Source organism: Leucopleurus acutus (assembly GCF_964270905.1).
Source record: "Leucopleurus acutus genome assembly, chromosome: 6".
Classification (NCBI taxonomy): Eukaryota; Metazoa; Chordata; class Mammalia; order Artiodactyla; family Delphinidae; genus Leucopleurus; species Leucopleurus acutus.
In genome coordinates this window covers 61,883,536-62,027,714 of record NC_139149.1, presented here as the reverse complement: position 1 = coordinate 62,027,714, position 144,179 = coordinate 61,883,536, and the positions used below count along the sequence as shown (strand labels likewise).

At 36.3% G+C, this 144,179-nt stretch overlaps 1 protein-coding gene and 1 pseudogene across 2 annotated transcripts; one reads left to right on the top strand and one right to left on the bottom strand.

Moving 5' to 3' along the window:
- Positions 1-14,094: 14,094 nt before the first annotated feature.
- On the bottom strand, positions 14,095-14,878 carry LOC309963270 (small ribosomal subunit protein eS4-like; annotated as a pseudogene). Its single transcript has one exon. The product of its transcript is annotated as a small ribosomal subunit protein eS4-like (transcript).
- A 36,927-nt stretch (positions 14,879-51,805) lies between these two features.
- Positions 51,806-135,073, top strand: LNPK (lunapark, ER junction formation factor). The gene is made up of 13 exons (XM_082841286.1): positions 51,806-51,878; positions 57,481-57,570; positions 59,192-59,233; positions 60,013-60,200; positions 73,735-73,793; positions 80,972-81,012; positions 87,998-88,081; positions 88,164-88,215; positions 109,325-109,537; positions 123,578-123,683; positions 124,961-125,031; positions 125,940-126,110; positions 133,996-135,073. Exons 2-13 carry the CDS (start codon positions 57,544-57,546, stop codon positions 134,229-134,231), a joined length of 1,290 nt encoding a protein of 429 aa, XP_082697412.1. The 5' UTR covers positions 51,806-51,878; positions 57,481-57,543; the 3' UTR covers positions 134,232-135,073.
- The last annotated feature ends 9,106 nt before the right edge of the window (positions 135,074-144,179 follow it).

The following is a 144,179-nucleotide window of genomic DNA, read 5'->3' as shown; positions in this document are numbered from 1 at the left end:
GCAGATGGGTCCACCCGCGCCTTCCACCGCATGGCAAAGTGTCAGTAGAAGTTGGGACTCTGGCGACGCCCAGGGTCTCCGTCTAGCTGCTTTTCTAAAGTTCATTAGTAAACGAAGACTTGGACTATTGAAGCTCAAGTCCCCGAAAGAGCGCCTGCCCCTGGGGTGCGCCCCCTCCCCCTCCGTCTTCCTCCCTCGGCCTTCTGCCCCACCATTAGTGGCGGCGCTGAGATCCTTGTACCAAATCCAGGCCAGCACTACGGAGAGCTCTAGTGAAACAGCGTGGGCTTGAGAGGGGCCCCGGGGAACCCCTTGGGCAAGTCTGCAGCTCCCGCCTCCACCTGCATCATTTATTTGCTCTGAGACCTTGGGTAAGTTACTAGACCTTTCTTTGTGTCCTTCTCTGTATAATGGGGATAAATAACCGTCCTACCTCGGGGGGGGGGGTCCTAAGGATTTCACGAGTTATTTCATGTCACACAAAAAGTAGTGTGGGGCTTGCTTTTAGAAGACATTCCATAAAGCACACCTCAGCGCAAACCCAAGATCCTCTCTCTCCAACCCAAGATCCTCTCTCTCCTACACTAACACACAGGCAGTATGAGACCCAGTGGACTCAGGATCTGTGGATATGAAATGCTGCAGAGGAGTGGGTGCTCAAAAGTAGGCCAGTGGGCTTAAAAATGCCAGGTCTGCATTGGCTGAAGCGATTTGAGAAAAATTCCTTTCCACTTCCATAACTCAAAGGGCCAGGTTTGCAGTCTTCCCTGGTGGCACAGGGGTTAAGAATCCGCCTGCCAATGCAGGGTACACAGGTTCGAGCCCTGGTCCGGGAAGATCCCACAGGTGGCGGAACAGCTAAGCCCATGAGCCACAACTACTGAGTGTGTGCTCTAGAGCCCATGCTCCGCAACAAGACAAGCCACCACAATAAGCCCACGCACTGCAATGAAGAGTAGCCCCCGCTCGCAGCAACCAGAGAAAAGCCCATGCGCAGCAGTGAAGACCCAACACAGACACACACACAAAAAAGTCCCAGGTTTGTGCCTTTCAGCTCCCTGTTTGTTGTGAAACCCCTCCTTCCCACCCCCACCCCTGCCTGTCTTAAAAGTTAAGGCAACATTTGCCACTCCCACCTTCCAGAGACCCATTTCCAAGGGAAAAGAATAGCAATGGACAAATTTCTCTTTCTAGATAGCCCAGTGAAAATAATGCGGGCTTAGAAGTAATCTGTCTTCTGACCTCTGCCACTCTACAACGTAGTGCATTCTACACTCTTTGATTCTTAATCTCCTCATCTGTAAAATGGGGATGATAGTAATAATGCTTCTTTAAAGGATCTTTGTGAACGTTAAAGGAAATAATCTATTTGAAGCATTTTACACTGGCAACCCAGGAGGATAGAGCCAATAATTCACTAAAAACAATAACACCAACAATAACCACCCCCCCACAACAAAACCTAAGCAAAGAGGAGAGACCCCACAAGACATACATTTCCACTACAGGCTGATTAGAGCTTATTTTCATCAAGTTGAGCTCAACAGAAGAAAAGGTTCAACCCAGTTCCAGGGAAGGGGTTCAGGACACTCATATGAGAAGGGACAACTGTGCCCAGTTTGCCACTTTAAAATTCAAGACAGGTCCCCATCAAGCCGAGGGATATTTTTCTGTAAACACATCTTAGTTTCTCCAGTATCAATGTAGGAAATTGTCATGTATTAGAGGAGGGCTGCAGATAAAACACAGTCAGACATTATATAACTGCAGAGTTACTCCAGATATGCTGAAGTGTACTTTTAAAACAGGGAGAAAACCCAGAACTATTTTTTACTCATGCTGTCAACTATAGAAGTGAATATTTGTATTGCTTCTCATTTTAATGCCTCTTTCCCCCACATAAATACATATCTATTTTTTTATTTATATGTGTGAAAATTTCCACTTTGTGTGAAGGGTTTTTTAATTAATCAAATCGTTGAACTTTTAAATTCATGGGTTCTATTCAAAATCAGAGATAACAAAGATTTTTTTCTCTGTTCTTCACATAAAAACCCCCAGCAAAATAGAACTTATCATCTCTAGTTAATTTTGTAAAAGCTATTTAGTTATTCTTTGGGTTGTGCTTTCCATCCTCTTAAAAATATGAACCAATCAATTATATTAGCCATATGGCTTGATCATGACAGCTAATTTCCATTTCATAATGTAATTGTTGTTTAAACACTGACGATTTCTTAGTCAAGGTGTTTAGAAAAGTTCTCTCTGGCTCTATCTTTTTAAAATGATGATTGAAATAACTATAAAAACTCAAAGTCATTAAACTATTAGTTTTCATGGTTTTAGATTCTGTGGCTCCTCCACATAAAATATCTCCAAGGAGAATCTTCCATTTGCTCTGTGGTTCTGGTACTCACAACATGGACATCCAGGGCAGCTTTGTTTTCTTTGCCAGACACAGGCTTTGAACAGAGAGAATTTGATGTAATGGGAGGGGCTCACCGGGCTCCTCAGTTATGTTGGACATGAGTGCTGGTTGGAAAGGCTGTGCAGTCACACATTACTGCAAACAAAACATGTCATCCTTCAATGATCTTAATGCTTTGTCCATTAAATGTACTCCCTCACGTAAATGGCATTGTATTTAACTGGTAAACAGATGTTCACCACTATCATCTCAGAATTAGAAAGCTGTGTTTTATGGTTTGCTTTAAGCTCTGGGTTTCTTACTTCCCTGAGTATTTTCCAGAGTCATTTCTGTTTTTTCCCCTACCCATCTGAGTTTTGGTTCTATTGTGACTTTATTCTTGGTTTAGGGATCAAATGCTCCTGCCATTGTAATGCACATCTTATGGGCCGCTACAAACATTCGCATATAATACATTAAAGAAAGATGTAGAAGATAACACTAAAACATGCCATATTTAAGGTAATTTGGCTTTAATACAGTCTGACTTTGAGGGTATGGTTTTAATGACCTGTTCTATATATTCCTTAGTTGAAAATATAAGAAACTCACCTTGTCAGCCTGTCTCCTAGAACAGCGGTCCCCAACCTTTTTGGCACCAGGGACCGGTTTCGTGGAAGACAATTTTTCCACGGACGAGGGGAGGGGTGTTGGATCAAGCTGTAATGCCAGTGATGGGGGGGATGGTTCAGGCGGTAATGTGAGCGATGGGGAGCGATGGGGAGCGATGGGGAGTGATGGGGAGCAGCAGATGGAGCTTTGCTGGCTCACCCGCCGCTCACCTCCTGCTGTGCGACCCGGTTCCTAACAGGCCGCAGACCCATGCTGGGCGTTGGGGACCCCTGTCCTAGAAGACGGGATTTAAATGCCAGATGGATAGCTGGTCTATTAATAGGCAAAAAGATTTGACTGTAAGTCAGCTGAGGAAATGTGAAACATTTTTGTAAGCTACCCTACTCTCAACTAGAAATTTAAAAAACTTACATTAAGGTCATATATTTCCTTATAGTTATTTATCATCTATTCTTTTTTTATCATCTATTCTTGATTATATTTTCTGATAAAGACATCCCATTCAGGTGTGCCTCATTGAAAGTATTTGTTAAGAGCTTGAGTAGGTTTTGCACATCTTAGCTCTTAAGAAGAGGTGTTTATCTTGAGGGCCTTCCTTCATCATTGCCTGATTATTGGACCACAGGTGGGTGGATGGGCTTAGCATTAGACCTCTGCTCTCGGAATGATGAACTTGCTACCACTTTATCAAGAGAACTAAGAGCCCTTCCCCAAGGGTCTGCTGTATGTGGTACAATAATAATAAGTAATACAATAATTAAGCTGAGAGTGGCTAACAGTGCCTTGTAATAGTAGGTGCTCAATCATTATTGAGCATGGGTAGATATCATAGACCTTTCATTTGTTCATGCTGTTATTATTTCTTTAATAAACATCATTGAAATATAACATGCATAAAGAAAGTGTATTTATCTGTCCTTCTGTTGTTTGACATTTAAGTTATATCCAGTTTTTGGCTATTTTGAATAATGCTGCTATGAACATTCTTGTATATGTTTCTTGGTGCACATATCTGTGCTTTTCTGGTGAGTATGATACCTAGGATTGTAATTGCTGGGTTATCTTAGGGTTATCATATATTATTATTGATTTCACTTCCTGGTAAGGATTATATCATAATCTTCCAATGGCATCCCATCTAACTCAGGATAAAAGTTAATGGCCTTGGGCTTTTCTGGTGGCGCAGTGGTTGAGAGTCCGCCTGCCGATGCAGGGGACACGGGTTCGTGCCCCGGTCTGGGAAGATCCCACATGCCGCGGAGCGGCTAGGCCCGTGAGCCATGGCCACTGAGCCTGCACGTCCGGAGCCTGTGCTCTGCAGCGGGAGAGGCGGCAACAGTGAGAGGCCCGCGGACAGCAAGAAAAAAAAGAAAGAGTTAATGGCCTTACAATTACTTACAGAGCCCTAAACAATTTGGTCCTGACACTAGTCTCTTTCTTGCTGCCTCTACTGCAGCTAAGGTTACCTCCATGCTGTTCATAGAACATACTAGGCCTGCCTCCCAGTTAGGGCCTTTGCCACTTCTCTTTGCCTGGTAGCTCTTCCTCCAAATATTTGCAAGATTCCTTCCTTACCTCCCTCACTTGACTCAAATGTCACCTTCTCAGTAAGGCCTTCCCTGACCAGTTAGTTAAAGCTGTAACCCCTCCTTATTACTCTATTACACTCCCTATTATTCTTCTTTGCTTTCTGCTTTTCCATAGCATTGATTTGTTTTTGGTTTCTTCCCACTAGAAAGTAAACTCTACGAAGGCAGGAGTTTTTGTCCATGTGGTTTTTCCTCTTCACTGCTGTATCTGCTGCTATATCAACAGCATGCTAGTTCTAGAAGAGTGCCTGACAAATAAATAGATGCTCAATAAATAGCTATTGGACTAATAAATCAATGGATGAGAAGGGGAGGCCACAGTGGCCTCAAGCTGCTGTAAAAGAGGCAGAAAATCTGGCTGTTGGTTCCTGCTGTGCCTGTAATTGACTCTGTGACCTTGGGCAAGTCACTGCCAGCTCCCTTGTTTGTCAATGGGGATAATAAACCCTGCCTCTATCCAGGACTGTTAAGTGGATCGAGATAATGTGGGTGAAAGTGCTTTCTGAAGTTTAAAGTCTTTATCAAAGTAGATATTTCCAATTGGCACACAAGAGGCTCCAAGAAAAATGAGTTAAGATGATAAAACAAATAAGGATTGTATACTGAGAGCATAGCTTTCTTTTCCCTCTTGTGTCTTATGAAGGTTAGTGCATGTCATAGTTCAACTGCTTCTTACTAATTGATGTGTTTTTCTTCTGAGTAGAGACTGGACTTTGAGGGGTCCTGCAGGCATTTGAGTCTGAAACCTCCACTCATGGGTAGGGCTAGGAATTCTAAAGAAAATCCAGGTTTAGCTTGAATGATGAGAGCAGTAATAAGTTTGTTCATTTATTGAGTGCTCAATATGCCAGGCAAATGGTGTTTTGCATCTATTAGCTCATTAATCATCATAATGATTTATGTACATCCCTTTGAGGTACTGCTACTACTCTCTGTTTTACACGTAGGGAAAATGAGGCAGAAAAACATAAAGTAACTTCACCAAGCTTGACAGGTAGGCCAGGATTTGAACCCAAATAGTCAGGTTCAGGGCTGTAGTAAATACCTCTCTGCTCTGCTGCCCAAGTTCTAGTAGCCTTCTGGGTGTCCCTGCTGTATTGTAGGATGGCACAAGCTAAGTCCATGACAGGGGAACTTTCCTTCTTGACAAGCTTACACAAGAGGCCAGGACAGAGTGGGTGCTCTCTAAAGCTGCTGGTGAGAACACTGATGTATACTGTGTAATTATTTGAATTAGAAAGACAGCCATGTACGAAATTGAAAATAAAAACCATTTGAAACATAGTAATACTTTTCAATGGTATTTGTCAGTGGATTAAGTAATTTGATTGGCAGAAAAAAATTATCATCAAAAATGGTAAGTGCAGGGCTTCCCTGGTGGCACAGTGGTTGAGAGTCCGCCTGCCGATGCAGGAGACGCGGGTTCGTGCCCCGCTCCGGGAAGATCCCACATGCCGCGGAGCGGCTGGGCCCGTGAGCCATGGCCGCTGGGCCTGTGCGTCCGGAGCCTGTGCTCCGCAACGGGAGAGGCCACAGCAGTGAGAGGCCCGCGTACCGCAAAAAAAAAAAAAAAAAAAAAAAAAAAAAAAAAATGGTAAGTGCAATGGACTGAAACACACCAAATATGTTTAAATATGTGAGTTCATCCTAATAATACAGAAAAAGTCCCAGACTAATTGGTTATCATTGAAGAATGCTAGAGAATTCATTGTTTAAAAAATTGGTAAATAAAGGGAAATAAGAATTTATTGTTTCTTTTTTATATTAATTGTACCACGGGGTAACCAATAGTAGATGGAAAAAGTTTCTTTTTATGGAAATATCTCAACACATAAATGAAGACAGAATAGAATTGGAATATCACCATTTTGCATCCCAAAATGAATGAATGATCTAGGCATTGAGCCTCAACAGTGTTGACATAAGAAAGAGAGACAGACATTATGTGCCTCCTGATGGAAGAACACAATTCAAATATGAGGTAGTTTTGCTAAAAAAAATTTGAACTTGAATATGATTAAGCTCCTAGATCCAAAGAATAATTTACAGTAAATACAGTGGACAGAGGAATATGTTAAATAATGCATCAGCAAAGTCCAATCTGTGGGAAATTTTGGAAGACAAACAATCCAATTTATTTAACAAAAACATTGCAGAGAATAAAAGAAAAGGAGGGTGAACCTTTGAATTAAAAGATACTCAAAAGACATATTAGCTGATTGTAATATACATACTTATTTGGATCCTGGTTTGAACAGACAAACTGAACAAAATAATTTTTTACAGTGTTCAGACAATTAGAAATTTGCACATTGACTGAATATTTAATGATATTAATATTTAATGATATTAAATTTGCACATTGACTGAATATTTAATGATATTAATACTACTGTTTTAAAAAGAAATGTAATAGCATTTTACTTAGGTTTAAAAAGAGTCCTTATGTTTTAGAGATACATACTGAAATACTTATGGATGAAGTGATATGATGTCTGAGATTTGCTTCAAAATAATATGGGAGGAGGCGAAAGATGTGTATGGAGATGAAAACAGATTGGCCATGAGCTGATAATTATTGAACTGAGTGATGGGTACATCTAATGCTTTAGTGAATGTATGAAATTCTGCATAATAATAGAATGTTCCAAAGTGCTGGCAGAAACTGAAAAATATACTGTGTTTATTTGACTCTTCTTGTGGCTAAAATGAAAAGGCTTGACAATACCCAGATTGGTGAAGATATGAAGCAATTGGAAATGAAATCTTATGCGTTGCTGGTGGGAATGTAAAATCATATAACCACTTTGGAAAACAGTTTGGCAGTTCTGTATAAAGTTAAACATGTACCTACCCTATGAACCAGCTATCTCATTTCTAGATATTTACCTAAAAGAAATGAAAACATATGTCCATAAACAGATTTAAACAAGAATGTTTGTTTAACATTCTTTAAACATTCTTTAACATTCAGCAGCTTTATTCACAATAGCCAGAAATTAGAAATAACCCAAATATCTATTAATAGGAGAACGGGTAAACAATGTGTGGTATATTTATATAATGCTGAATAATACTATTCAGCAATATGTAGGAAAAGACTACTGATAGGAGCAGTAATATGGCTGAATCACACAGACAGGATGCTAAAAGACATGAGTAAAAGGAGCCAGACACAGAAGAATCTATAGTGCATTTTTTCTTTTATATGAAGTAGTGATAGAAATCAGAAAAGTGGTTGCCTCTGGGAAGGGGCTTTGACCGAGAAAGGCAGGAGAGATCTTTACTGGTGTGGTGGTTACAGGGGTGTATATGCTTGTCAAAATTCATTGACCTGTGTACTTCTTATCTGTACATTTCACTGTGTGTAAATTATACTTCCATTTAAAAATATTAAATAAAAATGAGATCACTAAGTGGTTCAAGCAGCCCCTTGTCTGGTATGAGGCATAGAGGCAAAGCTGTCTGTTGTTCTAGCACAGCTGCTACATCTTCAGCCTGGTTCAGGCTCAAAGTTTTCGTTCTCGGAGTAATTGGTCAAGTTGGCCCCAAAGAAATAGTCATTTAACAGTTTGGTTCAGTTCTAGCTGAAGGTCAAAGGCAAGCGATTTTTGGGTATCTCTCTGATCAGCAGAAACCAGACAATGTGAGGCACAAACCTTAGAGGTCTGGAGTTGGGAGCTGGAGGCTGGGCATTCAGTTCAGCTGTGCTAGCATCTGGCTAGTGTTTGTCTTGCCATGGACAAGGCACATCACTTTTCTGGATCTCAGTTTCTTTCTTCCCCAAATGAAGGAACTGTGTAGAACTGTCCTTGGGGCACCTGTCAGATCTAACATTCTGAGACTCTGTAGAACTTTATCTTTCCTACAGAGCCTTGCCTGGAGTAGTCTAGAAATTCCCAGACTGAACTCAACTTTTTCTCTAAATCTGTTCCTCTTCCTGCATTCTTTTTCTCAGCTTCTCAGTACCACTATTGTACATTCATTCCATCTGCAGACGTTTATTGAGCCCATGGTGGGTTCCAGTGACTGCTCAGTGAACAAAGAGGCCAAATCTCTGCCCTGAAGAACCTCATATAGTCTAGTGGGGGGAAATAGATGGTAATAGAATTGTCTAATGTGTTATAAGAGCTATAGAGAAAGACGTAGCCGGGAAGGAGGTTAGGGAATGTTGGTAAGGATGATGTAGTTTTAATAGGGTGGCCAAGAAATACCTCACTTGGGAAGTGACACTAGGTAGATACCTGGAAACTGTCCCTAATCCACCCCTTTTGGACACACCCCGCACCATGCCCAACCATCTTTTGAGTCTTCCAATTTCACCATGTAATAATATTTCTCAACTTAATTTCTTCCCCTAACTACTAACACTCAGGTTCAAGCCCTTATCATCTCCTCTCTGGCTTACTACTGTAGGCTCCTAACTACTCCCTGCCTCCTGTCTTGTCTCCTGAAATAAATTTTCTACAAAGCCATGCCAGAGTTATCTGAAAGACGTATCTGACCAGGTCATTCTCCTGCTTAAGACCCAACAATGGCTCCCTCGTGCCAGCCAGGTAAAGCCCAGATGCCCTTATGAGGCATTTAAGCCTTTTGTGGTCTGGCTCCTAGTGTCCTCTCCAGCCCCATCTCTCACCCATGCTAGCCTTGACAGCTCTGTCCCAAAGTAGAATTTCCCCCTCCACACACAACACAACACAACACAACACAACACAACACAACACCAGAGTGCTGATGTCTCTCTTTACATGCCAGTGTAAGTCCTATTTTTATTTTAAGATCCATTTTATTTATTTTATTTTATATTTTGGCTGTGCCTCACAGCTTGCAGGATCTTAGTTCCTCGACCAGGGATCGAACCCGGGACCACGGCTATGAAAGCGCTGAGCTCTAACCACTGGACTGCCAGGAAATTCCCTTAAGATCCATTTTAGTAATCACTTCCTCCAGATGATTTCCAAATGCTGCATCTTAGCCCACGTTGACTGCGTGCCCCTCCTCTGTGGTCCCATGACACCTTGTATACATCTTTTTTTAAATCACTTTACTTGCCACATTGTTCTAAAATGATCTGGAATGGCTCTGTTTCCCCTACTAGATTATGAACTTCCTGAGCATAGGACCATGTCTTATTCATTTCTATAATCTTGGCTGCAACCAAACATAAATCAATGACTTCATTTGGGTTCTGATTCTCCCAATCCCTCCCCTTCACTGATCGCAGTAAGCCAACCGTGATGATTTATGACTTGTGACTGAAAGACAGAGATGGGAAATAGTCCCATTTCAAGGCTGATTTCAACTCAAGTTAATTACCAGAGAGTTACAGATTCTTAGACTTAGGAGAGCAATTCCAGGTAATGTAGTTCCACTACCCACCTGGCACTTGGAGGCCCTTCTTCAACATTTCTACAAGTTGTCGGGTTATGGAGTCCTTCAAGTGTGGTGTCATGGTGCTAGGAGTGTGAGGAAACCTCAGTTCACTGGAGGCTTCCTCTTTCTACCCTCCTCTTTCAGGATGTTCTGTGAGAAAATAATGAAGTAAGTTATTTGTATTAGAACACACGTCTCTACGTACATGTACACACACATACACAGGATACGTTTAAATCTGTAAATTGCCTAAGATGATGAACAGAAGGCTATTACCTAAAATGTTAAACATAAGTTAGGGACTGAGATAGTACTCAGAGAGAAGATTATTTGTAATTTGAAGTTAAAACCATCTGTCAAATCAAGAGGTTCAGAGTCAAAAGCATATGGGTAGGTAGGTAGACTCCATAGATGGACGGCAGGGGACAAGAACCCACCTGGGCAAGGGACTGCCCACTGGAACCGGCACTCTGGGCACCAGTCTAGCTCTACAAGAAGAAGAGGGGACTGAGCTTGAAGCAGAAGCTTCAGGTACCACTTTGTCTCAGAGTTTTGTGAGGTACACCTTACTAACTTATGCATATCCGAGTTGAACTCAATGTGCTCGAGCTGCTTAAGCTTGCATTTTACAATTTTACATGAGTGAAGAGGTTCTCTCTCCTTATCATCTTTTTTTTTTTTTTTTTTTTTGCTTGCAGGAAATAGAGATTTATCTGTGGGTGGGCAGAATAACAAACTCAAATAATTCTTTAAATTCTGTCTTTGCAAAATTCAACACCCATTTATGATAAAAACCCTGCAGAAAGTAGGCATAGAGGGAACTTTCCTCAACATAATAAAGGCCATATATGACAAGCCCACAGCAAACATCATCCTCAATGGTGAAAAACTGAAAGCATTTCCACTAAGATCAGGAACAAGACAAGGTTGCCCACTCTCACCACTCTTATTCAACATAGTTTTGGAAGTTTTAGCCACAGCAATCAGAGAAGAAAAGGAAATAAAAGGAATCCAAATCGGAAAAGAAGAAGTAAAGCTGTCACTGTTTGCAGATGACATGATCCTATACATAGAGAACCCTAAAGATGCTACCAGAAAACTACTAGAGCTAATCAATGAATTTGGTAAAGTGGCAGGATACAAAATTAATGCACAGAAATCTCTGGCATTCCTATATACTAATGATGAAAAATCTGAAAGTGAAATCAAGAAAACACTCCCATTTACCATTGCAACAAAAAGAATAAAATATCTAGGAATAAACCTACCTAAGGAGACAAAAGATCTGTATGCAGAAAATTATAAGACACTGATGAAAGAAATTAAAGATGATACAAATAGATGGAGAGATATACCATGTTCTTGGATTGGAAGAATCAACATTGTGAAAATGACTCTACTACCGAAAGCAATCTATAGATTCAATGCAATCCCTATCAAACTACCACTGGCATTTTTCACAGAACTAGAACAAAAAATTTTGCAATTTGTATGGAAACACAAAAGACCCCGAATAGCCAAAGCAATCTTGAGAACGAAAGAAGGAACTGGAGGAATCAGGCTCCCAGACTTCAGACTATACTACAAAGCTACAGTTATCAAGACGGTATGGTACTGGCACAAAAACAGAAAGATAGATCAATGGAACAGGATAGAAAGCCCAGAGATAAACCCACGCACATATGGTCACCTTATCTTTGACAAAGGAGGCAGAAATGTACAGTGGAGAAAGGACAGCCTATTCAATAAGTGGTGCTGGGAAAACTGGACAGCTACATGTAAAAGTATGAAATTAGATCACTCCCTAACACCGTACACAAAAATAAGCTCAAAATGGATTAAAGACCTAAATGTAAGGCCAGAAACTATCAAACTCTTAGAGGAAAACATAGGCAGAACACTCTATGACATAAATCACAGCAAGGTCCTTTTTGACCCACCTCCTAGAGAAATGGAAATAAAAACAAGAGTAAACAAATGGGACCTAATGAAACTTAAAAGCTTTTGCGCAGCAAAGGAAACCATAAAGAAGACCAAAAGACAACCCTCAGAATGGGAGAAAATATTTGCAAATGAAGCAACGGACAAAGGATTGATCTCCAAAATTTATAAGCAGCTCATGCAGCTTAATAACAAAAAAACAAACAACCCAATCCAAAAATGGGCAGAAGACCTAAATAGACATTTCTCCAAAGAAGATATACAGAGTGCCAACAAACACATGAAAGAATGCTCAACATCACTAATCATGAGAGAAATGCAAATCAAAACTACAATGAGATATCATCTCACACCAGTCAGAATGGCCATCATCAAAAAATCTAGAAACAATAAATGCTGGAGAGGGTGTGGAGAAAAGGGAACCCTCTTACACTGTTGGTGGGAATGTAAATTGATACAGCCACTGTGGAGAACAGTATGGAGGTTCCTTAAAAAGCTACAAATAGAACTACCATATGACCCAGCAATCCCACTACTGGGCATATACCCTGAGAAAACCATAATTCAAAAAGAGTCATGTACCAAAATGTTCATTGCAGCTCTATTTACAATAGCCCAGAGATGGAAACAACCTAAGTGTCCATCATCGGATGAATGGATAAAGAAGATGTGGCACATATATACAATGGAATATTACTCAGCCATAAAAAGAGACGAAATTGAGCTATTTGTAATGAGGTGGATAGACCTAGAGTCTGTCATACAGAGTGAAGTAAGTCAGAAAGAGAGAGACAAATACCGTATGCTAACACATATATATGGAATTTAAAAAAAAAAATGTCATGAAAAACCTAGGGGTGAAACAGGAATAAAGACACAGACTTACTAGAGAATGGACTTGAGGCTATGGGGAGGGGGAAGGGTAAACGGTGACAAAGCGATAAAGAGGCATGGACATATATACACTACCAAACGTAAGGTAGATAGCTAGTGGGAAGCAGCCGCATAGCACAGGGAGATCAGCTCGGTGCTTTGTGACCGCCTGGAGGGGTGGGATAGGGAGGGTGGGAGGGAGGGAGACGCTAGCGGGAAGAGATATGGGAATATATGTATATATATAACTGATTCATTTTGTTGTGAAGCTGAAACTAACATACCATTGTAAAGCAATTATACTCCAATAAAGATGTTAAAAAAAAAAATAAATTCTGTCTTTGCCACTTGTTCTTAATTCTAAGTAGTTTGGGAGTAAAAGCTATTACAAAGAAAGGTATTAAAATGTTTAAAAGTGGAAAACTTACTTTGTCCAGAAGTTATTCAGTCCATCTTGGTATAGCCTCTTTGGTGGCTATTCCCTTGGTTGAGTTGAAGTCTGTCTTTCTATGGCTTCCACTCATTGATCCTAGTTCTAACCCAGGACCACATGGAACAAATCCAAATGATCTGTCACATTATGGTCCCTGAATACCCTGAGGCAGTTTGCTTGTGAGATCAGAAGTCACTGAACTCATGAACATTGTGTGCTTAGCACAGTGCTGGCTCATGATAGCGCCTCATAACTAGTAGTTGTTATTATTTGTTGTACTATCACACTGCCTGTGAACAATTCCTTCCTTCATAAGCCAAGCCCTTTTAGGAAAGTCATTCACTGATGTCATAGAATTAACCAAAGCAGAGGTCCCCACTTAATTACATCAATAATTTTACTGTAAATGTCAGGCACCAGGGTGCTGGGCAACTGGAGATGTCCTTCCTCTACCCTCCACTACCTGCACCTTACCTTCATTAAGCAGCAAATCATCCTTGAAGACTTGGCTCAAGTTATTTCCTCTTTGAATCTCTTTCCCCCCATCCAAGGAGAACTGACCACTCCATTTCTTCCCTTGATTTGAGACTGAATACTGTCTGTATTTCTTTTTGATTCCCCTCATTGCCCCCCACTATCTAGAATACTGAACTACTCTTGGAATCTGTGGTGTCAAGCAGAATGCCTGGAACACAGCATGTGATAAATATTTATTAAAGGAATGATAACATTTGGAGGTATCAGGTTATACAATATTTATTCACTCAATATTCATGCCATATTATCTTTACTTAAGTAAAAATACTTTTCCAATCATGTCACTTAGAGATCATTTCACCCACTCTTCACCCACCCACCCACTGGGCCACCAGTCTCTTGCCTCTCTCTTCAGCAATGATGAGGTGGATATCTTTTCCTTGGGGAAGAGAAATCCGTATTTTGTTGCCTTTGCCAATAACAAAAATGTTGGAGAGCCAGGTGGCAAAGTTGTTGCCATTGGCATCTTTCACAGGAACCACATCAAAAGAACCAGTGTGTCTCTCTCTGTTGGTGATCATACCAGTTCTTCCCAGGTTAGCACCTCTGGTCACCAGACACAGGGTACCAGTGTCAAACTTGAAGAAGTTGGTGGTTTGCCACTTTCCAAACCAATCTGAATGGTGTTGTTCACTTTGATGAGGGAATCAGGGTAGCAGATTGTGGAAGCGTTATGGGTAACCAGATGAGGGATTCCTTTTGTGCCCACAGAGATCTTTCTCACTTTGCACAACTTGTACTTGGCCTTCTTAAGTGTAATACGATGAACAACTAAGCCACCCTTGGTGTCATAGATCAGATGGAAATTCTCTCAGTCTAGTCAACGCTGATGACGTTCATAAATTCAGCAGAGTAGGTTATATCATTTTGGACCTTGCCATCAATCTTAATGAACTGCTGCATGCAGATCTTTACTTCATCTCCTGTTAGGGCATACTTAAACCTGTTCCTTAGGAAAATGATGAGGAGACATTTCCTCAGCTTGTGGAGACTTGTAGATGAACAAGGAGCAAACACACTGACCAGTTTATCCACCATCCAATGCTTTGGAGCTGCTACACTCTTCAGATGCTTCTTGGGACCAAGGTCCATGGCATGAAAAGGCATTGATAAAGTAGCTAAGGTAAAAAATTTTTAGAGCTGGATGGAAATTTTAAAGATTTCTCCATGCCTCATTCCTCCATTTCAGTGGTTCTCAACCTTGACTTCATATTGGAAAGTACTGGGGAGTTTTAAAAACTCCTGAGGACTGAGTCCTACCCACAAAGATTCTCATGTAATTGAAGAATTACATGTGTGTAATTACCCAGAAACCTGGCAGCTTAAAACGGCAACTGATTTATCATGTCTGTGATTCTGAGGAGCAGGGCAGGGCTCAGCTGGGGAATTCCTCCGTTCCAAGCGACATTGCTTGAGGTCACTCAGAGGTAATCAGCTGGAGGTTAGGCCGCTCTGGAGGATCAAAGACAGACTCACTCACATGTCTGGCTCCTGCAGGGATTCTTGGACCGTCAGGATCAGCCAGGTCTGTCAACCAGAGCACCTACATGTGGCCTCTCCTGTTAGGGTCTCAAGGCATTAGGGCTAGGACAGCCTCCTCCCCTCCTCCTTCTTATTCCTCTGCCTTTCCCTATTGTATTTTTTTTTTTTTTGGGGTTCGCGGGCCTCTCACTCTTGTGGCCTCTCCAGTTGCGGAGCACAGGCTCCAGACGCACAGGCTCAGCGGCCATGGCTCACGGGCCCAGCCGCTCTGCGGCATGTGGGATCCTCCCAGACAAGGGTACGAACCCACGTCACCTGCATCGGCAGGCGGACTCTCAACCACTGCGCCACCAGGGAAGCCCCATTGTGGTTTTGATATACATTTTCCTAATGACTAATGATGTTGAACATTTTTTGATATGCTTATTGGCCATTTGTATATCTTCTTTGGAGAAATGTTTATTCAAGTCTTTTGCCCACTTTTAAATTGAGTTATTTTGTTTTTAAGTTGTATATTTGGACTTCTTACATGCCAGATCATGGTGTTCAGAAAGAGGATTCTAAGAGACCCAGGTGGAAGCTGCAAGACTTCCTATGACTTAGCTTTAGAAGTCCTAGGACCTCACTTCTGCTGTATTTTACAGGTCACACAGGCCATCGAAGTCAGCCCAGATTCCAGGGGAGGGCTAGCAAAAAATGTGTGGCCATCTTTAATCCAACAGAGTACAGTATTAAAATTAACTAAAACAATTCAATTGTTTGAATAACAATAAAAATAATAATGAATGCTGCTACAACTTTGGATTAATATGGCTTATTTTCTTCTGAGGTCTTGAAGTGCTTTCACCCATAAAAACCTTCACCATGGAATTTTTACACATTTTAGAGATCTTTAATTATGATATAGAGCACAGTTACTTGATTTTTAAAATCACTTAGCTGATTTGCTTTTATAATGATGGGATGAGGCAGGAGACTTGGGTTTCAATTTTGGCCCTGTCATTAACTGGCTAACTGGCCTCTCTTGGGGGATGAGCTAGATGTCCTCTAACTTCTTTTCTAGCTTGCATACAGTATTGTTTTTAAGAAGGAAGGTGAATTGATCAAGAATTAGGATGTAGAAAATGTCTAAGTACAGGGCAGTTTGTTGCCTAGAAATATTCCCATGTGTCATTTATTCACTATGACAGAGAAGTAACTTCAGCTTAATGACAATTATTATAATAAGATTTAAAAATAATATCAGCAAACGTACATACACAGTTATGATAGGAGCTGAAGGGGGGCTGAAGAAATGTCTTGGAACCTTGAGGCAGAAGGGCAAGAAGATAAGACATAGAGCAGTTCACAGGTCAGCCAGGTGCAAAGGCACAAGGAATATGGCTTTCTAGATCAAAGTCTTTGTCTACGAGTGGTATATAGCAAGAAGATCTGCAAACAATGGCTAAGTCCATAAGACAAAATATGCAGCAATAGGGTAGTGTTGGGATGAGAAGAAAAGGCACCGAGCATTTGTAGTGTGTGTCTTTTATATGCCAAGTGCAGGGCTGGTGTTTTACATTGAACTCATTTAAAAAATTTTTTTATTGAAGTATAGTTGATTTACAGTGTGGTGTTTAGTTTCTACTGTACAGCAAAGTGGCTCAGTTTATATATATATATATATATATATATATATATATATATATATATATATATATATATATACACATATATATATATACACACACACATACATATATATATATTTTTTCGTATTCTTTTCCATTACGGTTTATCACAGTATAGTGAATATAGTTCTTTATGCTATACAGTAGGATCTTGTTGTTTATCCATCCTATATATAATAGTTTACATCTGCTAATCCCAAACTCCCAATCCTTCCCTTCCACATCCCCCCCTCTTTGGCAACCACAGTCTGTTCTCTATGTCTGTGAGCCTGTTTCTGTTTTATAGATAGGTTCATTTGTGTCACATTTTAGATTCCACATATAAGTGATATCATATGGTTTGTCTTTCTCTTTCTGACTTATTTCGCTTAGTATGATAATCTACAGATCCAGCATGTTGCTGCAAATGGCATTATTTCATTCTTTTTAATGGCTGTATACTGTACTCATTTGATTTTCACAGGCAACTGCATGAGTAAGCATTACTTTCCGCTACTTCCTGTTTTACAAATGAGGAAACTGATGCTCAGCATTCTGCGCATGGTCCCACAGCTAAAGCCCTTGGAGATACCAAAGGTCATGTTTTTCCTGCATCAAGCTGCCTGCAATAGGCCAAGACACCGTATTTACAGGAGAACACTGTTTGGAAGAAATTCTTACTAGTAGACGCAGTCTTCCCAACCTTAGAATGTAATCACCATCAGTTTTATAGCTCCTCTTTGAAAGTGAAGAGAATATATCCTCTCAAGCTTGATTTGGAGGATCACTCACTAGCTGTTTCTGATTACTTGCAAGGTTCTTCACTATCATCTGATTACTTCATGTAGAGAAAAATGATCCTTAATAGAAGAGATAATTTTAGTAATTTAAGTAAGTTAGTTCTTTTAAAAGTATGAAATTTATGGGTGGATCTCAAGGACATTTGTACTGAGTCTTGAGCAGATGAGTTTCCTGTTCTTCCCCTATGCGGTGAGAACCCCTGCTTTGTATTCATGCAGGATCTCAGGCCCATAGGTTTTCATAGCTCTCCCCTAGGGCAAGGGGCTTTTATTTCTACCCTTTTCCCAGAAGCGGTGGATCTTTGCCTGGGTCCCTGCATGGCAGACTTTGCTACTCTCTTTCTGCCCCTTAGCTTCTCAAAGCCTTTGCTTTATATGAGAGAAGGTTGTGGGGAAGTGGGCTGTGATCAGTGGGAGATGATCATTACCTGCAATACCTGAGCCCCCAAAGGGGACTCTCTTCTTCCTCCTGCTCTTCCCCCAATCTTTCTTGTGATCACCTGGTGGATAAGAGCTTGGGAATAAGTGCAATGTTCCTTGAAGAAGTCTGGGGTTCCCGTTTATTCTAAACTGATACACCAGCCCATATTTGGCCTTTAAGAATTTGTTAAAAGTTTAGCTGTTTTCTTCTTACCTACCTTAATGGTGGCCAATCCTTCCTTCCATGCTGTGCCAAAGGTAAATTTTATATGTTCTCTTTTTTCCTTGGAGGGCTTTTTAACTCTTTGGAATTTAGTTCATTTAGTGGCCTTGTGTACTCAGGTCTCTAATGGATTCAAAATATTATGATTTTGTAGATTATCTGGCTTTTTCTTGTTCTTAGGATAAGAGTGATGTTCTCTTGAAGCTTTATAGATCCTAAGCAGAAGTGGAACTCTAGATGGTATTTTAAAAATCCTCTGTATTATGGAAATTTTCAAACATTTAGAGAGGTAGAGAGAAGAGTAAGTACTCACCACCCAGCTTCTGCAAGAATTTATCACTGACATTCTTCCATATCAATACTTACACATCTACTTCATTATTTTTAGTAGCAGAATAGCATTGTACAGTATCAAAATACTTTAGTTTATATAACCATTTCCACACTGATGGCTAGTTATCTCTAACTAATAATAATATTGCATCAAACATTTTTTCGTACATGTTTCTTTGTGTTCCAGTTTATTATTTGGGATGGATTCCTAAAAGTGAATTCAATGGGTCAAAGGTTATGCATATTTTACATTTTGATAATGTCAAATTATCGTTCAAAAAATCTGTACCAATTATATTCCCACCAAACATTGTATGAGTGGCACCAAAAATCTTTATGTAACTTAAAAATCTGAAGCTACTTACTCTAAAGAAAATGATAAAGCAATTAAGTTTCCAGTTTGATCTATTGAAAGACATTCTCACCATAAAAGCCTATTTGTCATTGAAAAAGAAGGAAGTAAATATTGGTCTTTATTCTTTTAGTCTAGTATTTACAGCTGAAGCTATTTGCTATTTAAATGCAATTCACCAAAATTTAGTGCTTACCACATGAACAACACTTCTGTTTTCTATTAGCTCCCTATCCTTTTATATCAGTGACTTTAGTAATGGCCCTGATGATGTAGCTCATAAGTAAAGAATGTGCGTAACTCTTGGCATTAAAGGAAAAGTGGCTAAATGACATTCTGTAGCTTCCAGTTTAAAAAAAGAGAAAAACATCAAACACAGATTTGCTTAAATTCTTATACTTCTGATTATTTTAAATTCTAGCACCTCATATGTAAGTTTTTTTCATTCAAAAATATTTATATTTAGATCCTATAGTATGCAAGTGTATTCTGCTATGTACTGAGAAGAGTAAACATTAGCTATGGTTTCTTTTTCTAAGAACTTTTATACATATACTTATGTATATTTAGAGGAATCTATCCATCTATTCATCCATCCATCTAGTCATCCACTATTCATTCAATGAACATGTGTCTCTAGTGTCTATTCTGTTGTAATAATGCAGTGGGAACTCAAAGTTGAATAAAAGATGGTCCCTGTCTTTAAGGAAGGACAATCAGTGAGAGAAATAGACAGCTCATGTCTTACTAGGGAATTAGAGAAGGCTTTCCAAGAGAGGTGGAATTATAGATGTTTGAAGAATATATAGGATTTCAACAGACAGTGTAAGAGACAGATCAGTCCAGGTTGAGGAAATATATGTTGGGCAAAGGCATGAAGGTGCAGTAGTGCATTGGAGAACAGGTTGGAAGGGGAGGTTGAGTGATACAGCAGATGCTGAAATTGAAATTTGAAAGAAGTTGGCTAGGATCAGTTAGGATAAATAGTATCATTGTGGGTAACAATGGTTAGAGAAGAATTTGTGGAGAAGGAGGAAGTACTTCCTAGGCAGACTGTAGGGGGAAAAAACACGAGAGAAAACAATATGAGTGTAGCTTTGAGTTGACCAGGAGCCTAGTGTTCTTAGGGGGAAAATGAATGGATATATGTTGGAAACCGGAAGTGTCTAACATTGTATCACCTTCTTTCCTGCTTCAGGGTTTTCGCATGGGCTATTTTCTCTGTCAGGAATCCTCTTTACCTATAACAGAGTGCTTTTGGTCGCCATTAATAAAAAACCCAAGACGAATGGACCAGAAGCTGGTTTGGTCTTCAGTTCATAATACTATCAGGGCTCTGTTTCACTGTGATAATTCTGGTTCTTCCCTATCCTGTGTGTTGGCTTTATTTTCAAGCTGGCTTTTCTCATGGTAGAGAGACGGCTGCCACTAGCTCCCAGGCTACATGTTCTTGTTTACATCCAGGAAGAGAAAACAGCTCTTTCCCTTTCATCTTCAAACAGAAGTCCTGACTTTCATTCCGATTAATCCAACTTGGGTCACATGCCCATGATGAACCAATTACTTCAACCTGAATGAAGTCTGGCATGAACTGCTTGGCTTAAGCTAGTCCAACTCTGAACCAATCACTATGGCAAGAAGATTTGACTGGACCAATCTGGGCCCAGTCCTTGAGATGGGGGAGGGCTCTATACCAGCCCAAACCTGTGGCTAGTGTACTATGTGTGTAGGGGTATGCGGGGTGAGGGGTATGGAGAGAAGCAATCACAAAGTCTACTGCATTGCTCCACTAGATTACCTAGCTGACTCATATTCTTTCTTTAGTTCTTACCTTAAATGTCGGGTTTGCAGAGAGGCTTTCCCTGATCTCTCAAACTAAATTAGAATCTTCCTCGTCTAATGCATGGACCCCTCTAATTTTCATAAAACTTATCACCTTTAAGTGATACACCTATTTGTGCATTTATTTGTTAAAAGTCTGGTTCCTCCACTAGACTCTAAGCTATATGAGAGCAGGGACCTTGAATTTTTCTTAGCATAGGTCCCTAGCTGGCACATAATAGGCACTCTATGAAAAAGAGTGAAGTGAATGAATGGATTCATCTCAACTCCTATTCAATAAGGAGAAATCTTACTTTGATCAGCTTCAAAATTGCTATTGTACAGGCAGGGGAAACATAAAAGTGAAATTAAGCTTAGAGCTTTGTTACAATGTGATCGAAAACTGATAAGTATCACCTGCAACAGATAAGGTATTCCAATAATTACATGGTTTAAAAGACTCACCGTTATTGTAAATGACACTGTCAAATGCCAGTTTTGCATAAAAAGTCTTGTCATTTGTAATAATATTCGTTCCTACTTTCTTTTATAATCAAGGTTATATCTCACAGCAGAGCAAATTTTAAATACACTTACACAGACCAGAACTATCTTGCTTTTCTTATAATAAATTATCTGCATCAGAAATGCACAATCAGGGCTTCCCTGGTGGCGCAGTGGTTAAGAATCCGCCTGCCAATGCAGGGGACACGGGTTCGAGCCCTGGTCCAGGAAGATCTCACATGCTGCAGAGCAACTAAGCCCGTGTGCCACAACTACTGAGCCTGTGTTCTAGAGCCCGCGAGCCACAACTACTGAAGCCCATGCACCTATAGCCTGTGCTCCGCAACAAGAGAAGCCACCACAATGAGAAGCCCACACACTGCAACGAAGAGTAACCCCCACTTCCTGCAGCTAGAGAAAGCCTGCACGTGGCAATGGAGACCCAATGCAGCCAAAAATAAAATTAAAAAAAAAAAAAGAAATGCACAGTCGTGGAACCGGGGCTATAAAGGGGCTTTTATATGTGCTAAAGAAATGATTATAAGCCAGTAGAACTGCTGTCATTCAAAATATACATTTTGACTCCTGACTCTTTCAAAATTTATTTTCATATTAATTTTGGTACAGTTTCAATTAGAGGGATTTAGGAAAAATCAAGTTTCAACAGTTTGAAATATTCATTTCATGAAGTGTAGGTCTACTCTATCTATCAAACCTCAGCATCTGGTTAAAGATGTTTGGAAAATCCATCTATAGAGCATTTATAAAATTTGGTCAAATTAATTGGATAGCCTTAACATTACTATTTTCTCTGCTCTCGGTGGGAATTCTCATAGTTGTTTTGGTCCTGAATAAACACTGAAGTGTTTTCATGACCACACTAACTAGTTATTGATTTTATCACTTTTTAACATAAACATATTTTTGCATTGTTATGCAGAAACAACCGAAGTATCGTATGTTTAGACTCCTATTAGAATATGTGAAGAAATTTATATTTAATTTGATTTCATCATAGTCTTTTATCCATTCTTAACTTATTCTGGGTTTATAGGGCCTGAAATTTTCAACTCAGTAGTAGTAATATGGAAATTAAAGATTTAAGTAGTATTTGTTCCATAGGAAATCTAAAATCAGTGTTTGGTAGGGTGGATGTGGGCTAATCTATTTAGTATAAAAACTTTACTTTGTTAGGCATCTCTGGGAGTAGCACTCATTCGAGAAAATAAATTGTCAATTCAAATCATCTCCTCCTCCCCTTCACCCATTATTTGCCCTTATTGACTATTGATTATTTCTTATATATGATACTGATTAAAATTTATAAGAATCTCATTATATGAAGAAATAAAGAAAATATGTACAATTAAAGAACTAAAAGGCCCTCACTTGACAACAAGGCATATTTGTTAGATCATGCAAGACACAGGTAAGATGGATTTTTATGTGGCTTCAGGGTCTATTGGCATTTTCTTTTGTGGGTCACGTTTACATCACAGTCTTATTTTGTTCTGCTCTTGAAAACATTTTAGAGATGTTTGAAATCATTACACCCTTCACAAAACTGAAACAGGAAATAGGCTTTTCTATGAAATATTTCATTTTTTGAGAAGCTCCTGGCTGTTTCCCAAATCTAAGTTGGGTTTTTAATATCCCACTAAGAAAACCAGCTCGCCCTGGTGAGATGAAAATAGACAGTAGGCCAGCTGTGTCACAGTCCTATTTCAACAGGAGCTAGGGATGACTGCCCAAGATTTCCGTGTCTCCGTTTCTTCATCTGTAAAATGCTTCGTAGAGGTGCTCAGTGTTTGTTGAATGAATGAATGAAATAATAATAACCAACACTTACTGAATGCTCACCACAGGGGCTAGGCACTTTACACACATTATCACACCGAAGCCCTATGAAGTAGATGCTGTTATTAACTCTATTTTATAGAGGAGAAAGGAGCTTAATTAACTGGTCCAAAGTCACACAGCTAGCAATGTGTGAAATTTGATTCCAGGCCATCTAAACCCAGTGCCTGTGTTTTAAACATGCTGCGTCTGAGTCTTCCCCAGGTTCCAGGAGCAGAACATCAGCTAAAGGCAACTAACAGCACCCCAGCTATCCTCTGCCTTGTGAACCCATGTCTGTGCTGTGTTGTGTTACACCATAGAAGAAGAATTTGGCAGGGCTGGAATCTCTCACCATGTGGTGTCAGTAATTTTGGGTGCAGAGGAACTCCTTTACCTTTTGTGTCTTGAAGATTGCATAACTAAGATCCTTCTAAACCAAAGAGACAGAGTAATTGACCTCAAAATATGTACTGCCCTTTGATCCCTCTGAGGGTAAGTGAGGAACAGAGAGCTAAGTAATACTGCCATCTCTTTCAGTAATCTCAATATAACACTCTCAAAAAGAAATTCGACACCTGGCAGAACAAATGGCCAATGGGTGCTTCAGATCCAGATGGTGGTGGTTGGAAATTTGGAGAAGGAGACCCCACTACAGTTTATCGAAAACACAGAGTATCCTAATTAATATTTAGAAAGTGTATACTTGGACATGGAGGTTGAGTTTATATGACTCTGAAAACCTTCATTTCATTTTGAAAACAGTCAGTGCCACAGAGTGACCTGACTATATGTAGTTTGAGATGAGATTCTACACTTTTCCTTATGGCTTAGAGATACATTTTTGTTTTGGAATCCTATTGAAATCTGATTTATATAGTGAACACATTCTGGGGCATAAACTGAGTATTTTACCAAGCTGAAGTTAAGTAAGAGTGACTCCAGTCATGGGTGTCAAGGGTGTGCTGAGGCAGAGCTAACCCTGTATGTCTTGAACAAAATTGGAGATGCTACTGCACGTGTGAAAAAGGTCAAGGGGAACTCACAACCTATTAGGTCAGGCATGAGAAACAGATAGCACAAACAAGGAAATCTGTATCTTTCCTAATCTATTTTTTAAATTTCTTTTAAAAAATGCAGTTTGGCTGAGAGGAAGAGAACAGGAGACTACCCCAATGTACAAGTAGGAGAGAGAGGCACGGAGTGGAGGAGAGAACTGTAAAGAAAACAGAAGTGGATTTTTGTTTCCTTAACCAGAATCACATACCTAAAGAGACTAATGCTTCATAAACTCTCAAAAGTACTTATCAAAACACAGAACACATTTTAAATGCCCAACTCTGCAAAAACAACGCCCCCCCCCAAACTATTAAGACTGTGATATAAGCCAGTAGGCAGCAAAATACTCTGTTAATTTTGGAAGCCTACCTTATGTCATTGGAACACAGCAGAATGCTGTTTTAATGGCTCTCTTAGCGTACCCTGCGGTGTTTTGAGTGTTGGATGACACAGTATCTTTCTGGTGTAATTGTGCATTTCCTTGCTTCCTTTCGTTTCTATCTGTCAAAATAGAAGTATTCTAATGTTATGCATATATATATATATACACATATATATATAAATTTAATGGTTAATAATGGAACAATTTAGTCTGCTCCAAACATTTTTAAAACTCGAAGCAAAGCATACATAAAATATTTTAAAATTTTTCCATAGGAAACTTTAAAGACAGTTTTCTGTGTTAATAATTTAGCTTCTAAATTAGATTCAGGGAGAAAGGTTTTAAGGTGGTTATTCAAACCATGTACAATGCATAATTATTAAAATGGATGTAAAAAATAGAAGTAACTAGCTCTGAAGAAATGAGTTAAATTATGTAAAAAAAACCAGTAAATGGCATTAAATCGTTAACTTGTAAAACTGAGTACCATAAATGTTAAATGTACATTTAAGATATCTTAGCACAATAACCTGTATTTACGGAAAGTACTTTTCCTTGTAGAAAATATCTGAAGAGCTGCACTTTAATCACTTAAAATACATTTATATGCATTTTAAATGATGTGTTTGTGGAATCAAAATCTATTAAGAAAACATCTGAATGTTTGATTATATATGTAATTTATTTATTAGGAAAAACTGAAAAAAAAAGATGAAATTGCTTAGCACACTTTAAGGCAATATTAATACTACTGAACTCAAGAATAAGGACAGAGGTCTTACTCATAACGTCGTGTAGGCGAAGATTGTCTTCCCTTCTCTCCATAGGTCCTCTTATTTCCACATTAAACTTAAAGGAAATTCCTTTTTACAAGAACTTGAGGATAATGAAATATTATGATTAATTTAATATTCTGAGTAATGAAGACATTGCCACACTTATGAAACTTTTAATCCTGGATCATACATTTCAAGGAAATAGTAAGATGACTTTAATACTGAGACTGAGTCAAACATAACTACTGCGTTGTGCTTCAGAAGGCACTTTCATCTTGTGGAGTTGTAGGGCCATCTATAGGAACATGAATTATTGCCTATGACTACAAAGAACTCTGGTTATTTCGGTCTGGCTAGATAGGAGCTTATGGTTTTTGCTTCAATTCTCCTTTTGACTTCATATAAATAAAACCTTAAGTAAAATGGTTTTTAAAACTTTTCTTAATGGTCTTTTTACAGTACAATAGACTACTTCTTATGTTAGATGTTTTCTTCAAAACTAAAAGTCATGAAAGACTTGCAGTAACTTAAGTCCTATTTGTTAATTTACTTCTGATTTAATATACTACATCATCAACTAATATTAAATATAAAATATAATATATATATACTACATATATTAAGTCAGAAGTAAAAGTTTTTATCTATCAGGAAAATCAATGGAAAATTACATTTATAATGTGCATGACAGCATAATGCCCCAATTTAAGAAATAAGTTTAATTGGGACATCAGTGAGGGAGCATATCCTTTTGAACTTTTCAATTTTTGAGACTAGGTACATGTTTACTGTTTCAAAAAAAAGAAAACAAAACAATATTTTATTAGGCTAGAATGGGGCAATAATATTCTATTATTGTAGTGCAGGTAAAATGGCTTTTTCGGCCTTTAAAAAAATTTTTATTGGAGTATAGTTGATTTACAATGCTGTGTTAGTTTCAGGTGTACAGCAAAGTGAATCAGTTATACATATACATATATCCACTCGTTTTTAGATTCTTTTCCCATATAGGTCATTACAGAGTATTGAGTAGAGTTCCCTGTGCTATACAGTAGGTCCTTATTAGTTATCTATTTTATATATAGTGTTGTGTATACGTCAATCCCAATCTCCCAATTTATCCCTCCCTCCCCGTTTGCCCCCGGTAACCGTAAGTTTGTTTTTTACATCTGTCATTCTATTTCTGTTTTGTAAATAAGTTTATTTACACCTAAAATGAAGTACTTTGCAGAGTGAGAATTATAATTTTTCTCCGTTCTCTCTCATTGCTATTTTCTGGTATTACTGTTTGACTTTCAGCTACTAAGTATGGCTATTTCTTTAAAAAGTAGTAAAAATCATTCATCTTATGAGAACATTGTGACTCAGATTAGAGAATCCTGAAAAAGTCCTTTAATGTTTAAAAACAAATGTATTACGTTAAAAAAGCATTATTATGTTGAGTTTAGAAAAATGTACTCAGAGGTCAGTTTCACCGTGGTTCTTTCAAAGAAATTTGACGTTTTCCTTATTGGAATATGTAGAAAACAGGTAGATGGCTGCAGGGGAGTTCATTTTCCCAGCTGACCTAATAAAACCACATAAATATCCACTTATGTTTTATTCATGGGAAGACACAGGACATGTACATTATTGTTGATTTAACCTGGAGTTTAGGACAAAAGGTAGAATCCAATAATCTGGTGTTTCTGTGGAATTGTGAAGGCAAAATAATATTAAATACTTGATTTTTTGTGCCAGAAGTTGAGATTTGGAAACTGATGACATCTCATCAATTTTTTTAATTGACCACCAGGCAGCCTAAGTAATGGCAGTCACATAATTCTCATTTGGTTATGTCTCCAAATTTATTAGTGGTTTTTAATAAAAATATTCTATAGACTCCACTAATAAGACGATTTTGTAAGATAACTCCTTATCTGCCTAGAGAATCTTGCTTGGTTCCAAATGTTTAGCTAAGTACATGTCATAGCAATAGTTCATTTTTATTGAGTGCTTACCATGTGCAAAACATTTTACGTGAGTTATCCCATTTAATCCTCACAAAAATCCTTATAATGTCGGCAATATTATTATTTGTACTTTACCAATAATGAAACTGAGACTCAGAGAAGCTAAGAAACTTGCCCAAGAACCTGTTCATATATGTCAGAAATGGTATTAACTCAGGTCTGTCTGAGTCTAAAATCTGAGCTCTTTCTATTATGCTATCATCAGACTCCAGATCTTACGTTCATAACCAATTACATAGACAATATTTTGTTAAAAATGCATAAATTTATTAAAGATTAAACACCTCTCAGGGCTTTGACAAATTGTCTTTTATTCACTGCATTAACAGGTGGGCCACCTATTTCTTCTGAGGGTTAGTTTTGTTCCTGTACATCACTAATTCCGTTTTATGATCTATTGTTCCTTTTATATTTTCCAGGATTAGATTCTAATCTGAACTGTGATGTTCCAGATCTTTAAAAGTGACTTACATTATAAAGTATTTCACATTTCTAGTTTCTTGCTGATTTTGGGGGGAGTCATTTTCTTTACATCATTACACAAGATTCTCTTTTTTTTTTTTTTGCTGTACGCGGGCCTCTCACCGCTGTGGCCGCTCCCATTGCGGAGCACAGGCTCCGGAGGCGCAGGCTCAGCGGCCATGGCTCACGGGTCAAGCCGCTCCGCGGCATGTAGGATCTTCCCGGACCGGGGCACAAACCCGTGTCCCCTGCATCGGCAGGCGGACTCTCAACCACTGCGCCACCAGGGAAGCCCCAAGATTCTCATTTTTATCCTTACACCCTTCTGTGATAAGGAAATGTTAGGAAATGCTTCGGTCTATAAGATACTACTCATTTAAAAAGAATTAAAATCTGAGTTTGTTTTCACAATAAAATGATCAGTAATGCAGAGAAACTGCTTGTGATGAAGAAAGTAAATAAGAATAATAAAACAGCAATTAAATTTTACAGCATCATCCCTGGGTACTTCCCCTTAAAATTTCTACTGCATTATTTTGCACTGATTCATCAGTCACTGTCACTGTTCTACAGTTTCATACACTCCTCTTTTGTCATCTCAACTACTTTATATTTTCACTGGAACATCTTCTAGGTTTTTGTTTTTGTTTTTTAGATTATGATCCTGAAGATCTTGGTATTATGAATAAATTAGCACTCAATAAATGCCTACTAAAAGAATGCTCAATCATTTATGTGTGAAAGGAAGAATTAGCTCCATTAACTAAGAAATAGGATTTATTTATTTCTGAGTCAAAGAAACAAAATGGAATTAATACTTTTTTTTTTTTTTTTTCCGATACGCGGGACTCTCACTGTTGTGGCCTCTCCCGTTGCGGAGCACAGGCTCCGGACGCGCAGGCTCAGCGGCCATGGCTCACGGGCCCAGCCGCTCCGCAGCATGTGGGATCCTCCCGGCCCGGGGCACGAACCCACGTCCCCTGCATCGGCAGGCGTACTCTCAACCACTGCACCACCAGGGAAGCCCTGAAATAGGAAGTTTTTAAGAGGAAAAAAGGAAACTTGACAGAGTGAAAAGTTAAACAGCCTATGAAAACACCCAGCACTGCCCCAGGTGCCCTAAGAGATTGGTATTGGACTCTAACTGTGATTTTGTTATTTATTTAATTGCGAAGAAAAGGTCTTGTGTAATTCAGTTTTTAAAAGAAGGTTTGATGTAATACTAGTATCCACAACCTTCTTAGTACTAGAGCCAATTACAGTGGGAAAATGGAGACACGAAAAATACATGGATTATCTCAATTTGAATGTCTATATAATTTATCTGATATATTTGGTCAGATATTTTCCTCCTTTGACTGAATTTCTTCTGCATTTTACAGTCACTGATTGAAAGGAGTATTACATAGTCTATTTTGGGTTCCTGCCTTGCCCTGCTGTACAAGTATACTATGCGTGGTAAGAAACAATGTGATGAGTTAACAGGAATCATGCAACAGGAAAGGAAGTAGACTGTTTAACTGAAGGGATCCATTATGAGAGGAGCCCAAGACTGGATGCAAGAAGCAGCACATAAAGTTGTCTTCTCCTTCACAGAAATACGAGCTTACCCGCCGCACATGTACTAAATGAAACACATGCACACAACATTTCTTGAATTTGTGCACTAGTCTTTAGTTTTTAAAAGTCATACTCATTTTCTGTGCAGCAAGTTCCTTGGCAGTGGCCAATGAGGGGAATTTTAGGATGTGAGCACAGTATTTGAATGACAGTATCAAAGAAAATCTGGCTGCTTTCCTTTATTAACGACCAGTCAATTAAATATCTCTAACTTTCCTTAGATAACTTACAATGGAGCTTATAGCTGAGACTTGATCTTGTAAAAAAAATTTTAACTGTAAAACCACCACCACAACAACAAAAGAATCCTTGGCTTAATTTGAGTTTGAGCATTTCAAAGCTGGTATTTGCAAACTCAGTAAAAAGAGCTTTTCATTAATCCATGATTTTGGAAACAGTTACTCTAACCCACAACTGCATACAAATACAAAAATCCTAATGGGACTATTTTCTTACTAAGCCTGTAACAGTTTCCATTCACCTAATGGCCTGGGGTTATGAGCAAACAACTCAATTAGAGAATTTAGGCTGGTTGCCCACATATTTTAGAGCAAATTATCCCTTCACAAATGCAGAACGCCCTATATAAAACGCCTAACCAGTATTTTCTGTAAAAAAAATACTATCCCCTAAATTCCCACCTTGAACCTACTAAGAATTTCCCTTTTTGCTAGGGCAAAGGTTTTATGGAAATATTTGTTTTTATATCACATACCTTACTGTTGGTCTTCCTGTGGGCTTGTGTTTTGACCTTAAAGCGGCTAAGAATTTATAATCAAAACACTTTTAATAAGATATTTCTTTCTAAGTACATTTGCTAAGTACTCAAGCTAAGAACCTTAAGTTAGAAGGTGCAGACTTCTGTCAATTCTTAGATAACAGATCTTCTGCTTGGGGGGTTAAATGAATTTCATGGTTATCCTTAACACTTACTATTTCTTCTTAGGCCTCTTTCATTTAAAAGGGGGTCGGTGCTTCCAATCTATAAACACCTATTAAAAGTTCTCCACCCTTTTATACTTGGCTGCTGGTCCTAATTGTCTGCAGATGGGTGGATCACTACATTTTTATTTCAAAGGTAGAGATTTGCAAAATGTAAACGAGCCTATTAAAAGTTATAAATCGAGACTCTCAACCTCCATTAAAGGGATCCATGTGTAAATGGGGATAGAACTCAATGTGAAAATGTCTTTTTGTAACAAACGTTTTCACCCACATCTAAGTAAGAGTGCATATTCCCACCAATGCATTACACATGTATTCAATACAAATAGTGCATTACTAGAGGGGTATTTAAAAATTTCTTGCAAAACTTGGAACTAGGGAAAATACGTGTTTGCAAAACATTATCTTTCCCTTTTATAATAGTTGATAGAGATGCCACATAACTTATCCTACATTATAAGTTTTCACTGGGTTGATCAGAAACAAAAACATTTTTTATATTTTATCCAACAAAATAAAAAATCAATACAATATAGACATATAGTACTTACAAATATTTTATTGCACTTACTATGAAATCTTAAAATGTGACTATTTTCAGTTCACCTACTAAATTATTATTTTCCATCCTGGTAAAATTCCTTTTTTAAAAACTAAACCTCAATTCGCAGTGTTGCTTGTGACTGAGAACTGAAATCTGAGCTAGTTGTTCTTGGCACTGTGGTGTTCTGGCTTATCTTGCCTGAGGGACTGACAGTTTATCTCAGATTCTACAGTTTCTTCCATCCTTCTTTCACTAGCATTTCCCCTTAGTCTTGCTTTTCATTAGCCCACCCTGATGGCTGATCATTTCTAATCTATAAATTAAGCAGAAGGAAAACACAAAAGTATGCTTCTTTTATCTCTGGAAATCAAACCCATCACAAACGCAATTTAGTTTGAGGTCTTTAGGTCCAAAATAAAATATTCCAAGTAGCACAAAATGTTGCTAGAATACCTGCACTTAAAAACTAGTCTGAGGGACTTCCCTGGTGGCGCAGTGGTTAATAATCCACTTGACAATGCAGGGGACACAGGTTCGAGCCCCAGTCTGGGAAGATCCCACATGCTGCAGAGCAACTAAGCCCGTGTGCCACAACTACTGAGCCCACGTCCCACAACTACTGAAGCCCACGCACCTAGAGCCTGTGCTCCGCAACAAGAGAAGCCACTGCGATGAGAAGCCCGCGCACAGCAAGGAAGAGTAGCCCCTGTTCTCTGCAACTAGAGAAAGCCTGCGCGCAGCAACGAAGACCCAACACAGCCAAAAATAAATTAAAAAAACAAACAAACAAAAATAACCAGGCTGAGATACCTTGCAATGGAGGATATAATGGAATTGCTTTGGACTATTTTATTAACTTTGGCTTTGAGCCCCACAATCTGTACCCAGTAGTCAAATCAGGGTTTGAACATCTGAAAACTATATTTCCTTCATCCTTTCTCTAAATGCAATGCACAATTTATTTAATTTTAGGGGAATGGTGTTTTCCAGTTTTAATATACAGACTACAGTGACAGTAATTCAGAGATGGCCCAATCTTTGAAACCGCATTTTCTTTTCTTATTTAACTTTTCTATGTGACAAAAAGGGAAGCAGAAGTTGGGTATCTAAATAGAAACAAAAAGACAATTTAAGTTACTCTCCTTCAGCTTACAAAAATACATTTACAGCCTCTCAATAAAATTTTACTTTTAAAAGCCATTTAAATATTTGTTATCTTTTTCTGAGGAAAATAAGCGGATGCTTTTACATGTGGATCTTATTATGTGAAAACTGTCTAAACCTGCTATTGAACATAATCATATGAATTACGAACTGTGACTTTATTTCTTTTATAATCTTTGTAGTTTTTGCCGTTACTTTTACATGTCTATGTCTGGCATTATGTAGCTTTGAAACTACGCCAAAAATATTTATTGTCGTATATCTGGTATTCTCATACTATGTGGCTGAGTTTGGTTTCCAAGCTGGGTAAAACTTATTAGCAGATATAGTTCTTGGCATTTGTTTGAAAAAAATCGTATGTAATTTAGTACCCCTCCCCCCCCGCCCCCCGCCTGTAATACAACCTCTCGCACTCTTCAAAACATGTATGGAGTTGAAATTCCAGTGCTTGAGCTGTCTCTTTTTCCAACTTTGAGTAATTCTTCGGTTATAAAGCACATAAAGTGGAACAAAATAACAACAACAAAAGAAAACAGAAAATAAAAGAATGACTTTAACTGCAAACCAGGACATTTTGAAATACTTGTATGGATGGTCTCTGTAAAATATTTCCCTAGTGTGCAAATCCTAAGAAGCTGGGGAAGGGTGTGAATGATACAGTGAAGTGCTAGTACTTTGTTACATGAACTAACAATAGTGATAAAAAGCAAAATATGTAAGAATAGTTTTTTTAGGAATCTCTTTGCAGCTTGACTAGTAAAATTCTTTAAAGATATATATTCAGTTCCTGCTCAGGCATAGCACAGTGTTCATGTAGTTCATTCTCAATACATCTTTGTCTACATAAATAAGCTATGAGTATTATTTAAGATGTTTTTAAGGTATTAAAGCATATTTTCTAAGAGAAGGTAAAGTCATGACTCATACAAATATAAACACATATCAAATATCTAATTTAATGCATTGATTAATGAGGGAACCAGTAGAATGTTATATGCATTTCAAAGGAGAATTCAAAGAACCACATACATGTGGGCAGTATGGAAAGCTAAAATACATTTACATATGATGCAAAACTGATCTACGCATAGAGCAATAATCAACTGCATTCTACTGGATACAATTTATTTGCATTTCTAAGGACAAGAATCATTTGTATTATCCATTTTCTATAATTTACAGAGTAGTGTATAAGAATACTTGTACCATGTGCTTTTGATGGTAAAGATTTTAGTATTTGAAATTTAATATAAATTATTCTGTATTTATATATTCATGAATTTTTTTTGGTCAACAACATTTTTTTGAGTACCTATTATGTGTTAGGTATTGCATTTGATGCTGGAGATACAACAGTGATCCAAAGTAGCCCTCACAGATCTATAGTTTACTGTAGGAGACAGCCATTAATCAAACAAGCACAAAAATAAATGTACAATTGTAACTGTGAGTAAAGCCACAGGGCCTCAGAGGAGTCTGCAGGGCTCCAAGAGGGTAAAATTTGTAGAATTTTACTTTAGCATCTCTAGTTCCTGATTTTTGTATTTATCAAAGGCAATATTTTAACTTAGAAACCTATTTAAAAAAATTCTATCTTGCTGTGTTAATTACTCATACAAAACCTAGTAATTCTGCAACACACAAATGTCTCATATTTACATACTTTAATATTATTGTAAAAAATACTGTGCAACATAAACTTCTGTGTTAATTTATTAATTAAGATTGTAGAAGAGAATCACAGTTGGTTACACTTAGTAAAGTCAAAACTAAATCAGCTAATCTTTTGCCAGTTGCTTCTTCTGCAGTCCTTCTGCCTCCCCATACCCAAAGGCCTGCACAGTTTTCCCTGTGGTTCAGCAACCAGTACCCTTGTTCAGAACAATTACGTGCAGTATTTTTGGGCCCCCAAAAGATGTCACTCTTCGGTGCTTTAGAATCCATGATATCTTGTATTTGGAAAGGCTCTAAGTACCTGTGGGTTACCCAGTGCTGAGGTGTCGCTGAGCACTTCCGTTGCCCATTCTCTCTATTAACTTAACTGTATTCCCTTTATTTTCAAAGATCCAATTAGAAGACTGCTTTTATGAAGCTTAATTTGATAATATACAAGATACAAATGCATGCACTTTTTGAACAAATTGTAGATATCCACATCACAAAAGCTAAATTTATGTATATGAATGTACCCCTAGCAACAGAAATACACATTTTCATTTGTTTGTTTGTTTTTTTCCCACAGTAGTGGTGATAACTTCTAGCTAAGTCATTCATACTTGTCCAAATACTCTTTTTGATCGTATGTGTGAAGCCACTGAAAATGATCCAGCACCTTTAACGCTTTACCTTGTGTCTTAGATTAGGTTTCCTAGAAGCAGATCATCAGATGAGGATTCATGTTCAAGTGATTTATTAAGAAAGTACTCTTGGGGGAAACCAAGAAGGGGATGTGGAAAGCAGGACAGGAAAGAGAAGACATCCAAGCAAGGATGAATCTCAGGCCAACTCCCATAGAGAGTAGCTTCAGCCTGTGCTTACATGGGAACTCTGAAATGTAAGTTATGCCTCAGAATCATCCTGACAGCAGAGGGTAAGGGGGCTGGTCTTTCATACTCCTGCACTCATCAGTTCCCCCTGGGTGAGGTAGAGTGGGGGGAGGTAAATTCCTAGAACTTTCCAGTGCTCCTAGAGCATCTTCTGAGAAACAGTCCAGTGTTTGACATTGGAAGCAGAAACACATAAAGAGGTAAAACGGGATCTGAGGCTATTGGGGAGAAACATCGTGGAAGGAAGGGGTAGTTACGGAGTTTGGGATTGACATGTACACATTGCTGTATTTAAAAAGGATAACCAACAAGGACCTACTGCACAGCACAGGGAACTCTGCTCAATGTTGTGTGGCAGCCTGGATGGGAGGGGAGTCTGGGGGAGTATGGATACATGTACATGTATGGCTGAGTCGCTTTGCTGTGCACCTGAAACTATCACAACATTGTTAATCGGCTATACTCCAATATAAATATATATATATATATATTTGCCTTGAAATATTTTTTATTAAATATAATCATGTATATGCATTGCATTGATAGGCAATTTTCCATTTTAATCGATTCTTTATTTTTTGAATTTGTTACAACTCAATGAAAATTTGAAAATATTTTCTTTTTCTCTTTGTCCTGGAAAATAAAAAATTCTTTATATTTAAAAAAAAAACAAATCTACATTTTAAAAATATGTATTTGGCTGCATCAGGTCTTAACTGCGTCATGTGGGATCTTTTGTTGCATTGAGCAGGCTCTTCATTGTGGCGCATGGGCTTCTTTTTAGTTGTGGTACGAGGGCTCCAGAGCGGGTGGGCTCGGTAGTTGCAGCCCTCGGTAGTTGCAGCACACGAGCTTAGTAGCCCCATGGCATGTGGGGTCTCAGTTCCCCGACCAGGGATCGAACTTGCATCTGCATTGGAAGGTGGATTCTTAACCACTGGACCACCAGGGAAGTCTCAACGTTGATAGTGTTTGCAACTCCCTATCTGGGCCCCCCGAAATCCATTCTCCTCTTCTTCATGGGCACATGGCTAGCCAGTCTCTCTTGCCAAGTGTGGCCCTGTAACTGTGTTCTCTTCATTGGAAAGGAGTGCAAGTGATGTGTGCCATTTCTGGGCCTGGGATAGCTTCATCCATACTGTCTTTCTCCTCTCTGCTGGCTGGAACCCTGGGTCACCCAGCTTATACTATAAAGATAGTGACAATGACCTAAGGTTTGATGATGCAACATGGTGGAAGGACTGGCATCCCTGAATGGCTTTATGGAGCAGAACTTCTTGATGACAAAGCAGTCAGGGTGGACTGTTGGTAAGAAACAAACCTCTTCTTCAAACCACTGAATTATTGTTGGGTCTCTATCATAGCAGCCTAGCTTTTTTCTAATTCATACAAGGTGCTTTATTCTTATCATAGCGTTATATTATATTACATTATAGATCCATTTTTAATTGCTTATTCTTGATTTCTTCTATTAGAATATATATTATATGAGAGCAGGAGATCTGCCTATCTTTTTCTTGCTGGCACAAAATATTCAATAGTACTTATTTAGTGAATAAACAAAAGTGTTGTTACCTTATCCTACAATAATTAAAAATTTAAAAACCATATTACAATTAAAGAACTTACTATAATGTTAAATTAGGGGTGATATAGAACAAATGGAAAGAGTTTAATGATGGGCTTCCCTGGTGGCACAGTGGTTAAGAATCTACCTGCTGATGCAGGGGACATGGGTTCGAGCCCTGGTCCAGGAAGATCCCACATGCCATGGAGCAACTAAGCCCCGTGCACCACAACTACTGAGCCTGCATTCTAGAGCCCGCCAGTCACAATGTGAGCCCATGTGCCACAACTACTGAAGCCCGTGTGCCTAGAGCCCGTGCTCCGCAACAAGAGAAGCCACCGCAATGACAAGCCCGTGCACCACAATGAAGCAACTAGAGAAAGCCCACGTGCAGCAACGAAGACCCAATGCAGCTAAAAATAAAAAAAAATAAAAAAATTTTAAAAAGAGTTTAATGAAAAGTAAGCCAAATGTTTAATGAGACAAAATAGTGATATAGAGATAAAATATTGATATATTAAAAATGGATAGAAGATAAATTGTGTAAACTTGAAAAAACAAGGCTGAAGGGCACCTTGTTAACTGTCTTTGCCTATTGGAAAGGTGATTATAAAGAGGTTGCTGACCAACTGTTTTCCATGTCTGCCGAGGAAAAACTAGCAGGAAAGAGCTTAAGCTAACCTGACAGTAATAGTGATTAAACATTAGAAAAGGCTCCAGAGTAATACTGTAGAATCTCTGTCCCTGGTGAATTTTAAGGACAAACCATCTGTCTTAGACATTTCAGGCAGAGCCTTGCAGGAAGAGAGAGGTCTGGATTAAATGACTCCGCAAGCTGGCTCCTTTTCAATTCCAGGAGTCTGTGCCACTATATAGGTTATCAGGGGATCTGGCAGTGACATCTTTCACTCCAGTGACCAGCCGGATTGATTAATTGACATCTCTTATCTGTAACTTGAGAGAGCTATTTCTCTGGTTGAGGATGATTGGGTGGGTGGAAAGTAGGGAGTAGGAAGACTGATTCCCCCCCCCCAAAAAAAAGATATTAAAAATACCAAGTATTTCCATACTATCAATACAAACTAACTAGAAAAGTTCTAAGATTTTTGATACATTTCAAGTGCTAGATTTTACTTAGTAAGACTAACTTCTATAACAATGATTAAAAGATAATGGTAGGGCTTCCCTGGTGGCGCAGTGGTTGAGAGTCCGCCTGCCGATGCAGGGGACACAGGTTTGTGCCCCAGTCCGGGAAGATCCCACATGCTGCAGAGCGGCTGGGCCCATGAACCATGGCCTCTGAGCCTGCGCGTCCGGAGCCTGTGCTCCTCAATGGGAAAGGCCACAACAGTGAGAGGCCTGCATACCGCAAAAAAAAAAAAAAAAAAAAAAAAAAAGATAATGGTATACTACTATATATGAAATAGATAACTAATAAAGACCTACTGTATAGCACAGGGAACTCTATTCAATACTCTGTAATGACTTATATGGGAAAAGAATCTAAAAAAGAGTGGATATATGTATATGCATATAACTGATTCACTTTGCTATACAGCAGAAACTAACACAACATTGTAAATCAACTACACTCCGATAAAACTTTTAAAAAATTAAAATAAGAAAGAGAATGGTTTAATGCCAACAGTGAAATGACATAGAACAGAGGGAAACATTACTATTGACATTCATTTATAATGTTTTTTTACATTGGTGTTACAACTTTAGCAACAATGTAAGAATGTTATTTATGGATACTGCATTAAAATTTATACTATACTTATGTTACTCATCAATAATCATGTTAGAAGGTCCCTAAAGACAAGCTTTCATTAGAAGAGGGATTTTCTAAGTCTTAGAAGTTTACTTTTTATTACTGAATAATATCACAGCTATTGTTTTGAAGGAAAACATTTTTTATTGGTTTTTGGGTGTTTTTTTTTTTTTTGCATTTGTCATGGAATTGTGAAAAGCAATTCAAATTGAGCATTTATATACTGTGGGGATTTCCAACTTTACTAATAGATAATCTCAGTGAAATTTCACATCTTTGTTACAATCCAAAGATAAAGTTTTGAATTCTTCCAGAAAAGGTGGAAAAACTCTGCTTTTATATTCTAAAGTGTTGTAATGTTTTTATTTATTTATTTATCTATCTATCTATCTATTTATTTTAATGGTAGCTGTTATAAAGCTACAACTCATTAGGAGGGTTTTTTATTTCTTTTCATTGAAAGGAAAAATACCTAGTCAAATTTGGAAGGAAATATTGACTACTCTTTACATAATGAGCCTTGAAAGTAAATGTTGCTCTTAAATACATGAAGTGATGATCCACCGCCCTCATAATTAGAAAAAATACAAAACTATGATGAGCTACCATTTTTAAAAATTGAAGTATAGTTGATTTACAATGTTGTGAGATACCATTTTTTAAAACTATCATACTGTCAAAAAAATTTTTTTTAAATGGCTTTCCAATCTGGCTTCAACCTTTTATTTTTTTAAAATTTATTTATTTATGTTTGCTGTGTTGGGTCTTCGTTTCTGTGCGAGGGCTTTCTCTAGTTGTGGCAAGCGCGGGCCACTCTTCATCGCGGTGCGCGGGCCTCTCACTGTCGCGGCCTCTCTTGTGGAGCACAGGTTCCAGACGCGCAGGCTCAGTAGTTATGGCTCACGGGTCTAGTTGCTCCGCGGCATGTGGGATCCTCTCAGACCAGGGCTCGAACACGTGTCCCCTGCATTGGCAGGCAGACTCTCAACCACTGCACCACAAGGGAAGCCCTTAGACTCTCCTTATACTTTCTACGTGGGCTATAATTATGGGTTATAATTAATATTTATAATATGAAAACACACCTCAAAACAATTTTAAAATATCACCCTATGTAAAGACCACAAGTTATTCTTTTCTCCTTCACCTTTAAAGTATGAGGTCTTTGAAGCCAGGGATCCTGTACTCTTTCACCTAGAAGGATAGAATGGGAAAAAAATACACTTAAAAATTATTATTTTAATTATAAAAGTAATATGTGCCATGCATATTTCAAATTTGGTGGTTATGTTAGAATTGACCTTAAGCAAGTACCGATTTATACTTTCACCAACAGTGTATGAGAGTACACATTACAGAGCATATCTCAAGTAGACTATCTGAAGTGTTTTACTCCATCACCTCAGAGAAATAGTCATAAATAAATTTGGCTAAATGATTTAGATGGAAAATAAGAACAACTTACTCTATATAGGTAGAATTCCTAAAGGAAACATAAGATCTCTGAAGTACTCTGAAATGAGTCATTTTGCAAAAGGTTGAGAGTGAAATTTAAATAGCTTCAGTGTAGGAAAAAATGGAGTAGATCATTCTAGAGTGAGGTTATCTGTAATAGAAATTGATTTCCAAAACAGTAACCTACTTTTCAATAGAGCAAACAATATTTCTAAGGTAAAACAAAGGTAATTTGTTCATAATCATCTATTGTGGAGGGCTAAGGTTTGATGCTAGAAAAATTAATACTGGAGGTATTGAAATATGGCATCTGTAAAAACAACTGAATATAAAGAGAATAATTTAAATGCTATGCATAGTTATAAAAAGTAATCTTCCAAATTCTTCCATCAAGTTTTGATCACCAGTTCCAATGTGAGTCATATTGGAGCCTAACGCAAAGGAAAAATCAGTAGTACTGATCCCATCGTTAAAAAAATTTTTGATATTTTGTTCATTATGGATTTTTTTGCACTGATTTTTTAAAAAAATATTGAATTTATATTGATTACTGAGTTTTTTGACACCTCCCTATAGTTTGAACCTAAGGCAAATATCTCACTCACTTCATCCTAGTTCCAGTTCTTTTGATCACCCAAATAATAAAATAATGCTAAAAGAAGAGAAACAAATAATTTAAAGCCTCTCTTAAGCACCATTTTCTCAATGTTTCCAATATTCTATGCAGAGATATTAAAATGAGAAAAAATAGAATTGATGAAATTGCTAAATTTAAAAAAATTCTTACAAGTCAGCAATGTATATATATTTTATCTGTATTTTATATATGAAGAAATTGAGGCTCAAAGAAGTTAGTACTTTGGTTGTGACACACAAAGAACATGAAGCCCAGACAAGATTGAAACCCTCTATCTGTCTTTTATCAGAACCCAAATTCTTTCCAATACACTGGGTTCTTTCTCAGGGAATTAATGACATTTGAATTAAGCCGTGAAAGAAGAGTAGAGATTTGCTAGGAGTAGAAGAAGAGATAAGACATTTCAGGCAGTTGGGGAAATTGTGGATAAAGCCTGGAAGTAATGTCCAGAGGCAGATTTACCAAGAAGCTAAGGAGGTTGATGTGTCATGACTCCTTGGAAGAAAATGTTAATAAAGCTTCTTGATAGGGACTCCAATGACGTGCTCCCCAAATTATTTATTTTCGCAAAATTTGCCCAAGTAAGATGTTTTAACTCCAACCAGTGAAGACTGCTGTGTCTTTCCTTTCTGGCTTTCCCTTCATCACACTTCCCCTTGTGTTAGGTGGCTTTGCAATTGCTTAGGCAGTTTTGGGATCCAGCTTAGAGGTAGTTGATTTGGAGATATGCTATTTTAGGTTTAGTGGGATATATTTACGTGGTTCACAGCCACTCCTATGGTTATTGCTAAGCACTCAGGGTAAGAATAACCTCTCAGCATACTTCAATTGCCTGTTCTACCTGCTCACTTGGCATGGTGGTATGAAGGTGCAAGGCCAGAGGCTAACACAAGATGAGTGGTACCTGGATGGTGGGAATAGGCTGTTAGTGGAGGAGAAACAAGGTTTGCAACATATGGAGCTAGAAGATAGTCTGTGGAAAATTCTTTCAATCATCAGATGAGTAAAATTATAAGTGGAAAATTGAGTTCTCATGAAGAGAGTATCCTTTTGGAAGCAAAAAATTTAAACTGAAGATTCACAAAAGCTTCAAAATATCAAAAACTTTCTCATTAGCTTGGAATGTATACTAAAACTGCCAAAATCATGAAGAAAAGAAAGCATTCATTAGAGCCAAGAAAATTTAGATCATTAAAATGACAACAGAAGAGATAAAGATTATGAGAATCAGGGAACTCCCAAAGAGGAAATGAAAAAGTAGGAGAAATAGAAAATAGTCAAGCAAAATACAATCTGTATAGGCAACAAAGGTTCGCAGCAGTTTCATGTTGATGACTTCATTGACCTTAATAAGGACCGTGGTCTTTTATTATGGCCCTATTGCAAAAAGTAATAATGTCATTCAGTACTTTAATTAAAGAAAATTTTTTCCTTCAAAATTGTGATTCCAATAACATTTATACAGAATCAAACAACATAAAATGGGCAAGAGAGATGTTTCTCAAAAAGATATTTTGAAAAAAAAAGTTTTAAATAGTCATACTCTTATGAGATTCTAGCTAGTTTATGCCAAGGCAAAAAAAAGATCATAAACATTGTTTTGTTTGTAAATTATTTTCAACAAGACAGACATTACTTACACGGGATGGGTTTTCAGACTAAACGAATATATCGAAAGCCCTCAAAAGCTGTGACTATTCTATGGAGCACAAGACAACTATCTTTTCTTAGATTACCCATAAATCAAAAAACAGCTGAGTAAGAACATTCCATATTATTTTGAAGAGCTGAAAAGAGTAGTTGAGGTTATTGCATTTTTAAGGGAACTTTCAGAGGTCATGATGAAACAATAATCATGATTCAATTAACAGAAATTTAATGGGAATCCTAGAAATAATTGTTAAATTTAATTAATTTTTGCATGAGAACTTGGAAAAATGCCCAAAATAGGAAAAAAAAAGTAACAGTTTATGAAGAATGAATAGAAGTAATGGGAAAATATTTATATAATGGAAGGGTTAACAGATAAATAAACCAGAAACCAAATACTACTCCATTAGTTGGCCATTATTGCTCTACTGCTGTTATCAAAAACTCTACGTATAGTTTTAAATTTTTTCACTGACTGAAAACCGGCTTGTGGCTTTATCCAACAGTGTAAAATAACTTTTGGAAATAGTAACCTGTGGTTGAAAACATTCATGGAGTGTTGTCCAACAAAGGTGAGGAAAAGGGCTCCCAACAGCCTTTAAAGAATGTTAATAAGTGTGCAGGATATACACCACATGCAGCTCATTCCTTTAATCTGGAAGAGAAAAAGCTGCTTCACAGTTGTTAACCACCTCGGCATTTTACAACAGTTATTTTCATTTCAGGTTCCTCTCACAAATGGAGTATTTTACATAAACATATCAACATGGATTAAAAAAAAAGTCTAAGAGTAATATAATGGGTTATCCATTATAAAGCTGTTCAAGCTTTACAACATGGGTCAAGGATATTTTACAGACGCTAAAATATATTTTCAAAGATTTGGAAGAAAAACCCCAACACACAAGAAAAACCAAAAATCTTATTCAAAAAATTGACAACCAGCAAATACATCATTATAACTGTAATACAGAAAGACACTTTGAAATGCTTCTATATTTAAGAAATTGCAATCACCTTATTTGAATTACATAAAGGGGACCATCTTTCTTCATCTTTAAATCTATTTATAAACAACTGAGAAAAAATTCAGATAAAAAATTAATGGAATATGAAACAAAAGTGGAAAAGGTAAGCAATTAAATTAATAGAAATTGTTCTGACATCAAGAAGTATTTGCAACAAAAAAGGTGTCAAATCATCACCAAAAGCAGGAATTCACTAAAGAAAGAGATACATTTCAAATAGAAGTGATGAATAGGTTCTTGGATTGTTTGATAATGCAATTAATGAGAGGAAGGGATCATATGAACACACTGGAAAACGATTTAAAACTCTTTTTGATTAGACACAAAATGATTACTTTGAAAAAAGTAATATAAAACTCATAATGTGCTATTACAACAAGGACATCAAGAATGAGTAATAACTGCTATTGATTCAAAGAATATTTTCAATTAATTACTGCACAAAGAAACATGAAAACCCTGACATCTTACAATGCCTATATGAAAAAACTAACAATCTGATAGTAATTTTCCCACACTTGACAGCCATTCTTAAGATTCACATATCGGGCTTCCCTGGTGGCACAGCAGTTAAGAATCTGCCTGCCAGTGAGGGGGCCTGGGTTCGAGCCCTGGTCTGGGAAGATCCCACATGCCGCAGAGCAACTAAGCCCATGAGCCACAACTACTGAGCCCGCGTGCCGCAACTACTGAAACCCATGTGCCTAGAGCCCATGTTCTGCAACAGCAAGAGAAGCCACTGCAATAAGAAGCATGCGTACCGCAACAAAGAGTAGCCCCCACTCGCCGCAACTAGAGAAAGCCTGTGTGCAGCAACGAAGACCCAACACAGCCAAAAATAAATAAATAAATAAATTTATTTAACAAAATAGTACCAAAACCATGAACTACTTAGATATAAACTAACAAAAATATGCAGGATCTATATGCTGAAAACTTATAAAGTAATGATGAAAGAAATCAAAGAAGATCTAAATAGATGGAGAAATACTCTGTCCTTGGATTGGAAGACTCAATATTGTTAATATGCCAATTTTCCTCAAAATAATATATATATTCAATGCAATCCCAATAAAAATTACAGCAAATTTTTTTCTAGAAATTGATACATTTACTTAAAACTTCATATAGAACTAGGATAGCCAAAACAATTTTTAAAAAGAGCAAAGTTGGAGGACTCACACCACCTCATTTACTTACTGTAAAGGTAGAGTAGTCAAGATGGTGTGGTAAACAGCAAAAATATAGAAAGAAGAGGGAAATAGACACACAAATATATAGTGAACTGATTCTTGACAGAAGTGCAAAGGCAATTCAATGAAAAAAGATAATCTTTTTAACAGTTGGTGCTGAAACTGTTTGACATCTATATGCAAAGAAAAATTTTAAAATGAACTTCAACTCGTATCTCACACATTATATATAAAATTAACTCACTATGGATCATAGACCTAAAAGCAAAACCTTAAAGCATAAAACTTGTTGATGAAAACTTAGGAGAAAATTTTCGTGATCTTGGGTTAGATAAAGATTTCTTAGATATGATACTAAAGGCACAACCCATAAAAGAAAAAAAATGATAAATTCCCTTCATTAAAATTAAGAACTCATGCCTTTTGCAAGACACTTAAGAGAATGAATAGACAGGCCACAGACTGGGAGAAATATTTGAAAGCCACATATCTGAAAAGGAATACCCAGAATTTATAAAGAATGCCCAAAACTCATTAATAAAAAGACAATGTCATTTAAAGATGCGCAAATTTTTTGAACAGATAATTTCCTGAGTATGACCTATTTGGTGAATGAAGAGAAAACTGTACACCTGCTGTGTCCACAAAGGTAGCACATGGAGATGGTGTGGGCCCTGAATACACTGCACAGGAAGTTGGCCTTTATCTTGGAGAGAAATATTGGGTCTGATTTCAGTATTGCCATAGCATTGGGACTTTCCTAGAACATATGTATATATAAAGAAAACTACTGCTTTTGAATATATAGTCTAAAGTGAAGTTCCTTTTACATTATAGCTAAAAAATATTCTTAAGCTTTTAAGTTGTTCACAATTCAGCTGCATACAGAGTTGCACGGAATCTTATTTATATATACATATGTTATAGATGGAATAATTTGGCTTGAACAAGAAGTTTGGTTTAGTGTCTACTGTTTGGGAAAATTAGCTCTTAAGCTTTATAAGAAATGAATTGTATAGTTAGGATTTCCAGTTGTCTAATTTCAGAGGTTTGTCAAGCAAATCAATCCTATGTTTTTTCTCATGTATTGGTTCATGCCTCACAGTGGCAAGTCTTTTCTTCTATCTTTATCTTCAGTTTTTTCTCCTTCCTCATTTCTCAGACCTTTGTCTTTCATTTCTCACATCTCTTTTTCATTCTTCCTTCAAGCTTTTGCAATCTTTTTTCAAATCCCTGGCATTTCTCAATTCTCTGTTTTTATGACATCTTTTTTTTTTATACCCAGTCTCCCATTGGTGATCACTTGTAAATCATCATGACTTAATATTTTTCCTGTTAGCTACTGCCTACACATGTTTTACTAAGCTCCTCAGGCCAGAAAATTTGTCTTCCATATTTTATGCTTTGTAAAATCCCATGTACTCTTATGACTCCTATTAACAATAAATCTCAGTATGAATTAGCTAAAGCTACATCTTCCTTGTTTTATGTGTAAGCTTTACATGCATACAAGTGAAGACTCAAGTTTCATTAGCTCCCTGATTTGTCATGTGTGGCATTATTTTTCAGGTAGCATTAGAATGCCATCTTTTAGAATTACTGGGCAGCAAGCCAATAATTTATTTTAGCTTAGTTTATATATATATTTTTCCAGAACAAGCAAAGTTTTTTTTTTTTTTCTTTTTCATTTTAAGAAGGAAATGTTCCTTTCTTTTTCAGTAACTAGATTGAGCTCACATGGAACTATCTACATGCCAGGATACTTTGTGTTCTAATTTTAAATTATGCTTTTCAGACACAAATGGTCTCTGGAATTATGCATTATTTATGATAATGGATGAATCTTTAATGTTAGACTTGATAAATGTCAATCTTTATTTTCAGTTATTTCACAGCAATCTAGCCTTTATTTCTTCTTTCAATTTTTTATTTAGCATGCATTTGCTTCCAGAGCATGGGCTGGACGAATCTAAATGTGAAGTGAGCAAACAGGTTGAGGAGCTGCAGTGTTCCTTCTGCTGCACCGCAAGCTCTTGGCTTTTGTTGCTGTGCTTTCCCCGCCTTGTCGTCCCTCTCCTCCCAAGTAATATCAATCTACGAAACCCAGCTTCAGAGGCAGCTGAGAGTAGCTTCAAGTGCCACCTTCAGTAGATATACGTGCATTTTTAGTCTGGATTCTAAAAGGTGAAGTGATCTCAGCTATAGGACTTGAGTAGTGTGACCTCCCTAGTATCATCCTACTTCGAGTAAAGGCTTACTTGATGAGCCAAAAAGATTTTTGCTTAATAAGAAAGGTGTGTATTAATTTTCTTTTGCTGCCATAACACATTACTGAAACACTCGTATCTTAAAACAACACTCATTTATTATCTCGCAGTTTTGTAGATCAGAAATCCAGGCATGTTGTGGCTCATCTCGAGTAACGGCATGTGGTTAGCCTGGTGCGGGGCCCAGGCACGGCAGTATCTGCCTCCTGTGTCCCCCAAGGATGCACAAGCACAGCCTGGGGCTAGAAAGGTCACTGTAGAGGCTGGTTCTGGATGGAACCTGGTCCCCTCCTGGTCCACACGTGTGCCCTCCAACCTGAACATGCCCTTCAAGGCCCAGTCCCTGGAGCTCGGGGTTGCCTCTTTTACATCCGTAAAAGGCCTTCACAGCAGGACTATTGTTTTACTGGCTAACCAGGGGATGGGAATCTTGGAGGGCCATCTTTAGAATTCTACCTATTATAACGTATGAGACTCATATGATGAAAATGAAAAATGTTTTTGGAAAATACATGAGGACACTTGAACAAATGTAGAGTTATACAACATTCCAGAAAGGGAAGGCTCATGTGGAAGGATATTATTCTCCCTGAAATTAATACATACAGTTTAAGAAATTTTAATAAAAATCTATAGCGACATCCATATGGATGAATCTTAACTTTGATTAAAAACATTCAAGACTTGAAAAAAACCTTACTCTATGATTCTATTTACATAGAGTTGAAAGACAGGCATAAGCTATATTGTTTGATTAATTAGTCAATAAAACTATAAAGAAAAACAAGAAAGTGAATATGTTAATAATCATGACAGTGGTTATTAACCCTAGGTACTTGGGGGTTATAAGGGAAGGGGCACTTTGGGGCCTTTTGGGATGTTGATAATGTTCTACTTTCTGACCCAGTGGGGGTTACATGAGTGTTTAGGTTATATTCTGTTTAATGAACTATTCTGTGTGTTTGCTGTATTTCCCATCACAAAAAATAATTTTAGAGGCTTCCCTGGCAGTCCAGTGGTTGAGGCTCCACACTTCCACTGCAGAGAGTGTGGAGTGTGGGTTCAATCCCTGGTAAGGGAACTAATATTCCGCATGCCACGTGGCACAGCCAAAAAAAAAAAAAAATTCTAATCTTCTCTTTTCCCCCCATACTTTCTGATTCTTCCTCTACATCTACAGTACCTCATAGAGAAATAGAGATGTTACAGTGACACTAACAATTCAGTCTTTAAAAACAAAACGCTTACAAAGTAGGTTCTTGAGAATAAAAAAAACTTTGCTGAGAGTGAAACATAGCATTTGAACGTATTTCTCTCCCAACCCTGGCCAGATTAGCTAAAAGAAACCTCTGAACTGGGAGGGGTATATGGAGCATGACACGCATAACACCTTCCCCTGGAAGGGAAGGATGAGGTTTGATAGGAGTGGCAGAAAAAGAGAGCATCGGAATAGGCTGAGCACCATTTCAATGGACAGGGCGGGAGGCCTGGGCTAGAAGCCAGGAAAGCTGTTATCATACCAGCCTGCCAGGGCTGCCTGCTGCCTACATTTGCATCATACAACAAAGGACACCAACTCTTCTCTGAACTGCCTGGTGGAGGGCCTAGGACACCTCTGCCATAGATGGTGAAATCTTGGACAACCTGGTACTGTACCATCTTCCTTTCTCCAGTCCTCCCATCCCTAGAGATTTTAGTCTGCAGGGCCCAAGAGTCTATATTTTAATAAGCACTTAGGATAACTCTCATGCAGGGGGCCTCTGGCACTGGTGTACCATTGCCCAGAGAAAACCACTGAGAGGAAGAATCACCGGTGGCACTTGTTAAAAATCCAAATTTTGAGGCTTCATACTAGACATGTATAATCAGAATCTATAGGGTAGAAGCCTGAGAACTTGTTTTCTTCAAAATGAAGTCCCCAGGTAATTTGAAAGGAAGTTTGGGAAACAGCTCTAGAGACTTCTTTTTCTTTCGTTTTTCCACAATATTTATAATATTTGCATTTTGAAAAAATAAGTACCTTGTGGAAAAGAACATATTACAAAACGTAAAATACTTTTTCTCCAGCCCAGACTTCTCCTCAGTGCTGCAGACCCATAGATGTTTACATGACATCTCTCCTTGAAGTCCCGAAAACATCTGAGACTCAACATGTTTCAATTGAAATCATCATCTTCCCCCAAATCCGACTCTCCTTCAGTGTTCCCCACACCTCAGTGAGCATTGTTATCCACCCACTGGGCCTGCCAGAAATCCCATCATTTCTGACTCCTTCCTCTCCCTCAATCCCCATTCATTCCACTCTGCCTTATCTAACTCCATTCCCAAGACCTCCTATTTCACTTCCTAAATCATTCCATTTTCTGCACTCGTCTCCATCTCCTTGTGCCCATCCCAGTCCCCTTGAACTACTTACTACCAATGCTAACCATGACCCATAGGTCCTAACTGGTCCAAGGCTGATCCTGTTCACGTTCCCACACTGCATCTGGAATGATCTTTTCAAAACACATATCTGATCAGGTCATATCCCTTCCCCACTTTGCTCTGAAGAAAAAGATGAAGGTTCTCAGTATGGCCAACCAAGTTCTGCTTAGTTTGGTCTCCCTGCAAACTATGCTCTAGCCACAATGGCCTCCTTTCAGTCCCTCAGATTTGCACTGTTCACTTCTGACAAAATACACGATGTTCCCTGTTTCCTTTTCTCCTTTCTTCAGTCTCTCAGCCTTCAGATCTCTCTTCCAGGAGACCTCCTCAAGCACGCCTTACCTAACTTTTCTGACCAGATCAGTGAGTGACCCTAATGTAAGCTCTCAGAGCACCTATCTCTTGCAACTTTCATTTATTTATCTAAATAAATGTGGCTCACTTATTTTTTGAATTAGACATTTTCGAATTCCTTTGCCTAGAATAGTTTGTTTCCTTGCTCATCTTCTCTCTTGTTTGATTTCACTTCCTTAGAACCTATTCCAGAACAATTTTTAGGATGAATATTTGGACTCAACTGAAGAACCACCTTCATTGGCTTTCCCACATCCCCTCTGGCTCTTGTTGCCTAATGATTTTCCAATCTTTTGAAATTTGCCTCTACCACAACACTTATTTACCTTATATTGTATTTTTTTGTTGTTTTCTTGAAGGTTTCTCTCACTAGCATCAGTTGCTTTAGGACAGCTGTTTTACTTATCTCTGTATCCCTAGCACTTAACACAGGGTCTTGTCCTCAGTAAATATTTGGAATGACCGTTGTAGCTTGTAGTACAGCCATATAGTGCATATGCTGATTTCTCTGCTTCTAATGTCTTCCCTCACTGTGCCTACAAACTCTTACCACTTGGTAGAGGCAGTGTTAGCATTACCTTCAACGATATATGTATAATTTTTCTACTTTTCAGTTTCTTCATTTGAATACTGATACCTTAAAACGTTGCTGGGAGGATTAAAAAAGTTAATTATTTAATACTCTTCTCTCTCCCCTTGCCAGGCCAAATCTCTTCTCTTGTAGATCAATTACCTAGGGAATTTTGTCTCAGGATTAGGTTTTTGGAATCTCTTGCACCCAGTTAGCTCTTTCCTGTTTCCCTCTCCTGTTTTTGTCCCCTTTACAGTAGATCTTGATGGCTCAATTAAAACTAGAGAACAGGGACTTCCCTGGTGGCACAGTGGATAAGACTGCACTCCCAATGCAGGGGGCCTGGGTTCGATCCCTGGTCAGGGAACTAGATCTCTCATGCATGCCGCAAATAAGGAGCCTGCATGCTGTAACTAAGGAGGATGTGAGCCGCAACTAAGATCTGGTGCAACCAAATAAATAAATATTAAAAAACCCCAAAAAACTAGAGAACAAATCATTAGCAAGTAGAAAACATTTCTTCCTTGTTCTCTTAGGAAAAGAGATTGTCCTGAGGTGAGGAGATTCATCTGCAAAACTGCACAGGCCTTTTTTTTTTTTTTTAACATATACATGTTATCTATTCTCTTTCAAATTCTTTTCACATTTAGGTTGTTATATAATATTGAGCAGAGTTCCCTGTGCTATACAGTAGGTCCTTGTTGGTTATCCATTTTAAACATAGCAGTGTGTACATGTCAATCCCAAACTCCCTAGCTATCCCTCCTCCCCCACCCTTCCCCCTGGTAACCATTAGTTTGGCCTCTAAGTCTTGCACAGGCCTTTTTTTTTTTTTTTTTTTAAAAAAAAAAAAACAACTTTGAAAAAGCAAAGGCTGAAAAAACAAAATGATTAAATTTCCATACCAGAATAGGTGAAATGTTTCATTTTCTTTTAGATTTGTAAAGTGTCTGACCCAGAGTACCAGAAAAAACTTTGGTTCCCTTCCCTTCTTTTCAAGTTTACAAAGCTATAACTAAAGATTTTAGCAGTTAAGCAACTCTACAGTGAATTATCTGGTAGCTTCCAGTATAATAAATTATTCTTACCAACTAGATACTATGCTCACTTTCTTTTCTTACTTTACCTGTTTGGTTGTCAAAGTTTAAACGTAGCATATTAAAACGATTATACTCTTTAAAAACTATGGACACTTTTCATTATTTTAAAATGTGTATGTAACTAAATAAAATAGAAAAATGTTTGCACACAGGGGTAAAATGGGACAAAAGCTTTTACTGAGGTTTCTCTACCCTTCTCCAACATTACCTTGTGTGGTTCAAGTACCATTTGTTATTTAGACTTGTCATTCCCAGTTGACTAGGAGATTTAACACTCTTTAGCCAATGTTTCACATCTGAGGCAAATAAAACCTAGGTGGTTTATTCGTGGGCCTAGTACCAGGACCTGTGTAGGGAGTGTTCTTAAGGTAAGAGATAGAAAACTCAGCTTATGTTGTTATCCACAAGTTTGAAATCAACATCCTTGGACATTCGACGTTTACCACACAATGGTAAGCGCCCAGATATCAAATGACCCTTTTTGGCGTCCAAGAGTCATAAAAGCCTCAAGCGCTCCTGGAGTCTAGGCTGAATTTCTCCACTGGCTTGTTTGGGAACCCGTCTCTTCTAAGCGGTGTAGCATTAACTTGCTCTGCTGCCGGTTGGATGGCAGCTGGTCGGGCACTCTTCAGGGCGGACTCCTTTCCAGGTGCATCCATCTCCACCCAAGCGCACTCTTCTCTCCCGCGGCGGTCTAGGACCATCAGGACCAATTTCGGGGTTTTCTTTCGCCTGTAAGACTTGGCAGAACGGGCTCTAAAAGAAAAGAAGGAGGCAGAGGAGGAGTAAGAAGTAACTGTACTGTTAAGAGTCATAATAAATGACAGTCCACCTGTGAGACGCGAAGACGAGCACCCTATTTTGCTGCAGAAGCCACAGGGACAGATGTCCTCGGGCCAACCGCCGGCCTCGCCCCTCAGCTGCCCGCCCCGGTCACGGTTACGTGACGGGGGAGCGCCGCGCGCCGGCTGCGGCGCCGATTGGCCGGCGGCGGGAGCGCGGGGTTTGATGGGAAGTTGGCTGAGCCCATCGCTCTGTCAGTGGCGGCTGCTGCTTGCTCCGGAGGCGGGCTGCGCTGTGGCGGCCGAAGCTGGCAGAGCTGGGCGCCAGCGCCGGGCTTTGCCCGCTTCTACTTGAAGGTAGAGGGATCAAAATGAGGGCCGTTGGAAGGGTTCGGCAGAGGGGAGATGCGCTGAGCTTTTCCCTGGGAAATACGCTTCGGGTTCCCCCGCTTGCCTCTCCCGGGCGCCTCCGCCCCATGCCGAGTGGCCTACGAGCTCTGCGGCGGCGGCTAGTTGAGCTGCTGCCCGGCTGCGTGCTGATCCTGTCTCGCCCCCTGATCCCCTTGGTTTCCCAGCACAGTGGCAGGGATGGCTCTGGAGTGCTGGAGACCCCTTTCTGTTTCCCGAGGGGAGTTGGTTCCCCAGCCTTTTCTCGGAGATTCGGGGCGGGGAAGGCGGGCAGTGACTGGGTTGAGCTGAGCATCGTCTCTTTGGCCCACCTCCCTGTTCGGTCGAAGGGTCAGAAAGTCCTGCACTAAGCCATCGCTTTGAGTGGGTTCTACCCTTGTCGTCTTTTGCTGAGTTGTGCGGAGGCGCCACGAGTTGGTGAGATCGGGAGGGACCGAAAACTGTCAGTGTCACGCTGCTCGGCCCAGGCGTGTGGGCGTGGATTGTATGCTGCTTAGAGAAGCCTCTCTTGGACTGTAGTCCTTTTTTGAGCAATGGTGGGGTGGAGGGAAGGGCCAGATTGCGTGGGTGTCATAGGCATGGCAGAAGGAGAAGAGCAAATCTAAACTACATCATAGTTTTAATTCTTGAATACAGTGTAAGGGAATTGAGAGAGAGTTGGGATTGGTGCACGCAGTTTTGCTGATGGTGCCCTCACTCTACTAAGTAAAATTTGTGACTCACTGAATTTTCCATGTTCCGCTTTTCCCAGTAGGCTTCTGGTTTGTGGTGCCTAGTGTCGACTTTCTTCTCCTTTCTCAGTGGCCTGGGTGTCACCATTGACAAAATTGTCACCACACAAAATTCAACAGCAGTTTGTGTGGATGTGAGTAAACTTGGTTTTAGGCATATGTTCAAACTGGCAGGGAATGCTAATCTCTTGTCTTCAACAGCCCCCGTAGTTTCATTTTAGGAGGACTAAGTTGATTTTCAACACATTTTTTTAAACATTTAAAATTAGAATTTCAAGTTTCTCCGTCATCTACTGGCATCAACCCATTGCTGTTAAAAACCTTAGTGTTTACATATTATTAACTTGAAAGAATAAAAAAAGGAAGAAATTATATGGCTTACAACAGGTATGATTTATAGGAGAAATCTTTACAATCAAATAGTCATTTTTTGGTAGTATTTAGTTCAGAATGAGCATTGACTTACCATGAAGACCAGAACTTAATCATTGTATAATAAAAGTGCTTTTAGAGATGTAATTCTTTTCAGTAATTTTATTTTTGAGCAGTAAATGTGGTAGTTTGGGATATTTCAGAATTGTCTTTTCTGTTAGGATATTTGAAAGTTAGAGTTATAGAACAAACACTTTTAATCTCAAATTGAATTGTCCAGTGTGTTATAGAGGTACTGTTGATGGTGACAATAGTTTCTACTTAAGTTTGGAACTTGATAAACATAAAACTAAACTTCCTTTGCTGTTAAAGTTTATTTTAATGTAAGAGTCTTCAGAGTATTTTGTTTTATTTTTTATACTGGAGAAAATGAGAGCAATACAATTTCAGTTAAAATACAAACTAAATTTATTTTCCAATTTTAAAATTATGAAACAGTTTCTTTATAAGAAGTTAGAAAGAAATGTGTTCCATATGAGAAGTATTGCCGTACTACATGTGCTTTCTGGTAATAGTAGTAATAATGTCTATAATTTATTATACACTTATTTCATTACCAAGTGATATATAATTTCATTTAACTCATGCAGCAATTCTGTGAAGTGTAGATGTAGATATTTTCACCGCTTTACAAATGCTGAACTGAGGCTTAGAGAGTTTAGTTTATACAAGATCACGTAGCTAGTATGTGGTTGAGTCATATTTTGAATCAAGACCTTTTTTATTCCATTATTTCAATATGACTTGAAGTAAGCTCAAAATTTAAGAATAACACATCCCAAGATTTCAAATTCTGACACCTAACCCTGAGTGTGAATAGCAGTTAATAGAAAACATTCAAATAATATGGTGGGTGTTATTATTTAGTGAAAAACACATTAGATGCACCCAGCTCTTAAGGTCATGTCAGGTCCCATAGTGATAGCAGAGTGGAAAGAGACTCTTTATACACGTTCACGGAAGATTTCTTGGAACAGGCCACTTGAGATTGAACAATCTGTCCACTCAAGAGCAAGCAAATTGATTTATGCTTCAGAAAGAAATGCTAGTTATTTGATTCCCATGTATTTTCCATGTGTTGAAAGGAAGCAGAGATGGACTAGAAAAGGGCAGCAACCACAGCAGTAAAAACAACCATTTGTATCGAGAAATTAGTATGTGTCAGGCACTGTTGTAAGTACTTTAGAATACATTATGTTGTAAGCTTTTCAACATTTGAGAGGGTTCTTAACTATCGCTCTTTTGCAGATGAAGATAATGAGTAACTGAGAGGTTAATTTATTTATTTGCCCAAGGTTTCATAGTAATGGGCCACAGGAATTGGAGTTAAGATGTTCAGGTGGCAAGGAGGGAAAAAGTGTTTGGAAATAGAAGAGGTATGAAATTAAAGTTGTAGAGAAATAGTTGATTTATTTAATTTTGTTATGCTTTCGTATCTGTTGGAAAGTACTACTTATACATGTGTATTATAGTAAATCAGGCGTCCCTAACAAATACCAGAATTTGATAGAAAAAAAGTTGGGACAATGAGGGTTGATTGGCTTTTTGATTATGAACCTGAAAGGATGAATATGGCATTTAATGACTATTACCATAGTGTGTTGTTCTAGAGGACAAATTTAGAAGCACAATTCTCTGCTGCAGGGATCTTATGTAATTTGTTTCATTAACATCAAAACAATTCTCCAAGCAAATAATTGATGTCAAAGTTGGTATTAATTGTAATATTATGCATACATTTCATATTACATGAATTTTAAAAGTGACGTGCAGTAAACAAGTAGAGGCAGTACTTGCAGACTTCTAGCACCAGTTCTGCCCCTAGCTGGACCTGCATGATTTTGGCATGTCCTTTAGCTTCTCTTCCATGCAGATTTAAGCATTCAGATTTAAGCAAATGAAGGAATTGGGCTACATGATAAACTGTACTAACCCTGTGTCTTATGTTTATGACTTTCCACTTCAGTAGCTCTGTTTACCAGCTATTTGAGAATGTCTGAGGTGCTTTTATATGTTTTATATATAAATATTCCAATCTAATCTACAGAAAGACTTAATTTCTGATTTTGAGTTATTAGAAGTAACTTGTTGCTTTTTTTTGCCTTTTTTATTGAGCTGTAATTGATTTACAATATCATATAAGTTTCAGGTGTATAACATAGTGATTTACAATTTTTAAAGATTATACTCCATTTATAGTTATAAATGTTGGCTATATTCCCTGTGCTGTACAATATATCCTTGTAACTTATTTGTTTTATACATAGTAGTTTGTATCTCTTAAGCCACTACCGCTAACTTGTTGCTTTTTAAAAAATCAAAACTAAAATACTGGGTCTGGCTCTGTTACTTACTGTCTTTGGGAACTTAGCAAATTACTTCACTTCTGTAGACTCAGTTTTGCCATTTGTAAAATAGAGTGATGGTAGTATCTAAATGATAAAATTCATGAAAAACATTTGTTTTAGGGCCTGCTAGAAGATTAAGTCCTTACCAAGTGTTTAAATGATATTATTGTTGTCATTACTTTCAAATATTAAAAATTCTGATTTGTGATAGCTATAAACTGTTTCAAACCAAAATGTGTAGGTCAGTTGTGTACAAAACACTGTGCTATACACCATACATAGTGGTGTATAGCACATGCATTCATCGTATACATGGGATAATGTATACTTTGAGAATATACAGGGCTTCCCTGGTGGCGCAGTGGTTGAGAGTCCGCCTGCCGATACAGGGGACACGGGTTCGTGCCCCGGTCCGGGAAGATCCCACATGCTGCGGAGCGGCCGGGCCCGTGGGCCATGGCCGCTGAGCCTGCACGTCCGGAGCCTGTGCTCCGCAATGGGAGAGGCCACAACAGTGAGAGGCCTGCATACAGGAAAAAAAAAAAAGAAAATATACAAGTTAAGTGGTTCATCTGAATCTTCCCTTCCCAGCCACCTTTCTTGGTGATTTTTAGCATCTTAAGGTTTTAAGATCTATTTAATGTCTTAACTCAGAAATTTATACTTTTATTCATTAAAGTTCCTGGATTTCCTACAACCACACTTTAGAAATTTGAATACCGATTTACTATTGAAGGATTAATAATATTTAGATTGCAACTTAAATGTGGCTTATAACATTGATTACATTTATAAACTTCAGAAGTTTTCAGTACAGATTATAGGTATTTCTGTTGGTAAAAATCACTTTGTGTGTTTCATAATTAGACTTTTTTTACTTCTCTAACCAAGAAAGTCAAGATAGGCATGCCTGATGCTAATTCCAACCTAAAAATAGTATTGCAGAGTGAATGTACTTACTTTGTGCTGGCATTATTTTGTGATTACATTTATGAGTTTAAAAAAATGTAAGAATTATGGCCTAACTTTTTTTAGGTGGAAATGAAGCAGTTTTATACATTGGTAGTATATAACTGTAACATGGTAAAACTATGTAAGTTTGAAAATATACTTTCACTGTTTCAGTTTAAAAGAATTAAAAATTATATAACTATTGACTGGTAAATTGATTTAGGATATAATATTGCTGATACATTTTTATATGTATGGTAATATTTAATACATTTGAGAGTCATAGAAAAACAACTAAAAAAGGGGATATGAGATACAGCTAGCTGACATGACAGTTTAACTTGAGGGACGTAGACACAATTTCAGAAAGAAATGTTTATTTGGGTGTTGAACGGTAGTGAACAGACCGGAAGTCTGAAGATAGAGTGGCTTTGGGTAATGTTTCTTCTGAGCTATTGGGTGAATCACTAAACTTCTTTCCACTTAATTTTCTTGTCTGTAAAATGGTAATAATAAAGGCTATCCTGTGAAAAGTGGTAGTATTATTAACTTTAATATACAGAAAAGAAAATTATGGCTCAGAAACGTTAAATGATATGCTCACTGTCACAGGTAACCTTATAACCCTTATTTTCTTACTCAAAATCCTGTTGGCTTTCTATTATTGTAAGGTGATATTATTCTAAACATTGTAGAGCACCCCTAGTTCCAAATAACTAGTTTAGTTGGGAGACAGCTGAATGATAGAAATGCAGTACAGCAGAATTTTTCTTAGAAGAACAATATAGGGGACCTACTTTAAGGAACAGAAAATTGCAAAGTGGTATGAATATATACTTTTAAAACACCTTGCTACTTAAAAAGTCTTTCCAGCTTTATTTTCACTTTTAAATATGTTTTGGCTTGGAAGAAAGGAATTTTTAAAAGGTGGGCTGTCTGCAAGACTGTTTGAATTAAAATTCCACATAAGTGGAGTCCAAATAAATTAATATTTTATAGTATTTTTGGGTAGTATTGCAACATCTAAATTTTATAGTGAATATGCTGTATATTTAACTTAAATTTTTAAAATAATTGCTTTATTTCTAGCTGTGAATTCCTTTGGACAACTGATGATATTTATCATTGTGCCCAGTTTCTACAAATAAAAAAATGGGTGGATTATTTTCTCGATGGAGGGTAAGTTACTTTTCTTTACAGCCAGTTCTTAGTCTAATATAAAAGTGTCACATAAAGCTATTTGTAAGGGTCTCCTTTGTGGTGTAGACTTGAGTAGTGGTTTAATATTATCCCTAACTCTATTTAATTTTTTTTCTTTCTTCTCTTATGAGTTATTTTTTTATTTGGACTTTAATGGTTCTACTTGCTGTATAGGTGTCTGATGTCTCTGTTTAACAGAATTATTTCACGTTGACCTATGAATTATTTTTATTTCTCTGTTTATACATTTGTGTACAAATGGTTATCTTTTCTTGTTTTCATACTGCCTAAATTTCAATCTTACTTGAAAGATAGTTGAAATTAAGTATTCTATACAATATTTATGTTTTTATAGGCTATATCTTTTTGCTTAAAGCTTGTCACAAATATTTACTAAAGTCACACTAGGTATACTTTTAGGAATTAATAGGTTAAACAAAATTAAAAATATAGTTTGATTTTATTGGCTAAGTCTTTAGAGGAAGTATCTCAAATTTAGAGCTGTAAAATATAAAATATTCTGGTCAATGCTCTTCTCTAATATAAGAGGAGGTAATGTAGTCTAGGACAACTACTTTGCTTATTTTTTGACTCCTTTTTACCATAACAATGGAGTCTGGCAATACTTGGTACACAATTTAGTTTTTGACCTATTGCTGGAGATGCTTTGTTTTGGATTGGCATTACATTGACACCCTCCACCCCCCTTTAAAACCTTATTAAAGTTCTGCCTGAGAATCAAATTTATCTATTCTTCCTTTGTCTTTCTTGTTAGGTTGAACCATATGAAACTGCCAGTTTTGACTACATAAACAGCAATTGCATATGGTTCAACCTAATATTAACAACTCCTGCTGGCCCTACAATGAATTGATAATCATTACCCTCTTAGATGGTTGAGTATATAATTGGTAATTACTTTTTTCAAATGTTGTATGAGGCATTTTGGCTGGTTTTTATTCTAGGTGATATAAAAAATATCTTTGACAAACAAGCTCTGCAATAGTGAAGTATTCTTAGATGCCCTTTAAAAATCTGATATTCAGAAAAGTACTTTAGGAATTCAGAATGAAGGTAGCCTATTGATTTTCGACCTCCAGAGTCCTAAGTGAACTTTAAGCAATAGTAAATCAGACCATATTTAGTCTTGAATTTTTAAATAGAATTTATAATTATAATAATTTAATAGAATTAATAATTTATAATAACTTAATAGAATTCTTTTGAATAATCATATCTAAGAAAATTTTTCTTGGAGGAAAATTTAAACAAATTTTCTCTTAGTAAAAGTATGTTTTATTGGGGTTGGTTAAGGATGGTAAAAATTGAGCTATCAGAGTTGAAAGTACTTCTAGGACTAAAAATTTAAGTTAAGTAGGTACATCTTATTTCTTTAGTCTTGTGTAATTTTGTTTATAGTTATAATTTTTATTTAAGTCTAAATCTCATTTGTAAAAAGACAGGAATACATATTGCTTAATAACATTGAAAAAACTTAATTTTGGATTAAAATGTTCTTGTATGATTATATGAGTCAAAGTGTTTCTAAGTTAGCGATAACAGGTTTTAATGCTGTCTCTTATTTCTGTTTCTATAACAGACAAAACCTTCAACTGTAGAGGTTCTGGAAAATATAGATAAGGTATGTTCTTTGGCTCTGGGGTGTTTTAATTCATTTTAGGTGTTACATAAATATTATTTTAGTACATATTACTTTGGAGACTAGATCTGGTATGGGAATTTAGAGGTGATATAGAGTAAGCCTGAGAACTTCAATGTTAAAATCCAAAGTCTATCAGTGACCTAAGAAGTCTGTGTCAGGTAATAGTGAATGTTAGAATGAAATTTGATCTACAGCATGGTGTAAATCAATGTTACAGATAGGACAAAGTAGATTATAAAATAGTCTGCAACTATTTGTATCAGTTTGCAAACTTCACAGCTTTTTATACTTTCTATCATAAAAAAATGGTTATTCTTTGAGAATATTGAGAGTGATGAATGGATTGAAAGAATCTAGTATGGGTCACTGTTTCAATTTTTATTAATTCTTTTTATAGTCAGAGTTTTTTTTTTAGGCCTTATACAGGGAGAATTATTACTTGTTTGACTTAACAAAGACTATTGATGCCAATTTTATACCTCTGATCTTTGCTAATTTGATAGGTTATCAAACATTATTTTTAAATATCTTAATTTTTAATTTAAAAAAGATTTGTCAAATCATAATAGACATTTTTCATATGTTTTAACTTCATTTTTAATTTTCTTTTTCATATTATGTTCTGTTTAAAATATTAAGGTATTATGTTTCATTGAATTTTTAAGAGTTCTTTATAACCTCTCATGTAAAAATTTTTTTACCATTTTAATTTCTTTATGAATTTGATTTAATAATACATAATAACTTTCTCTTCACAGGAAATTCAAGCATTGGAAGAATTTAGGGAAAAAAATCAGAGATTACAAAAATTATGGGTTGGAAGATTAATTCTCTACTCTTCAATTCTCTATCTGTTTACATGTTTAATTGTATACTTATGGTACCTTCCTGATGAATTTACAGCAAGACTTGCCATGACACTCCCATTTTTTGCTTTCCCATTAATGTAAGTAAAATGTTCTTTTTGTTGACTTTTCCTGACTAGATAGTTTTAATATAGTCAGTTTCTTTTTATTATGAAATAATAATGTTTCAGAGTGAATAAATTTGCATTTTTTGCAGTTTGAAAACTGTTTCTTTAAAAAGTAGAACAATTGTTTTAAACCTTTATTTATAATCCAACATACTTGAAGAATATGACCCAGTGACATTAGTAATAATGGCTCTGTACGGTAATCTTTTGTGATTCTCTAACACATGTTCATGCTCCCTAGGAGTATTGGGCATGGAGTAGGCATTTCAGATTGTGGGTAGTGGCAAGTGAGGAAGGACTTGTAAAACAAAAAGAACATCTGCCCCATGTTGAATGTATTCCATTCATCCCACCCTTCCCCTCTTTTTAGTAACTGCTATAAAGCAATTGACCCTTACTACAGAAATATTTTGTAATACAGCACTTTACGGGAGGTGTGAATTGAGATTAGAATGATTGCGAATTTTGAGAGAAAGTTGAATGAAAAATTTGCTCATTCAATCAACAAACATTTATAGGTACCAATTGTGTGCATGTTGGATTATAATGGTGTATGGTACACAAAAATACAGAACCTTTGACTGTAGATCTTAGACTGCATACATTAAATTAAGTAATAAGTGTAATGAATATTATAATGGATCCTTAACACAGTCTGGAGTGGACATGGGAGTCAGGGAAGGGCCTTTGTATTCTTTACTACTGTTGCCACAAATTTAGTGACTTAACACCCATTTATTATATCACAAGTGTGTAGGTCAGAAGTTCAGGTAGTTTGACTGGGTTTTTTGCTTAGGGTCTTGCAGGCTTAAATCATAGTTATTAGCTGGCCTGGAGTCTCTGGGGGCGGAGAATCTGCTTCCAGGCTCAAACAGGGTGTTGGCTAACTTCTGCTGTATCTCTCTGATTTCCTATTTTGCCCTTGGCTGAGAGAAACCTCTGTTTTTAAGGGCTTAACTGATGGTATTAAACTCACCAGGATAATCTAGGTTAATCTGCCTATCTTAAAATCAACTGAGTAGTAATTATATCTGCAAAGTCCCTCCATAGTAGTACCTAGATTACTGTTTGATAATATAACCAGAGAATGGAAATCTTGGGGAGAGAGAGGGGGATATCTTTAGAATTCTGCCTACCACAGTCTTCCTGAGGAAGTGGTTTTTGAGTTTGAGACCTGAAGGATGAGTTATATGTAGCAAGGGTGGTGTGACATGGTAGGTAGTGTTTTAGGCAGAAGGAAGAGCATATTTGAAGACTCTGAAGGAGGATAGAGCATGGTAGGTTTAAAGAATTGAAAGAAGGCCAAAGACTGGATTATGGAGAAAAGTCTGGATAGTTAGACGAAGGATATTTCTTGAGGGCCTTATAGTCTATAATAAGGATTTTAGGTTTTAATCTAAGAATAGTGGGAAGCCACTGAAGATTTTTAAGGAGTATGACATGATCATATCATTATCTTGAAGATACCACTGAGGCTACAGCATGGAGAGTAAATTAGAGGGGAGTAAGAATGGATCCGGAGCAGCAAGTTAGAAGGTTATTGTAATTGTCTAGGGGAGAAACGATTGATGGTGATTTGCACTTGAGTGGTGGTAGCAGCATTGAAGAGAAACAGATGGGCTGAATGAAGTGGATGGGTTGAAGAGATTTAAGAGGTAGAATTGAGGTAATATGGAGAGGCTCTTGGTGATTGGTTAAATGTGGGGTGAAGAGGAAGAATTGCGTCAAGGATAAAGTTCAAGTTCATGGCTTGGGAAATTTGGTTGATGGTAGCATCATTCATCTAAATAGGGAACAACATGAGGAGGAGCAGGTAGTTGACCCACTGAGACCAAAATACCTATGGTCTATCCAGATAGAGCTGCCAAGTGGGATGGTTAAGTATGACTATGAAGCTCAGGAGAGAAATTTGAATGGGAGATATAAATTTAGGATTTGGCAGCTTATAAATATTAGTCAAAGCCATCATCTGTTCATTCAGTAAATATTTGGCACCTGCAATGTGTTAGGTTTTGGGCTAGCCTGTTGTGATTGAGAAAGTAGGGAGCTTACATTCAGTTGGGATTGGACAGACAAAAAACGAGACAAGTAAACAAACATAGTTAATTTAGAGGGAGATAAGTGCAATGAAGAAAATAAACAGGTGATGTGATAGAGAAGAATAGGATGCTTTAGGATGGTCCTGGAAGGCCTCTTTTGAGGACGTATTTGAATTGAGAACTAAAGTATGAGAAAGAACCAGTATGGAAAGAGTTGGAATATATGGAAGAGTATTTATATATACAGTGTGTAATAGCACATATATCCATAGAGAGATATAGGAAAGGATTATCCTCAAAATAATAATGGTAATTTTCTCAGGTGTTGGAATTTTAAGTAGTCGTTTCTTTCCACATGCTTTTTTTTGGTATTGTTAGAATTTTTTCCATCAGTGTGTTCTTCAAATTAAAAAAAAAAAATTCCAAGAAGAAAGAACGGAAAATGCAAAGTCTGTGAAGTAGGAGAGAGAGTGACTTACGCGAGGGTCAAAAACATAGGTATATCTGGAGTGTGTGATGGAGAGGAAGAGTGATGCAAGGTGAGCTTGCACAATCTAGGTCATGGAGGGTCACAGAGAGGAGTCTGAATTTTATTTTGGGTGAAATGGAAAGAGTGTAAAGGTTTTAGTAGAAGAATGGCATGATGAGATCTAAGAAGATCATGTGTGATGTTTTATGGAGATGGAGTAAGAGGAGGACAAGAATAGAAACCGGGAGATCAGCTAGGAGGCTGTTGTAGAAGTTTAATAAAAAATGAAGACGGATTGGACTGCCCAGTGGCAGAAGAGATGAACAGATGATTTGGAAATATTTTGGAAGTAAAACTGAGACAACTTGATGGGAGGAAATGGAAGGTAAGGGAAAAGGAGGTATCAGGGTGATGCTTAGGTTTTTTGGTTTGACATTGGTGGGTGGGGTAGGATCTTTTTCATTGGGACTACTGTAGTAAACATTTTTGGTTTAGTCTTTAGGAACTCCTGGTGCTGATACAATTTTAACTTTGTATGTAGGTAAAGAGCCAAAAATCAAGTACATGCATATTACAAAATAATTGTCTCTGCCATTTAAAAAATGTTTCTTCTCTTTTGAAATTTTGGAATGCTTCTTATCCCAGGTGTAGTCTCAGATTTCATAATGCAGAGCCCCTTTCCCTTGTTAACCTTCTATTATTTTTTTATGAAGAGAAGGGAGAAAAATTTAGAAAGGGAATAAGTGTGAGATGTTTAGTTGATTTAAATGTCTTTAAATACTTAAAAAAACTCCATTTGACATCCATTTCCATATAAAAATTGATTTTCTGATTATAGAAGATTTCAATCTAGTTGTAAAAGAATACCTGACAGGGAACTCTCTGTGCTAATTCTAATGCCTAAGCACAGATTGTGATTGGCTATTGTGACTCAGAAGATTTTTTTTGTTTGTTTTTTTGCACATAAATCATATACTAATTGTTTTTAAAAGTATAAAAAACTGGGGCTTCCCTGGTGGCGCAGTGTTTGAGAGTCCGCCTGCCGACGCAGGGTACACGGGTTCGTGCCCTGGTCCGGGAAGATCCCACATGCCGCGGAGCGGCTGGGCCCGTGAGCCATGGCCGCTGAGCCTGCGCGTCCGGAGCCTGTGCTCCGCAACGGGAGAGGCCACAACAGTGAGAGGCCCGTGTACCGCAAAAAAAAAAAAAAAAAAAGTAAAAAAACTTAGTTTCTTTAAAAATGTTTTTTATTTCTTCAGTTTGATCTTTCCACTCTTTTGAGTGTGAAGCTTTGTTATCCTTACTGTGTCCTTCTGCCTGTTCTGCATCACATGCATCTAGTATTTCTTGGCTTGTTAAGCTTCAGAGCCATTTCTCACTTTGTCTCATTCACATCTGTGACCTGGTTCTCAACTGCTGCAGTTTCTATTTCAGTGAGCTGTTGTTCACTTTTGGAAGCATAGACCAGTTATCCAACAAAGAATAGAATTGTCCTTCTGATTGATGACAATCAAAAAAGCATGAAATAGAATACAACAACATGAGAGTGGATGTTGTGGTGAACAGAAAGAAGACTTACCACAGGACATTGCCTTTTGTGTGTAATGTGAGCTCTCGCTCAAGCTTACCCCTGGACTTTTTTTCTTTGGAAACAAAGTTTTGATGTCTAGACCAGGGTTTGCGTAAAGAAATGGAGGCAGAAGGAGCAAGAAAAGGTATTGCTTTACTCATCACTGTCTACATTAATTATAAAGTTTAGAAATCTACCTGAAATGACAAAAAGCGACTCTTGTCTCTGCATTCCCAGTTTCCCAAATGCTTTTACTGGCAGAGAGGTCACGGATTCAGGACTGAGCATATATTGCCTAATCATAACTATTCCCAAATTATCTTTTTTGGTAGAATATCAATACCTGAGAAGATTTGAGATTTTATTTTGTCTTCTTTTTAGGATGTAATAGGGAGGAACTTGGTGAGATTCCAGTCTATTGGTTTTCTGCTTTTCAGATTTGATAATATATTTATATCTCTCTGATCTTTTCAGCTGTTACTGAAACTGAAATTATGGTGAACTGATTTCATAGGAATTATTAAGATTGTGCTCCATAATGAGGGAAGGTTTGGTTTACATTAAATTTTTGTATTTCTGCATTATGCTGGCAGATAGGCATTATCTTGGGAGTTGGCTCATTTTCTAAGAAGGAACAACCGTAGACTTTGTCTCTACCCTTAACTGACTCTGCAAGCAATCTTACAAACTTTTATTCCTGGATACCTTATTCTTACAAATAATAACTTTCTAGAAATTCCATTCTCTATAAGGTCATTTCAGAGACCAATTAGCATAAAATGTTAACCTTCCCAGAGGGTTTGGCCATATTTTCTTTCCGTGTGTATGTGTGTTTTCCTCTTAAAATGAGATTTGAGGGGAAAAAATTTAAGCAAAGGAACTGAGGAAGGTGGTTTTGTCTCCTGTTTCCTTCCTCCTGTTTTTTGTTTTCTTGCTTTTCTACTTGAATTGAAAGCCGTTTGAGGTTAGAGCTTTGACTTTATACAATTTTTTTTTTTTTTTTTCTGCACTACGCAGCATGTGGGATCTTAGTTCCCAACCAGGGATTGAACCTGGGCCCCCTTCATTGGAAGGCAGAGTCTTAACCACTGGACTGTCAGGGAATGCCTCCTTCCCACTTCCCCTCCTCCCAACCAGTTTGTGGTGTATATTTCCTCAATCCAGCTAGGCAGCTAACAGACATAATTTGTAGCCTTTTCAGGAAAGTTAAAAGTTTGTTTCATGGCACTCTAATAAATACAAAGTATCTCCCATCAACTATAGTTGGCTCTTAAAGGAGAAGATATCTGAACATCTCTTGATATTTACTCAAGGGGAATATTTACTCTTAGTTTTTGTAGGTAAGAAAATCATTTTGCAAGCATCCCTTTTATAATATTCATATTAAAATATAGATATTCACTTGATATAATTCTGTACTTAAAAAATTATGTACTGAGACATAATTAAGAGACAAATCCTATTCTTGGATGGGAAGACAAATCCTATTCTGAGATGAGTTCTCCCTAAATTAATCTAAAAATGTGTGATCACAATAAAAATACTAACAACACTTTAAAAATCTTGGCACACTTATTCCATAATTTTTAATGAAAAATAAGCACATAAGAATAGTCTTGAAAAGTCTAAAAAAGGAGCGGAATGAGAAGCAGAGGTCTACCAGGCATCAAATGCATTGTAAAACTTCATTAATTAAAAGTTTGATAGTGTCTAAATAGAGACACAGACCAAAGGAAGAGATACAAGAATCCAGAAATAAATCCCAAAAGGAATTTTTATTATATATGGTTTTTATGTATGATAAAGATAGCATTTCAAATCATTGGGGGAAAACAGTATTGAGTTATATCTCTCCTCTACCCAAATAATAAAAATAAATACATAAAGCTTGTTCCTTATACCAAAATAAATCATTGTTACTTGTCTAAATGTGAAGGTAATTCTCCCTAAAGCCTTTGATGGTTAAATAAACTGACAAAATTGTCAACATAGTTATAAATATTGAGACCTGTAATCTTTTCATTTTTAGCTTTATATATTGTTAAGTCTCATCTTAAAAACATTTCAATAAATTGGATTGGGCTTGTATAGTTGTTGGAAAGAAAGCACTTAAATTTGGCAGAAAGGACGAAATAAGTAAAAATTCCTTTTTATATGAAGGTTGGTGAAAAATCATCAGAGGTTTATGGAATGTTAATTCTTTAGTAAAAGTGAGGAAGGTTTTATTATATTGATTGAGTTTTAGGTATTCTGCTACATTTTAACTTTTAGCATTTTTAACTTTAGTACAGTAAAAACACTTAGTATTAAGGATTTAAAATGTTTACTGAATCTAAGTATGATTCTGTTTTATTGAGGCTCCAGTTATTCCTGTTAGAACACCTTTATAATTTTATAGTGCAAGTCACTGGATAATATTTAACAGAAATTCATGCTGTACTTACATTTCACATAGCATCAGTTTCATTCAGAAAAGAACAACAGGAATGATTACATGAATGTGAGTTAGGGTATTTAGTATGTCTTAGAACTGATAGTATATATGAACTTATCGATTTTCTATACTAATTTTGTATTCAACTATAATAATTGTTTTATTGTTTCTAATAAGTTTTTTAGTTGATTCTTTGAGAGTTTCTAAGTATGCAATCATATTATTTGTAAGTAGCAATAATTTTACCACCTCCTTTCAGATTTTTTGACTCCTTTCAGATTTTTTTTCCCTCTTTGGTAATTGTATTGGCTAATACTTTCAGGACAATGTTAAGTTACAGAGAAAATAGTCAACATCCTTAACTTGTTCCTTGGGAATGCTTCTAATGTTTCCCCATTGGGCATTATCCTGACTTTTGGATTGAGACAGATATATTTTATGTTGAGGAATCTTCTAGCTATTTATATTTTATTTAGTTTTTTTTTTTAAATCAAGAAAGATTGTTGAATTTTGTTAAATGCTGTTTCATCATCTATGGAGATAGCCATGTGATTTTTCATCTTACATCTCTTGATAATGATAGATTATATTAAATATTGAAATCAAATGTTGAAATCTTGAATTCTAGGAAAATTTCTACTTTCTTAGTTGTAGTCATTTTATAAGAACATCAGGAAGCTTTCCTTTCTTTTTTAATGCTCTGGAACAGTTTAAATAGTACTAGCATTATCTGTCCTTTACAGGTTTAGTAGTATTCCATTTGAAATCTTTTGGGCTTGGTGTTTTTTATAGAGGGTAGCTCTTAACAACTTCTAAAATTCAATAGCAGTTCATTTTTTAGGCTTTCTCTCTCTTCCAAGGTTAGTTTTGTTAACCATTCTACAGTTTTAAAGGGTATTTGCATAGTGTTGTAATAGCAGTAATCATTGTCTCATTGATTTTTAAAATTTTCTTTGTAGCTATGATTATGGCTTCCTTATTATTTCTTATTTTATATATTTGTAATTCTTTTCTGATTATTTTTATTAGCTGTTTCTTCCAAAGAACCAGCTTAAAAAAATTACTTTTTTTTTCCATAGGCTTACTTTATTCTTGTAACTCAAAATGGATGCTTTAATGTATTTATTTTCATTCTTATTTCTTAACACAATACACCACACATGTATTTGAGGCCATGGTATTTTTCTGACTGCTTTAGTTTTATCCCACAGGTCTTGATAGGTAGTGATATGTATTTACTTTGGTTATTTTTAAAACTTCATTGCATTTTTTAAAAGTTTTTTTTTTAAGTTTTTATAATCTAAGAGTTATTTCCAGGTGGCAATGTGTGTTTGTATGTTTGTTTTTTTGGCTTAGTTACTATTTCTAGTTTTATTATATTGCTTTCAGAAAATGTTGTTTAATAATATTTCTCCTTCTTTGGTTTTATTGAGACCTGTTTTGGTGGCATGCTATTTGATCAGTTGCTGTGTTTCATGAACACTTGAAGATATATATATTTTTCAGAGTTTAATATTATCATTGTAAACTACCTTACTGTGTTATATAGGTCTTCTGTATCCTAATAACAGTGTATTTCTACTTCTCCCTATATTTCCTTTAGTTTTGCTTTATGAATGTTATGCTTTTCTATTTGATGAGTAAATATTCTTGTAATATCTTCATTGTAGGCACATCCTTTAAAAAAATACTTTTTATCTTGAAATAATTATAGATTCACAGGAAATTGGGAAAAACAGATGTACAAGCAGGTCCTGTGTACCCTTCACCTAGCCTTCCCCAGTGGTAACATCTTGCATGACTACAGTTAAATATCACAACAGGAAATAGACACTGGTTCAATTCATAGAGTGTATTCAGATTTCACTAGTTTTACATACACTCATTTGTGTGTATGTGTTTTATATTTCTATGCAGTTTTATCATATGTGTAGCTTCATGTAAGTACCCCACAATTTAGATCCAGAATTGTTCACAGAGTTCCTTTTTGCTACCCCTTTGCAGTCATACCAACCCTCTTCCACATGCCCCATTCCTAACCCCTTCCACCCCATCTGTTTTCCATCTCTATAATTTTATTTCAAGAATGTTATAAAATGGGATCACATAGTATGTAACCTTTTGAAGTTGGCTTTTTAAACTTAGCGTATTCTTGAGATACATCCAAGATGTTAAGTGTAACAGTAATTACTTTTTATTGCTGTGTAGTATTTCATGGCATTAATGTAGCACAGTTTGTTTAGCCATACACCTGTTAAAGGACATTAGGATGGTTTCCAGTTTCTGGCTCTAACAAATGAGACTGCCATGAATATTTGTGTACAGGTTTTTATCTGAATGTAAGTTTTTATTTATCTGGGGTATATGCCCAAGAGTGTAATTTCTGAGGCGCTTGTAAGTACATGTTTACTTTTATAAGAAACTGCTAAACCTTTTTTCAGAGTAGAGGTACCACTTTATATTTCCACTAGTGATGTTTGAGTGATCTTGTTTCTCTGCATCCTTGGCAACATTTGGTATTATCACTATTTTGTGATTTGATCATTCTGATAGGTGTGTATTGATAGCTCATTGTGGTTTTAATTTACATTTCCCTGATGGCTGTGATGCTGAACATCTTTTCATGTGCTTATTTTCCATCTGTATCTTTTCTTCATTGAAATGTCTGTTCAGGTCTGCTGTCTAATTTTCTAATTGGATAATTAGTCTTTTTACTGTTGAGTTTTGAGAGTTCTTTATATATTGTAGATACAAGTTCTTTGCTGGATATATGGTTTGCAGATTTTTTTTTTCAGTCTGTAATTTGGGTTTTCATCCTTATAAAGGGTTCTTCACAGAGCCAAATTTATTATTTAAATTTTTCCTTTTATGGATTGTGTTTTTGTTGTTAAGAACCTCTCTGTATCTATAGGTCCTGAAGACTTTCTTCTTTGTTTTTTTGCTATGCTTTTTTCCTTCTAACATTTTCCATTTAAGTTCATAAGCCATTTTGAGCCATTTTTTTATATAAGATGTGAGGTTCACATTGAGATCCATCCTTCCTTCCTTCCTTCCTTCCTTCCTTCCTTCCTTCCTTCCTTCCTTCCTTCCTTCCTTTCTTCCTCCCTCCCTCCCTCTCTCCCTCTCTCTCTCTCTCTCTCTCTCTCTCCCTCCCTCCGTCCCCCTCTCTCTCTTTCTTTCTTTCTTCTGCCTGTGGATGTGCAGTTGCTCCAGCTCTATTTGTTGGAAAGAAACTGCATCCTTTTTAATACTATAAAATGACCTTCTTTTTCTAGTTTAAAGCTTTTTTTGGTGCAGGTGTAGTCTTGAATTCAGTCTTGTGGCATATTAAGATCACAACCTTTATTTTGTGTGTATTTGCCTACTATATTTTTTGCCCATTGTTTTATTTTCAACCTTCAAAAACAGTTTTAGGTGTCAGTTTACATTATAGGGTTGGTTTTTATTTTATGATCCAGTCTGAAAGTCTTTTTCTTTTGCTCTAGTGAGTTTAGCTCATTTACATTCATTGAGATGAAAGATGTTGGTCTAAGTTTTGAAACTAATTTTCTATTTTGCTTTTGGTTTTTATACCTTAAATAGAAAATCTCTAGCTATGTGGTATGTTTACTTTGCTTTGGCCCAGTTATTTGTAAGAGGTTTATGTGAGAGTATAGAGGCAAGTCTTCCTACATTTAGGCTATCTAGAATTTTCCTTATGATCCAGGATTTAGTATGTTAGTTTGTTCAGCTTTTAACCTTCTCCAGCCAACAGGGTTAGGCAACTGTGTATAAAATTTTTCATAGTACAAAACTTTTCTCCCCTGCTGCCATAGAAACAGAATATTCTTTGTAAATAGGGCATTTCTGAGTCATTTCTCTTTAAGCCCTGCCTTTTCTGTTTCATTGTTGGAACCAAACTTAGGAGTTTCTGCCTGTAGCATGTGTATCTTATTCTCACTGTAATAAACATGAGTTTTAGGCTTTACACTTTGAGAAGTTTATCTTCCTACCTTTTAGTGAGATAAGCAGTTTTCCTTCTCTGCTTTTACTCTTTTGAGCCCCTGCATGATCTCCATTGTTTTGGAGAACACTTCCACATATTTTGAGGGTTGAGTTTTAGCTTATCTTAATTTTATCAGAAAAGGGATTTGTGTTTTTGTTTTTGTCTCCTTGCTGTTTGGATGATTTCTACGAAGAGAAGGGGGAAATGGAGATTATGCCAGTATTCTCAAAGTAGGAGTCAATAGTAATATCTTTAATATCTTCACAAAACATGTTGCTGTATTTTCATAAATTATATTTAATTATTGGGAGAGCAACATCTTTGTTGGGATAAGTAGAACACATATTCCTGAAGTACTTTAATTCTTTTCCTAAATTTTATTTTAAAGAATTATGTAAAAGAATTTCATTTAATTTAGCCTTAAGGAATAACTAACTCTATTATATTCTACCTTTTCAAGTCTTGAAGGCTTGACACTTAGAAATGTGTATTATTTGATAGCTCATTTTCTCCACCAGTAGTTCTGATAAAAACCAAAAGAAGAATTTGTTGTCCACAAAGGGAAGTTAGTGAGTTTTATTGTGAAGTAAGGGAGTATATTTCCATTCTCGTACTTTTTACACTTTGAAAATTATATATGCTTAAAAAAAATACCATTTAAGAAAATTTACTGATTTTCTTCAGAATTTTAGTCATTATCTCTGCAACTCCTTTTCTTGTGTTCTCAGTTTTCTTTCCCTATACTTTTTTTCCTAAATCATCTCTCTCAGCTTGCCACTGTTTCAGGGGGCTTGCAATGGGGAAATATTATGGGACTTTTCTACTGTTGAAGGATCATTTAGGGTTGTGAGCTGTATGTTTAACCTCTTTTCTCGTCTCCCTTCCCTTGATAAGGACAATACCCAGTTGTCTTTTTTTTAGTGCTTAGATAGTTGTCCAAGTACCATGTAGGAATCTGGTACTGGTTATTTTGGTATTTTCATATCATAAAAATAAATCATCACCATGTAAAAACATGTAGGGGCTTCACTGGTGGCGCAATGGTTAAGAACCCGCCTGCCAATGCAGGGGACATGGGTTGGAGCCCTGGTCCAGGAAGATCCCACATGCCAAGGAGCAACTAAGCCTGTGTGCCACAACTACTGAGCCTGCACTCTAGAACCCATGAGCCACAACTACTGAGTTCATGCACCACAACTACTGAAGCCCGTGTGCCTAGAGCCTGTGCTCCACAGCAAGAGGAGCCACTGCAATGAGAAGCCCGCGCACCACAACAAAGAGTAACCCCCACTCACCGCAACTAGAGAAAGCCTGCGTGCAGCAACGAAGACCCAATGCAGCCAGAAATAAATAAATAAACAAACAAACAACCCCCAAAACATGTACAAGTTATCTATTGCTATATAACAAGTTGCCCCAGAGCTTAGTAGCTTAAAACAACAAATGTTTATTCTCTCTCACAGTTCTTCAGGGACAGAATATGGGAGCAGCTTAGCTGATGGTTCTGGCCCAGGGTCTTTTTTCATATGTAAATTGCAGTTAAGCTATTGGCTGCGCCTATAGTCATCTCAAGGCTTACCTAAAGCTGGAGAATTTACTTCTAAGCTCACACATGCAGTTGTTGGCAGGCATCAGCTCCACTGGCTGTTTGCCAGAGACCTCGGTTACTCACCAAATGGGCTTTTCTATGGAGTTCCCTGAATGTCCTCATGTCATAGCAGCTTCTCTCAGAGCGAGTAATCCAAGAGAGAGAAAGAAAGCAAGCGGAAGAAGAGGCCTGAGATGGAAACTGCGTATTTTTATAACCTAATCTTGAAGTGACATGCTATTGGTCACACAGACCAACACTGGTGAGAGAGAACTACATAAAGTTATGAATACCAGGAGACAGGGTTCACTGGTGATGACCTTGCAGGCTAATTCCTAAGAATGGCAATAATATATTTCAGAGTGAAGAACTAATTTTCATACCTATTATCTGAATTTGCATTTAGATACAATGTATTTCTTTTATAAAATGATGGATAATGTTTGTATACTTATTCGGCCATGCTCTATGGAGAAGGGATTTTTGTTTTATTTACATTGAATTTAAGAGATGACCTGGACAAGTTTGTGATTAGGATCATTCTTTGATTTTCTTTTAATTCTTTTAGTATCATTTGACGACTTACTAATGCAAGGCCTAAAGAATTACCTTCATAAAATCTTTGAAAGGCAATGTTTAGCTAAATTTACTTATCAGTTATTTACTTGATGGTAAGATTTTATTTTTTCTCCAGATAGCTTATCCTATTTAGTAGAGAAGATCCCTCTAATATTAAATAACAGGGAAAGGGCTTCCCTGGTGGCGCAGTGGTTGAGAGTCCGCCTGCCGATGCAGGGGACACGGGTTCGTGCCCCGGTCTGGGAAGATCCCACATGCTGCGGAGTGGCTGGGCCTGTGAGCCATGGCGGCTGAGCCTGCGTGTCCGGAGCCTATGCTTCGCAACAGGAGAGGCCACAACAGTGAGAGGCTCACGTACCGCAAAAAAAATAAATAAATAACAGGGAAGGAGTAGCAACTTACATTTGTATAATGGTTTGGATTTGTAAAACATGTTTTTCCCTAACGTATGGGAATAGATAAAGTTTTAGAGTTGATGCTTACCTAGTAAGAAGGAATTTTTTAATTTGTTCTTAATCTTTTGGAGGATTCATAGACTCCTTTGAGAATGATGAGGGTAATGGTGTCTCCAGAGAAATGCACTTATGCACACAAAGGCAATTTCACAATTTGGAGGGACCCTCAGGAGGTCCATGGATTTTAGATTGAGAACTCCTCCTTTGAAAGCACAGGTAAACTTCTGGTGGATTCTGAAAGAAAGGAGTGCTTTTTGCTTTTCAAAATACAAAGGGATACAATGTCCCTAACTCTAATTGGAAATGTGTGTTTGTTTTCATTTTATGTGGCTTCTAATTCATGTATCCTAATGATGGTTTTTGTTTTTGAATTTTGCTTGTTCTATAGCATCTGGAGCATAAGAACGGTGCTTATTTTCTTCTTTTCCAAGAGAACAGAAAGAAATAGTAAGTTTAATTTTGAAGTTTTTATAAATACATTAAAAAACCCATCTTATGGTGCATTAGTTTGTAATTGAATAACAGGTTGTGAAATGGTATATTGAAATGACAACGTGGTAAATATTGAAGAGCTGTTTACTGTAAAGTATAAGAAAGGTTATGAATGATCAAACTGGTTCTGTTTTTCAGTTGTGTTATTTCTTTCTTGTCCATTTAGAATTTTTTTTTTACACAATACATAAAACGATTCATTTCTTTAAATGAAGAGAAATTATATTTATTAAATTATCTTTATAGAAAACATGTTGTTATGGAGTAAAATATAGTTAAACATCTTCTGAATTATTCTATTAATTGCATCATTCTCTTCAGGCTCACAGCCCCTAGGCTTTTGTTTTTATTGTATGTAAATACAATATGTATGTAAATTATGACAATTTTCCTGTATTCTGTGTATGTGCAGATTTTATTTATTTATTTATTTAATTTTTATTTATTTATTTTTATTCTTTTTGGCTGTGTTGGGTCTTCGTTTCTGTGTGAGGGCTTTCTCTAGTTGCTGCGGGCGGGGGCCACTCTTCATTGCGGTGCGCGGGCCTCTCACTATCGCGGCCTCTCCCGTTGCGGAGCACAGGCTCCAGACGCGTAGGCTCAGTAGTTGTGGCTCACGGGCCAAATTGCTCTGCGGCATGTGGGATCTTCCCAGACAAGGGCTCGAACCCGCATCCCCTGCGTTGGCAGGCAGATTCTCAACCACTGCGCCACCAGGGAAGCCCAGTATGTGCAGATTTTAAAGACATTCAGGTCTTAAAACTATGAGTTATAATTAACCCAAGATATGCAAATTTCATTTTAAATGAACTTTACATGTGATTTTTTTTTCTTGTTTTAACTTTTCATTATAGAATATTTCAAGCATATACAAAAGTAGACTGAATAGTATAATGAACACTCATATTACCTATCACACAACCTAAACAATCATCAACTCCTGGTCAATCTTATTTAATTTTTACCCCCACCCACTTCTCCATCTCTTATTTTGAAGTATATCCCAGATATATCTATCCATAATGTACTTAAAAAATGTGTAAACAATGTACATTATTATACTTAAAAAAGAATTCTTAAAATTATAAAATATTAAATATAAAAATAATAAATTTCCAGTTATCTTACAAATGTCATTTGCTTTAAAAAATATTTTGTTTGTTTGACTCAGGATCCAAATAAGGTTCACACAGATACATGACTTTCACACTGCCCTCCTCATGTATAACTTATCTTTGACCCAGTTAAGTTTCTGTGATCTAGACCAATGACCATCCCTTTTAGACACCCTTGACTCCTTTGCCTCTCTTTCCCATTCTGCTTGTCTGGCAAACCATACCTTGTTTAAATACAGTTATATGCTTAATCTGTGACTGGAGAAACCATATCCTGGTTAAAAACATTTATGTGCTTAGTCTATATCTGCATCAGGAAAACTAAATTTGTTAGAGGAAAATCATACAACATGCTGACTAGACTCACTTTAAATCTATGATTGCAAATACCAAATGTACACTCAACACTGCTACACAACCCTATTATAGTTCCCTAGTAAATTTACTTTTTTCTCTTTGAGAGTATTATTTGACACTGTATTTCTCCTCAAATCACTAATACCCACCACCATACCAAAACCCCAAAACCAAAACCAAACCAAACCAAAATAAAGCCAACCAACCAAATAAAAATTCAGAAGCCACAAATAAACAAAACTTCACAAAATCTACCTGGCCACTCTGACCTGATAGTCTCACTTCATGAAGAAAATAGATGTAAACAGGTGAGCACTATCTCCACCACCAAAAACATAGAGTTTGCCCCATCTGTTACTCAGTATGCTGTCATCCATTATGGTAATTTGGAAGACCGACCTTGATCCCATCTCTGGCTAAGTCTTTCATTTATGCTCTGGATTCTAGATACTCTGACCATCTCATGAACTTTGCTCTTATAGTTATCCCTACCTGCATCTCTTTTGCATTATCTGTATTGTATTGTATTGTATTATTTGTATTGGCTTGTCCCTATTTGGCATATAATCCTGTCTCAATACAATCATCTGGGGGAAAAATCCCATCCTGACTCCGTATTCCCTTTAATTTACAATGCATTTCTCCCTCCCCTTCAAAGTTCTCTCATTTTTACCTCCAAAATTATCTTGAATATGACCACTTATAACTTTCTTTACTACTACTACAATTCTAATTCAGGTCATCTAATTCATCATCATCTGTTGCTGGCACTATTGCAGTGGTTTCCTAACTAGTCTATTTTTAAGGTATAAATCAGATCTTGTATCTCTCCTACTTAAATTCTTCTAGTGGCTTCCCATTGCAACCAGAGTAAAATCTGACCTTAACCCCAACTTTCTGGCTTATGTCTATTTCTCTAACTTCATCTCTTTCCACTCTCCTTTTTTCACCTTTGCTCCAGCCACACTAGCCATCTTTTTGTCCTACAAATAAGGTTAAGTCCTCTGAACCTCAGTTTGCTAGTTTATAAACTAGAAACAAATATTTGTTTTGGCAAGACTGTTATGAGTTTTAACTGATAATATTATGTGTGAAAGCATATAAAAATTGTAAAGTGTTATATACATGTGGGCTGATGGTACTGATTTTTCTTTTCCAATTCCTATTATTTTTTATTTTTCTTGCCTTTAAAATTTTACTTGCCTTGTTTAATGGGTTAGGACCCAGTAGAATATTGAGTTGAAGTGGGAATAGCAGGTATCTTTGTCTAGCACCTGATTTTGGTGCAAAAGCTTTTAATTTTTACCATTAAGTATGATGTTTGCTGTGGTTTTAAAAAATATTGATACTTTTAATCAGATTAGAGAAATTAAGCTTATGGCGTTGTTTCCGGTGATATTTAGTGATATAGTAGATGCCGGGAAGACAGGAAGAAGTTTAAAACAAATATGATCTTGGACCTCATGGAACGAACAAAATAGTGAAAAATATAAGAAAATTTAATTTAAATGAGCCCTTGGAAACACTTCTCTAAGGAAAATGTGTGAATATTTTGACTTGCAAGTAGGCACATTAGGACATGCTTATTATATAAAGGAGTTTTTTTGCTTTAAATTTTTATTTTACCGATCCTTTCATTTAAAAAAATTGTACGAATTCATTTGCATAGGTATTGCATGTAGATAAAATAGACTTCATAAGAGATTGTCTTGCAGTTTTACACTTCTTTTTAGCATAAAGTTAGGTACCATATGTATATATATTTATGTGTGTGTGTGTGTATATATATATATATATATATTTTTTTTTTTAAGTCTGAAGCTACTGATCATGTCTTGCTTTTTGTTCTCTGTTAGTTGTATTTCCTTTGTTTTACAAGTTGGACCTAGTATAGATTCAAGTAAGGATTGGCAAACTACAGCCTGTGAGCTAAGCCCTGCCCACCACCTTGTACATCTCATGAGCTAACAATGGTTTTTACATATTTAAATTATTGAAAAAATTCAAAGAGTAATATTTTGTGACATGTTAAATTTGAATGAAGTTCACATTTCTGTTTTATTGGAACACAGCCACGTCCATTCATTTATATGTTATCTGTAGCTGCTTTCATTCAATAATGGCGGAATTGAGTAGTTGTGACAGACTGTATGGTGCTCTCAACATTTCAGCCTATTGTAGGATGCACAACAAATCACAGCGACACTGTTATAACTTGTAATAATTGCTGTATTGTGACTTTTATTTATTATTACCAGTGTACACTCATTATGTAAAAACAAGAAGAGAAAATTGGACTTTGAATGTTGCACTTTTTTTTTTTTTTTTAACTGTACACGGGCCTCTCCCGTTGCGGAGCACAGGCTCCGGATGCGCAGGCTCAGCGGCCATGGCTCACGGGCCCAGCCGCTCCGCGGCATGTGGGATCTTCCCGGACCGGGGCACGAACCCGTGTCCCCTGCATCGGCAGGCGGACTCTCAACTACTGTGCCACCAGGGAAGCCCTGAATGTTGCACTTTTAAGGCACAATGGATTGTGGACTATTTCATTATCAAAACACAAAGCATTGTGCTTATTATGCAATGCCATTATAAATGTACTAAAAGAATACAAATATACATTGACTATCATGCTAAGTACTCATCATGATACTCCCAATGCACAGAAAAGCAATGTTAGAAAAATTAGAACTTTTTTTTTTTTTTTGCGGTATGCGGGCCTCTCACTGTTGTGGCCTCTCCTGCTGTGGCGCACAGGCTCCGGACGCGCAGACTCAGTGGCCATGGCTCACAGGCCCAGCCGCTCCGCGGCATGTGGGATCCTCCCGGACTGGGGCACGAACCCGTGTCCCCTGCATCGTCAGGCGGACTCCCAACCACTGCGCCACCAGGGAAGCCCCTAGAAAATTTTAAATGGAATATCTCATCATAGCAGAATTTCTTCATAAAAATAAAAAGTGAAAATGGAACTTCAAAGTAAGTTTCTGAGTGGCTTATTTGTGAAGCAAAGAAAGCTATTTACCAATGGTGAGTTAATTGTGTAATTGCAGCAGCTGAAAAAATGTGTTTAGAGAAAATACTTGCTTGGCTAGTAGCCTTTTTAGCAAGAACAATTGCTTGAAGAATTAAGAACACTGGAAGCAACATAATTAACTTAAAAACAAGATCATTTAAAAAATATTATTTCAAGTGATTGTCATTGGCTCTTTTTTTTTTTTTTTTGGCCATGCTGCGAGGCTTGCAGGATCTTAGTTCCCTGACCAGGGCTTGAACACGGGCCACCACAGTGAAAGTGCCAAGTCCTAACCACTGGAGTGCCAGGGAATTCCCTGTCATTGACTCTTGATGAGTTGACAGATGTTACTGATACAGCTCAATTGTAATTTATTTCAGAAGTCAGTACTGAACTTGAAATGACTGAAGAATTAGCCTCTGTGAACAGTCTGTGTAGAACACTCTGGGAGAGAATATTTTTAAAGAAGTTGAAAAAACACTAATTTAGTACAACCTGAAGTGGAATCTACTGAGATGTATTTACAACTATTGGTGGTAAAAATATGTGTGAAGCAGAAAGAGGCTTAGTGGATTAATTTACAAAGCTCATGAAACTGTAAGGTGTTTAAATTCTGTGGTTATCCACTGTGTTATTCAACAGCAATGGACTTAATCATCATCAGTTATGTGAACTTTTATCAGAAATACAAGCAGTTGGATGGATTAGTAGTAGTAGTAAACTTTTATTGTGATGTTTTGAGCTCAGAGCCAAGACTAAAATGTTTCTGAATGAGAAGAACCACCTTCAACCATTATGAATGAACTGGCTTTGGAAATTAGATTTTGCTGCAGACTTGATAATGGTTCTTAATGAATTCAACCTAAGAGTACGAGACAAAACAGTCCTTATATGTGAAACCTATACTGCTATAAAGTGATTTAGAAAAGCAAATAACAATTTGCTTTTGATGACGAAAGGTAATTTTTTAAAAAGTGCTATGAGAAGTTAAGAAACAAGATCTCCATTCCCACCCCGATTTGCAGCAGATACATTATCTGAGCTCAAACTGCGATTCCAGCAGTGTTTTTCAGACCTCATGCAAGTACAAAGGAAATTTCCGTATTTCAAAATCCATTTAACTGGAAGTGATTAATTTGCAATGACATGATAAAAGGCAAATATCAAGAGAAGAATCTAAAGAATTTTATAAATGCCTTTCACACAATGAATATGCTCAATTAAAATCATGTGATTGTGGATTGATTTCAATATTTAGCAGCAGCTATCTGTGAAAAAAATTTTTCAAAAATAAAATGTGTGAAATCTCATTACAGATAAACTAACAGATTGACATTTGTGATCAATTTTGAGGATGGGGAACACTAATTTTGAATCTCAATTAAGTGAAATGTTATCCCCCACCTACCCCTCCAGATTCCATTCTTTTCATTGGTAGACCTATGTTACAAAAAATTGAACTCAATTATTATTATATTTGAATTATGTCAATGAAAGTTTTGTGGAAATTTGTTTACTCCTTTAAAAGTGCTCACCTAATTTTGCCTTTTGGCAAAAAGGCATAAAGCCTAAAATATTTACTGTCTGGCCTTTTATAGAAAAAGTTCGCTGATCTCTGCATTAAAGTTTAGATATTTGGCTTGGTCTTATCTAACTAAAGATGACTATTCTCTTTAAAGAGGTCAGCAGTTTTTTTCCCCTTTCAGTAATTAGTCTGCTAGAACACTTTGAAAAAAATATATAGTAAAATCATCTTTTCATAAGTTTGTATTTCTTTGGATTTTTACATAAATAGTATTATTTGAATTGGGTATTCAGATGTTTGCTACTCCAGAACTTCAATGAAAAGATAATTTTATTTGTAAATTTAATTAAACATTAAGAACAATTATTTGAATTCTATTTAGTAAAATGTTTAAATCAAGTTATAAGTCTTCTTTCCATCTGGAATAGTATTCTTATTTATACTAGTTCAGTATTTCTAGAGAAAAACTAGAAATCTAAAATAAATTTGTAAAGCAGATATTGACATTCATAAATTATATCCTTTGAAATGATTCTTTATGTTCCACCAATGCAACCTAACTAAACAGGCAAATCTTGGAAAAGTTTAATTTTGAAAAGTAATTAGTATCCTCTTCCTTTCCAAGTCCCTCTTCAGGTATATAATACTATAGATTTTCAAAGGTTTCTTTATTAGTGCTCAATATCTTGAAGATCAAATAACTTAATAAAATATGTACTTCTTTATTCATAAATAAAGAGAACATTTTTATTACCAATGTATAAAAAATAATTGGTTTTAATTTTGTAAATTAATGTGGGTGGGATGTTGAAGGAGAAATAATAAAAAGTAATATTTCTGAAAACATTTAAAAAATATGTATCTTTTAAAATTTGGAAACGTGTTTTAGTCTATGTAAAGTCCATTTTTCCACTCCTGAGCTTGTGATATCTAATATAAGCAAACATATAAAATATATGGGTAAAAATTGAGATGACTTCTGTCTGTACACATCTGTGAGAAATTCTAAAATGAGACTGTTGTCTTGCAGTTGCTTAATGTATATCATTTGACATGATTTTTTTTCTTGTATCTTAAGTATCTTAATATCTGATTTAGTTTTGGTTTAAATCTTGTTTTCTAGATGAAGCATTGGATGATTTAAAATCCCAGAAGAAAAAAATAGTAAGTTAACTTTTATTTAAGTTAATTTATATAAAACTAATAAATTCAGAACTGAATAATTAATGTTTATATGTTGTAAGTAATGACTCTCCAAGGAACAAGTATGTTTTTAGATAACAGTTTAATGGTGAAGCTAAGTTATGAATATTTTTGCTAGTTAATAATGATCGACAGGAAAAAGTAGTTAGATGAACTTTTGAGAGTCTGAGTGTCTATGTCAGTTGGAAGCTGAGAAGTAAGTAAATGAATCATTTTGGAGGACTAAATGAGGCAGAGTGGTAAAAAGTGGGTATCCAGATTTATTATTAGGGCCAAAAAAAGACCAAACATCATATGTCAGTTCTCAGATTTTCTTGACATAATAAAGCGAGGAGAGAGGGAATCAAGAAGATTGGTTGTAAAAAACAAATTTAACATGCAAAAAAAAAAGGCCAAAGAAAACTGGGGAGAGAGAAAGAGAGTATTTTTTCTTTGGTTTCTTTCATTTTCTGTCAGCAGTTCTGATCACATGGGTGTCTGTTGTGGGACCAGTTAAATGCATCCTTCAGATGGGTTGGAAAGAGGAGGATCAAGAGAGAGGAAGGACTCTAGATGTTTAGAGGTTGATATGTAATAGTTTTTTTGTTTTTTTTTTTTGCGGTACGTGGGCCTCTCACTGTTGTGGCCTCTCCCGTTGCGGAGCACAGGCTCCGGACGGGCAGGCTCAGCGGCCATGGCTCACAGGCCCAGCCACTCCATGGCATGTGGGATCTTCCTGGACCAGGGCACGAACCCGTGTCCCCAGCATCGGCAGACGGACTCTCAACCACTGCGCCACCAGGGAAGCCCTGTAATAGTTTTTAATAAGTGGGTTGAACTTGGTGTTTGGCTTGAATTTACATATACTTTTTTCATGTAATTATTTTTGAAGTATAAGAATGATAATTGATAGGAGTATCATGTTATATGGAAACTTAATGAAATTTGATCAGATGCAAAATCAATTTAATGTATTTTAGTCTAACATAATGAGTAACAATTATGGATGAAACTAATAAAAATTATGAAGGTTAAGATTAATGTTAAAAATTGTTCTGTGAATTGGTAAGAAAAGACACTGGTCCTGAGGGATTTAAGTACCTGAAAAATAAAGAAACCTTAATTCTGAAAGGATTCCTTATCTTTTTTATTTGATGCCTCTTCAGTATTCTGTGAGGTATTTATCAAAATTGCATTGAGGGCTTCCCTGGTGGCGCAGTGGTTGAGAGTCCGCCTGCCCATGCAGGGGACACGGGTTCGTGCCCCGGTCCAGGAAGATCCCACATGCTGTGGAGCAGCTAGACCTGTGAGCCATGGCCGCTGGGCCTGCGCGTCCGGAGCCTGTGCTCTGCAATGGGAGAGGCCACAACAGTGAGAGGCCTGCGTACTGAAAAAAAAAAAAAAAAAAAATTGCATTGATACTTTTGATGGTCCTAAATTGAAACGTAGAAATGTTTCCATTGTATCTTATTATATTTCTGGCATTCTACACATTATGGAACAGCCAGAAATTCAAAGTGAGGAAATACTGATGGTTCTCAATAATATAGAAGTTGTGATATGATTGGTTTGGTTTGCTGATGTGATAAAAAAAAAGAAGAGCTGGTAGCCAAGCCTTACTTGTTGTACCAAAATGGAGAAATATTGATTAAAGTAGAAAAGACAAGGAGGAAGACAAAAGAAAAAAGAGAGAGAAAAAAGAAGAAAATAAAAAAATTCTAAGTGATGAGAAGCTGATTCAATGTCAGTGGCATCACATGAACAGAAAACAGAATCTTAGAGAACATATGATTGGTGAAGAACTCTCAGTAGAGTAACAGAACAGACTTAGAAAATTCTTTGACAGGACAAACCAAGCTATTTACTTCTTTAATAGCCCTTGATGGAATCACAACATAAACGCTGCTCCATCTAGGTCTGACAGTTGGGAAACTCAGTTCAAGGTTCAATAGTTTTGTATATCTAAATGGTTCATGAGACATCAATATTACAGAATACTTCAGTATGGCATTTCTCTTGCAATGTATAATTAAAGAAAAATAAGTTGGCTGCTTTAACTCATTTTGTTAATTAGGGAACACAATTTGCATTGACTTGATTGCTTCTGGTTTCAGTACTGTTGCTGTTGCTAACTAGTCCCTTGCCTTTATTGCTCAAGCCCTTAACAGAGCTGCTTTGTTTGAGTTATACTTTGTTTAGAACAATAGGTGTTAAGGGTGAATTTGTAAGGAGTACAATGCTAGCTAATGATTGTACTGGTAATGAGAGGAAAATGAAGGGACATTACTTTTGAGCAAAAGCAAAATGTAATCAAAACTGATTTTGTTCCTTGATGTTTAACTCTACATTTATAGCTTTAAAAATGCTGGCAGGAAGAATAGCCATTAGTTTAAAAGTACCCAATTCCTAACCCTTCTCTTTCACTAAAAAAATGAATGTAAATTGTATTTACTACTTAAAGGTGGTTTCCTCAGGTATGCCTCTCTTTAATCTGGATAGATTTGTAATGTAATTTGTAATTTGTCAAAGTGTAATTTGTAACAATAAACATGAATTATCAATTAATTAAAATTACTTAGAAAGGAAAATGAGTGACACCGTTTTAAATGTTTTAAAACAATGTTTTAAATCTAAGAACTTAACGTAAGTATTTACTTACTAAAATAAAGCTAGGAATTAATCTTTAGTTACCTAAAAAACCTCCCAAGTCTGGTTGTGTACGTTTTGCCACTCACATTTTTTTTTTAACTTTTAGTTTAAAACATGTCACTATTCAATAGATAATCACTTTGTATCCATGAGCATCCCATCAAAACAGTTCAAAATCAAAATCCATCAAAACTCGAGTCAAAATGACCTCTTTAAGTGGCTTCATGAAAATGCTGTGCTTTTTTCAGAATAGTACAGGTGTTTCTATGTGGTAATTCCTTTCTGGCATTTCTCAGGCAATTTATATTTTTCCAAGTCCTGAGGAAAATCGGTTGAGAAAGTGGGAACCTGGGAAAGAATTATTATAATTCTCTGAGAATTAAAACTTAACAATCACTACAAATGTTACTGGTTCAAAAGAATCCACTAGTGTCAGTTGAAAGCAAGAGCAAGAAATGCTGGCATGCTGAGCTGTAGGTTAATGTGGACATTTTAGGCAACAGGACAGGAGCACATAGAGGAGAAGTGGCACAATCTAATTAGTCTTGCTTTTGTGGCCATAAGTCTGTTTTATGGGCCCTGTCTCTTATTAATGGTGACTTATTCTTACAAATAAATGTTAATAAGTTTATATATATAGAATACTGTATACACAATCCTGTGAGTGATATTCCATGAAATAAATTTTGGAAGCAAAATAAGTCCTTAAATTGGCAATTTTAGCATGTGATTCTGTGTGGGGCTGTTAACCTCACTAGAAGTTTCATGTTACATTTTTATATTACCCAGTAATATCTGCTGGTGTTTTCCAGTGTTTGAGTATTCACTGTAGGCTACAGATCTTTGTAAATACTTTAACAGAAGAAATGCTGAGAGAGATGTTACTGTTATTGTAGAATACTCCTATATAAAGTTAGAAAATGATTTAAAATCTGAATTAGTAAAAACAATATTGATTTCAACAGCAAAACAAAATCAGGATAAGCAGACAGTATTTTCATCATTTTTTTTTTTTTTTTTTTTTGCGGTACGCGGGCCTCTCACTGTTGTGGCCTTTCCCGTTGCGGAGCACAGGCTCCGGACGCGCAGGCTCAGCGGCCATGGCTCACGGGCTTAGCCGCTCCGCGGCATGTGGGATCTTCCCGGACCGGGGCACGAACCCGCGTCCCCTGCATCGGCAGGCGGACTCTCAACCACTGCGCCACCAGGGAAGCCCCATCATTTTAAAAATATGAGTTTAAATAATGCAACATGTACCCTAAAGCTGTGAATTGAAGATTCTTTTAATAATTTGACCGAAGTCAGTACAAAACACAAGACATTTTTCTACATCGGAATATTTGTTATGAAACAAGGATAAAGAGTATTGGATAGGGCAATTAATGCTTTGTGTGTTTTAAAATTTTATTTCAAGAGTTATAATTTAAATATTGTATAATTATCTTTCAAAATTAAAAAAAATTGATGTTTATTTTGTGTTAGTGTTCCCTTCTTTTAGTATCTTCTATGATGAAATTCTATATCAGGTAGAAATAATTTTTATATGTTCTCAAAATATATAATCTTGCCAAAATAATGTTGATTCATAATAAATAAGCAACCATGTGTTTATTATTCTTTTTAATTTTTATTTCTTTAATTTTAATTAATTTATTTTATTTTTAAAATTTTGGCTGTGTTGGGTGTTCGTTGCTGCACGCTAGCTTTCTCTAGTTGCGGCGAGCAGGGGCTACTCTTGTGGTGCGCGGGCTTCTCATTACGGTGGCTTCTCTTGTTGCAGAGCACGGGCTCTAGGCGCGTGGGCTTCAGTTGTTGCAGCACGCGGGCTCAGTAGTTATGGCGCACGGGCTTAGTTGCTCTGTGGCATGTGGGATCTTCCCGGACCAGGGCTCGAACCTGCATTGGCAGGTGGGTTCTTAACCACTGCACCACTAGGGAAGTCCCTATTATTCTCTTTTTTAAATAAAAAACTTTTAGTATACTCATATCACAGAAAAACAATTCACTCTTTGTTACATCATTCATTATTATTTGAAATATGTAAAATATTAGAAGGAATACAGAGTAATTTGTAATTTAGGGAATTCTGAGAATTCAATTTCTCATTCCTGAATCCTGATATTAATACGGTGGGTATTTGAAAACACTGCTTGTTTCAGATCCACTCTGAATAACTGAGGTATCATTGAAGATTATGCGTTTTTGTGTTAGGTACTGGTATAGACTCTCCTACATTATTTAAATTGCATAACAGTGCTACGAGAAAGTGTTAATGTTTCTGCTCTACAAAAGGAGAAACTGAGGCTAACAGACTTGCTCAGTCTTTCTACAGCTAATTAACAATGGAGATGTACTTTGAACCCAGACCTTTTCTGATGTCATGGTTTCAAGTTTGTATTCTTCCCACTGATCAGATGTCTCCCTATTTATAAAACAAATTATTCACTTAAAATGTAGTAGGAATATATGTGTTAATTAAGCTATTACGTGAAAAAAGAATTTTTCAAAGTAAATGCAAAAGAAAAAGAGAATGGATTTGTATCTTTTGCTTTTTAAAATGTTTTTATTTAAGATACTTTACATGTACATAGACATAAACATGAATACTTGCTGAATGATGTACTAGGAATGGCAGTCGTTTAATAAAATGGCATTTCAGTTTTGACTTTTGTGTATTGTTTTAAAGATCACAGTTGTATCTAATCTTCTTTTTAAACCTACCAATAGTCTTACTCTAGAATTGTGCTGTACAAGTCAGTAGCCACTAGACCCATGTAGCTTTTAAAGTTTACATTATTTAAAGTGGAATAAAAGTAGCTACAGTTGGGTTCCTCAGTTGCACAAGCAATATTTTAAGTGATCATTTATCACATATGGCATTGTAGCTACTCTATCGTGCAGATATAAACCACTTCCATCATTACAGGTAGTTCTATTGTTACAGCACTGGTCTGGACCATCAAAAATTAATTTGTAGAGATCAGGGATTCAGTTCTTTGCTGTTTCATGTAGATTATGTTGATTTGGGGATAGATTCTATCATGCCCTCTCTCTGTCCCCATCCCAAGTTTTTCCCCAACCCTAAAGTAGTAATGTTACAAACATTTTCTTTACATCAGAAATTTAAACTTGCTTGTTTGAGAATTTATCATAATTTTGAAATAGTTAGAAAAATATTTTAGTTTCACTAAACCAAGGTTAGTAAATCATTCATCTAAGCACTTCTTAAGTGTTATATTGAGATTTTAATGAGGAATCTATTAACTATTGTGGCAGCATATTTTAAATTGTATTTTAATTTGGTAAATGTTCTCTGCTTTGCATTTTAAAATAAATGTCCTTTGGAATAAACATGACATTTAATGAATCTAAGCGGTCACTGAGAAGGAAAAGGTCCTCTTCCAAGTTTTGCAAAAGCATTTTTATTCTATATATTAACTATTTGTCATAACTATGACTGTCTTGTACTAAAGTTAAACTTTTTCTGATATTGGGCTGTAACTGCTAAAATGATACTTTACTAGTGATTACTTTTTAAATTAAACCCACATATTAAGCCATAAAGTGACTTGAGTGCATTGTAAATAAAATTCTATAATAATGAAGTGCTTTAATTACAGTCCCTAGTGTGAGCATAGAACTCAGTAAAATCTTTACTTAAATTCTTATTATGTTCAGTTTTTCCCCCTAAAGTTGTTTGAACCTAAGTAAAAAATGGGGAGCTTCAGCTTTTAAAGTCATTTGAGCAAATTCCATGAGAGAGCATGGCTGTTCTCCCAGTTAAGTGAGTTTTCACTGCATTTTGCAGCAAGCTAATTGCTTCTGCTAATAAATAATCTAAAATCGATGCTGACAGCAGTTAATTGGCACAGAGATTTTATTTTGTAAAGCTCTTGGCTAACGACCTTCTTTAAATTAATAGCATTAAGTACTAGGAGGAAATAAATCTGAGGAATTGCCTGTCATTTGCTTGTCATGTCTAATAACTTCCAATAATGATGGCTGATAGATTTTTGCACATTCCATTATTGAAGTTGGTGCATGTAATTATTCTCCTCATTATATGTAAACAATTAGCAATATTTGGTATTTCCTTGCAGTAAAGCTGTTAAATACAAGTAACATATTAGAGGTTAGAAGCCATTTTAAAATCTGGATTTTAATTATTTGAATGTGGAAGTCTTTCATGCTATCTGGGTATACTATGTGCTGTTTATTTTAAGCCTTGCAGTTGAATACTTTTTGAATAGGACTTATAAAAGTAAGTAGTGCATGTGTGTTTTAAAATGTGACAACTTGTGGAAATTTTTGTTTGCAGCTTGAAGAAGTCATGGAAAAAGAAACTTATAAAACAGCTAAATTAATTCTTGAAAGGTTTGATCCAGACTCAAAGAAAGCAAAGGTAAGGCTGTAATATCACTACTATTTTATTTTAAATCGCACATTGTAGTAGGTCACTGTAATAACATTATTGAATTTGACAGGAGTTGGAGCCGCCATCTGCTGGAGCAACTATAACTGCAAGACCTGGACAAGGTAAATAACTTTGTAGAAACTCCTGCTGCTGTTGGAAAGATCCATATTTATCCAAGTGAGTTCAAAAGTGTGATAGAGGTGTGAAAAACTTATGTAGGATGCTTTTATGTTAATTCGTATTTGGTAATTTGGGATATGACTTAAAATAGATGGCAATAAGTTTATTTCATTTTGATTTTATAGAAATATGTTGATGAGTAAAGATGTTATTATCTTTTGAGATTAAATATATAATTAGTTTTAATCTTTTGAAATTTAAGTGATTTCACCAATATTTTGTAAGGTTTTTTTCCCCCCTTTAAATAAGAGTCTCCTGGAATATCTGCTATTATGAAAATTCTTACATTTTTATGATTTATTTTTTGAGGAATTTAATGAAGATTTTTGTCAAACTTGAGTTCCTTCTAAAGTAACACTGTTAGAAAGAAAAAAAATGCAATTTAGAAATGAGAAAAAAAATTGAATTACTGCTATATAATAACATTAACTCTTTCTTTTTGCGGTTATATTGCCAGATTACTAGTGAAACCATTACTATTATGTTATTATTTTAAGTGGTTACATAAAGTATGCCCAAGACTGGCATGTGAAAAGATATTTTTGAGTTTGCATTGGCTTCCCCTTTTGTTCTCTTCTCTAGAGTATAATAAAATAACAGGCATACCTCAGATATTGCAGGTTTGGTTCCAGACCACCCCAATAAAGTGAATATCGCAATAAAGTGAGTCACACACACTTTTTGGTTTTCCCAGTGTGTATTAAAGTTATGTTTACACTATACTGTAGTCTATTAAGTGTGTAATAGCATTATGTCTAAAAAAATGTACATACCTTAATTAAAAAATACTTTATTGCTAAAAAATGCTAACCATCATCTGACAATGCAGGGTTGCCATATACCTTCAATTTGTAAAATTCATTTTGTGAAAAAACTCAGTATTCCCAAAGTACAATAAAATGAAGCAAATAAAACAAGGTATGCCTGTAGTTTGTAAGGCTTTTGTTGCTATATGGAATATACTTACAAAAATTTAACTTCTACTCTTATAAATCATTGGAATTGGAGCCTGGTTTATAAAGTTAGGGTGACATTTAGAACTTCGAGAAGTCAGTTCTTTTATAAATATCCACAAAGACCATGGGTACTAAATAAGCCATAGTAGTTTTAGGTATTCTAATTGGTGGAGGTATGTGGGAAGAATCCCACTGTTTCCCATATTTTATAAGTAGGATTCTGGTTTATAGAAATATTAGCCTGCTCTTTTGATAAATGTAAAAGTCTATCAAAAGTTATGTAAAAGTTTAAATATGATTAAAATAAATTAGTCGTAGAGAATTCCCTGGAGGTCCAGTGATTAGGACTCTGCCCTTCCAACTGCACGGGGTGTGAGTTCAACCCCTGGTCAGAGAACTAAGATCCCACAAGCCACGCTGTGCTTCTGAAAAAAAGAAAATTAGTCATAGATACTTGCAATGTAACACCTACTTTCATAATCAGTTTAAATTTTTCTATAATTTATACTTCTTACTAGTAATTATAAAATTTTTTTTTGGCCTGAAGGCCAGGTTACTATACTTTCTACTTGTATGACTGGTAGTAACTTTTCAAAAGTGCTTCTTGAATAACCTTAGTGAATATATTTTTAAAATGTGATATTTTGCAGAAAGCTGTTGCTGTTACTTTAACAAAAATCTGTTCTCTCTTATTAAAAAAGAACAGATGTATGATGCCCTTTATTGACATTCTTAAGCATTTATTAACATTAGGCAACATTAGTTCCTTTAAGAATCTAAACTTATCTTTCCTTAGAAACTTTTGAAGCCCCAATTTTTTTCTTCTGCTGTCATATTGTAACTATAGAAAAACCACTTCTGGTCTCTCTACTTTGGATTCCTGCAGCACTGCTTTTGGATATTCTTTTAGGGAGAATTAACATTTAGCTATAATATAAATGAATCATTCACTTCAAAGAATGTATTAAATAACTCTTATGTGTAGACATCATGGGGAATAAAGAGATGAATGTAATATGGTTTTTGACCTTAAGAAGCTTATAACCTATTTTTTTAAAATATTTCTTCTGGGGTACACTATTCTAGTATTCCTAACTTTTCTGGGTCTGTAAATATTAATTGCTATTTGGAATTTTTTTCCCTATTTAAAAAAATTCTAAACTGTATCTCAACTTTATTCTACTTTTTGAGAATTATAATTTAGTTCCTTGTTTAATTTGATCTTGTTATTATAGGTAAATTCGTCATACATTTTATTTATGTTTAAGTTCTGTGTTTCTGTGAGTTTAAAATTGTCTTTATTTCTTTGCTTTGAACCATTGTTAGTCCGTCAGTCCCTCCCTCCCTCCCTTCCTTCCTTCCTTCCTCACTCACTCCCTTTCTCCCCAACACCTTCTTCTCTCCCTCCCCCTTTCTTTCCTTTTTGTTTCTTTCACCTATTTCTGAACTTAAATAAAAGAAAAGGGAAAAAAATACTAAAGGATGTATGTATGTACATATGTGGCTCTCCAAACTGAATCTAATTGTGGTGTCCTTATTTTATTAGCTCTCTTGCATGTTTTCTGAACCAGAACTTGGATTCATGTGTAGTAGATAGCTTTCTTTTATTTTTTATTATTTACGTGTTAATGATATATATTAACTAAGAATGATTATAAAATTTGAGAATAGTATTCTTTGATTTGCTTAGGTTTAGCTCTAAAAGGAGTATAATATTTACTGAACATAATACTAACCTGACTGCCAGCCTCACGGCCACCCCACCCCCACCAATTTTTTATCTCTTGTGTTTTTCTTTATTTTTTAAAAAAATTATTGAAGTATAGTTGACATACAATATTGGTTTCAGGTGTACAACATAGTGATTCAACATTTACATGCATTACAAAATGATCTCCACAATAAGTATAGTAACCATTTGTCACCATACAAAGTTATTATAATATTATTGACTATATTCCCCATGCTGTACACTATATTATATCCCCTTAACTTATTTTTTGTGTCACTGGAAGTTTGTACCTTTTAATCCCCTTCATCTATTTCATCCATTCCCCAACTCCCCTCGCCTCTGGCAGCTACCAGTTTGTTCTCTGTATCTGTGAGTCTGTTTCCGTTTTGTTTTGTTTGTTCCTTTGTTTTGGTTTTTGGATTCCACATATAAGTGAAATCATTTCGTTTTTGTCTTTCTTTGCCTGACTTATTTCACTTAGCAAAATACCCCCTAGGTCCATCCATGTTGTTGCATACGGCAAGATTTCATTCTGTTTTATGGCTGAGTAATACTCCATTGTATACATGAATACATACCACATTTTCTTTACCTATCTATGGGTGGACACTTGCTATTGTAAATAATGCTGAAATGAACACAGGGGTGCATATATCTTTTCAAATTAGTATTTTTGTTTTCTTCAGATAGAAACCCAGGAGTGGAATTGCTGGATCTTCTGGTAGTTCTATTTTTATTATTTGACCCAGCTCCATACTGTTTTCCATCGTGGCCGTACCAATTTACATTCCCACCAACAATGTATGAGGGTTCCTTTTTTCTCCTTGCCCACACTTGTTACTTGTTGTCTTTTTGGTAATGGCCATTCTGACAGGTGTGAGGTGATATCTCACTGTGATTTTGTTTTGCATTTCCCTGATAGTTAGTGATATTGAGGATCTTTTCATGTGTCTGTTGGTCATCTGTATGTCTTTTTTGGAAAAATGTCTATTCAAGTCCTCTGCCTATTGTTTAATCAGATTGCTTGGTTTTTTTGATATTGAGTTGTGTATGTTCTTTGGATATTTTGGATATTAACCCCTTATTCGATATATCATCCGCAAATATCTTTTCCCACTCAGTAGGTTGCCTTTGTGTTTTGTTGTTGGTTTCCTTCTCTGTGCAAAAGCTTTTTAGTATGATTAGTCCCATTTGTTTATTCTTGCTTTTGTTTCTTTTGCCTGAGGCAAAAAGACATTGATCCAAAAAGACATTGCTAAGACTAATGTCAAGCATTTGTTGCCTATGTTTTCTTCTAGGGGTTTTATAGTTTTAGGTTTTGCACTTAAGACTTTAATCCATTTTGAGTTTATTTTTGTATATGGTATTTAATACTTTTGCACGTAGCTGTCCAATTTTCCCAACACTTTATTGAAGAGACTGTCTTTCTCTACTTTATATTTTTGCCTCCTTTGTCATAGATTAATTGACTATAAGCATGGGCTTATTTCTGGGCTGTGTTCTGTTCCATTGATCAATGTGACTGTTTTTGTGCTAGTACAATACTATTCTGATTACTATAGCTTTGTAGTATAGTTTGAACTCTGGGAGCACAGTAACTCTGGCTTTGTTCTTCTTTGGATATTTGGAGTCTTTTGTGGTTCCTACCAGTTTTAGGATTATTTGTTCTAGTTCTGTTAAAAACGCCGTTGGTATTTTGATAGGGATTGCACTGAATTTGTAGATTGCTTTGGATAGTATGGACATTTTAACAGTATTAATTCTTTCAACCCATGATCATGGTATATCTTTCCATTTATTTGTGTCATTATCAATTTCTTTCATCAGTGTCTTATAGTTTTCAGAGTATAGGTCTTCCACCTTCTTGGTTAAATTTATTCCTAGCTATTTTACTCTTTTTGATGCAATTATAAATGGGATAATTTTCTCTTTTTTTTCCCTTTATGCTAGTTATTAGTGAATAGAAATGAAACAGATTTCTGTATATTAATTTTGTATCCTTCAACTTTCCTGAATTCATTAATGAGTTCTAAAAGTTTTCTGGTGATGTCTTTAGGGTTTTTTATATACAATATCATGTTATCTGCAAATAGTGACAGTGACTTCTTCCTTTCCAATTTGGATGCTTTTTTCTTTTTTTTTTTTTTATAGAGCAAGTCAGTAGAGCAACTGCTCCTAATCTCTTTATTTTTATTTATTATTTTTTTTTGAACTTTATTTATTTCTTTATACAGCAGGTTCTTATTAGTCATCAATTTTATACTCATCAGTGTATACATGTCAATCCCAATCTCCCAGTTCATCACACCACCCCCCCACCCCCCGGCCACATTCCCCCCATGGTGTCCATAAGTTTGTTCTATGCATCTGTGTCTCAATTTCTGCCCTGCAAACCAGTTCATCTGTACCATTTTTCTAGGTTCCACATATATGCGTTAATATACGATATTTGTTTTTCTCTTTCTGACTTACTTCACTCTGTATGACAGTCTCTAGTTCCATCCACGTCTCTACAAATGACTCAATTTCGTTCCTTTTTATGGCTGAGTAATATTCCATTGTATGTATGTACCACATCTTCTTTATCCATTCATCTGTAGATGGGCATTTAGGTTGCTTCCATGTCCTGGCTATTATAAATAGTGCTGCAATGAACATTGGGGTGTGTGTGTCTTTTTGAATTATGGTTTTCTCTGGGTATACTCCCAGTAGCGGGATTGCTGGGTCATATGGTAATTCTATTTTTAGTTTTTTAAGGAACCTCCGTACTGTTCTCCATAGTGACTGTATCAATTTATATTCCCACCAACAGTGCAAGAGGGTTCCCTTTTCTCCACACCCTCTCCAGCATTTGTTGTTTGTAGATTTCCTGATGATGCCCGTTCTAACTAGTGTGAGGTGATAAATCATTGTAGTTTTGATTTGCATTTCTCTAATAATTAGTGATGTTGAACACCTTTTCATGTGCTTCTTGGCCATCTGTATGTGTTCTTTGGAGAAATGTCCATTTAGGTCTTTGCCCATTTTTTTTTTTTTTTTGCGGTATGTGGACCTCTCACTTTTGTGGCCTCTCCTGTTGCAGAGCACAGGCTCCAGACACGCAGGCTCAGCGACCATGGCTCACAGGCCTGGCCGCTCCGCGGCATGTGGGATCTTCCTGGACTAGAGCGCGAACCTGTGTCCCCTGCATCGGCAGGCGGACTCTCAACCACTGTGCCACCAGGGAAACCCTTCTGCCCATTTTTTGATGGGGTTGTTTGTCTTTTTAATATTGAGCTGCATGAGCTGTTTATATATTTTGGAGATTAATCCTTTGTCCATTGATTTGTTTTCAAATATTTTCTCCCATTCTGAGGGTTGTCTTTTCATCGTGTTTGTAGCTTCCTTTGCTGTGTAAAAACTTTTAAGTTTCATTAGGTCCCATTTGTTTATTTTTGTTTTTATTTCCATTACTCTAGGAGGTGGATCAGAAAAGATCTTGCTGTGATTTATGTCAAAGAGTGTTCTTCCTATGTTTTCCTGTAAGAGTTTTATACTGTCCAGTCTTACATTTAGGTCTCTAATCCACATTGAGTTTATTTTTGTGTATGGTGTTAAGGACTGTTCTAATTTCATTCTTTTACATGTAGCTGTCCAGTTTTCCCAGCACCACTTACTGAAGAGACTGTCTTTTCTCCATTGTATATTCTTGCCTCCTTTATCAAAAATAAGGTGACTATATGTGTGTGGGTTTATCTCTGGGCTTTCTATCCTGTTCCATTTGTCTTTATTTCTGTTTTTGTGCCAGTACCATATTATCTTGATTACTGTAGCTTTGTAGTATAGTCTGAAGTCCGGAAGCCTGATTCCTCCAGCTCCATTTTTTTTCCCTCAAGATTGCTTTGGCTATTCGGGGTCTTTTGTTTCTCCATACAGATTTTAAGATTTTTTGTTCTAGTTCTTTAAAAAATGCCATTGGTAATTTGATAGGGATTGCATTGAATCTGTAGATTGCATTGGATAGTATAGTCATTTTCACAGTATTGGTTCTTCCAATCCAAGAACATGTATATCTCTCCATCTGTTTGTTTCATCTTTAATTTCTTTCATCAGTGTCTCATAGTTTTCTGCATACAGGTCTTTGTCTCCCTAGGTATGTTTATTCCTAGGTATTTTATTCTTTTTGGTGCAATGGTAAACGGGAGTGTTTCCTTAATTTCCCTTTCAGATTTTTCATCATTAGTGTGTAGGAATGCAAGAGATTTCTGTGCATTAATTTTGTATCCTGCAACTTTACCAAATTCATTGATTAGCTCTAGTAGTTTTCTGGTGGCATCTTTACGATTCTCTATGTATAGTATCATGTCATCTGCAAAGAGTGACAGTGTTACTTCTTCTTTTCCAATTTGTATTCCTTTTATTTATTTTTCTTCTCTGATTGCCATGGCTAGGACTTCCAAAACTATGTTGAATAATAGTGGTGAGAGTGGACATTCTTGTCTTGTTCCTGATCTTAGAGGAAATGCTTTCAGTTTTTCACCATCAAGAATGATGTTTGGGGCTTCCCTGGTGGTGCAGTGGTTGGGAGTCCGCCTGCTGTTGCAGGGGACACGGGTTCGTGCCCCGGTCCAGGAAGATCCCATGTGCTGCAGAGCAGCTGGGCCGTGAGCCATGGCCACTGAGCCTGCGTGTCCGGAGCCTGTGCTCCGCAACGGGAGAGGCCACAAGAGTGAGAGGCCCACGTACCGAAAAAAAAAAAAAAGAATGATGTTTGCTGTGGGTTTGTCATATGTGGCCTTATTATGTTGAGGTAAGTTCCCTCTGTGCTCACTTTCTGGAGAGTTTTTATCATAAATGGGTGTTGAATTTTGTCAAAAGCTTTTTCTGCATCTATTGAGATGATCATACGGTTTTTCTTCTTCAGTTAATATGGTGTAGCACATTGATTGATTTGTGTATATTGAAGAATCCTTGCATCCCTGGGATAAATCCCACTTGATCATGGTGTATGAGCCTTTTAATATGTTGTTGGATTCTGTTTGCTAGTATTTTGTTAAGGATTTTTGCATGTGTGTTCATCAGTGATATTGGTCTGTAATTTTCTTCTTTTGTAGTATCTTTTTCTGGTTTTAGTATCAGGTTGATGATGGTGGCCTCATAGAATGAGTTTGGGAGTGTTCCTTCCTCTGCAAATTTTTGGAAGAGTTTGAGAAGGATGGGTGTTAGCTCTTCTCTAAATGTTTGATGGAATTCACCTGTGAAGCCATCTGGTCCTGGACTTTTGTTTGTTGGAAGATTTTATATCACAGTTTCAATTTCATTACTTGTGATTGGTCTGTTCATATTTTCTATTTCTTCCTGGTTCAGTCTTGGAAGGTTATACCTTTCTAAGAATTTGTCCATTTCTTCCAGGTTGTCCAGTTTATTGGCATAGAGTTGCTTGTAGTAGTCTCTTAGGATGCTTTGTACTTCTGCAGTGTCTGTTGTAACTTCATTTTCATTTCTAATTTTTTTGATTTGAGTCCTCTCTTTTTCGTGATGAGTCTGGCTAATGGTTTATCAATTTTGTTTATCTTCTCAAAGAACCAGCTTTATTGATATTTGCTATCGTTTTCTTTGTTTCTATTTTATTAATTTCTGCTTTGATTGTTATGATTTCTTTCCTTCTACTAAGTTTGGGTTTTGTTTGTTCTTCTTTCTCTAGTTCTTTTAGGTGTAAGGTTAGATTGTTTATTTGAAATATTTGTTGTTTCTTGAGGTAGGATTGTATTGCTATAAACTTCCCTCTTAGAACTGTTTTTGCTGCATCCCATAGGTTTTGGATCATCGTGTTTCCATTGTCATTTGTCTCTAGGTATTTTTTGATTTCCTCTCTGATTTCTTCAGTGATCTCTTGGTTATTTAGTAACGTATTGTGTAGCCTCCATGTGTTTGTGTTTTTTACATTTTTTTCCCTGTAACTGATTTCTAATCTCATAGCATTGTGGTCAGAAAAGATACTTAATATGATTTCAGTTTTCTTAAATTTACCGAGGCTTGGTTTGTGACCCAAGATGTGATCTGTCCTGGAGAATGTTCCATGCGTACTTGAGAAGAAAGTGTAATCTGCTGTTTTTGGATGGAATGTCCTATAAATATCAATTAAATCTATCTGGTCTATTGTTTTATTTAAAGCTTGTGTTTCCTTAATAATTTTCTGTTTGGATGATCTGTCCATTGATGTAAGTGAGGTGTTAAAGTCCCCCATTATTATTGTGTTACTGTCAATTTTCTCTTTTATAGCTGTTAGCAGTTGCCTTATGTATTGAGGTGCTCCTATGTTGGGTGCATATATATTTATAATTGTTATATCTTCTTCTTGGATTTATCCCTTGATCATTATGTAGTGTCCTTTCTTGTCTCTTGTAACATTTTTAATTTAAAGTCTATTTTATCTGATATGAGTATTGCTACTCCAGCTTTCTTTTGATTTCCATTTGCATGGAATATCTTTTTCCCATCCCCTCACTTTCAATCTGTATGTGTCTCTAGGTCTGAAGTGGGTCTCTTGTAGACAGCATATATATGCGTCTTGTTTTTGTATCCATTCAGTGAGCCTGTGTCTTTTGGTTGGAGTATTTGATCCATTCACATTTAAGGTAATTATTGATATGTATGTTCCTATTACCATTTTCTTAATTGTTTTGGGTTTGTTTTTGTAGGTCCTTTTCTTCTCTTGTGTTTTCCACTTAGAGAAGTTCCTTTAGCATTTATTGTAGAGCTGGTTTGGTGGCTGAATTCTCTTAGCTTTTGCTTGTCTGTAAAGCTTTTGATTTCTCCATCGAATCTGAATGAGATCCTTGCAGGGTAGAGTAATCTGGTTGTAGGTTCTTCCCTTTCATCACTTTAAATATGTCATTCCACTCCCTTCTGGCTTATAGAGTTTCCACTGAGAAATTAACTGTTCACCTTTTGGGAGTTACCTTGTATGTTATTTGTTGCTTTCAACAATTTTTCTTTGTCTTTAATTTTTGCCAATTTGATTACTATGTGTCTTGGTGTGTGTTTTCCTTGGGTTTATCCTGTATGGGACTCTCTGCACTTCCTCACTTGGGTGGCTATTTCCTTTCCCATGTTAGGGAAGTTTTCGACTATAATCTCTTCAAATATTTTCTTGGGTCCTTTCTCTCTCTCTTCTCCTTCTGAGACCCCTATAATGCGAATGTTGTTGCATTTAATGTTGTCTCAGAAGTCTCTTAGGCTGTCTTCATTTCTTTTCATTCTTTTTTCTTTATTCTGTTCTGCAGCAGTGAATTCCACCATTCTGTCTTGCAGGTCATTTATCCGTTCTTCTGCCTCAGTTATTCTGCTATTGATTCCTTCTAGTGTATTTTTCATTTCAGTTATTGTATTGTTCATCTCTGTTTGTTTGTTCTTTAATTCTTCTAGGTCTTTGTTAAACATTTCTTGCATCTTTTGAGTCTGCCTCTATTCTTTTTCTGAGGTCCTTGATCATCTTCACTATCATTATTCTGAATTCTTTTTCTGGAAGGTTGCCTATCTCCACTTCATTTAGTTGTTTTTCTGGAGTTTTATCTTGTTCCTTCATCTGGTACATAGCCCTCTGCCTTTTCATCTTGTCTATCTTTCTGTGAATGTGGTTTTTGTTCCACAGGCTGCAGGATTGTAATTCTCCTTGCTTCTGCTGTCTTTCCTCTCCTAATCTCTTTATTTTTAAACCAGGATTTTTCTAGTCTATAACACCCTGCTAGTGTTGAGTGGTCTCCTGCAGAGGCGGGAGGTGGCTGTGTCTCACCTTGAGGACAAGTTCACTAGCAGCAGCCTGGATGCTTTTTATTTCTTTTTCTTGTCTGCTTGCTGCGGCTAGGACTTCCAATACATGTTGAATAAGTGTGATGAGAGTGGGCATTTTTGTCTTATTCCTGATCTTAGAGGCAAAGCTTTCAGCTTTCTCTGTTGAGTCTTAGCTCTGGGTTTGTCATATATGGAATTTATTATGTTGAGGTATGTTCCCACTATACCCACTTTGTTGAGAGTTTTTATCATAAATGGATGTTGGGTTTTGTCAAATGCTTTTTCTACATATATTGAGATAATCAGGATTTTTATCTTTTGTCTTGTTAACATGGTGTGTCAGATTAATTGATCTGTGGATATTGAACCATCCTTGCATCCTTGGTTTAAACCCCACTTGGTCATGGTTTATGATCCTTCTAATGTATTGTTCAATTTGGTTGCTAGTATTCTTTTTTTTAATTAATTATTTTTTGACTGCATTGGGTCTTTGTTGCTGCATGCAGGCTTTCTCTAGTTGCGTTGAGTGGGGGCTACTCTTCGTTGTGGTGCATGGGCTTCTCATTACAGTGGCTTCTCTTCTTGCAGAGCACAGGCTCTAGGCGCGTGGGCTTCAGTAGTTGTGGCGCATGGGCCAGTAGTTGTGGCTCGCAGGCTCTGGAGCTCAGGCTCAGTAGTTGTTGCGCACGGGCTTAGTTGCTTCGCGGCATGTGGGACCTTCCCGGACCAGGGATTGAACCTGTGTCCCCTGCATTGACAGGCGGATTCTTAACCACTGCACCACCAGGGAAGTCCTGGTCTTGATTTTTTGATCCATTCAGCCATCCATTGTCTTTTGATTAGAGCACTTTGTTCATTTACATTTAAAGTAATTATTAATAGGTATGTATTCATTTCCATTCTGTTTATTGTTTTCTGGTTGTTTTTGTAGTTCTTCTTTGTTTCTTCTTCTCTTGCTTTCTTCCCTTATGATTTGATGAATATCTTTAATGTTATGTTTGGATTCCTTTGTTTTGTGTGTGTGTTTTTGTTTTAGGTACTATGAGGTTCATATATAATGACCTGTGTATATAGCTGTTTTAAGTTGATGATCTTGTTTTAAGTTCAAACACTTTCTAAAAGCCCTACATGTTTAGCCCCCCATCATGTTTTATGTTTTGAATTTACATCCTTTTATTTTGCGTATCCCTTAACTACATAGATATAGATGATTTTACTACTTTTGCCTTTCATCATTTCTACTAGCTTTATAAGTGATTGGTCCACTACTTTCACTATATGTTTGTCTGTAGTGGTGAGATTGTTTCCTCAGAATTTTCTTACTTCTAGTTGTGGCTTTTTCTTTTCCACTTAGAGAAGTCCCTTTAACATTTCTCGTAAGGTTGGTTTAATGGTGATGAACTCCTCTAGCTTTTGCTGTGTATAAGACTACCTCTCCTTCAATTCTGAATGATAACCTTGATGGGCAGAGTATTCTTGGTTGTTTCTTTTTTTCTCCAGTACTTTAAATATATTGTGCCGCTCCCTTTTGGCCTGCAAAGTTTCTGCTGAAAAGTCAGCTGATAGTCTTATGGGGGCTCTCTTATGTATAACTAGTTGTTTTTCTCTGCTGCTTTTAAGATTCTCTCCTTATCTTTCTCTTTTGACATTTTAAGTATAATGTGTCTTGATGTGGACCTCTTTGGGTTCGTCTTGTTTGGGACTGTCTGTGCTTCCAGGACCTGGATGTCTGTTTCCTTCCTCACATTGGGGAAGTTTTCAGCTATTATTTCTTGAGATACCTTCTCTGCCCCTTTCTCTCTCTCTCTTCCTTCTGGAATTCATGTAATGTGAATGTTAGTATGCTTGATGTTGTCCCAGAGGTCCCTTAAACTATTCTCTTTTTTCTGAGTTCTTTTTCTTTTTTCTGTTCAGTTTGGGTGATTTCCACTCCTCTGTCTTTCAGATCACTAGTCTATTCTTCTGTATCATCTAATCTTCCATTGATTCCCTCTAGTGTGTTTTTCATCTCAGTTATTGTATTCTTCAGCTCTGATTTTTTAAAGTATTTTCTTACTCTGCTGAAGTTTGCACTGTGGTCATCCATTCTGCTCTTGAGTTTCATGAGCATCTTTATGATCATTACCTTGAACTCTTTATCAGATAGATTGTTTATCTCCATTTCATTTAGTTTCTGAGATTGGTCTTGTTCTTTCATTTGGAATATACTTTTCTGTCTTCTCACTTTGCCTAATTCTCTGTGTTTATTTCTTTGTATTAGGTAGGCCCGTTACATTTCCTGATCTTGGAGAAGCGGTCTTATGTAGGTGGTGTCCTGTGGGGCCCAGGCACATGCTCTCTTCTGTGCACCAGAGCCAGATGCTTCAGGGGTGTAACCTGTGTGGGCTGTGTATGCCTTTCTCTTGTTGCGGGGCTAACTGCCGTGGGTTTGCTGGTATGCGGGTTGGCCCCTGGGCCCAGCTGGCTGAGAGGACCTGCTTTGTGCTATTACAGGGGATACATTGGTGGGCGGTGCAGGCCCCCCAGCACATCGGGCTGTGAGGCCTGGTGGCAGGCAACTGATGTGAGCACACTGGTAGGCAAGGCAGGCCCCTGGTGCTAATAGGCTCGAGGGAGGATTCCAGAGCATGCCTGCCAGTTCTGGTGTCATCTAGGTAATATGAGATCACATTAGTGGCTGCTGCCAACATCTGAGTCCCCAAGGGGAGTCCCAGCAGGAGGCTTTCTAAGATCGGCAAGTAGGTCTGACCCTGGCACCTTTCACACTGCTGCCTTTCTGCTTGAATTCAGATTGAGTGAGTTTTTGCCTGCACTCTTTAAGAGCAGCCTCAGTTTCCTACAGCCCTCTGGCTCTCCAAAATGTGAACCCTGCTGGTTTTCAAATTCAGACATTTTGGGGGCTCATTTTGGTGAAGGACCCCTGGGCTGGGGAGCCCAGTGTGGGGATTGGACTCCTCAGTCCTTGGGGAGGACCTCCTTTTTAAGGTTTTAATTGGTATATGGGAATAAATTTGACTTCTATATACTAATTTCTGATTTATTCATTTGTTTTTGTTTTTTCCAGTAAATGTTTATTGAGTATGTGCTGTCAGGTATTGTTTTAGGCCCTGAGGTTATAGTAGTAAAACAAAAGAGACAAAAAAAAAAATCTCCCTTTGTGCACGTTGTGGGGGTAGACAATTTTATCTATCAGTTTATCTGTATAATGTTAGATGGAGGAAAATGAAGAAAGGATGATGTATAGGGACTGTCTTGAGTGAGGGTGGGTTGAAGCATTAAATAGGGTTGTCAGGGAAGGCCACATTGATAAGGTGACCTTTGATCAAAGTCATGAAAGAGGTGAGGGGATGAGTCATGCAGATATCTGAGGGAAGTACATTCCAGACAGAAGGATCAGTAAGTGCAGAGACTGAGTAGAGAGTATGCCCAGATTACTCTAGAAATAGCGTGGAGGCCAATATGGCTGGACTGGATTGAACAATGGGGAGAATAGTAGGAGAGACAGTAAGAGAGGTAGCAAAGGATCATATCATGTGGGTCTTGTAGAATGTAGACCACGGTAAGAACTTCAGTTTTCAATTTTTAAAAAATTTTGTTTTTTGTTTTGAGCAGAGGATTGACATGATTTAAATTATGTTTTCAAAGGAAGGTGACTATGTTGAGGCTGCAAAGGAAGCAAAGGTGGAAGCAGGGAAAGTACTTAGGAAGCTCTTGCAGTTATCTAGGAAAGCACTGATGGTGGCTTGAACCTTTGTTTAGTAACATAAGAGGTGGTTTAAGATTCTGCATATATTTTAAAGTTGGAACCTAAAAGGTTTCCTGATGGATTGGATATTGGGTCAGAGACCGAGGACTCAGAGGTGACTTTCAGGATTTTGGCCTGAGTAACTGGGAAGATAGAGTTTTCAGTTATTGAGATGGTAGAAATTACAAGAGGAGCACTTTTTGGATGGGGTTTCAGGTGAGGTGGTGAAGAACAGGGTTTGATTTTGGATATGTATGTTTGAGATGCCTATTAGACAGATGTCCAAGTGGGGATTCTAAGGACGTAGTTGAATATGAGTCTGGCAAACAGGAATTATGTGGATTGGAGATATAAATTTGGGTGTCATCAGTATTTGGATGGTATCTACTAAAACCATGAAACTGGATGAGATTATCAAGGATGTAAATGTGGAGAAAGAAGAGAAAAGGACCAAGACCACCCTAGGGTACTCTAACATTAAGATATTTGGAGTAATGAAGAAGAACCAGAAAAAGAAAGTGAGAAGAAGTGGTCAGTGAGATAGGAAATCCCAAGAGTGTGTGGTGTCCTGGACACTAATTGAAGTTTCTGGGCCATGGTCATCTGTGACACATACTGCTGCCAAGTAAGTTGAGGGTCGAAAATTGACCATAGGTTTTAGCAATGTTGAAGAACTTGGTGACCTTGAGAAGAATAGTTTTGGTAGAGGAATGGAGTAAAAGCCTGTTTAGAGTAGATTTAAGAAAGTAAGGGAGTAGAGAAGTGGTAGACAATGAGAAGAGGCAGTTCTTTTGAGTAAAGGGAATGGAGAAAATGGGTAGCTGGAGGGGGAAGCATTTTGTGTGTATGAGTGAGCAGGATGTATGAAAGAAATGATAGCATGTGCATGTTTATGTGCTACTGGAAATGGCCTAGAAGACATGGAATAATTGATGATGGAGAGAGTGGGGACAATTGATGGAGAACCATCCATGAGGAGGCAAGAAAGGATGGGATTTAGTGTACAAGTGCATCTTGTACTAGTGAAATTAACAAAAGGAAAGTCAGTTATATCCTGCCACAGCTAAGTTTGAAATCAAAAAGTATTGAAAAAAAGTTAATGGTCCTAGCAAATGGATTACAACTTCTTATTTAAGTAGGTTTTTAGAGTTTACTCACTTGTGTTCCATGGCAGATATGGAAGATTAAAGTAGAAGTCATGAATCTTTTTTGCTCTTGATAGTAAATGGAATGATACTTCATACTTTGCTGTTTTGGGGGATGTACATTTGATAAAGAAAATCTGCGAAAACATAAAATAGCAAATGCACTTTTTTGGGTGTTCTTACGTGTTATAGCTATACCGTTGTAGTTATCTATTGTATTACAAACCACTCCAAAACTTAGTGGCTTAAAACAGCATTCATTTGTTTTGCTCATGAATTTACAATTTCGGCAGAGTTTGGTAGAAACATCTCATCTCTACCCCACATGGGTTGGAGCTACCTGATTGGGGATGGAGGATCTACTACCAGGATGGCTTACTCACATGACTGACAGATTGGTGCTGGCCTTTCCACATGGACCTCTCTAATGGAGCCACTTGGACTTGCTTCTAATGTGGTGCTGGGTTCTAAGAGTAAGCCACCCAAAAGACAGAGTAGTTTTGAAAGCTGGCACACCTATATTCTCTTGGTCAAACAGCAGTATTACAGATTCAAGGGAGGGGACATAGGCATTCTCCTTCTCCCATTTGAATGCAGGTGACTCAAATAATTGTGGACTCTTATTTTAAAACTGTCACATATACCTTAATACAGGTAACAAAGGCATTTCTATCCCCATCCATTTTTCTGTGTTCATATTAAATGCCGACATTACCATGAAACCTTTCTTCATCCCATCACTGATTTTAATATCCCCCTTCCTGAACCCTTCATGGTACTTTGTTGTTTCCTTTTTTTGTGGCATTTACCTTGTATTAGTGTATGTTATAATTTTGTATTATCTTTGCTTGCCACCTTTATATTGCAACTCTGAATTCCACTCAGTAGTGCTTTACTCATAGTGGTTGCTTAATAAGTGTGTTGTCAAAAGAAATAAAAGGAAACTTTTTTTAAGAATTCATAAATTTTGTTTAAATGTTGTAAAAAAGTGATTAACCAAATGAGACCTTGGTGAACTGCAAGGTGCAGGTTGTTTAAAATTGAGAGAGGTAAGAGACAAACTAGAGTAGGAATAAGTCATCAAGGTGATGAAGAAAAATGTTTTGATAAATTAAGAGTACATTTTGCTTAATAGTTCTTTAAAAAGCAGAGCAACAAAAAAGTAAACTCAACTAAAGGCTGGCAAGTGGTGTATGTTATTAGAAAATTTTCTGCTTGAAGGTAGCTTTTTTGTATGGTCTCCTGAAATTAGGCTGAAATTCTCAATGTAGCAGGCAACAAAAATTCAGTTGATTAACAGTCTTGTTCCATGTACAGCCTTACTTATTCTTGCATGTAACATAACATATTTATATTTTCTGGGGATGAGGACATGGATGTGTTTGGGAGGTCTTTATTATGCCTACTGTACCACGTAAGTTGGGTAATAGGCAGTTGGAAGTTCGTTATTAAAGTGCAGGAGGAACATAAATTTGTTTCATAGACTTTATTAAGCTCATACTCTGTGCCAGTACCTTGCCACATCCTGGGGCTATAAAGATGCAGTTCCTGTCTATTAGCTCTTGGTTAAAAAAGTTATGCATATGTAAATAATCTTATCATACCAAGAACCACGGTGAAGGTCGTCACGAATCACAATGCATATGTTTTAATAACAATTTGCTTTGAGAACATGGTGGGAAAGGACTCTTCAGGTCTACTCTAAGGTACCAAGAAGAGACCTTGGTACCTTGAGGGACTGCAAATAGTGCCATATGCCTGAAAAAGGGGGGTAGGGTTTATGTGAGGGAGGGATAATTATGAAGAATTTTGTATGCAGCATTACAGAGTTTGAGACTTTATCTTATATGCAACATGGGAACCACTGGAGGCTTTGCATTTTAGAAAGAACAGCTTTTGTTTGTTTGGTTTTGGTTTTTTCTTTTTTGTAACATGGAGAATGGATTGGAGAGAGCAAGGCTGAACACATGGGTATCAATTAGGATACCAACTAATATAGGTAAGAGACAAGGGCCTACACTAGATAGCTTATTGCAAAGAAGTTGAAAAGGGAAGAGATTTAAGAGATAATTCAGATTTAAGAATAGATTGATAGGACTTGATGGCTATTAGATTTGGAAAGTGTGGAGTCGAAGGAGGAGTAAAGATTTTTAGCTTGAGCAACTGGTTAGATGTTAGTGTTAATAAGCAAGATAAGGAACATAAGAATCAGAGTAGTAGGTTTGTGTTGAAGATAATAACTTTGCTTTTGGATCTGTTGAGTGAGAGTTAAATCCAGGTGATATGGTTTATAGGTAGTTAATTATTTCAAATGGAGCTTAGAAAAAAGTTGAGGTTATAGATACAGATTAGGAGTCATTGGGAAGCATAGGTGATACTTATTGAACCCATGGGATCGAGTGAAATTGTCCAGGGAGAGAAAATAGAGTAAGAGGACCTATAAGAACAGCTGTCCCCAACCTTTTTGGCACCAGGGACAGGTTTCGTGGAAGACAATTTTTCCACAGACCGGGGTAGGATACGGGGTCGGGGTATGGTTCAGGTGGTAATGCAAGCGATGGGGAGCGGCAGATGAAACTCCACTCGCTCGCCCGCCACTCACCTCCTGCTGTGCGGCCCGGTTCCTAACAGGCCATGGACCGATACTGGTCTGCGACCCTGTGGTTGGGGACCCCTGTATAAGAACATTAACATTTAAGTGTAGATCGAGAAAGAGGAGCCCAGGAAAAAGAAGAAATGATCAAAGTTAAAAGCAGAACTAAACTGGCATCTAGAAAGCTGAAGTGTAAGTAGAGATGATATCCATTGTCATATTCTGCAAAGGGTCAAGTAAGTAGAAGACAGATGAGGCCCTTGTTCTTTGTAACAACGATGGAGGTAAGTATTCTCATTACGTGAGGAAGCTGAACTGAGAGATGTCAACTTGGAAAAGGCTGCATGCACATCTAATAAACAGGGTGGAGCTAAAATTTAAATCAAGACAGTTTGATTTCAGAATCTATGCTTTTAACATCTTATTTTATTATTTTAAACTTTTTTTTCTTCCTTTTGTTTATCATAAAATAGTAGTTTTTAATCTCATTTTGAGTCTGCTTCATTTTGAATTTAAAATTATAGACATGTCCTCATACTTGGTATGATTTTTATTGAATAGTTGATTGATCATTGATAAGGATGTTAAAACATCCTCTGGCCAAGAGGTGGCTTTATGGGACAGTCCTTATACTTAACCAGACTGACATAGAATGCTTGCTAAATCTTTTTGGGGGATGGTATTTTACATTTAAATGTGGGAAATGTTCAATATAACCGATATGACTACTTTGTTGAGTACTAGAAACTTTTTAAGAGAATTATAATACAAAGCATTTGTAAGTTCCATGTAGCCAAAAGTAGATAAATCTTACATATTTTAAATTGAGACTACCAGAATATTCCATAACACTTTACCAAATATAGATTTGGTATTGTATTGCTAGCTATTTTCAACCATTGTCATGGTAACTCTTTGTTACCTGCTTTTCTTTTGTAAACATTGAAACTTTTTCTCCCTTTCCTGACTCTTCTGTATCAGTTTTCCCTTTTGTCTGCCTAATTTTAGATTTAGAAATTATTAAGCCACATCTCTTTTATGGAATGCTAGATATGGTGTTCTTTGTTAAATAGTTAGTTATAGACCTTACCTTTCAGTAGCATATGAGTGATGTTAAAAAAAAGAGTGCCTTAGTTAATTTTCACTGGGTAAATGCACACTCAGAGGATGCAGTCTCAAGTCTTTGTTCAAGAAGTGAAAGGATAATAGTAACTTTTAAGATAGTCTAATAAATGTTAAGCATTTATTTATCTGGAAGAAAAATGTAATTTTTGAGTTATGTTTTGCCTACCTAAAAATCTGCTAAAGAAATGATTTACAATATTTGATGCCTTGTTTTTTTAAATTAATTCCAGTGACCAGATCTTTATATGATTTCATTGATCTCAGTACCTTTTGCAGCATTTAATGGCTTTTCTTATGTGTAACCATCTTTTAAGGTGTTTCTTGTGAATAAAAGATAATTAAGTGACCAGCTAATTTGCAGGAGTTATTAAGATACACTTAGTCTACGTAAAATCTGAAGTTTTCTATAAACTGTAAGGAAAATAGCCAAATATAAGGGCAGTTCCATTTATATAATGATGACATGCTTGTAATTTATTGTTGCAGTGGCTAGGTTAGAGATTAAATTAAGAACCAATGGAAAATTAGTTGGTCCCACTAATTACAGATAAATGGTGATTTGAAATACTTAGCTGTATGAAAACACTGTCATCTGAATTATGTATTCAATAAATGTGAACTATCAACTTACAGATATTATCTTATTTAATTCTCATAACAATTCTGAGTTAGGATATTATTATCCTAATTTTACAGATAAAGAGACAGAGACTTAGTGAAGTTAGCCCATCTGTGGTCTTGTAGCTGCAGCCAGGATTCTAACCAAACCTTTTTGACCGCAGGGCCCAGGTTCTTAACTAGTAGACTAGATTATAGTAAACTGAAATCTGATGCTCAAGCTGTACTTTTGATTGCAATGAACTTTTCATGAAAATCTTTAACTGTCAAATAGAGTCCAAATCTAAACTATTTTGCTTCTGGAGGTATGCATTTTTTACCAGTCATGCCAATTAAAATTTAACTTCTTTAATTTTAGCCTACAGTTTCAGGATTTGTGATAATTTAAGGTGATATGTAGAATTAAAAAGCTAGAAGTGCATCTTTATTTGAGCTCTTACCATCGACATTCAAGTAAGATATTGGTGGGTATGGAGAATGACAGAATTGAATTTTATGTTATCGAGTAGGCAGGGGATCATGAAACTTTCTGTAAAGCACCAGATAGTAAATATAGTAAATGGCTTTGAGAGCCGTACGGTCTCTGTTGTAACTACGCAACTCTTCTAAAGTAGCCATAGACAGTATGTAAACAACAGCGTTATTGTGTTTCAGAAAGAGGCAGCAGCCTGGATTTGGCACATTTGTCCACTTCTTGTAATTTTTGCAAGAAAAAGATAAGATTTGTTTATGATAATATATTGTTTATGCAGAGTGGAAGTTTTCCTTTGTAAACTGTATTGGCAAAAAAAGTTTACCCAAAAAGATAGCAATAGTATAAAGGAGAATGGGAAGCTAATGGTACCTAATAGTAAAGAATACTTTTTCAGCATTTCTATGACTACTTTAATTACCTCATAAATACTTGATAATTACAGAATATACTTATTTACTCATTTCTTAGCATTACCATTTTTTTATCTTGAAAAAACAATTCTACAGTTTTCACTGGCGTTTTCACTAATTCTGATAAACTTTCTTTATCATAACGTGGGAAGGATTATTGTAAAAAGATATGATGCATAACTGGGTGATGATTTTATTTTATTTGAATTTATTTTGAAAAATAATATCAGCAGGTAGACTTAGATCAAGGCTTGTTGTGTAAATATATACATGTAGTTGAATTGTAGGTTCAGAAGTGGAGTACTCTACAGCCAGCTTTCAGTGTCACATTTTATAGATTTCTTATTACAAGTAGTTTTGACCCTACAGATGCCTTCTAGTGCCACAAAACATTTTTAAATGTAAGTCATTTGTGATATTGACTAATGGTGGTATGTTGGATGTTGAACTTAATACATACTTTTTATTCTTATTCTCAGAGATTCGTCAGCGACCTGCAGCTCAAAGAAACCTTTCTCCAGCACCAGCAGGCTCTAGCCAGGGCTCTCCCTGCAAAGTTCCAGTATCTCCTGGACCACCAAAGGACACTTCGGCCCCTGGTGGACCCCCAGAAAGAACTGTTATTCCAGCCCTATCGTCAAATGTGTTAACAAGACGTTTTGGATCCCCTGCTACTTCAGTGCCTGGAATGGGTAAACAGAGCACTTAATGTTATTTACAGTTTATATTGTTTTCTCTGGTTACCAATAAAACGGACCATTTTCAGACAGTATGGAAATGGCATTTCATTTGGAAATAGCAGAGCAGTTATCTGATTAAGCAGGAGTTCCATATTCAATTAGCCATAACTCTTTACAGCTGGCACCTTGTGATACTGAAACCTATTTCTTGAGCTCATTTAACTGTTATGGCTTCTTTGTTTAAATGGCAATAAAACTTTGTAGTATTCTGTAGTCAACAGTATAGCATATCTTTTTATATTCAGCTTTAGAATGGTCCCAGATTTATATAAAATGACGATAGAAGAGAACATTTTTGGAATATATTCGTGCTTTTTGCTAGCCCCTTCATATATATTTTTAAATATGACAATTACTTAACATATTTCAGTAAGAATATTCATGCGTTGTGGTGTATAATACTACTAATGTTAATGTGGGCTTGGTAGATTTTTCTTTTTTTAAGCCATAGAACCTTTAGTATCTTCTGACAGATACTTTAACTTAAAGTTCTATTGAATTAATAACAATAATTCAATAGAATTACTACTATTACCCTTTACTAGTATTTCATTTCTTTGGACTCTCTTTTTTCAGTGCTGTAGATCTCTAGGGAAAGACCCCATTTTTGGAGTGTAATAGATTATATTACCCTGCAGCTTTCTTTTGGAGTGTGATTGGGACATGGAAGTCCACTATATCAGCAGATCACATTAGTTTATGTAGATTTCCATGTCTGATTATTGAATATGATAGTAAATTATTTATTTTAGAATATTTAATTTTAATTTAGATTACTTTCATATTTCATGACTAATTACGTATAATTTATAATGATTTTGAGGCTAGTTAGTAGTTGATATCAGGTATTCAGGGCACTTATGTAGTAAAATCAATAAGCAATCTAAATGTTACTAATGCAGTAGACTTTTTTTCCCTGCTTTTTCTTCAAAAAAAGCAGCATAAGATTTTAGAAAACTAGAAAACTATTAATTTATAAATACATTAAGAAAGCTAGCTACAAATGAAATGAATACAAAACATAACTTTTAATTATTGGTTATTGAAAAAATACTTTTAAACTTGACATATAATGATGTCACTCAAGGCAGCCATGTATTTTGTGAAGTTGAGTAAATTAAAGTGATTGAAAATTATTCATCTTTCAGTTGTTATCTAGTTGATCCAAGATACCCATATTTGTAAAGTAAAGCTCTCAGTTGTTTAATGAAAGAACATTTTTTGTGAGAATGCATGAGTTATATACATTTGTATAACTAGTTTTAAAGAAATTAAAGTTTAGCAATTTATATAAAATAATAAAAATTATATACTAGCACATGTAAGAACAGGATTATAGCAGGAGCAATGGCCTACCATTTCATGATCATGTAAATATAACATATTTTACTGAAGTTTTTAATTAGTTTCTGTGTAAAAGACTTTGTATTTAAGTTGTACATTGCCAAACGTATGAATGAGTTAAGTGATTTCTTACAGCGAAGATTAATAATTCATATTTTCATTATGCCATATTTGTGGAAGAGAATCAATTTAATGTGTATTACCACAGGGCTCCCATATGTTTGGAAATTAATAACCAGCAGGTACTTGATAATTTGCCAAGCTGTGTAAAAATGACCAGTATTCCTACAATGATTGCTCTTGATGTTTTTATTAATTACTGTTACCCATAACAGCATGAATACAAAGATGTGTTATTTTAAAAGTTATTAGTATGCAAGGGAGTTAAGATAGTTTTATGAAATCTGTTGTTTTATTTATCCAGATTCCTTTCTGGACATTTTCATTTTAAACATGTAGAAGTAAAATACTCCAGCAAAAGTTAAGTTGGCTTAAATGCTTTCAAAATCTAATTTGGCATGTTTATTCAAGTTGAAAATTTGGTAATGAGGGATGACACTTAATGTCTACATTCAAGTTAATGTTTTGATGATAATGATTGAATGTTGTTAGTACGACTATACCAATAACTGATGAAATCTGAAAAATGTACTTGATTTGTAATACTAAAAACTTATTCTAGAACCTAAATTTCATTTACTAGCTATAATTCTACATCATTTGCCTTTTTAAAGATGGTAACAACCTTTAGATTTGTGATTATTTACAAAGCAAGTCTCTTTCTTATCATTTAACATATTAATATCATATTACTGCCCTAAAGCCATTTTTTAATGCTTTAAAGTATTTGTCACAGCCATTTTGAAAACCTTTTATGCATGTATTGCAGGGTTTATTCCAACAAGACCGCATTTTGTTTCAAAGTCTTCTACGAGGTCTCCACGTAACCTCCATTGCTGCCTATCTTACTCTTATCTGGCCTTGTTTTACAAAGGCAAACATCACATCTTATTTATTTTATTCTCTCACTTTCTTCTCAGTGCCTTCTGTGTAGTCTCTCAGTTCAGAGTATCTCCTGCACACAGTTCTGTTTCAGTTTTCAGAGACTGTGGAGTTAACAATTCATAAAGTTTGAATGTGCAATCTTTGTTTTTGTTGCTACTGTTTTTATGTGATGTAATCATTAACTAAATTCTGGGTTATTTCTCCACTCCCCATTCTCCATTCATCTCCTCTGATACTGGCTAATTTATTACATGAACACAATGTATCTCTCTATTTATTTAGATCTTCTCTAGTTTCTCTCAACAATGTTTTGCAGTGTTCAGTATATAGGTTTTGCACCTTTTGGGGTTAAACGTACATCTAATTTTTTCATGTTTTTATCATATTTTAAATGATATTTTATTAACTATTTCCATTATTCATTGCTAACATATATAGAAATAGAGTTGATTTTTGTATATTGATCTTGTATCCTGTAATATTGCTAAACTCACTTGTTAGTTCTGATAGCTTTTTTTTCTTATAGATTCCATAGTATTTTCTACATAGGCTGTCAGATTGTAAGTAAGGACAATTTTACTTCTTCTTTTAAAATCTGGATTCCTTTCATTTCTTTTTCTTGCCTTATTATACTAGCTAGAACCTTTAGTGCAGTGTTAAATAGAAGTGGTGAGAGCAGACATCCTTGCCTTATTGCTGATTTTAGGAGGAGAGCATTTACTTTTTCTTCATTCAGCCTGATGTAAGCTATAGGGTTTTTTTTTTTTAATAGATACCCTTTGTCAGATTGAGGAAGTACCCTTCCAATCCTAGTTACAAAGGTTTTTATCAGTAAAAGATGATGGATTTTGTCAAATGCTTTTTCTGCATCTATTGAGATGCTCATGTAGGGTTTTAGTTTGTTTTTTTGTTTTAACATCACTGTTTTAACATTCACTATTTCATATGGTGAAATACACTGATTGATTTTTTAAAAATAAATTTATTTATTTATTTTTGGCTGCGTTGGGTCTTTGTTGCTGTGCGTGGGCTTTCTCTAGTTGCGGCAAGCGAGGGCTACTCTTTGTTGCAGTGTATGGGCTTCTCATTGTGGTGGTTTCTCTTGCTGCGGAGCACAGGCTCTAGGCATAGGGGCTTTAGTAGTTGTGGCATGCAGGCTCTAGAGTGCAGGCTCAGTAGTTGTGGCACATCGGCTTAGTTGCTCTGCGGCATGTGGGATCTTCCCAGACCAGGGATCGAATCCATGTCCCCTCCATTGGCAGGTGGATTCTTAATCACTGCTCCACCAGGGAAGTCCCTGATTGTTTTTTGTTTGTTTGTTTGTTTTGTTTTTTGCGGTACGCGGGCCTCTCACTGCCGTGGCCTCTCCTGTCACGGAGCACAGGCTCCGGACGCGCAGGCTCAGCAGCCATGGCCCACAGGCCCAGCCGCTCCGCGGCACGCGGGATCCTCCCGGACCGGAGCATGAACCCGTGCCCCCTGCATCAGCAAGTGGACTCCCAACCACTGCGCCACCAGGGAAGCCCCCTTATTGGTTTTTTTAACATTGATTTTTAGATGTTAAACCACTAGCTTTCCTGAGGTAAATTTCACTTGGTCATGATGTTTTATTATTTTATATATATTGTTGGGTTCAATTTGCTAAAATTTCGTTAGAAATATTTACATCAATTTTCCTTAGGGATATTGCTCTGTAGTTTTGTTTTTGTTTTTCTTGTAATTTTTTTTTCTGGTTTTGGTATCAGAGTAATGCTGGCCTCACTGTGAGAAGGTATTTTCTCATCTTTAATTTTATGGACAAGTTTGTGTAGAAATGGTATTATTTCTTTCTTCGAATTTTATTTTTTAATAGAGCGGGTTCTATTAGTTACCTGTTTTATACATATTAGTGTGTATATGTCAATCCCAATCTCCCAATTCATCACACCTCCTCCCACACACCGGCTTTCCCCCCTTGGTGTCCATACATTTGTTCTGTACATTTGTGTCTCTATTTCTGCCATGCAAACCAGTTCATCTGTACCATTTTGCTAGATACCACATATATACATTAATATACGATATTTGTTTTTCTTTTTCTGACTTACTTCACTCTGTATAACAGTCTCTAGGTCCATCCACGTCTCTACAAATGACCAAATTTCGTTCCTTTTTATGGCTGATATTCCATTCTATATATGTACCACATCTTCTTTATCCATTTGTCTGTCAGTAGGCATTTAGGTACTTCCATGACCTGGCTATTGTAAATAGTGCTGCAGTGAACATTGGGGTGCATGTATCTTTTTGAGTTACGGTTTTCTCTGGGTATATGCCCAGTAGTGGGATTGCTGGGTCATATGGTAATTCTATTTTTAGTTTTTTAAGGAACCTCCGTACTGTTCTCCAAAGTGGCTGTATTGATTTACATTCCCACCAACAGTGCAAGAGGGTTCCCTTTTCTCCACACCCTCTCCAGCATTTGTTGTTTGTAGATTTTCTGATGATGCCCATTCTAACTGGTGTGAGGTGATATCTCATTGTAGTTTTGATTTGCATTTCTCTAATAATTAGTGATGTTGAGCAGCTTTTCATGTGCTACTTGGCCATCTGTATGTCATCTTTGGAGAAATGTCTATCTGGTCTTTTGCCCATTTTTTTATTGGGTTGTTTGTTTTTTGTAATATTGAGCTGCATGAGCTGTTTATATATTTTGGAGATTAATCCTTTGTCTGTTGATTCGTTTGCAAATATTTTCTCCCATTCTGAAGGTTGTCTTTTCATCTTGTTTTGTAGTTTCCTTTGCTTTGCAAAAACTTTTAAGTTTCATTAAGTCCCATTTGTTTATTTTTGGTTTTATTTCCATTACTCTAGGAGGTGGATCAAAAAAGATCTTGCTGTGATTTATGTCATAGAGTATTCTTCCTGTGTTTTCCTGTAAGAGTTTTATAGTCTCTGGTCTTATATTTAGGTCTCTAATCCATTTTGAGTTTATTTTTGTGTATGGTGTAAAGGAGTGTTCTAATTTCATTCTTTTACATGTAGCTGTCCTGTTTTCCCAGCACCACTTATTGAAGAGACTGTCTTTTCTCCATTGTATATTCCTGCCTAATTTATCAAAAATAAGGTGACCATAGGTGCGTGGGGTTTATCTCTGGGCTTTCTATCTTGTTGCATTGATCTATGTTTCCGTTTTTGTGCCAGTACCATGTTGTCTTGATTACTGTAGCTTTGTAGTATAGTCTGAAGTCAGGGAGTCTGATTCCTCCAGCTCCGTTTTTTTCCCTAATGACTGCTTTGGGTATTCGGGGTCTTTTGTGTCTCCGTACAAATTTTAAGATGATTTGTTCTTGTTCTGTAAAAAATGCCATTGGTAATTTGATAGGGATTGCATTGAATATGTAGATGGCTTTGAGGAGTATAGTCATTTTCACAATATTGATTCTTCCAATCCAAAAACATAGTATATCTCTCCATCTGTTGGTATCATCTTTAATTTCTTTCATCAGTGTCTTATAGTTTTCTGCATACAGGTCTTTTGTCTCCCTAGGTAGGTTTATTCCTAGGTATTTTATTCTTTTTGTTGCAGTGGTAAATGGGGGTGTTTCCTTAATTTCTCTTTCAGATTTTCCATCATTAGTATATAGGAATGCAAGAGATTTCTGTGCATTAACTTTGTATCCTGCAACTTTACCAAATTCATTGATTAGCTCTAGTAGTTTTCTGGTGGCATCTTTAGGATTCTCTAGGTATAGTATCATGTCATCTTCAAACAGTGACACTTTTACTTCTTCTTTTCCAGTTTGTATTCCTTTTATTTCTTTTTCTTCTCTGATTTCCATAGCTAGGACTTCCAAAACTATGTTGAATGATAGTGGCAAGAGTGGACATCCTTGTCTTGTTCCTGATCTTAGAGGAAATGCTTTCAGTTTTTCACCATTGAGAATGATGTTTGCTGTGGGTTTGTCGTATATGGCCTTTATTATGTTGAGGTAAGTTCCCTCTGTGCCCACCTTCTGGAGAGTTTTTATCATAAATGGGTGTTGAATTTTGTCAAAAGCTTTTTCTGCATCTATTGCAATGATCATATAGTTTTTATTCTTCAATTTGTTAATATGGTGTATCACATTGATTGATTTGCGTATATTGAAGAATCCTTGCATTCCTTGGGTAAACCCCAGTTGATCATGGTGTATGATCCTTTCAATGTGCTATTGGATTCTGTTTGCTAGTATTTTGTTTGAGGATTTTTGCATCTATGCTCATCGTTGATATTAGCCTGTAGTTTTCTTTCCTTGTGACATCTTTGGTTTTGGTATCAGGATGATGGTGGCCTCATAGAATGAGTTTGGGAGTGTTCCTTCCTCTGAAAATTTTTGGAAGAGTTTGAGAAGGATGGGTGTTAGCTCTTCTCTAAATGTTTGATAGAACTTACCTGTGAAGCCATCTGGTCCTGGACTTTTGTTTGTTGGAAGATTTTATATCACAGTTTCAATTTCATTACTTGTGATTGGTCTGTTCATATTTTCTATTTCTTCCTGGTTCAGTCTTGGAAGGTTATACCTTTTTAAGAATTTGTCAGTTTCTTCCAAGTTGCCCATTTTATTGGCACAGAGTTGCTTATAGTAGTCTCTTAGGATGCTTTGTATTTCTGCAGTGTCTGTTGTAACTTCTCCTTTTTCATTTCTAATTTTATTGATTTGAGTCCTCTCCCTCTTTTGCTTGATGAGTCTGGCTAATGGTTTATCAGTTTTGTTTGTCTTCTCAAAGAACGAGCTTTTAGTTTTATTGATCTTTGCTGTTGTTTTCTTTGTTTCTATATCATTTATTTCTGCTCTGATCTTTATGATTTCTTTCCTTGTAGTAACTGTGGGTTTTGTTTGTTCTTCTTACTCTAGTTACTTTAGTTGTAAGGTTAGATTGTTTATTTGAGATTTTTCTTATTTCTTGAGGGAGCATTGTATTGCTATAACCTTCCCTCTTAGAACTGCTTTTGCTGCATGCCATAGGTTTTGGATCATCGTGTTTTCATTGTCATTTGTCTCTAGGTATTTTTTGATTTTCTCTTTGATTTCTTCAGTGATCTCTTGGTTATTTAGTAACGTATTGTGTAGCCTCCATGTGTCTGTGTTTTTTATGTTTTTTCCCCTTTAATTGATTTCTAATCTCATAGTGTTGTGGTCAGAAAAGATGCTTGGTATAATTCCAATTTTCTTAAATTTACCAAGGCTTGATTTGTGACCCAAGATGTTATCTATCCTGGAGAATGTTCCATGTGCCTTTGAGAAGAAAGTGTAATCTGCTGTTTTTGGATGGAATGTCCTATAAATATCAATTAAATCTATCTGGTCTATTATGTCATTTAAAGCTTGTGTTTCCTTATTAATTTTCTGTCTGGATGATCTTTCCTTTGGTGTAAATAAGGTGTTAAAGTCCCCCACTATTATTGTGTTATTGTCGATTTCCTCTTTTAGAGCTGTTAGCATTTGCCTTATATATTGAGGTGCTCCTATGTTGGGTGCATATACATTTATAATTGTTATATCTTCTTCTTGGATTGATCCCTTTCATAGTGTCCTTCCTTGTCTCTTGTAACATTCTTTATTTAAAGTCTATTTTATCTGATATGAGTATCGCTACTACAGCTTTCTTTTGATTTCCATTTGCATTGAATATCTTTTTCCATCCCCTCGCTTTCAGTCTGTTTGTGTCCCTAGGTCTGAAGTGGGTCTCTTGTAGACAGTATATATATGGGTCTTGTTTTTGTGTCCCTTCAGCAAGCCTGTGTCTTTTGGTTGGAGCATTTAATCCATTCACATTTAAGGTAATTATTGATATGTATGTTCCTATTACCATTTTCTTAATTGTTTTGGGTTTGTTTTTGTAGGTCCTTTTCTTCTCTTGTGTTTCCCACTTAGGCAAGTTCCTCTGGCATTTGTTTTAGCTCTGGTTTGGTGGTGCTGAACTCTCTTAGCTTTTGCTTGTCTGTAAAGTTTTTGATTTCTCAGTTGAATCTGAATGAGATCCTTGCCTGATAGAATAATCTTTGTTGTAGGTTCTTCCCTTTAATCACTTTAAATACATCATGCCACTGCCTTCTGGCTTGTAGGGTTTCTGCTGAGAAATCAGCTGTTAACCTTATGGGAGTTCCCTTGTATGTTATTTGTCATTTTTGCCTTGTTGCTTTTAATAATTTTTCTTTGTCTTTAGTTTTTGTCAATTTGATTACTATGTGTATTGGCATGTTTCTCCTTGAGTTTTTCCTGTATGGGACTCTCTGCGCTTCCTGGACATGGGTGGCTATTTCTTTTCCCATTTTAGTGACGTTTCCAACTGTAATCTCTTCAGATATTTTCTCGCATCCTTTCTCTCTCTTTTCTTTTTCTGGGACCCCTATAATGCGAGTATTGGTGTGTTTAATGTTGTCCCAGGGGTCCCTTAGGCTGTCTTCATTTCTTTTCATTTTTTTTCCTTTATTCTGTTCTGTGGCAGTGAATTCCACCATTCTCTCTTCCAGGTCACTTATCTGTTCTTCTGCCTCAGTTATTCTGCTATTGATTCCTTCCATTGTATTTTTCATTTCGGTTATTGTATTGTTCATCTCTGTTTGTTTGTTCTTTAATTATTCTAGGTCTTTGTTAAACATTTCTTTCATCTTCTGAGTCTTTGCCTCCATTCTTTTTCCGAGGTCCTGGATCATCTTCGCTATCATTATTCTGGATGGTTGCCTATCTCCACTTTATTTAATTGTTTTTCTGGGGTTTTATTTTGTTCCTTCATCTGGTACATAGTCCTCTGCCTTTTCATTTTGTCTTTCTGTGAATTTGGTTTTTGTTCCACAGGCTGCAGGATTGTGGTTCTTCTTGCTTCTCCTGTCTGTCCTGTGGTCTGGTATTATTTCTTAATAATAAATTAAAATTTTACAGGTTAAAGTACCTGGGCTTGGTGTTTTCTTTGCGGAAGGTTTTTTTTGGCAACTAAAAATTCAGTTTTTTTAAAGGGAAAACTACAGACTAATATCCCTCATGAACATGGATGCAAAAATTCTTAACAAAATTTTAACAAATTAAATAGTTATCTAATTGTTGTTGAGTGAGTTGTGGTAGTTTGGTAGTCTTTCGAGGAATTTATTTCATCTAACTTATAGAATTTATTGGCATAAAGTTATTCATAATATACCCTTCTTATTCTTTTAATATCTTTACTATCTCGATTTATGTCATTTGTCTCATTTTGTTTTTTATAAATTTATTTATTTATTTATTCATTTATTTATTTTTGGCTGCATTGGGTCGTCGTTGCTATGCACGAGCTTTCTCTAGTTGCAGCAAGTGGGGGCTGCTCTTCGTTGCATTGTGCAGGCTTCTCACTGCAGTGGCTTTCTTGTTGTGTAGCATGGGCGTTTAGGTGCCTGGGCTTCGGTAGTTGTGGCGCATGGGCTCAGTAGTTTTGGCTCGCGTGCTCTAGACCGCAGGCTCAGTAGTTGGGGCTCACGAGCTTAGTTGCTTCTTGGCATGTGGGATCTTCCTGGTTCAGGACTCGAACCTGTGGCCCCTGCATTGTCAGATGGATTCTTAACCACTGCGCCACCAGGGAAGTCTGTCTCATTCTTAACGTTAGTATTTTGTATCTTCCTTTTTTTTTTCCCTGATTAGTTTGGCTAGAGGTTTATCAATGCAATTGGTCTTCTGAAAGAGCTAGCTTTTCTCTATTATTTTTGTATTTCCTCTTTTATTAATTCCCTCTCTGATCTTTATTATTTCCTTTATTCTGTTTACTTCAGCTTTCATTTGCTGTTTCCTTTGTGGTTCTTAAGGTGGAAGCTGAATTCATGGATTTTAGGCCTATCCTGTTTTGTAGGTGTTTAGTGGTATAGTGTTTAGTGTTATAAATTTTCCTCTAAGTATTGCTTTAGGTGCATGTCATAAATTTGACATGTTTTTTTGTTTGTTTTCATTCAGTTAAAAATGCTTTCTAATTTCTTTTTTGATTTTTCTTTAAAGCCTGGATTTTTTATATGTCTATTATTTAGTCTCCAAAACTTTGGATATTTTCATAATGTCTTTTTGTTGCTGATTTCTAATTTAATTCTATTGTTATCAGAAAACATACTTTGTATTATTGAATCTTCTTAAATGTATTGAGACTTGTTTTATACCTCATACTATCATTTGTCTTGGTGTATGTTTTATGTTCACTTGAAAGGAATATATATTCTGTTCCTGTTGGGTAGAATGGCTATAAATGTCAATTAGGTCAAGTTGGTAGTAGATAGTATTCTATGTCATCAATGATTTTCTGTCTGTTTGTTCTGTCAATTATTGAGAGAATGCTGTTGAAATCTCTGACTATAATTGTGTCTTTGTTTCTTTTTGTAGTTCTGTTAGTTTTTGAAACTCTGTTACGATGCACATATATGTTTAGGATTATTATGTCTTCTTGATGAATTGACTCCTTGTCATTATGAAATTACCCTTTTTATCCCTGATTATATTCTTTGCTCCCGAATCTACTCTGATTGCTATTAATACAAGTGCTCCAGGTTTCTTTTGATTAGTGTTAGTGTATTTATATATTTTTCCTGTCATTTACTTTTAACCTGTTTGTGTCCTTATATTTAAAATGGGGTTTTTGTAAGTGGCATCTATTGGGTCTTGCTTTTTTATCCATTCTGACAATATTTGCCTTATAGTGAGGATGTTCAGGCCACATAAATTTAATGTAATGATTAGTATGTTTAGGTTTGAGTTTAAATCTTTTATTGTGCTATTTTTTTTCCTATTTGTCCCATCTGTTCTGCTACCTTTCTCCTGTTTTCTGCCTTCTTGTGGGTTGAGTGTCTTTTATGATTCCATTTAAGTCTTTTTCTTGCCTTATCAGCTATAGTGCTTTTTTGTTTTTGTTATTTTAGCAGGTATTTTAGAGTTTGCAGTATGTATCTTTTATTTGTCATAGTTCATCTCAAGTAATATGATACCACCTCTCACATAGTTTACGAATCAAGCTACAGTGTACTTATGTTTCTCTCCTTCTGGCCTTTGTGCTATTGTTGTCATACATTTTGCTTATATATGTATTATAAACCCCAGAAGAAATTACAGATATCCCCCACATTTTGAAAGTTCACTTTACACCACTTTGCTTTTATGAAAGACCTACATTAGTACCTGTTTTCACTAACTGAAAGAAATTGGAAGAGGGTTTTCACTTTTACAAAAAAAGGTGGAAAGCAAAAATAGCGTTTAGCGTTTGTTTTGCAGTGAGCTGTTATAGAGGCAGCGCACATCCTGAGCAGCAAGAGTGGCACCGCCAAGCTACTTCCCTGGGAACTACACTCAGCATCTCAGCATCAAGCCGCCATAGCTTTGAACTTTGTCTGTGAACATCTGTGTTTTATCTCAATTTATTTTGTGCATCCATTAGCAAGATGTATCCTAAGGTAATTGCTTCTTCACTTTATGCCATTTTGGCTTACAAAAGCTTTCATGGGAAATTTTGGACAGGAAGGGAAATCATGTATTACTTTTTCTTTAAGCCACTGATTATTTTTTAAAGTGATTTAAATAATAAATTTCATGTATTTACCCACATGGTAACCATTTCAGGTACTCCTCTTTCTTTTGTGTAGATCCAGCTTTCTGTCTGATGTCATTTTTCTTCTGCCTGAAGGATTTCTTTTAACATTTCTTGTAGTACAGTTCTGCTAGTGATGAATTCTTTCAGTTTTGTATGTCCAAAAAAAGCCTTCATTTTTAAAAGATGTTTTCATTAATACAGAGTTCTAATTTGATAGTTTTTCTTTCAGAACTTTAAAGATACTGTTTCACTGTCTTCTGGCTTGCTTATATTCTGATGAGAAATCTGTCATTCTTATCTCTGTTTCTCTGTATATAATGTATCTTTTTCTGACTGCTTTTTTTTTTTTTCGGTACGTGGGCCTCTCACTGTTGTGGCCTCTCCCGTTGCGGAGCACAGGCTCCAGACACACAGGCCCAGCGGCCATGGCTCACGGGCCCAGCCGCTCCGCGGCGTGTGGGATCTTCCTGGACCAGGGCACGAACCCATGTCCCCTGCATCGGCAGGTGGACTCTCAACCACTGCGCCACAGCTGACTGCTTTTAAGATTTTCCCTCTGTCACTGGTTTTAAGCAGTTTGAGTATGCTGTGCCTTGGCACAATATTATTTATATTTCTTGTGCTTAGGGCTTGTTGATATTCTTGGGTCTGTGTGTTTGTTTACAGTTTTCGTCCAATTTGGAAAAGCTTTGTGCATTATTTCTTCTAATATATTTTTCTTTCCCTCTCTCTCCTCTTCTGAACTTCAGTTATATATATAACTAGGTGCTTGAAGTTGTTCCACGGCTCACTGATGATTTGTTCATTTAAAAATCTTTTTAGACTGTGTTTCATTTTGTATGGTTTCTGTTGCTCTGTCTTGAAGTTTACTAATTTTTTCTTGTAATGTCCAAACTGCTATTCATTTCATCTGTGGATTTTTAAATCAAGATATTATAGATTTCACCTGTAGAGATTCAATTTGGATCTTTTAAATTTTTTTCATGTCTCTACTTAACATATTAAGTCTTTCCTCTGGATTCTCAAGCATATGGAATATAGTCATAATAAGTGTTTTAGTATATTTGTCTATTAATGGTGTCATCTTTGTCATTTCTGGGTCACTTTTGATTGATTTTTCTCATATGGGTTGTATTTTCCTGCTAATTTGCATGTCTAATAATTTTTTATCTGATGTCAGACATTGTAGATCTAACCTTATTGGGTACAGGATGTTTTCATATTCCTATACAAAGCTCCTCTGAATACTTACTTGATGACCTGTGAGTTATGAAGTTTTCCACCCTGGCTGGTGGGAACATGTGATATTTTTGATCCCATGTGAGCACTGGTAGCTTTAGTATTTTGGGGCAGTTATTTCTCTGTCCTCAGGTAGTCTTCCTCATAGGCATCCTGGGCAGATCTTTGGTGTTCTTGCTCTGTGCATTCTCTCCTCTCTGGTACTCTTTCCAGTGAACTCAACCTGTCTTGGCCTCCCCAGAGTTCCAGCTTTATCTCCTCAACTCAAGGAGACTGATGAACTTCACCTGGATTTACCCTGCCTGAGTTGCTACCTGGAAACTCTCTCCAGGCAACAGGTTGGGGGCAGTTGGCTGTTGGGAGTTGGCAGTGGGCTCATCTTATTTGCTTTTTGTCTTTCAGGGATCTTTATCTTACATTGCCTGATATCCAGTGTCTTTAAGACCATTGCATCATATATTTTACACAGTATTTTAGTTGTTTTAGGTGGGAAGATTAAATCTGACCCTGGTTATTCTATTGTGGTACAAAGTGGAAGTCCCCTAGTTTATTATTACATAAACTTTTAAGAGTCTGAGCATTTTAAAAATTAATTTGTACAGAACTCAACATAGCTTTATTCCTTAATAGATTATGTTCCTGGTTCTAATATAGCACATGTATAAATATATTTTTTGTAGTGCAGTATTTTCAATGAAAATTTGAACACAGAGGTTAATAACAATATTATTTTTGTTTTGTTAAAATCATTTAAAAGTTCTGACAAGCATAGGTAGTTTTTGGCAACTGAATTAAAGTTTAAATGTATTTTATACATATAAGTTATATATATATTTATTTATTTACTAGGTCTTCATCCTCCTGGTCCACCTTTAGCAAGACCTATTCTGCCCCGAGAACGAGGTGCTCTGGATAGAATTGTTGAATATTTAGTTGGTGATGGTCCACAGAACAGGTAATGTTTACTAGGGTGGTAGAAAAATGAAAATGAAGAAAAGCTTATTGGTTAGGGTATGTGTGTGTGCACATGCACTAGATGTTCTACAGCTTTGTGGTTCTTGTTTCCTGATTTTAGAACGTAATGGAGTATTTTATAGCCCTGCGAAAGAGTACATATTCAATTATTTTTCAGTAGTAGCTTGAAGTATCTAGATAAAACATTTAAAAATGTATTATATATAACAGAAAAAATATTGTAACTCTGCTATGTTATAACCATACTATAAGGTAATTTTTAGAGAAATTGAATCATTTCATTGACTCTTTTGAACTTGAAGAGCATGTAAATAGTGAAAAGTTGGTAGGTTGTAAGAAATGGAGTTTTACAATTGTGAGTACTGGACTTGATGGTGATAATTTTAATAATAGTGAGGATAATTTCATGTATTTGGCACTTACAGTTCCAAAATGCTTTTCCAGGTATTATCTTAATTAATCCTTATAATAACTCTAGGATTATAGGTATGATGTGAGCAGAGCAATTGTCATAGTATAGACTTTTAAGTAATTCTTAGGATATTCTTAGAGTAGATATTTGACAAGGTTATTGGTTAATATTATCGTTTTAATAAAGGGACTAGAATTTAATGTTAATGTAAAAAATTATATGTTATTCAAAACAGAGAGAATGTTGTTTGATAGGGCCAAGTATTTGTTAAGTACATATGCAGAGAACAGAGAGATTACATAAGTAGAAAATGCAGAAGATGTTTAAGTGTAACTGGGATAGATAGAGGAATCATGATGTATAGAAATTAACCTTTGGACTGGACTAAACAAGATTAAATTAATTTCTTTACTACAAGACATCTCAGAGGTTTTAATAATACTCACTGTGAATCTCTAAGAGGTTTCATCTTTTCCAGTCTTAATCTGACCACAGATTTGGGGTCGGTCATCCCCAGGAATATATGTTAGAAAACATTAAAATTTAAGTGTTCTGTTATCAAATATGTTTCTGCTTACTTAGTAAGAATATTTTCATTTGAGTGTTTCTTAGTTTATTTTTAATTTGATGTATAAATTGTATTTTAAAATAGTTGAAATTTTGACTGTTAGCATGTTTAAAGAGTATTGTTTATTGTTTTATAAGTAATATCTAATCTACTATGACATGTTTAGCTATATTAAATGCTATGTACTGTGTACTTCAGCTGTGATGGCTAAAGTAGCCTCTCCCATGGGTTTTATCTGCATTTGTAACTTTTCTATTCATTTTTCCTTTTGGTGTAGGTATGCCCTTATATGTCAGCAGTGTTTTTCTCACAATGGCATGGCTTTGAAAGAAGAATTTGAATACATTGGTAAGAATTATTTGGCAGTTAGATTTAAATGTTTTAAATATTTCATTCTATGCCAATTCCCATGTAATGCCATTTTATTTTAGGTACTACTCTTTATATGTTGTTCAGGCATATTGTAGAACACAGAGCAAAGTAGGAAAGATAACTCAGGTTTTTTTCTTCGTACAGTATACAGTTGTTCTTTTTTTTTTTTTTTTTTTTGCCATGCGGTACGGCATGTGAGATCTTAGTTCCCCAACCAGGGATCGAACCCACTTCCCCTGCATTGGAAGCACGGAATCTTAACTACTGGACCGTCAGGGAAGTCCCTAGGCCAGTTCTTAAACTTCACTGTGCATCAGAATCACATGAAGAGCTTTTAAAAATTGTGATGCCCGGGTCCCACCTACAAATAATCTGCTTTAATTGATCTGGGGTGGGGTCCAGGAATCAGCATTTTTTTAAAGCTCCTCAGAATATTTTTATGTGCAGCTACTAGTACTTAAAAATATTGAACTAAATTAATTATGCTTCTCAAATATGACATACTACATTTTTTGGGTCAAGTGAGCAAAATTCTGGATTTTAAGATACCTAATGATTCTGGTGACTAGAAATGTAACTTCTGTAACACATTTAGATCATTATTAATATTGTTTTGCTATTAGTTAACCTGCTATGTAATTTATTATCTTTTCTGCTTTAAATTGATATTATAATTTTAATAATTAGAAAGTATACTTTAAAATAAAATTTGGTTAGAACACCTGCCATAATATTATTAAAACCACGAGTAATTTCACAAGGGCTAAGTAACTTTTGAAGGTTTCTTTGACTGCTTGTAAAAGTAATCTTGAGAGTTACTTGATTAGTCCTTAAAATTTCTTTGGTTTTATGATTTTTGTTTTGTTTTTTTAAATTCTCTGCAGCTTTTCGTTGTGCCTACTGTTTTTTCTTGAATCCTGCAAGAAAAACCAGACCCCAGGCTCCAAGACTTACAGAGTTTAGTTTTGAGAAGGGGCAGACTTTGGAAGGCTCAAGCACAGTTGGTTCCTTGCCCTCAGGAAGTGTGATTTCATCAGAGAACCAGATCAGTGAAGGTATGAATATGTTAATTAAAAAGTTTTGTCTCTTAATAATGTTTTAGACAAGAATGGATCAGATTTTGCAGCATGCGTATATCAGCTGTTGTTCTGATACTGTGGCCTCCTGTGCAACTGGTATGATGTGTTTCAGTTTTTTTTGCTTTTTTTGCTTTTTTTTGCGGTATGCGGGCCTCTCACTGTTGTGGCTTCTCCCGTTGCGGAACACAGGCTCCAGACGTGCAGGTTCAGCGGCCATGGCTCACGGGCCCAGCCGCTCCGCCGCATCTTCCCGGACCAGGGCATGAACCCGTGTCCCCTGCATCGGCAGGCGGACTCTCAACCACTGCGCCACCAGGGAAGCCCCTGATGTGTTTCAGTTTTAAAATACAGGTTATATTGTGTTAAGCAGCATCTAGAAATAGCTAGGTAAATATTATTTATGGAGTTACCTCTTTTAATAACTGTTGGGACATTTAACTAGTAATGTTTTCATGGAATTATTTTTCAATTTACTTAAATGAAGCAGATTATGAGAATTATGAAACTACTACTCATAAGGGTAAATTTCTTACAAGCTTTGTAATTAACATTGATAAAAATAGGTTTGTGCCTACTATTTCAATGAATAGAAGTTACTCGAAAGCCAGAAACTTTGGGGTTGGAAAGTCAGCCTTACATTCTTTGGAAGACTATGTTGATAGGACTGGTGTTTCTTTGAAACAAACAATTTATTGAGGTCCACAAGATTTAACACTGATGATGAATGCCTTTGTTGTGAAACAACCTTATTTTACCGTTTTTTTTTTTTTTTTTTTTTGCGGTACGCGGGCCTCTCTCTGTTGTGGCCTCTCCTGTTGCGGAGCAACAGGCTCCGGACGCGCAGGCTCAGCGGCCATGGCTCACGGGCGCAGCCACTCCGCGGCATGTGGGATCTTCCCAGACCGGGGCACGAACCCGTGTTCCCTGCATCGGCAGGTGGACTCTCAACACTGCGCCACCAGGGAAGCCCAAAACAACCTTATTTTAGAGAAACTGAAGTTATCAAGATTCATTGAGTTTTAGAACTTATCTTTTAATTCTGTTTTAGGAATTCTTGAGGAAATTTCATGAAAAAATGGAAAAGATGAGATGGAAAATCTGACTATTAATGGCCAGCTATTTCTTGTTATTAATATTGAGTGAGGAGCTGCTTGTTAAGCAGCTCTGAATTATGAAGATTGCTAAAATTATGACAAAGGCCCTGATATTTTGGTGCTTTACCTGGTACAGAAAAAAAAATGCATATGGGAAGTTTAGTTCACATAGTTTAAGTAGTAGTCAGTATGCATCTTTTTAACTTCTTGAAATTATCAGTTATATATATTTGATTTCTTTATAAAAATCACTGAGTAGTAGAAAAAGTGCTTGAACGGAGAATAATATATGAGGCAGTGAATTTTTGCATATCTAAAGTTTAGTATGAAACTTTGAGTTTTTTTTTTTTTAACTTCGAAGAATGGACCTAAAATATGTGTGTTGACTTGGGCTTGGCTTTTGGCTTACTAACAAATATCAAAATGAATTTGAATACAGATAGCCATGACAAGAGGCCTGTGTACTTCCGACACTGAATCAGTGCATTCGTCTTCTCCAAGTCTGCAACATCGACTCCAAACACAATATCAGATTTTTTCTTTTGCTTAAGTCATGCTCTGAGCTGCATGCTGTCACATGCAAATCATCTGCTTTGCCATTGCAAGCCTCTTGGAACTGAAAATTAAAGAATTCCGTACTGAAGATGCCTAGAGGAAAAATTGGAGTACTTTCCATGAGTAACCTTGCTTATGAAAGCTAAAGTGAATATTTGAAAGCCAATAGTTGGGACAAAAGAAAAGAAAAAACAGCCAACAAAATAGATATCTTGATAATGAGTCCCATACTTTATATCTTCTGCTAAGGTCAAGATGCACAGTTAGCAAAACAACACCCAGCTATACCTTTCCTTCTCATCTAATCTAGGAGGAGCAATACCCCAGATGTCTAATTTTCTGTCAAATCTCCGGAATGAAGTCTAACTGGCTCAGAGTCAACCCTAATAAGGTAACGTTAATAGGTGAAGACATTGAGGCAGGGTCTGATAGTTCCACAGTGCTAGAAACTGAAGAGATTCCATTTGGTTAAGATAGTCTGTAGAGTAGTAACTTCTTCATTCTCCTGTTTGGATTCATCAAAATGGCTATTATGAGCACCTTTTTACTTCTTTGGCTTTCCAGAAGTCTGAAAATTTTTTCGAAGACTCCTGTCTCAACACTGTTGATATACAGTTATCAATTCCAAGCTGGATTCTATTAGTAAACAACAGGAAGTATTTCTGATGAACGGATGAAGCTGCATTCATTTGAACGCTGGTAGCATACCTTTATGATTAAATTGAACTATGAAGTAAGGAGCATATCATCTCAATCAGCTACTCTCTCTGCTGACAGCCAATGTGATTAAGGGCTTAGATTGCCGATTTCTACACTTTTGACATAAAAACTTGAGGTCTGAAAGAAAAACTTTCCTGTTTTAATATTTATATATTTTTAAAGTATTGAAATAGCTCCTTGAAATTGCATTACTGAATTTACAGATGGAACCAAAAGGTAACTTTCTTCCATCTGAATTTTTTTTCAAAAAATATTCCACTACCATTTATATAAATCTAGAGTTAATAGAAGAAACCTTTTTTTTTTCAATTTATGATGCAAGACTTTGAAATTAAGTTTTATCTTGATCCTGCTACTGGAAGATTTTGCGTTTAGGATGAGGCACAAGGCTTTTGAAATTTTTGGACCACTCTTTAGAACAACATATGAAACCTCGGAAAGTTTTCATCAAAGAAGGAGACCTAGAAGAAATTCCTCCCATTAATTGCTCATTTGAATTCCTAGTATTTTTTCTAGAACTGTGTATACAGATGCTTTGGTAATAGACTACTAGAGAAAGCAAGATATTAGGATTGTCATTTTATCTAAAAGCATACTAGATGTGGTATGCCAAACTAATGAACTGGTTTTTGGTTCTTCGGTTTCTTTTACTGTGAAATGAATAGTACAGTAATATTTGAGTCTCTGCTAAGCCATGTTAAAGTGGGTTTATCAGTTTTGTTTTTTTCAAAAGTGTATTTTCCAAAATAACTGATACATAGCATTCTTTTTGTTAGATATGGTAATAATTAGAGTACAAGGTTTCTACACTGTTAGTATTTTAGTAAAGTGATTTGGAGTTAGCATGTTTGAAAAATGTTAATATTGTTTTCATTGTTCAGTTATATTTGGCTAGATCTTATGTAATGATTTTAGTAGAACATAGCTTTTATTCAACCTGAAATAACTTGCTAATAATAAAACTCATGGCATCTAATCAGTACTATCAAAAATAGTGATTAAAATTTATATAAGGTGAAATTTATCTTGATAATCTGATTTCTACTCTTCCTTTCTTTTAAGCAATATACTGTCACCATTAGGTTATATTGAACTAGGGAAAATTCTGTTTTTAGTATTGCTTATTATGATGCTCTAGGAAATTGAACTATTTGATAATATAAATTTTATTGAATTCTGTGTATTTATCAGATCAAAAAAACTTATACCTTTATTTATATTTAGCTATGTATAGCTTACTCAAGATGTAAACTTGCCTGTAGTATGGTTTTGCATGTTTGTTTTAGACATATAGATCTTTTAGCCTTTTGATTCCTTTTTCTAAAACACCTTCACCTAATAGTTTTACATTATTACTTAATAATGACATTCTAAAGTCTCATCTAATGGATTTGTTCACCAATGGTAAATAATTACACAACATTCTGTGTGTTAAAGATAAGCTGTTTTTTCATAGGTGGTTATCATTTATTTGAATTTTGTTCGTTGAACCATTGAGTTTAGTTTTGGGATGAAATTCATGTCTTTGATCCTTAAATATAAGTTGGCCATTTTTCTTAAGGCAGAAAAATCTTGCAAAAACTGTTTGTTTAAAATCTGTGAGTTCAAAGACAAATTGGCCATCTTAATTTAACCAATTTCCTTTGGGTAAGTTTTATAGTCTATGCATATAGTAGGTACTGATGTGTTAGCAAAGCAAAAAAAAAATTTTAAGTTATTGTAAAGAGGAATAAGAAGTAAGAATCTAAATCACTAAAATATGAGGGGTTTTGGAAGGCATAATCTAAACAGAATCATGTATTTTGCTGTGGAAGTTATGTGTTTCTTTTGGAGACATATGAAATTGTTTTGCTAGACCATTCTTTAATTTTCTTAGAAAGTTATTCTTTTAAGAGCTAGAATAAAAACCTAAAGGTAAGGTGATCTTCTTAGATGTTTTTGCATTTGTGTGGTTTACAGGTGAGGCAGTGGTATTCACTGTACAGTTACACTCAGTTTTACGAGTTTGAGCTCTGTCTAGCTGAACTGAAGCTTTGCCCAGACAAGTGGAAGCCAGTTGTTACAATTTTGTGGAAAAAGCTTCTCTCTCAAGGATATTGGGGTGGGAGTTGGGCAGGGGTAGGAGTCAGGTAAGGAGCAAATCCCTTGGGTAATTTTTGTTTTATCACATTGTGATCTATTGTTTTCTTGGCATTACAGATATCAAATGTGATTTTTAAAATTTTCTTACAGATTGAGTTAGGTCATTCATATAACTTGCATCAATTTTAGTCTTAACTGGTGCTACACAGGGAGAGAGTAGGCCTGTTTTATTAGTGTGAACATAAAAGCTGGTTTCTCTTTTGGTATTTTATGCCCAAATATTGACATATACTATAATGTATTTTATACCACCAAGCTATTTTAAACTTCACAGAAAAAATTCACTGTTTTTATTAGAATAGGCAAATGATAACCCCCCACACAGAAATAAAGTAAGTACTTTTGGAATATATTTAATAAACTTGTTATAAAGCTCTGTGGTTTAGTTATTAAATTGATATGTAATTAATTCTCTGTTAATCTTGCACACCTAGTTTACTTCAAGCTTATTGGGATGACCTCTCACAAAATGGCATTGGCATCCAGACACTGAATATCTATGTCATTTAGACTAGCTGATAGCTGCATTATAGATACTATGACACATACCAAATTTTTGTAGTGTTAACTGCTATTAAAATTACTTTTCTAAAAATTAACCTGGGGGAAGAAAAGTAGTCATTACTAGGCTTTTTGATTGTTCTCCAGCCCTACTCATCATTTCACCAGTTTTTAGTCCTCTATATATTTTTTGAAATACAGTGCAGTATTGATGAGCAAGTTTTGTATATAATGCTATTTTCTAATTATGACAGCACATGGTATTTCTTAGAATTCACCTCTATAGACATTAAAAAGTTAAGTATTATAGTTCTTCTCTTTGTATTAACTACTTCTTTAAGATCCCAGAATTTTTAAATTAAATCGGATTTGACTGGGGATGTATCTGTTTCTGAAAATAGTTACATCACAGAGCTTTAATACGATAAATCATGAACTTTGATACCTCTCCTGTTTTTTGTTTTGTTTGTTTGTTTGCGGTACGCGGGCCTCTCACTGCTGTGGCCTCTCCCGCTACGGAGCACAGGCTCCGGACGCGCAGGCTCAGCGGCCATGGCTCACGGGCCCAGCCTCTCTGCGGCATGTGGGATCCTCCCGGACTGGGGCATGAACCTGTGTCCCCTGCCTCGGCAGGCGGACTCTCAACCACTGCGCCACCAGGGAAGCCCATCCTCTCCTGTTTTAAGTTTAGTACTGAGGCAATCTGTCAAACAGAATATGACAAACTATGTGGGCCTATGTTCACTTAAGCATGTTTATTGATGAGTCCTGAACTTTGAGCTTTTTGTTTTTTCATTTCATGTGACTTTATTGGAGGGCTTACTAAATTATAACCACTTGTAAAGTTCTTGGCAAGTAAGTATTGCTCTATGGCCAGAGAGTTGTGGAAAACCATGACTCTTAAAATTCTACTCTGGATAAATATGTGAAAGTAGAATTACAAATGGTTAGTGACTCCTGAAATTTTCCACTGAAGAGCTTGCTTGCCCTTATAGCAGAAATGATCTGTACATGTCCATAGAGTTTCATTTCACTTTCTGCTTTTTCTTTGAGCGCTGGAACATTCAAGTAACACAACTCAAATGACCTACTGCTTTTCTGCTTTGGATTTTTGTAAGATTCCAAGTGGTGCAGCAGTGCCATTTTAAGTTCCTTTTAAGATAAAACTAGCATTTTTGTGACATGTGAACATTCCTCACTACTTTTTGTGAGCATGTGAAATTTTCATACAGTAAAACCTCATTAACTTGGATGTCCTTAACTATGCAATTTTGGCCTTTTGTTCTATATATAAAAAGAGAGAGGGCTTCCCTGGTGGCGCAGTGGTTGAGAGTCCGCCTGCCGATGCAGGGGACACGGGTTCGTGCCCCGGTCTGGGAGGATCCCACATGCCGCGGAGCGGCTGGGCCCGTGAGTCATGGCCGCTGAGCCTGCGCATCCGGAGCCTGTGCTCCGCAACGGGAGAGGCCACAACAGTGAGAGGCCCGCGTACTGCAAAAAAAAAAAAAGAGAAAGAGATTGTAATTAATTCTGTAAACGCGTCTAAGATTATCTGTTTTAAATATAATTTAAAAAATAATTTTCGACTCTTGGCATAGAGTTTGTGATATATAGATAATTTGTATTTATTAAAACTGATATGATAAAACCATGAATTTGTAAGACCTCCATGTCAATATGTGTGCGTATAGCACATAATTTCTTTGCAAAACTATTAATTTTATTTAGCAAAATTCTGGCCTGTACTGTGTAAGGAACAAAACTAGAACTTTTTACTAGTGTAGACTGACCTTTCCTCCAGATTTTTTGAATCAGTAACATTTGTAGTTTATTGCAAGGGATCTTCTGTGATGGTGTGAAAATCGGCTTATTTGCTTAGCCAATGTAGTTTAACCATATTTCTCCTGACAATAATATTAGTTGCTGTTTATTACACAAACACAACAAAGAAACACCTCAAAGTTAGGTTTTTATCTTTGATTTGGAAACTGGGTGGCTCGAAGCTTTCTGCTCCTGTCATTCCCTTTCCTATCCCTTTCTATAAACTTTGAAGAATTAAAGTTGTTGTTATTGTTATTATTAAATTATTATTAAGAGATTTGAATTTAATGAAACTCAAAAGAGAGTTTGAAGGGAGTAAGTTTTCAGGTAGGAACCAAGACCTTACTTGCCCTCCGCTGTGGAGACAGGGGCAAAAGACCCTTCCCTTTTTCTCCCTATCATTCAAGGTGTGTAGCATATTCTGACCCAGAGGTTTAAATCCTGAGGACTTGTCTTGCAGAGGGATGAGGGAAGATTTGTCATGCCTTTGGAAAAGGTGGATCCAGACCTCCCCAGTCATGGATAATAGAGATGTAAATCAGTGTGGGAAATCACACCACATACACACACACAAAGGTACACATTTACACATTGGTCACAGCATTGCCTGGACGCAAGGGAGACCAGTTCCTTCCAGAAACATAATCTGGGAGTTAATACATTTGCTTTTTTTGCTGGGATGTTGTCTTATAGCACATAATTCTGTTGGGACTTTGATATATTTGGACATTCAACTTTCAAATCCATCTTGAAATTCTTAAATATTATGAAAGTTCATATATATCATGAACTATGGGTCTTTAGGTAAAAATATGTTTATGGGTTTGTTTCCCCCGAATTTTTTTTTTCCTTCATTCATACCAATTCATATATGGTATGCTGTAGGGAGTTAAGTGCATATTTTTTAAGATTTTAAGGTTAATGTTAGACCATTCTACTGTTTCTTAGTCTATGTTTGCATGTGCTTATCTTATTTAGTAGTTGTAACATTTGGGTATACCTAAAGTCTTGACTCTTTATCTTTTCAGAATCTTTAGAAGAACAAGACGTTCTAGATAACAGTACAGAGCAGACAGATGACAAAATACCGGATACAGAGCAGACAGACCCAGTGATTGAACAAGCATCTGACACAGAGAAACCAGAGGAGAAGCAAGAAGAGACCGAGAATGAGGAAACCTCAATGAATAAAGCCAAATCAACAGTTCCCAGAGCTGATGCTATTCCTAATCCTGAACTAAGTGGAGAATCTTCGACAATGTAGTAAATGCTTCCACGTGCCTTCAACTGGATATTTGTAGTCTTGTTGATGTCAGTTATTGCTTTCTTAGGTGGTGCTTTCTTTTTATTTTCCCCCTCTAAAGACATGCTTGATGTCATCTGAATTTCAGATTGCCTAGCTATTTCAATATGTCAAAGTTATGTCTACTGGCTATTAAAATTAAAAGCAAGTGATATCAGTAAAGTAAAATCCTTTTTAATGTATAAAACCCACACTGTTTAGACAGGTTTTAGGTATTTTTTTCCATTCTAAATGTAAACAAATATGATAGCAGTTTTGTTTTTTATTTGTGACCTGTAAATACTATCCATTTTGACATAGGAAGAACTTTGGTTAGGAATAAGTTCTAATAGCGTTTGTTTTAAGGAATGAAACTCAATTAAGATTTTTAATACTACATCATTAAAATGGATAGAATTTTAACTCTTGAGATATTTTCCAGGGGGTAAAATGTCTATTTAGGCATTTATATTAAGAGCTATGAAAGTTATTACAGTAACAATATAGGCATTGGTATGAATTCCCAGTAAGAATGCAGTCGAACAGTCAAGTGCAGTGTTACTTTTGATGTCTCTTTTTTTGCACCTGGGCCAGAGGTACCTGATATTTATAATTAGCTTATGTTTACATATTAACATATAGGAACGATCTCTGCACTTAACTGTACTTGAATTTTGAGCATTATTTATATTTGTAAAATAATGATGATATTATAAGTGAATTTTGTGCTCTATTGTGTATTTTGTTAAGGAAAATAAAGATGATGTGTCAGCAATTTTTTTGTTAAATACCTAGACTTCTTCAGACAGTATCTTTGTGGCTGACATGGCTACCTGAAAAGTCTTAGGAGGAAAAGCTCACAATTCAATAAATCAATAGATTCTGTTAAGAGCAAATTATGATCTTTTTATTCAGACTTGTTGCCTTTCAAATTCAGAGAAATAGTGACATTTAGAGGTTCTAATCAGAGGTTAGATTTTTCTGATTCATGAAATCCTTAGGCCATTTGTAGTTTTTAATTTTGAGACATAGTTTTGTGAGAATAGGCAGTTAATTATAGTAGTTCATTGGATTTAATATGTGTATTAAGGATTAACTTGGAAATTGTTTTGACCCAGAATAGTAATACTTGTACTTTAAGTACAGTGTTGTTATTTTTTCTCTCTTGCTTTTATCCCTCTTCTCTATTATTAAAAAAAATTGAAATCAAGTTATGCCAAAGGGAGGAATATATAGGGATGGTGTATATGGCAAGTATTTCTAAGTTGTACACAGTTTATTAAAAATTTAATAAAATACCATTTGTTATCATTTAAAAATTCATCTTTATGATTTAATATCTTATATCTGATAGGTATTTTTAAGGAACCTAAATCTGTTAATAGTCTGAGGCATCATGGTATAGTGACCAGAGTTTTCAAGATTACAGGACTGGGCTTAAATTCCAGCTCTTCAGTCTTGGGCAAGTCAGCTGATCTCTCTGAGACTGTTTTTTCATCTGTAAAATTGGAAGAATAATACCTACTTTTTCAGGTATGGGGACAATTAAAAATAATTTATGCAGTGTGCCTAGCTCACTGCCTGATAATTAATAGATATTAAGTAAATGGTAGCATTTTATACTACTGATATCCTTGTGAAATATGGAAGGGCTATAAATTCTTCCTCTTGCAGATAAGGAAATGAAAAAACAATATGCACATATAATTCAGCTGTTCAAAATCAAGCCTAAGTTTTCTGCATCAGCTTTTCTTTATCATATACATGTATATAAATGATAGGTTAAGGAAATAGGAACCTGAAACTGTGGAATATAATACTACAGAATATAGACAGTCTCTCTTTTTTTTTTTTTTTGATGAAGCCCATCGGACTTTTTGTGCGTTATTGGCCCATAACACTTTAGTAACACCTTGCTGAGTCTACTTGTTATAAAACATTCAAATTCTGATGTACATTACTAGAAAATGAGGAATACCTCAGAGAAATATAATTTAATGATAGAATTAAGCAGATATTACGAGAAGTATCTATGGAAGAAGGTTAAAAGGTAAATTAATGCAACAGGTAACATACTGTAATCATATAGTACCCTTTAAAATAGAAAAGTTTATCCTGACATTCTAATAAACAGCTAATGGTTGAAAGAGTGGTAAAATGTCCTATTTCTGATTATTAAGACTAGTATAAATGAGGAAAAGCAAACTAATAAGTGCCGTTAGTTAGAGTGATCTTAACTTCCCTACTTACTAATGCTCAACAGGTCATCATCTAACTTTTTCTCACTATACCCTCAGCATAATCTACAGTCATGACCTGGCTTCTCTCTCCTTGGCTCTTCTACCATTATGCTGCAGTCTTAGGGCCTCTTTCAGTTCTCTGACCAAGCTAAACCCTTTCCCATCTTAGATCTCAGCTTAAATGTTCTTTCTTCAGAGAGATGCCCTCCTAAGCTCCGCATCTAAAGCTGGCCTCTGCCTTTTACTCTGTCATGTTACTTTATTATCATAATGTGTAAGTATTTTATCTGTTTACTAGTTCACTGTATCTCTTCAAGACTTAGAGTCTGTGTGTGCAAGGCTCTTGTCTTATTTACCTCTGTTTCTCCAGGGCCTAGCATAATGTTTGACACATTTATTATGTGAATGAGTAACTTTGTTGCTAAATCCAGTGAAAACTCTCAGTCCTTAACTTATTCCACTGCTTGGCAGTATTGATGCCGTTGAGTACTTCCTTTAGTTTGAAACACTTTTTTTCTTTTGGCTTTTGACTTCTTACACTATTGTTCTTATTCCTCTGGCCCCTTTCTCTCAGTGTCCTTTGCAGGCTTCTCTTCCCCTGCCCATCCTTTAAATGTTGGTGTTTCATACTTTTTACCTTGTCAGCATTTCTTCACTCTATGTCTTCTCTCTTTAGAGGTTCTGGTCAACCCCAATGGATTTTTAATTACCATCTGTCTCTCTCATTCTCAGATCTTCACCCTTGATCTGTTTCCTTCACTTTAGAGTGATATTCACCTGCCTGTTGGAATGTCTTTCTCAATCAATTTATTAAAAAACAAACACTTCAAACTTTCTGTGTTTCTCATCTCATCAAATAGTGCCACTATTCAAGCCAGAAACTAGAATCTGTTCACTCATTCCTTTACCCTTTTTCCTGTACCTTAACTGTCAGTTTCTGTATCCTAAACATCTTTCAGTTATATTCTCATTTCTCCATCCCATTAACGTTACTTAATGATAGTAAACATTTGCATTCTAACTATGTGCCAGTCAACATGCCAACTGTTGTATGAGTATTATTTTTATTTGTTCTTTGGCAAGAATCCTGTGAGGATTTTTTCCTCTGGATTATAGATGAGAAAACAGGTGTAGGGAGTAAGCAGCTTGGTAAGTGGAAAATCTGGGGTTTGAATGCAGGCAAATGACTTCAGAAGTCTTACTTCTTATTACTGCTGTACTGCCTTCTAATTCAAGCCTCCTTCATCTCAAAACTGTCACTTAACTGGTTTTCTCGTCTCCAGTCTTGCCCACAGCTATCTATTCTGTGCACTGTAGCCTGAAAGAGTTTTCACAATTGGAAAACAAATCATGTCATACCATTGCTTAAACCCTTTAATTATTCCTCATTGTTCTTGGAATGGGGTCCAAACTTACCATATGGCTCACAAAGCCTGTGTAATTTTGCTCCTAGTTAACTCTGGCATTTCTCACCACAGCTACTGCCACTGTTCCTCTCCCCTTGTTCCCCCATGCTTTTAATGTAGCTATACCGTTTTCTGTGGTTTGCATATGCAGTGTTTTTTTCTCTAATCCCCCAGTCTCCTGGTACTCTTTCTCTGCCTGGGGTATCTTCCCACTCACATAGATATGGGGACACTCAGTAAGTAGTTGCTGAATTCAATTGAAATAGTTCCAGTTAGAACCCAAGTTTAGAAATTTTGCTAATTATTGTTATTAAGCTTTGCCCTTTATTCTTGTAATTGGTCTTTCTCATTGTATGCATTAGACACAATCACTACTGTTTGGTGAACATAATTGAATCAGAAGAGCTACCGTTTCATGAGGTGGGGGGGGAAGATTCTAATTATATAATGATTTTTTCATTAAATATTGTATGCTGAGTGTTGGAAATACTAAATGACTTATACAAAGTCATAGGGAGAGCTAGCACCTAAGCCAAGTCAGAACTCAGATCTCAGCTCTTAATGTAGGATGCTTTATATTAAACCACCATTTTTATACATTTTACACAACATTTATATACAATCAATATTGGTGTTAGAGATTAAGATTATTTAAAATATGTAACATGTTTACTTCTATTTCCAGCTGACAGTAACTACTTAACTATCTTAAAACTTTTTCCTTATTTTTTTTTCCTATACCACTTTACAGTATTACTCTACAGTATTACCTCTTGGCTTGTGTGCAGATCAGTTAGCGGAAGGGTCGAAGAATGAGGATAATTTATGGAATTATGGTAGCTATTTTGAAACAATTATGGAGAACAGAGCTGCTTTAGAAAATTGAAAGAAAAATAATGTGGTAAGTCATCTAGTATAACTTCAATTCATTGTAAAAATTATAGAAGGGATTTAGATATAGTTTATGAACTCCCAAAGAGCTATTAAAAATAATAAAAGTACTTATGTAAAGATAGACCAAGATATAGTTGTGAATCAATGATCTGCTAAATCTTACAATTTGTAATTTGACTTGTTTCAAAGTTATTAAAGACCTAAATATATTAACTCTACCAAGTTAATAAGTAAAATGTGGACATAAAACAAACATTTTGTGTTGTTGCTGTTACTGCAAACAATTTTAATACAAGAAACTAGTGTCTTATTTTTAAACAATTCAGTGATAGAGCTTCAGTTTCTGTCTTGATTAAAACCAGTTGAGATAATCACACAACAACATAGTCAGAGCTGAAGAGGAACAGCTGCTAAAAAACAGGAGCCCCAGTCAGTCTCTGTTCATGGTCACTTGGTCAGTTGACTTTATTATGCATAAAAAAAGATGGAAGCCAATGAGACTGGTTAGCAAGTTTGCTGGTGACCTCCTTTGATTAATGTCCACAGATTCAGGCTCTGAGTTTGGAAAGATAAACATAAATATAGAAAAGTACATTTATGAGAATATAATCATAATAAAAATTAAAATGAGTACAGAATTAAACCTTATTAAATTGTATCAATCCATAAACTATTTGTCTAATTTCTTTCCTCCTTAGAAACTAATCTACATTTTCTACTTTAATACTATTTAAAAATTCCTTTAAAAAATTGTTGCATTTATTGGATAGTAGATATCCCTCCAGTTACCTTTATCAGTTTGCCTTTGTATGAAACTTAAATTCCATTTAATTTCCCATTCTTTCTCCTTCAAAGGTCCTGTTATATGTAGTTTAATTTATACTACTCATGTAGTTTTAGGAGAAGAAAATACTATCCACTTATATAGTTCTGTATTATTTGATGTTTTTTAAAACCTAGAGTTTCTGCTTTATGCATTTTTCTCTTTTTAAAAAGATATTTATGCCTTCCTTTTTTCTTTGGCAACACAACTGATAGAATCTGGAAGCACTCTGAGAAGATTAAAAAGAGTTCTCAAAAATCTCCCTCATAAATTAGTTTTTTAAGTTCTTATTCCAGGATTATATGAGAATAGGCCAAATCTTCAACTGCCAAAGCCTTTTACCAGATCCCTGGCACTTGATTTAGGAAATGTGGGAAAAATCATTTATTTTTGTGGAAATAAATATTTCTATCTTAGTCTGATTTTGAAGGATAAAGAAAGTGGGGAATTAAATGAACATTTTTTTGAATACCTATTCTTGGTCAGGCACTGTGCTCTGGGTACTTTCATATACATTCCCTTACAGTCTGTGTGAGACTATGAGCTATGTGAGAGGATGGAATCCTGTCAAGCAGGGATTAAATTAATTTCCCAAAATCACTTAGTTTATGGATATTTTAAATGGAACTGGAACCTAGGATCTTTAAGTCTTGTCCTTTTCGTTACTACCTACGAGCCCTCTACTTCTTTTTCTTTGGTAGCTGAAAGAAATAGACCCAGGCTCCTGGGTTTCTCATTTTTGTGATAACTCAGTTGTTACTTCTTCAGGGCAATCTTCTCTTAGCCTAACACTTGTCAGACTTTCCACTCACACACACTCTCCCCTTGAAATTCTTTCATAATATTATCTTTTGCACCAGACTATGAACTCCTTGAAGGCAAGGACATGTCTGGTTTTGCTTATTATATTCCTAGCGCCTGGTGTATAGAAGAGATAATAAATTATCTGTTGAATGGTAGTATGCGTGCATGTACACACACACACACAATGGGAAATACCACTGCAGTCTTAATGCAGATTTTATAGTGTGAAGAATTTTGCAAATCTCAAATTATTTGAATTATTGAGAAGGGAAAGGGCCAGAAAGCTTGTTTCTCGCAATTTAGGAAAATTCCAATTGACACTTTTGCCTTTTTTTTTTTTAATACACTGTCCACATTGCTGTTGGAGTTTTCTAAAACACAGACTTTAAATATTATTGTAAGGCTCCTTTGTGTATGGCCAACTCCTTAGGTGACTTGTAAGCATGACTTCAGAATCTAAATCACTTTTCTGGCCTCGTCTCTCACTATTCTCCCTCGCGCTCTGACCACAGGTGAGTCTTTCATACCTCTGAGAGATGCCCTGCACTGATCTTGCATGACGCTACTCTTGTCAACTCTCATTTCTTTAAGAACTAACTCTGTCTGTAATCTGAGTGATTTCCTCAGCCTTCCTAAGCAGTCACTTGCCTTTTGTTCCCATTGTACTTTATATACCAGGTGTAACTTGTAGTCTCCTGATGTTTGCCTCCCTCACTTGATTGTAAACACTGAAGAAAGGCCATGTTTTCTCAGTTTTTATTTTCTCACTTTCTCTTCAAACAAAACAGCACAAATTAAAACAAAACTAAAACCTGGCATGGTCTCTGCTACATGTACGTTTAGAGAGTGGGTTTCTATAAGTGATAGACCTGAGTTGATCAGCACTAGTGGTTGGTGTGCTACTTCCTTCTGAAACTCCTACAAATATAATAATTGGGGCTAGAAAGTGAGAAGGACTGGCTCAAGATATAAGAAAATGGAAACTGTGAGCACACTGAGGGTGGGGAGGATTCATTTGTTTTGAATTCTTAATGCCTGATACAGATGCTCAATAACTGTGAATGAACAGACCTGAAGAAGGCCTAAGAACTGGTGTGCTGGGGGGGACCACAGTGTCAGAGCTCTTCCTTGACTCATGTGAGTCCATTATTTGGTATGATTTCTAAATTGTATGTATAATTTGTGTTCTTTAGCAAACTCCCATTCTTGAAGATCCCTATACTCCCCCCACCCCTGATCCCATATTTTACTTACCTGTGGAATGTGGTTTTTAAAAATACCCTGTTTTGGGCTTCCCTGGTGGCGCAGTGGTTGAGAGTCCGCCTACCAATGCAGGGAACACGGGTTCGTGCCCCGGTCCGGGAGGATCCCACATGCCGCGGAGCGGCTGGGCCCGTGGGCCATGGCCGCTGAGCCTGCGTGTCCGGAGCCTATGCTCCGCAACGGGAGAGGCCACGATAGTGAGAGGCCCGCGTACCGCAAAAAACAAAAATTTTTTTTTTAAAAAATAAAAATACCTTGTTTTTATGTTTATTTTTATTCATTATCTCATTTCTGACCATTTAATGTTGCAACTGACATTAAGTTAGGAATTTTCTGGATTAAGTTGCTGCTTTTTGGACATTGGTGGAGCCTGGACACACACACACACACGCACACACACACACGCACACACGCACTCTATATATACATATATATATGTTAAGAATATTTCCTCTTTCAATGTATAAGCTATAGGAATTCAGACCTTAAAATTGAGTACTTTCGTCAAAAAATCATTAAAGGCAAAGTTTGCAGTACATGGCAAGTATAATTAAAACTTACATTAGTGTGGTATATTTTATGAATTATAGTCAGCTATGTTATTTTTTTCTGAAAGTGAGAAAGGCTATTTGTGCCTTATTGTCTATAGCAAGAATTCTAAAGGCTTGGCCTACCTGCCAAGAGTTGACATATTTTATTAAATTATAGTGGTATGCTTAAAAAAAAATCTTTTCCTAGGAACAAGAAGGAATCAAATTTTGGCGTGAATTTGTATTTCAGTTATGAGTGTTCATACAGCCAAAGAATGCATGAGTTTTCAGTATAGGATGTTGTGAATTTTATAAAATAATCTAACCTGAGAATTGGCTGAAATAAAATTGATATGCTTGAAACATGTTTTGGGTGGACGTTGTGTATTCTTTTCAGAATGATTTTTTTTTTCTTTTGGTTTTTGAAGACCTGGATTCTTTTTGTATGTTTGTATGGTCTTTCTTCTCTTCAATAAGGCAGTCTCCTGTAGTTGGGCTTGATGGAATTAAATGGCGTTTTATTTATTTAAAGACAGCCACAATCCTTACTGAAGAGTGGGGATTCTCCCTTCCCTGCTGCCTAATGCCCCACCCTGCCACACCTCCTCCCCTCCCCCAACCAGCAAAGGCAAGAGCAGCAGCTGTTCAGGTTTTAGGAGATTCTGATAAGACCAATTTCTCCTATCAGCAAACAATTGTAAGCAATAGTTGAAGCAAGCGTGAATGTTCAGCACTCCTTTTAGGTCAGGATGGCACAGGACTACTAAATTGGACAGTAGTGTTGTGTGTTTGGAGCAGGAAGAGGAGAAGGGGAGCAGATCACTTGCCTTCTAATGAAGAAGTGGAATTCAGGGCTACTGTGTTGCAGATGAGTAAAAAGAGGTATGGCAGCCAACACTTCTGTTTTTAACAGTGTCTCCAATAGACATGTAAACAATTCAATTTGTGCATTACAGGTTTTATTGTCTTTAAAGGGTGATTTATGTCCTTATCTCTGCATAATTGTACACAAGATATTGCCCTCTATCAGAGGGCCTGTGCTAAGTTTTTAGACCTTTGTCTTCATTAGTACAGCAATTTTAGCTTGTGATCATTGTACTAGACCTCACTGATAAGCTAAGACACTGCGAGGTTCATGGTGCTGATATCTAACCTCGCCACTGGCTTCTTGACCCTTCTGCTTCCGAAACATGGGTCATTTTTTTTTTTTTTAAACCCAAGGTAGAACTTCATCAATTTTTCACACACATTGTGGGCAGTTTAAAGGTTGGTCAGAATCAAATATTGTGCTTTCAGATTTGATAATGTATGAGTACAGAAGGATGACCTTTGATACATGGTCATACATCAACATGACATGAGCAGTAAATGCAGCAATTACCTTTACTACATTGAAATGGTGCTTTAGTTTTCATCTTCAGAGCAATTATTGCAAAAACAACAAAAATACATTTAAGTTCTTATTATAACATTTGTAAAGTTAAGTGTCTTTTGAAAACAGTCCTAATTTATGCACTTATTTTCAACATGAGTTTGGTTTTCATAAGATGCAATAGTTCACTATCAAAAGATGTTGTTGACATGATAACAATAGGCAGGTTTGTTGTAAAGCTACTTTGTGTTTTATAAATAGGTTATTTTTCAAAAGGATTAAATGCTGGTTCTGTACAAGAGTTTTACCATTTGTAGTTTAAAATGTATTGAAGTCTGTGCCCAGTGGTCATCTAAAGGAATATTTAGTGATGATAAGGATCTTTGTGATCACACACAGCTGCATGTAGCTTCTCCCACTGTCTAAGGGATTGTTGCCCCAGGGTGTTTATATATTCATTTCTCCTTTGATGAATGCCTTCTGTGTGTCAGGCACTGGAGATATAAAACGAGTGAGACATGGACCCTACTCTCAGGGAGTTCATAGTCTACTAGGTGGTTATTCTAATAGGTCAGTTCTATCTTAGGAAGTCCAAGAT

What these genes read in the sequence shown, in the direction of transcription:
- LNPK (XM_082841286.1), top strand. Translation starts at nt 57,544, where the DNA reads ATGGGTGGATTATTTTCTCGATGGAGG. An exon ending in GGTGATGGTCCACAGAACAG is followed by an intron (nt 123,684 to 124,960) that starts GTAATGTTTACT and finishes CTTTTGGTGTAG; the next exon opens with GTATGCCCTTATATGTCAGC. An exon ending in AGAAGAATTTGAATACATTG is followed by an intron (nt 125,032 to 125,939) that starts GTAAGAATTATT and finishes AATTCTCTGCAG; the next exon opens with CTTTTCGTTGTGCCTACTGT.